This window comes from Capsicum annuum, chromosome 8, assembly GCF_002878395.1.
Source record: "Capsicum annuum cultivar UCD-10X-F1 chromosome 8, UCD10Xv1.1, whole genome shotgun sequence".
Taxonomy (NCBI): Eukaryota; Viridiplantae; Streptophyta; class Magnoliopsida; order Solanales; family Solanaceae; genus Capsicum; species Capsicum annuum.
Genome location: NC_061118.1, coordinates 18,711,345 through 18,855,523, shown reverse-complemented (window position 1 = coordinate 18,855,523; position 144,179 = coordinate 18,711,345).

Genomic DNA, 144,179 nt, shown 5'->3' with positions numbered 1-144,179 from the left:
TTTTCAGTATATTCTAATTCAACAAACCACTAATGTAAACATTTGAAATAAAAAAAGGGCCCTACCAATTGGAATGAAGCTTCGCCATAAAAAGTTTCAACCTACAATTAAAAAGGAGCACACTGTTGTCAATATTGAATTCTCGTCTTAGTGTTTTAGCATTATGCCATTTCTTCATTTTCTCCTTATACATGGTGAAAATGTCTTAGACTTTGAGTAAAAAATCCTCTAATACCTGAAGATTAGTAATCCTTGTCTTAGAAGCCTCTCCCCAATTCATGTTTAACCTCTTCAAGTCCAACAAGTTTATATGATCAAGCTTGATGGGCAAGTGACATACCTTCCAGAAAACTATTTGTTGGGGGACATACCAATTGGTGTTTTGTAGGTTGTTCTACACGTCCAAAGTGCCTCAACAAGTGGCTTTACCCTATTAGTTAGAGTAACAACCACGTTTTTCTCCAGTATGGATTTGATTTCTTTATCTTAAACTTTAACTCAGCTACTTGTTTAGTGGTAGTATAGGGTAGAAACCTTGTTATTCACCCTATATTTTTCAAGAAGGGCCCCAAATACCCGATTGCATGATTGTGTGCCTCTGTCAGTAATGATGGCACGTGGCATTCCAAATTGTGTAAAAATGGATATTTTCAAAAAGAAAGTGACATTCTTTCTCTAATTGTTGTGAAGTGCCATAGCTTCCTCCCATTTAGAAACATAATCCTCCACCACCAATATGTATGTGCTTCAGAAAGATATCACTAAAGGGCCCCATAAAATCAATTCCCAACAATCAAAGATTCAAATTCAAGATTAAGCCTAAGGGGCATTTTATGTCTTCTCTAGATTCCACCTTGTATTTGACATTGATCACAGGATTTCACCCACTCAATGAAATCTCAATGAATTATGGGTGAATAATACCCACATTGAAGAATTTTGGCTGCGGTTTGGATTCCCGATGGTAGCCGTCATAAGTTGAGAAGTGACATACTTCAAAGATATCCTTCATTTCAACTTCCATGACACAACTCCTAATAAGACCATCCGCACACTCCCGAAATAAAAAAGTTTAATCCTATAAATATCTTTTTACATCAAACAAGAATCGCTTCCTTAGATTATACCTAAGCCCCTCGTGAAGTATAACACTTACCAAATAATTAGCATAGTCCGCATACCATGGTGCACCTTTTCTCGAGATTGACATGACTAAATCATCAGGAAAAGCATCATTAATCTTAATTTCCCTAAGATTTTCATGATTGCTCTCAAGACGAGAAAGATGGTCATCTACTTGGTTTCACAACCCTTTCTATCTGTCACCTCGAAATCAAATTCTTACAAGATTAAGATCCATCTAATTAGTTGTTGCTTAGCTTTGTTCTTCAACATGAGATATTTAAGGGTGGCATGATCCTTTTGTAGCACTATTTTTTTCTTACAAGTAGACATGAACTTTCTCAAATGCATATACCATTGCCAATAATTCTTGCTCGGTAATAGTATAGTTACATTATGCACCATTCAAGATCTTACTTACACAATAGATAGGGTGAAATAACTTTACCTTTCAATGCCCCAATACTGCTCCTAATGCAATACTGCTTGCATCACACATCATTTCAAATTGGTATAACCAATCCCCAGTAACAATTATGGTAGCCAAAATAAGAAACTCCTTGAGATAATTGAAGGACTTTAACATGCATCATCAAAAGTTATTTTTCCTCCTTTTTCTAGGAGATTTCACATTGGATGAAATATTTTGGAGAAATTCTTGATGAATCACCGATAGAACCCGGTATGCCCAAGGAAACTTTGAATTCCATTTACAGAGATAGGGGTGGAAACTTTGCTATTACCTCTACCTTTTCTAGATCAACTTGTATTCTCTTTCCTAAAATTTTATGGCCAAACATAATACCCTTTTTGACCATGAAGTGGCATTTCTTCCAACTGAGAACAAGGTTGGTTTCCATACATCTCTCGAGTTCCTTGTTTAGATAATTAACACATGATACAAAGGAGTTCACTACCATTAAAAAGTCATCCATTAATACTTCTATTGAATCCTCAATCATATCCGCAAAGATTGATAGCATACAACATTGAAACATTGTCGGCGTGCTGCATAAACCAAATGGTATTCGCTTGAAGGAAAAGGTATCATAAGGACAGCTGAAAGTTATTTTCTCTTACTCTTCTAGATCAACAAAAATTTTATTGTACCCTAAATACACATCTAGAAAGAAATACTACCCTCATCTAACTAACCTATTTTGCATTTGGTCCATGATGGGGAATAGGAAATGGTCCTTTTCGTTCAAAGAATTCAACTTCCTATAGTTTATGCATACCCACCATCCCATAACTGGTCGAACAGGAATAAGGCCATTCTTCTCATTCTCAATGATGGTGATGCCATGATTCTTTGGAACACATTGCACTGAGATCACCCAAGTACTATTAGATATTTGATAGATGAATTTTGCGTCAAGCCACTTTATAATTTCCTTTCTCACAACTTGTTAAATGGGTTGATGTAACCTCCTTTGATGTTTCACACTTGGCACATAATCTTGTTCTAGATTGATCTTATGGGAATAGATGTCGGGGCCTCTTTTTATGATATCTACAATTGTCCATCCAATGGCTTAAATAAAACTTTTTAATCACCAACATCAAAGATTCCAATTGATAGGGCTCAAGATTACTTACAATGATGATTGGTAAAGTAACTACATACCCCAAGAACAAATATTTAAGATGATACATCAATGACTTTAATTCAATTTTGGGTGGCTCAAGAATTGATGATTTTGCGGGTGGGCTCTCACAGTACTTAAGATCAAGGTACAACTTTACCGAGTTCTTGGTGTAAGATCTACGTCCCGTTAAAGATGAAACTACTTCATCAAACTCTTCAATTTCTTCTCTTCCACAATTCAACAAATGCCCAACTAATGGATCATCCACCAAACTTACATTGATATGATTCATTAACTAACCATCAATGGTATCAATCACCAATACGATTTGTGAATCCATTAGTTGCTTCATAGACTTATATACGTTGAAAGAAGCTTCTTTATTATTCAGGGAAAACTTTATCTCTCCGCATTACACATCTACCAACGCTTTCCTAATGGCTAAGAATAGCCTTTCGAGAATAACAAAAATTTCATAGTCCAAAGCACAATCAAAAATGACAAAGTAGACCTGGATAATAAATTGGTCGACTTTATCTAGATCATCATAAAGTACCACCCTAGATTTCTTTATTTATCGATTATCCATGGTAATATCATTGTGGTGGGTTGTGTTTTCCACAATTCAATCTTGTGAAAATAGCATATGGAATCAAATTTACACTTTCCTCGAGGTCACACAAGGCTTTTGCAAACTTAAACATTCAGATGGTAAACAAAATTGTGAAGTCACGGGGGTCTTTCTTCTTTCTTGCCATTGCACTTGACTTAATAACACTATAGTGATGTGTAACTTCTATTGTTTCATCCCTAAAAATCCACCTCTTGGAGACCAATTCCATCATAAATTTAGCATACCTCGACATATTTTGCAATGCTTCAATTAAAGTAATATTGATTAAGAGGTTGCTAAATTTATCAATGAATTTTTTGAACTTGGCATTTTCCCTAATTTTCGAGAACCATTGAGGGAAAGGAGGATCAGTTGTTGTGGGTAGCCTTGAGAAAATTCGAAATTCTTTTATCTTTGAATTTTCAAAGGTAACCTTATTTGGCCTTCACTCATTAACATTCGACCTCTTTTTCTTCACGTCTATTTTCTCATAATTCTCTCTTATTCCTAGAAAATTATCTTTATCCATGCCTTCGCCAAAGGACTTTTTCACTTCAAGTGACAATAGCATTTTTGGCCTTACCACTCGTAACTTCTTCATTTTGTCTTTCCATTAGTTGCACTAATATTTGATTCAATTTTTCTTCTAGTTTTTATATGGCAATTAAATGAGACTCCCACATTAGATGAAGCTTGTATAATTCATTCCTTATGTATTTCCCTATTTTGTTGGTCCCTTTAACCCCAACCAAGATTCAAATCAAAATACCTTCATTAATGTATCTCTCCCTTTCACAATAAGGTATGCCTCAGATTTTATTGCTCCAACCTTAATTCCCAATTTACCCTTGAGATGTAACATGGAAACCTTTCGAATAATTTTGCAAACATTTTCTCCACTCATAAAGTACCTTTTTTTCTCATCTTCAAATGCCTTGTTATATTTTACATCTATAACATGACGCTTTCAATGGGAGTCCCCAACACAGTTTAGTAAGTAGTTCAAGGTGTACCATTACCTTTCTTATGCTTTTATCTCTTGCTTTCACATGACATCATTGATTAGGACTCACAAAGGATGAGGATTGAGCCCCCGCGGCCACCTTGACATCCTTCATGTGTCAACCCCTAGCCAAACTATCCATTTGGTCTAACATCTTTGATGCAACCCCATACAAAGATTTAACAAGGGAAACATCAGATGTGTTATCCGTTATGGATATTTTTGTTTGGTCCAATGCATATTGAAAACTTGGAGAATCATCTTTTCCAGAATCTCATGATTTGGACATTTCAACAGCTTCTCCTGAAATATCCAATATTCTTCATACTATGGCTCATCATGAAATTGATGAAAGTTTAGGATTTCATCCCTCAATATTAGCATCTTGGATGGTTGAAAATATTGATTCAATAATGCCTCTATAAGTGTGTCCTATAAGGTTAATTATTTGGCTAAAAGAAATCAAAGCCACAACGTTGCCTCACCCATTAGAAAGAACAAGAAGAGATGTAAACTTATGGATTCTTACAATATAAGGGCGATGTTGAAAAGGGCACAAACTTCTATGAACTTCTTCAAATGGAAATTGGGGTGCTCATGCGCTTTCCCCCAAAAAAGACCCTTCATATGAACCAATTGGAGCATGACACTTGTGATATAAAATCCAACATTCCCTTCAGAATGAATAATATGAATGGTACTAACATGCTTTTTGTCACCAAGATATCCCATTGCTTCAACATGTTGAAATGATTGATTACTAATGATAATCTCTTGACTAATTTCTATTTGGAGGAAATAATGAACACCTACAATGAACAAAAACTGCAAATAAAAAAAGTCAAAGTCACCATGGGTATACCCAAGGCTTCAATCAACACCATATAAGTGAAAACTAAATCTTACTCCCCGAACCAACATGCCATTTTAATAATGCTCACCTATACCATTTGAATTTGTAGAGGAAGGTCGATGTCAATAGCTCAACTTATGTTGAGGTTGAATCTATGAGGAGAATATGTTGTCTTCAAAACTAATAGGTGTCAATGGCATCTAAAGGTATACTTATAATGAAGGCAAAATTAAATGCATAATTTAAAATGGGGGGGGGGGGGGGGTGTTTGAAATGTATTTCTTACAAGGTCTATTAAAGAATAAAAACTAATGTGATAATTGTTATTGAAAATCCAATATAATAAGGACCTTAGGATTATGTTTACCTAACGGCAAATTGTAGTCATTAACAATATGGTATACTAGATTGAGGGTCCTAGAGTTTATTTTGTCAACAAAACCTTGAGAATAGTGCCCATTGATCCTTTCAAGAACCTAAAAAGTGAGTCAATTAAAATTAACTAATACTTTAATTGGGCATTCCTATTTGTAGGAATATGCCCAAGACATAGATGACCCTCTAGCCAATCTTATTTCTAAGATATCAAAAACATAGTGAAGTACATTCATTATTTCCCACTATTGCATTTTTACCTAATTCCCCTTTCAAAGGTAATATGGGCTCAAAATGTTCAGCCACATCCCTCTTTCAAGGAAAATGTGAGCATTTAAGAAAGTGGGATTTTCATCTACATACCCATTTTGGTATTTAAGGTTTTCACCAACAAATCCCAACTAATTAAATCAGGAAATAGTGAAACCCATCATTAACAAACCAGCATCCACACAACAACATCACAACCCATCAATAATTATACCATAGTTCAACAAAATCCCAAGGCAAGAGAATCTAGCCACTCATAAACTAAAGAGGAGATATACCAAAAGGTTCTTATATTGCATCCATGGTAATGGAAAATATGAATAATCTTCACTTTGCACTTCCATTTAAATAAATTAAAATTAGAATTTAAGTTGAAAAGTTTCCCCAATTTCTAGGGTTTACTTAGTCTCCAATTTTCAAAACTCCAAACTTTAATAATTCCAAGTGGAAAAAGGATTTGTTCCTCATAAGGGAATTTGGCACCAGCCACGTAAATTCATAGAATTTCCCCCAAGCATTAAACACACTGCGCTATGATCGCGCCAGCTTCCCCATAATTACGATCTCCACGGCCACCCCCTAATAATTAATATTACATGAAATTGACTAAATTGACTTCTCACAATCTCGTTCCTCAGACCATGATCACGGTAACTGAGCCTTATTTGTACAGGGTTTTTCAGATGTGCAATTTTCTTCCCCTTTTGGTTCATTTTTAGCTCAAATACACATATTTTTTTCTCATCACCTTTAACCTTGCAAAATGTTAAAATTAATGCATTCGATCACAAATTTGTATTTTTCATACATTCAAATCGTGGTAGTTTCAAAAAAGATTAAATGCAAATGAGTGGTAAATTCACCAGTCATGACAAGTCCATGGACTCAACTACAATTGTATCCGCTAAATCAGACCCTTAGTTGCTTTAGAGTTTGTTATTTTAACATTCAAGTGGTTAATTTAATGGCTAAGGTTGTTGGTCTTATGTTAGTTGCTTTAGAGTAACCCTTACCACTTATGCGGATGTTGATTAAGAAACTCCTTGTATGGTTTAGCAGATTGTGAATCCAAAATAGGTACCGCTTAAGCGGTAGTATGCCATTTTAATAGTGACTATTTAATAGGTCAATTGACCGCTTAAGCTTTACCTGGGAGGATATTTATTTAATCTTTTAACCTTATTTCCCCATTTTTTTTCCCAAGTCCAAAGTGCTTCAAACTCCTTGGGAGTATGGAAAATTGGGAGGTTAATTCTTTGGAGATTATGGAGTGTTCATTATATCAGAATAGTCATTTTGTCATCATAATCTTTGTGAGTCTCCGTCTAATTAATGAATTAATTTTTTAATTTAGTCATAAGTTCCGAGATTTTTGAAGGGGCTATTATGATATTATTTAGGCTCAAAATTAACCCATTCTTTAGGGTAAATGATCCTTGAGCATAGGAGGGCATGTTGATGCTTTTCAAAATATGATTCTACAAGAGGGCCCTATATGGAATTTTGACCTCATTTTTGATCGATGCATAAAAATGAATTATAAGTTTTAATATTCTCATACTAATGTGTAAATCTCTATTTTGATAGCATGGAATTCTGTGAATGTTTCTCAAAAGGGGAAATTGCTATTTAGAATGCTTTATGGGGCTTTCTTTAGCATCCGAGTAGGCTATAATTACCTTTATCTTAGATTGAGATTAATTATAGCATTAATATGATATTATGCTAGTTTTGATTTGAAATTTAGGACTTAGAGGTATATTTAGTGTGATTTAGATTGACTAGTTGACTAATGGACAGAAATTAGGTATATTTTTCTTAACTACTTGTTCCTTAGGTAGAATTTAAATCCTAAGATATAATAAAGCTCATTTAGAAATTTGTATTAGGATTGGAACCATAATTAGAATGGACTTTCGAAGTGAGAAGTATGACCCTTTGGCACATATTAGGCCATGTCTAGTATTTTCTTGTTATAGACACAATAGGCCTTCATACAATATCTTAATTACATTCTTTAGCCCGAGAATGATTTAGATATATTATGAATTTTTCTAGATATGTACATGGGAGATGATAAGATTGGTTTAAGTCCCACAGATTATGATATTTAGACCATTTCATGTCTTGCATCTTTATATTTAATTCAAGTGTAATATTCATGATATTATTTACAATTCTAGTTTAGTGTATGAAGCACTAGTCTTAGTTTGATTTCACCATCGAGGGGTTATTTATGAGGGTTATGGAATCTGTTTATGTTTGAAGGTTATGGTATGGAAAGATCCACGGTTACAGTTTCAGGATTAGAATATTGGAATACTTACTTTTATTATTTCTCCTTATTATAACCACTGAGCTTATAGGGGTTTTCTTTGTGTTATTAACTTCTACTTGTGGCTTCTGGGTATAATGAGTGTCCAGTTATGCTAGAAATAGTTACACTTTAGTATTTGGACCACTATTCCAAGTTTACACTTTTCCCCAAACTTAGCTTATTATCTTTCATTTTTTTTATATTATGATTTTTCTCAGTCAGTCGATAATGGCTACTAAGTACCAATTACTTTAGTACTTATGCTACACTTCTGTTCCCTTTTTGGTGTAGTTTTAAATGCAAGATGGCACCAGTGATATTGTGTTAGTGTCGATCAGAGTTCAGAGATTAGCGGATCTCGTAGAGTTAGAGTTGATCTTCTCTCCTTCTTTTTTTTTGCATAAGTCTTTCTATTTAGATACTATTTTATATTTTACATTTATAGTACTCTTATTCTTTTGTTAGAGGATATTGTACCAACCTTACTAGGTCATGGGATATTGTTACTCTTCTTTTTATTTCTCCAGAGTTATGATATTATTTTTCTATTTTATGGCTTGAAATCTATCTACTTTAATAATTCCAGCATTTATGACATTGTCCACGAACTAGCCCATGATGCTTTCGGCTATGATTTTTATTTTTTATTAGTAGGATAAAGTAGGTACCATCCTGACTGATGAAATTGAATCATGAAAAATAGGTATTATAACCTACAATAACTGGTATTTTTGGTACAAGATCAGGTGTCAAGTAGACTCTCTTGGATCAAAATGATAACATTTATATTTTATTTTCGGGAGGTTATAGCATATTGTTTAGAGATCTTCACTTTATTCTTTCATATACATGCTAGAAGTTTGAGTCAGTTTCTAAATTTCACTTGGTTTCACTTTCTTATAAATGACTAGAGATTTTTAGGGTAGGTATCCTCTACACCAGTCTTATCAATAATAGAGTTAGTTTAGCAGGCCCATGCATGCCTCACTTTAGCTTAATGATCCTACTTACAATAATTATCATGTCTAAAGTAGTAGTCAACCTTTGAGAGTTACATATTTTGGATTTTCTATACAGGGTAGCTATTCCATGTAAACTAAATCTTCTAGATGCAATGATACACCAGGGAGGTTTATGAGTGTAGGGAAATTGTATATTTCTCTAGAGAGTGTCTATCATGTGGAGCAGTTATGCCGACAGTATAGAGTGTTTCACTAAATAGGGTAGTGCCACCCCTAGCTAGAGGTTGAATTTAGGTTTATTAGGTTGGTCCTATGAATGCTTGTGGAGATCCTTGGTGAGTGGTGATTTTACCACTCATTCTCACTTAATATTCATGAACATTTCATTGATTTGACTAAATTAATGGGACATATTTGTGAGTAAATACACTAATATCCACTCTTTACAGGAAAAGAGTTCAAAAGATAGAAAGATGTGGATTGGATCTTACAATTATCAAAATGGGGGAAGGAAATGTGCAGCTAAAGACCTACAATTGAAACACCTCAGGTATCGAAGTTCCAGTCTACTGGTCTCAATAGTCAAAGATATTAAGTCAACAATGGTCGTGGCTAAGTGGTGAAATCGGGGCTCAGGAGATGTATTCAAAGTATGGGAAAAACTATAATTGCACGTGTTTATCACAATATGACAAACAGAGTAAAACCCTAACTTTGTGGAACACATTTCATCTTCCCCAATTTTTTTAAGTTTAACTCGAGACTTCATAGCATCAATTTTCGGCGAAGAAAATATTGTATAAATTTTGGGTGAAGAATATATTGGAGACTTTCTATGTGGAAGATTTGCTCACTTCAATTTTTGATATTATTGGAGAGTAAAGTTTGAAGTAACATTTGCTTAGATATTCAACAAGATATTTCACTGGAGATTATGGGTATATCTATACTTATTTATCTTATGTGTAGCTAAATCTCCCTCTTGGGGTTATGTGTGAGTAGGGGTTTAAGTATGTGTGGGTTGTTATTGTTAGCATCTATTTGGTAGTTCATGTTTATGGGTTTTGTCATTGCTATACCATTTTTTTTGGGATTTGATGGGTGAAAGCCCCAAATACCCATACGGGTTTAACGAGTGAAAGCTCCAATATCTAGAAAGTTCAACGACATATTTGAATGAAAGGTTTTGGGTGAACTTTAGGAAGCTATATCATCCTCGAAAGAGGGATGTGGAGAACAAAGCATTGATAGACAATTATGTGTGTAGTTTACTAAATTTTTGCTATCTTAGACATAAAGGTGAATGTGAGGATGACTATACCATGGGTATCTTTCGAGAAATAGGAATGCCTAGATTAAGGTTGTGGTTACCAATTATTGAAAAACCTACTAGGTATTTGAAATAATCAATGGGTGAAAGTTTAGTGTTTTGTTGAAAGACTTGCATCAAAATCTATAGCCAAGCCTACTCATTTTTGGTTTACTAGATTCATGTTGATGATTAATTCCCATATGTCACTCCTTTAGTAGTGCATAATCCTAAGATTCATGCTTAATTCTTAAAATTGTAGTTATTCATAGCCCCAAATTTATACTAGAAAAATCAAAAAAGAAATACTAGTGTGGGATGCAATCTTTCCCATTTTATCTATTTGCACGGTTGGTTTGAATTTAATTTTTATCTAGTATTTAAAATTAATTTGATCACCACTCGCATTACTCCTCATGGATTTGACCCCGACACCAAAGTTGGGTAGATATATTGACCATGACTGCCTTGCACTTAAAAAGACATGTAAGTAGAGTGTTATAAAAAATAGCTCCTTTGCCCGGGAACAATTTGGCGTACTAAGTTAGTATGAAATTTTAGTTTACTTTCTTAAATTCAAACTTGTATATAAGTATTTACGATTTTCATTGTTGGCAGATTTTATTTTATTTTTACTTTCTCAATGAAATCTTCCAACAAATATGAGTTAGATAGTTGGAGGTCCTAACTTGACCACCCATATTCATATTATGGTGGATCACACTTCAGGAGAGATTGTAACTATGCTCCTTGGAGAGAGATGGAATCATTAACTCAATCCAGTAGGGAGTATGGTTGTTCCTTGCATGGTAGTCGAAATACACATTAGGAAAATTGTTCAAAGGCCCCTCCCCCATATTATACAAATAGAATTTCTAGTTCTTCTTTTGAGATTAATAGGTCTTCTGATGAGAAGAAAGATGAGAAACACACCAAGTCCAATAGCTGTGACCCAAGGCTACTAGCCATTTTAGATCGGTTTGATACAATAGGGGAGAATCTAGAACACACATATCAAGAATTGACATGTGTCAAGAAAGAGGTAATGGGCAAAGAACAAAAGCTTGAAGCTACCATTACCTTACCTATTACCCAAGAGGAGGTATGTCAAGAAGAGAAACCAAACTATGATGATTCGCTTAGTAGGAAGGAATCCTAGACGGATTCCCAATCATCCGACTCATATGAAGAAGAATAAGCCAAAATAAATGAAATGAACTTAGAGTCATGAGAAGAATCAAAGCATATCTTTTACAATGACTCCAGCTTATTTAGGGGTTAATATACTTAGGAGGAGGCTAACCCAAAATTAGGTGTTGGACCTTGTTCAACCCACTTTTCAACATTAGGTTTAAAGAATGTGTTGAAGATCCATCCCATTGAACAAATGAAGCATTGTGGGGAGGCAGAATTTGACTCTTATATATTGGAATTGAATATTCAAAGGGAGCACATAGAACCTTATCTATCAAAGGCCAAGGAGTTCAATTTCTGATGTTCAAGGAATGGCCTATGTATTTACATACTTTTACCCATGGATCCAATTAGGAAGATCAATGTAAAGTTGGGTAAACGGTTCAAGTCTTCAAAATGGCAAGATCGAGGATTTCTCTCCATTCACTCATATTTTCCAAGTTGAATCTTATAACTATGAATCTTCTATCCCTCTATCACTCATTTCATATTGAATAAAAGTTAGGATAGGGATTCTGATTTTCTAAGTTGGAACATAAAAGGAAGGAGTGGAAGCATCATGCTACGACGTTCAACTAAGAAGTTTATGAGAGATAACCCAAAGTGGCATGCTATCCTTTTATTTATGCATGCTATGGTAGATTTTGATTTTTAATTTTCTACATGCATAACCCATAAAATATGGTGCTACGAGGCTTTTTGATTGAATTTGATAAAGAAACATGTCAAATTATAATGTTTGGACATAGTAGGAAATGTAGGAACCAAGGTTATCTTGTCTCAGTTACCGCAACCGCGGTTTTCGCCTCTATGATCATTGAGGTTGCATGATCGTGGTAGCATAACTATCACCACTATCGCAGTCTAACAAATTTAAAAACCATTTAAATAATATTTCCCTCACATATTTTTTCCAATTTTTCTCTAAAAATAGTCTCAAATTTTTTGCTTTGCATTGCCTATTCAAATACCCACTAATCCCTTACTTCCTCTAATTTCGTAACTTGTCTCGCATCCCTTGGTTTGGCCTAAAGTTATATTGATTACACGTTCTTAGTCACCCAAAAATGGGAGCTTTCAACGACACCTAATTCTCGCCGCAGAATGCCTACAACAATACCTTACATACTTCTACAGAACAAAGTTACTCTTTGAAAGGGGTATCATCCTAGACAAGGTGGAAGAGAAGTTCCCAGAATTCCATGACAGGCTCACTGCAACCTATTAGATGTATTTTTCACCTGAACCCTGCTTAGAGAATAAGCAATGGGTGTGTGATCTCTATGCAAACCTCAACATAGTTTCAATCACAAACCAAGTAATGAAAGTTTGGGGTAACTAAGTAAACTTTGGAGTGGAGCAGATTAATGGAATATATCAGCTCCCAAATGCTAACTTGGGGGAGTTTCATGAAAAGGGATACGAGATAAGGACTTGGATGGCTGATGTCTTATACCCTAGAAAAGAAGTACCTTAGGCCTCTACTAAGAAAGATATTTTGATGAAGGACTTCGAAAATTAATCCAGACAGTGGTTGAACATCATATGTAGAAGAGTCTCACCATGAACACATGACTATTGTCATAAACATGAGAGCTCGGATAGTATCTTGTATCCTATATAGCATTGCTTTGAATATAGGAAATATTTCTTTCTCTGAGTTGCGGTACTTTAAGAACTATGGAGGTGCTCATCTTCTCTTTCCTTCCCTTTATCACTGAGTTATGTAGGAAAGTGATAGTGGAGGAATATACCACAAATACTTGGATGTGCCGAATCTCCCTTATCTGTCCACTAAAATTCAGAGGTAATAGAGCATATGGTCCTTGTAAGAAGAGGATGATGGACTCGAGCAAATACTACAAGAGGTCAAAGACTTTTGTAGACTCTTATAAGCCACTCCCTTTAATGATATATCTATTTAGATATAGGGGTGAGGGAAATATTATCCAAACTGCCTCAGAGACCAGGAGTGTCCTCTACTGCTCATCATTCATATATGGCTCAGTCATATTATGATAAGTATATAGAAAAGTAGAAGAAGTAGATCCTTAACTGCATCTCATAGGTACCTTAAAGACTCGCACGATAAGATGGTAAAGCAGGAGAAAAATAGAGATATATTTTTTAGAAAACTAGGGATGGGAGTAAAAGGCATCTTTAAGGTGGTCAAGCCCAACCTTAAAATCGTGATTAGACAATGAGGATGAGGCATCTACAGAATGGTCAGCTAATGATGCGAGTAGTGGTGATGCTGAGTCAATAAAAATAGATAGCTCGTGATGCCGATACATGGAGCCCTTTAAACTCTTGACTTCTTGGACATACAGTGCAGACATTGAATTTCTTTAAGTAGGGGTGGCCCCAAACTTAGTTATATTATCTTGGTGTTGTGTTACCGGATATTTCTTTTTATGATGGTTTTAGGATGATGTTTGGACGATAATTTTATCTTTATGTTGTGGATGCTACATTTTTTGGTACTTAGTTGGTTCCCTAATTTTATGGATTATTATGTCTTTTAATTTTAGTTTTATTTTTATCCTAGCTTTTAGTTGGATTTCGATTGAGACATAGGTATAAGGGAATTTTGAGTACACATGGCATGAGTATCAGGAATGCAAGGGAATTTTGAGTATGTGTTGAACTTTATTTTGCAAAGTTGGGATCAATTTTAACACCATTGGAAAAGTCTATGTAGCCATATGGGTAGTTAGCCCATTTTGATCAAAGATATGAGAATAAGGCTTTTGGTGTAGCCATAGTTTAGCCAAGTGTTCGTATTTCTATTGAAAAACAAGAAACCCTCTTCATCCTAATTTTTTGAAAAATCAAGGGCATAAATGTGAGCAATGTTGCAATAAATCTTTTTCTTTTTTTGTGGCTCTGGAAATTGTTTATTTGTAAATAGTGATAAATACTCCACTTTTGTCTCTTGTGAGAGGGACATTTTAACTATTTTGGCAAATTTTTCAAGCCACGTGTGGTATGATTTGGTCCTTCATCTATTGTACACATATGTTATCTAGAACTTGCCAAGTTAGTCTTTAAAAATATTTTGATTGTATATGGTTGGAGAAATGACCTTTGGCCATTCTTATTATTTTAGAACACACTCTAGCCTAAAAAACCTACCCATGCATTATTGAAATCACTAGTTACCCAGTTTGAGCCTTTGGACCCTTTCTTTGGTAAACTCATTACAAGCCGTGTTCCATTATTTTTCTCCCCCTTTTTAATCGTACCCTTCTTGAAATTGAAAATGCAACTTGATGCTTAAAGCCTAAGTTGGGGGTGGTGAAAGTGCTAGAAGGAAGTTTGGATCAACGAAGTATTAGTAAAATGCCCAATGTGCGTAGGTGTTGAAAACAAATGTTTAGAAAAAAAAAGGATTCAAAAAATTAATAAATTATAGTAAGTTGCAAGAAAAAATTAATGAAAGAAAAGTGGTGAACAAAGGAAGTGAATTTTAGGCATAACAAAAAAAAAAAGAAAACAAGGATAAAGGCCCTTAGTTGAAAAAGGAAGAATTGTAAAGGGTGATGTAGACGTTCAAGGAAGGGTGTAGCCTTGTTGTTCCTTAATTGTATTTACCCTAACCAAAACCTACATTACAATCTTAAAAAGTCCTTTGTGGTCTCTGTGCATTTACTTTCTTTCTAGTGGTAATTGAATATAGAGGCAAGCCCATGGTATGACAATTGTTGCATTGAGTTTTCTTTTGTAAGACAGAATTTATGCACTTAAAATTTCTTGTTACATAGTTGGTAGTTTGGTGTGCAGAAATTCTCTTTCTTGTGATGATGGCAGGTGAATAAATTGAGGTAGGTTGTTTTTGTCACCTCCCAAGCATTGATGCAAATGGAGTATAGCTTGATTAAGACAAAAAGAGAGCCACCTCTATAGTATTGGTCGTTGTTTCTTGGTTGTTATTTAAAGTATTATGCATCATTGCGTATTGCATTTTATGATGATGGGTGTAATAAAATTAACCTAGCACATGTACATAGATCGACTTGTGGTTAAGACAAAAGTTGAAGTCTATATAGCCTTTGAAGCATAAAGTTTGGGCATAAGTGATTGTGTCTCATGGTAAGAGGTCGTGTTACTTGATTGGGGCGTTGATGAGTGGTCATTTTACCACTCATTCTCAATCAACATTCAGAATATCTCCTTGATTTGAATGAATAAATGAGACATATTCGTGAGTAAATAAACTAATATCTATTTTTTGCATTCATAGAGTTAGAAAGACGGAAAGATATGGATTGGAGCTTACAATGATCAAAATAAAGAAGGAAAATTATAGCCGAAGACCTTCAACTGAAGCGCATCAGGTACAACAGTCGCGGTTTTCTAACCATAATTGCAGTAATCAAAAAGAGTCAGTCAAATGTGGTCGCATGAGTCTTTCGTGGTCACGGTAGCCGCAGTCACGACCAAGTGCTTTGATCGCGACTCAACAGAAGTATTCATACCAAAGGCAAAACAAAAATTGCACATGCTGGTCCCAATTAGACAAAAATACTTAAACCCTAGCTTCATGGAACACATTTCATCTTTCCTAATTTTTTTAGGTGTAGCTCTCGACTTCATAGCCTCCATTTTTGGAGAAGAAAATTTTGTATAAATTTTAGGTGAAGAATACATTAGAGACTTTCTAAGTTGAAGATTTGCTCATTTCTATTGTTGATATTCTTGGAGAGCCAAGTTTGAAGCTACATTTGCTTAGATCTTTAACAAGTCATATCAATGGAGATTATGGGTATATCAATGCTTATTTATCTTATGTGTAACTAAATCTCCCTCTTGGGTTATGTGTAAATAGGGGTTTAAGTATGTGTGGGTTGTTATTATTAGCATCTATTTGCTAGGTCATGTTTTTGGGTTTTATCATCCTATTTTATTTTGGATGGGTTTTGATAAGTGAAAGCCCCAAATACCCACATGGGTTTTATGAGTTAAAGATCCAAGTTCTGGAAAGCTTAAGGCCATCTTCAAAAAAGGGTTTTGGTTGAAATTTAGGAATCCATATCATCCTCCAAAGATGAATGAGGAGAGTAAAGTAATGATAGACAATTCAATGTATAGTTTGCTAAATTTTCACTATCCTAAATATAAGGCTGAATGTGATTTTGAATATGCCATAGGTATAATATAGAAATAGGGATGCCTAGATTTAGGTTGTGGTTACCAATTATTGAACACACCTATTAGGTATTAAAAAGAATTAATGGGTGAAAGTTTTGTGTTTTGTTGAAGGACTAGCATCAAAATCTATAACCAATACTACTCATACTTCATTTAGTAATTGATATTGAGGATTAACACCTACATGTCACTTCCTTAGTAGTGCATAATCCAAATATCCTTTCTTAGTAGTTAAAACTCTAATTATTCATAGCCCTAAATTTATACTAGAAGAAACAAAAAAAAATTCTAGTGTAGGATCCTATCTCCCCCTTTTATCTTTTTGTATCATTGGTTTGAATTTAAATTGTGTCTATTATTTTTAATTAATTTGATTGCCTCTCATATTTTTCCTTATGGATTTGATCCCGAATCCAAAGTTGTGTTAATATATTAATGAAAACCACGTTACACTTAAATTGATATGTAAGTTGAGTGTTATCAGTGCTCATGTAGGTAGGATCAGTGATCAATCAGGCATCAAACTAGATGGAGGATGTGGTCATTTATATTTTGTTCTTGGTAGACTAAAGGAAGAGTCTTTAGATATTATCACAGGTATGATGTTACTATGCCATCACTTAGATTTAGGTTTATTTGAGCCAGGATCCGCTTATTCTTTTGTGTCTTCTTATTATTCACCTCGGTTAGAGTTATCTTTTGATTCTAATATGCGTCCTTATGTGTATCTACTCCCATAAGTGATTTTTTTTGCAATGGATTTAGTTTATAGATTTTGGTGTTGTGTCCTTTTAAGAGCTTGATACTCTGGTTGATCTTATTGTATTATATATGGTAGACTTTGTTGTTATTATGGGCATGTACTTGTTACCCCTCTATCATACAGTATAGGGTTAATTTGCCAAGATCGCTAGCTTAGTTACATATCCCTGGTTATGTGATACAGATCAATTAGTTGTTTATTGATGGGATTATTTATTTTTTTTGGGCTAGTAAACTTATGTCAAGGGGTTGTAAGTCTTATCTCTCTTATATTAATGATGTTATAGTGGGGTGTCCTTTACTTGAATTTGTTTTTATAGTTTGTGACTCTATTGATATTTTTCCTAGTAATATACCTAGTCTTGCTCCTGAGGTGATATTGATTTTATTATTGATCAAGAGTTAGGCACCTGACCAATTTTAATAACACCTTACTATATGGCTCCTATCAAGTTTATGGAGCTAAATTCTAAACTTCTGGATCTTTTAGGTAAGGCTTTCTTTAGTCGAGTGTGTCACCTTATGGTGACTATGTCTTGTTTGTGATGAAAAATAATTGTTCTTTCATATGTGTATCAATTACAGACAGTTGAATAAGGTAACTATGAAGAATAGGTATGTTATGCCTTGTATAAATGATTTATTTTACCAACTTCAGGGAGTACTTATGTTCTCGAAGATTCACTTGACATCTAGTTACCATCGGTTGAGGATTCGAGCTGAGGACATCTAAAATAGATCATTTAGGACTCGTTATGTTCATTATAAGTTCCTCATAATCTCTTTTGGGTTGACCAATTCGCTAGTAGAGTTCATTGATTTGATGAACCTTGTTCAGGACCTATTTGGACTCCTTCATGTTTATGCTTAGCGTCGACATTCTTGTGTATTCGAGGAGAAGGGAGGGGAATATGCAGCATTTGAGAATTGTGCTCCAAACATTTACAGATCATAGGCCTCATGCCAAATTATCAAAGCATGAGTCTTTTATTTTCCTAGGATATGTGGTGTCTATTGATGGGATTATGGGGGATCCAACAAAGATTGAGTCTATTCATTATTGGACAACACCTACATCTTCATCTAAGGTTCATAGGTTTATTAGTTTTGTAGTTTACTAAAGATGGTTCATTGAGGGTTTTGATCCTATTGCTACATTGATGACCAAATTAACCCTAAAGGAGGTTTCTTTCAAGTGGTCTAAGGAGCGAGTTGAGCTTTTGGAAGCTAAAGGGTTTTCTCAACTCCGATATTGGCTCTTTCTATTGAGGATGAGATATTTACCATATACTTTGATGCTTTTGGTGTTGGTTTAGGCTGCGTGTTGATGCAATAGGGTTAAGTTATTACTTATGCATCAATTCAGAAGAAGTTTCACGAGCGCAACTATCCCCTAATGATTTGGAGTTGGAAAAGGTAGTGTTTGAACTTATTATTTGGATGAATTATATTTATGGACTACAGTGTGAAATGTACACTAATCATCATAGTATTTTGCATCTTATGACTCAAAGTGAGCTTCATTCTAGATAGCGCAGATGGATGGAGTTGATGAAGGATAGTGACATCTCTGTTTTGTACAATTCGAGCAAGGTAAATATAGTAGTCAATGCCTTGAGCTACAAGGTGGTGAGTAAGGGTAGCTTTACTTGTATTCTAATTTCTAAGAGGCCATTGGCCTGGGACAAGCATTCCTTAGCAAACTCAGTGGTGAACTAAATATTTTAAACTCTAGGAGGATCTTTTCTAGTGTTAAGGCTAGATCTAAATTATTTGAGTAGATTTAAAGTCGTCTATTTTAGGATAGGGGACCTTTGTCATTCTTGATCAAGTGTTGAGTGGTGAGTCCCAAAGGGATACCATGGATCCTTAGGATATTTTGAGATATGATGGTTGTATTTGTGTTTTTAGGGTTGTAGAATTAATTCAGTTGATATTTCAAGATGCTCACCGCTCCAAATACTTTATAAAACCTAGAACTTCTAAGATTTATAGACATTTGAGGCACCACTACTAGTTGTGTGGTATGAAGAGAGGTCTGGAAAACTATGTATGTAATTGGCAAGGTTGTTAGCAGGTGAAGGTGTAATACCCCAAGTTTTGGACCCTGAAAATTCTTGGAGTGTTGCCAACACTCCCATGACTATAACTCAAGTGATGAGTATTTATCACTCATCACTATTCATTATCACTCAACATAAGTCGTAGGGTAGGACTCATGGTCTCGCCAATGAGGTTGCTCAGTGTATCACCTTGATTACGAGTCGTAACATTAGACAATGACACGAAATAAGTGACTCGTTGTCATAATAGTAGAGGGTGGGATTTTTGAAATCAAGTCACGAGTCTATCCAATAACTCATGATCAGTCACCACGAGGCGTTAACTGAGTCGTTATGACTGGGCCCAATTTTCCTGCATGTTTTCAATAAGGGCTTTTTGGTATTTTTCTTTCCTTTACACATTCGCCCATGACTTTAAAACTCTAAAGTAGCCTCTTTTCCTTAAATTAATTAAATCAAACTTACTTTTTTCATCTTAAACTCCCAGTGGAAGAGGAAACTTAGGTTCATAATTGATTCAATCTCAGAGCCTTAAACTCTAGATTTTCCATCAATTTCTTTGGTATTCAGGTATTTCTCTCATCCTTATCGTGTAATTTATATTATGGGATATATTTAATCATTGTTCATATGATTTTAATGGTTGTCTTTGAATTTGTTGCTGAGGGTATTTGATGATTATTACTTGAATTGGATATCCATGGTTTAAATGCATTGTTTATTATTTGATTGATGATTTTTTGAGGCCTAAATGGGTGAATTTGTGTTGTAATTGGAATGGGGGACATGGGTTTCCCCAAATTATGGATTTTTTGACTTGGAATTTGCATTAACCTTAATGCAAATGTAAATTTGTCTTTTGAACCTAGATAATTGCATTATATAACTTGTCTTTAAAACTGTTGCATTGCATTAACGGATACAAATGGATTTAAAATGTCTTGGGGCCATGGTTTTTGATTTTAAGGAAAATCCAGAGTCAATTGGTTTATTGGATTGGATTGGAATAATTATTTTAGCTTGCAGGAATAATTGGTTTGATGATACCATGTGGTAAATGCCTTATTAAAGACTCCTTAGTTTAATGGATGGGATTATGTGCTAAATATTTTAATTTGGCCATAACGGGAACTGTGTAGCACACCATGAAGGTGTATTTTAATTTGAATTTTTATGTTAGTGGATCCTTGTCCCTATCCCGACATCTTATATATATATGTTGTGCATATGATTTTTTATTGGTTTTGGCATTGTAATTACTTTATACCTTTCCCATGAGTTATGTGCCAGTGCTCATCCCACTGATCGTCCTAAGATGCTACATTATTTCATTATGTAGGGTCTTAATACTTTTTTGTTACCCCTTTATCTGTTAGATTGTGTGGTTGTTCGTTGTGTTGTTGTGAAGCGATAAGCATCCATTTTCTAAAAAGATTTGTCATTTCCTTAGGTTTATTCCATATTTTAAGAATTGAAAAGTTCCATTGTCATGATCGGGGTTATGTTCCAACCTAATTTGGTATTTAGGTTTTAGTATCTTTGTGGACAAGTGTGGGGTTGTTGGTTGTTGTGTTTGACTCGTATTCTATCTCTTTATTTCATATGCATATCATTCATTAGTTCCAATTACTCTTACCTAATATTTATTATTATTATTATTGTGCTCTTGCTGTTAATCTATAGGTGTGGTCTCCGGTCCATGTTGGGCTTGAGATACCCATCACGACTAGGCCCTAGTTCTGATTGTTACAAGCTTGGTATCAGAGCACGGTTCAGGATCATTGTGTATCCACTAAGTCATGTTGAGTAGAGTCCTTAATATGAGTGTATAGCATGCAACACTTAAAAAGGGGAGTCTATGATGAATTTAGGAATGTTTCCCCTATATTGTGTTCTATTTTATCTATCAAGTTTAATCCTTTAAAACTTCTCTAAATCTAGGTGTCTTTCTTTTTAATATATTCCCTTGGTTAATAAATTTCTTTAAGTTTTTCACGATGATCTTCGTGGAATTTCTTTAAATAGGAAAATAGACTTTGGGATGGATCTTCTACCAGAGACCCATCTTAATTACATTACACCTTATTGAATGACTCTTACTTAATTGAAGGGCCATAAGATGAAGTTAAAGGATCTTCTTAATAAGGGTTTCATCCATCCTAGTGTTTCCCATGTGGTTGTTCTACAAGAGAAAGATATGTATCCTCGAATATGTATAGATTATTGCAAATAGAATAAGGTTACAGTAAAGAATAACTACCCTCTTCCTACGAATTATGATATTCCCAAGAATGCTTTATGAACATAGTAGGGCCATGATAACTTTCTGGTTATGTTATTTTGATTGATAAATGCTCCGGCTATATTCATGGATTTTATGAATTGCGTGCTTAAGCATTTTTAGGATATGTTAGTCATAGTCTTCATTGATGACATCTTTGTGTACTCTAAGAGTGAGAGGATCATGCAAATCATCTCTGAGTTGTTTTACAGACTCTTAAGGACCAAAAATTGTATGCAAAAGTTTCTAAGTGTGAATTTTTCAAAGAGTTGCGACCTTTATTTTACATGTTGCTTCAACTGCAAGGATTGTGGTGGATTCGCAGAAGGTTGAGGTAGTTAATAAATGGCCTAGACCAACAACTCCGACCAACTTTATATGATTCTTTCGCTTAGCTGGGTATTATAGCAGGTTTGTGAAGATTTCTCTTCTATTACTGCTCCATTGATGATGTTGACTTAGAAAAAGTTTAAGTTTTTGTGGTCTGATGCTTGTGCTGGTACTTTTGAGAATTCGAAGGATAAGTTGACTTCTACCTCTATTTTTACCCTATCTAAGGGTAATGTTTGATTTGTGGTGTATTGTGAGGCTTCCCATATGGGATTAGGTTGTGTTCTGATGCAGCATGGTAAGGTAGTGTCTTATGATTCCAGGCAGCTTAACATTCATGAGAGTAATTATTTGACTCATGATGTAGAGTTGGAAGATTTGGTTCTTACATTGTAGATTTGGCGTCATTATCTCTAAGGGGTGATTGTGGACATCTAGTCAAATCATAAGATCTTGTAGTATATGTTAACTCAAAAGGAATTAAACATCAAGAAGAGGTGTTGGCTTGAATTTCTTAAGGATTATGACATGAGTCTTCATTACCATCTAGGTAAAGCTAATATTGTTGTTGATTCTCTTAGCAGGTTGTCCATGGGGCGCTTATCTCATGTTGACCCAAAAAAAAGGATTAGTGAAAGGCATTCATAGATTAGCAAACTTGGGAGCTTATCTCTTAGTCTCTAAGGATAAGGAAGTTATTATTTGGGAAGTAGTGAAATCATCTCTTTGTGCTGAGGTGAATGAGAAGTGAGTTTTCAATCTTATACATATGAAAATTATAAATGATGTGGGTCAACTGAAAGTTATCGATTTTGAGATTAGGAGAGAAAGCATCCAAAGGTATCAAGGAAGATTGTGTGTTCCTTAGGATAATGGGCTACGACAAAGAATTTTGATTGAGTCTCATGAGTTTAGATATACAGTTCATTTGGGTTTGACTATGATTTACCATGATTTGAAGGTGGTCTGCTGGTGGAACAATATAAAGAGACATGAGGAGGACATTGTGACGAAATATATTATTTTCAACAATTTAAGGTTGAACATTTGAGGATTGGTGGTATATATCATGATATAGATTTCCCTATGTTGATGTGGAAGATGATCAACATGTATTATTTTGTGGGTCAGCTGCGGTCTCACAATCGGTAATATTCCATTTGGGTTATTGTGGATAGGATGACTAAGTCTACTCACTTCTTTTTTGTAAGGAATAACTACTCTAGAGAGGACCATGCTAAGTTGTTTATTTAAGAGATTGTTGAGTTGCATGGATTATTGGTTCCCATCATTTCAAAGTGAGGTATGCAGTTCTCTTCTCTTTTCTTGCATGCATTTTAGAAAGGTTTGGGCAATCAGGAGAACCTTAGCACAACTTTCCACCCTCAAATTGATGGACTAGGGGAATGGAGTATCAAGACTTTGGAGGATATGAAAAGGTCTTGTGTAATTGATTTTAATGGTATTTTTTTTGCCATTTACCTCTCATTGAGTTTTGTTTCAACAATAATTACCATCCGAGTATTTAGATTGCTCTTTTAGAGGATCTATATGGTAGGAGGGAAGCTGTCTTATTGGGTGGTTTGAGGTTTGTAGGACTAGGTACATTTGTCTTGACTTGGTTCACTAAGCCAGTGGAAAATTTGAAGGTGATAAGATAAACATTAAAGACTACTCAAAGTCACAAAAACTCTTATACGGATATAAGTCGAAGGAAGTTAGAGTTTGAGGTTAGTGATTGGGGATTCTTGTAGATGTCTCCTATGAAATGAGTCATGCGATTTGTGAAAAAGGTAAATCTCATTCCTCATTACATTTGGTCATAATAGGTTGTGAGGAGAATTGCGAATGTCACATATGAAATTGATTTGTCTATGATCTTGGCTTCTTTTATTTTTTTTCTATGTGTATATACTGAAAAGAGTGTGGGTAACCTATATTTAATAATACATATTAAGGTGTTGGAGTTTTAGATTACATGTGTTATGAGGAGGTCCTGGTTGAGATATTAGATAAGGAATTTTATGGAATAACGAAAAAGAATATAGCCTCGATAAAGGTGATTTAGGGGAATAAAAAAGGTTTAAGAAGCTACATGGGAAGTGGAGGAAGATATAAGGGCCAAGTATACCTTCTTGTTCCAAACCTTGTATAAAAATGCTTGAGGTATGATTTACATTTTTTTCCTCGTGTTGAATTTTCAAATTTTCTTGGGATTCTATTTGCAGTCCTTCTTGTTTTCATACCATGGTTGCCATAGCTTCTCATTCAATACATTTTGAACCCTGAAAATTTCTTGAGTGTTTTCAACAAGGCCATGACTACGACTCATATGTTGAGTTGTTATCACTCATCAAAAGTCATAGGGAGGCACTCATCGTCTCACCAGTGAGGTTGCCAGGTGTATTCCCTTGGTCATGAGTTGACGTCACGATACCTAACACCAGACAATGACTTGTGATGCTTAACATATGGTCATAACAATGGAGGGGCGGATTTTAGATTCGAAGGCCATAAGTTTAAGCAACGACTCTTGATTAGTAATCATGAGAAGTGACGACCGGGACTAATTTTCCTGCACGTATTCATTAACGACTTTTTGTTCTTTCTGTTTCCTTTACACATTCTCCCACAACTTAAAAACACTCAAATAGATACTTTAGCTTCAGTTAATTAAATAAAACTTACTCTCTCCATCTTAAACTCCAAAGTTAAGAAAAAACTATGGTTCATAAGGGATTTAATCTCAAATCTTCAAACCCTGGATTTTCATTAAATTTCTTTGGTATTGAGGAATGTCTCTCGTTCTTAACTTGTATTTTAAATTATGGAATATGTTTAATCATTTTCAAGTAATTTTAATGAATGGGTTTAAATTTAGGTTGAGGATTTTTTATGATGATATCTTGAATTGGATTTGTATACTTTAAAGGTACTGTTTTTGCTTTGATTGATAATTTTTTGGGACTAAATTGGTAAATTATTATGGTAATTGAAATAGGGGCATGGGTTTCCCCAAATCGTGGATTTTTAGGCTTGTAATTAAGCGTAACCCTCATGTAAATTTGTCTTTTGAATATGGATAACTGCATATTGAAACTTGTTTTAAGAAATTGTTGCATTATATTAATAGACAAATGGATAAAAATGGATTTAAAAGGCCTTGGTGGCCACTATTTTTAATCTTAAGAAAACTTGAGAGTCAATTGGTTAATTGGATTGGATTGGCATAATTATATGAGTTTGCAAGCATAATTTGCCTGACGATACCATATGGTAAATGCCTTAGTAAAGATTCCTTGGTTTAATGGAACGGATTATGTGCTAAACATTTTAATTTAGGCTTAATGGGGATTATGCATCTCATTGTGAAGGGGTAGTCCCTGTGGGACCACTACTAGATACTATGTTTGCCAGTTTTGTGGTCTTTATGATCGTATGCTAGATGCACAAACACAATATATATATATATATCGGAATGGTTATCACCTCGGAGTCAGTAGAATTTCCTTAGATTTTCTTGATTTATTTAGCTAACTGCACAGAGGCCTTTTCTAAAATGGGAACCAACCACATATAACCCAGGGTGTCCCTTAGGATGGAGCGAGCTACATAATTTAGGCCAATACTTTTAAACTTACATGTTAATGGATCCTCTTCCCTATCCTAGCATCATATATATGTATATAAATGATGTGCATATTATTTTAGATTGGTTTATGAATTGTCAATATTTTATCCCTACACCTTGATTTACATGCCAGTGTTGATCCAACTAACCATCCTACCACGCTACATCATTTCCAGATGTAGGATTCAAACTCTTTTTTGCTACTCCCATATAGAGTTAGGTGGTGCGATTTTCCATTGGGTTGCTGTGAATTCGTGAACCTCCATGATCCAAAAAGGTTTGCCATTTCCTTAAGTTCATTTCATATTTTGGGAATTGAAGATTTGTATTGTGATGATTAGAAGCATCTTTCGACCTAATCTAGTATTCTAGTTTTAGAGAATTTGTGGACAAGTGTAGAGTTGTTGGTCATTGCGTTTGACTTGTATTCTCTCTCTTGGTTTCACAAAGATATCTTTAATTGGTTTAGTTTTCTTATACTTGATCTTTATTATTATTATTATTATTATTATTATTATTATTATTATTATTATTATGCTCTTGAGGTTATTTTAAGGGGGTGGTCTCCAGTCCATGGTAGGTGACAGGACCAAAACCAAAGCCTGGCCATGGTAGACATCTCAAGTATGCCGAGGACCAGAGACCACCCCTTAGCCTAATCCAATAGAATTAAGAACACCTATTTGTAGATGATTTAACATAAAGAAAGATATGATAAGAAAACTCAAAGAATCTATGGTAGATCAATATCCAACATCTACAAACCAATAACCAATTCTGATAATCAACCATAATACGTATGTACATAATAATGTCAAATAAACCCTCTAACAAAATATATAATAGTCTTTTCATGACATGCCCTTAAATATAGTAAAAAAATTTATCCAAATGAAAAAGTCGATACATAAGGAAACCCAATGCATGTGGAAGCTCACCATTTCAGTCCGATTCATGAGCTGTCCCACGATCACCTAGTCACTGAGCTAGAGGAATATAAATTTGGGGTTTATGAAGCCGTGTCTAGTAGAGTCTTGCGGAATGATACGAAGATGTCTATACTTTTCTTCAAGAGGTTACAGGGCATTTAGGAAATTTTTCCCTTTTTTCATGTGTCAGATCGTACTATAGAAAGGGTCTTTAAGAAATTTACATAGATTCTCATCACGCTCCATTCTTATTAATGCCAATTTTTCCTTGGTTTTGAGGTAACAGATTAGCCAAGGTAAAATTCGTACAGCTAGAGCTTTCTCAGACAGTCCCTACAGATAATTATGGGATTTTGCGTAGGCATGAAAGTATCGCAACAGTGCTTTTAAGTTCAAAAGTTTAAAGGACTCCATTCATGTTCATGAAAATCCTACATTGAGCTCAATTAGTTCTGCTTTCATATCCCTTCTCAAAATCCTATGATAGCATATAATCTAGAGTCAGAATCTTAAACCCAGAAGTTTAGCCGTAGTAGAGATGGGATGGTGTTAAATGGATTTAACAGATTATGTATCCATGAGTCTAGCTAATGATGTGTGTATGATCTCGAGGTGTACCTAACTTGATACTGGATTGTAGTATTTCTATGTATTTTTAAAGTATGGGTTCTTAGATGGTATCCTTGATTTTATAAGTGTGAATGAAGCTAGTAATGAAGCATGTAACATTAATACAAGCTAAGTTAAGGGTTATAGAATGTTAAGAGTTGTATTTTAGAAGGAAGTATTAGTAGTGGGCTTTATACTTTCAGATGCAGTCTTTTAGGGTAAGTTTCATTTATGTGTATTGTTATATAGAGCTCTAGAGTAATAAAGTTGTAGTACAATTTAGATGTTTATTAAAATGGCCCAACACACTTAGAGTAATTGCTTACAAATATGGGGGAGATGATAGAACAAGTACCCAAGTCTGTCTTTCATATTCTAGTAGTGATGCTAGGGTATTGTAGAAAATTAATAATAGAGGATGATTCCCAACCTATTCTTATCTCAGTGCATAGTTTTTTAGTTATCGCGACATCTACTCATGCCTTACATGTCAGCCCTATAATCACAACTCATATTCATACGCTTTATGGGAAAATCATGTACGCTTCTAGTTCCTTGAATTAGCAGTTCTAGTTCACTCAGCAGTACGAATCGTATCGCATGAATTCATAAACTCCAAAATTAGATCATGTAGCTGATGACTCAGGTACTCATGTTTTACAGTATGTTTAATTCTAGTTTTCATGCTACACTCCTAATGATCAGTGAAATTCAGATTATGTCATATATGTCCTTAGTTTAGCTCTCTTCAATGAATCCATGGTTTTGATACTCTATTCCTCAGGCCTCAGTTAAGTGTCAAAGTTGTCCTCTTGTTTTTCATGTCCGTATGTTCTAACCATTCAGTGACCTCTCCGTATGTGATTATTAGTTTAAATTCTATGAGTGTTTTCTTAGGCTAGTTCATGAATGTTTTAAGGATAGAGGTTTAGAGAGTATGAGAAAGATGCTTTTATGGGTGTTTTTTTACAAGTGCATCTATGGTAATGAAGATAGGCTTGAATGTCATTTTGGTGTACAAGTGGAATGTATAGTTGAGTATAAGCTTTCAATATAATTCAATCAGCATAGCCTGCAATCCAGTCTAGCAGTTAGTCGGACAAGTTCCTATGGTTTTCCATCTTTCTTATTCATGAGGTAATTCATTCACGACAATGCAAGTCATAAATTCTGTTCAGTTCATACATCAGACATTAGATTCAGATCCTAGATATTCAGTCACGATTCAGTCCATAAGTGTCCAATGCATCATCTCAGTCTTTCCTTTGTATTTTGACAGTGTCAATATTATTCGGGGGATGAAGTATCCCATGGGGGAGATGTATTGTAATTCCCTGAGTATTCATGTCCTAAACCTTTTATTTTTTTCATGAAATAGGATCCATCTTAAAGTAATGGTTACTCATCAATTGATTCTCTCGTTTCTATCTCATCCTTATAATCATTCTCATGTCATTTCATGTATTAAAGAAATCAGTTCAGTTCATGATATGTAGTTCATGTATCATGTTTCAAAATCAGTTATGCATCATTTTCCAAATCTTTCCCATTCAAAGTATGATCTCAGTTACCTTCATATAGTACTCAAAGTCTGACTAGTCTAATTTGAGCGCGAATATTCCAAAAGGGGAGATAATGTAACACCCCTTATTTTTGGGCTAGTCTTTAATAGTTGGTCCTACGTGTATAAGTTTTAATCCAAGTTAATCACGTATGAATATAAGTTTCATGATATTTATCCTCATGTTTGAAGTGCTTTCGAGGTGAAAAATTTTCATAAGAATCACTTAGGACAAACTTTTAATGTATATAACTTTAAATATATGTCAAACTTTTTATCCCAAGACCCACCATATTTTAGATAATTTAATTATCTTTCCAACAATACTAATTTTGCCTTACTTTGATACCCGAGCAAAAAGTTATGATTTTTTGTAAGAGGAAGTATGCCGACGCGATTAGCAATGCGACGCAATGGGTACCGTGTTATGAAACTGTTTCACACACTATTTTCGTTCCTAAAGGGCCTAGGGGAACTTCGGTCTCGTTTCCTCAACCAAACCTCCCCATAATACTTAAATTCAGCTCTCAAAAGCATTATACATATTGTTTTTCATACTTTTCTCTCAAAGAAAACCCTAGAACCCTCAAGAACACCAAGAACATCATCAATTTTTCTTCAAGAAAAGCAAGAACTCAAGTTTCCCAATTCTATAAATCTTTCAAGATAGTGTTTCTCCTTCAAGATTAAAACTTTAAAGTATGTGGGAGTTCATCCATAGGTCCTCTTTCATCCATATAGACCAAAACCCTTTTATTTTAATTAAAGAATGAATTTTCGATCACTATGTTATTTTAAATGTTCAAGAAAGAGTGAATTGCATGTTTTCATGGTGATTTTAATTAATTTCAGGCCATGTGTGATTCCATGCAATATTTTCAATTCCTCTTGCTATGAATGTGAGTTTCCCATGCATTATACAAGTGAATTCCATCATAGATCCTAAATTCATGATTTTTAGCAACATTCTGATGTTTTAAATTCATGCTTTGCACATGTTTGATGAAATTCTCATATCATGTTTGATGAAATTCTCATATCATGTTCAATCAATTTCAATATGAATCCCGAAGTTATGAATTTTTGCATGTAACTCTATTGTTCACCCATTTTTAAGACATTATTAGGTTCAAGCTTTGATCTTTTCATGTATGATTAAACTCCCATGTCTTATTTAAAGAGAATTTCAAGTGAATTAATAAATTCATGATTTTAGTTATGTAATAGTGCTATGCTTCCTTGTTTAAGATATTCCCTTGTCCAAGTTCATGATCCCCGTGTGTTTGGTGAGTTTCCTCATGTTAAAACATTAACCTCCGTGTGCTTGATAAAATGCCCAAGTGATGGGTTTCTTTAAATATTGCTTACTTATTATGGTCTCAAATGCTCTCATGAGTTCTTAATATTATTGCTATCAAGTCCTGGGTGTTATGAATACCTGAAAGTTAGCTGTTTATCTAGTATCCAATCAAAATAGAATGATTCTGTAGTATCCCAAATAGTAGCATTCGGTCAGTCAACAGAATCAGTGAGAGTTCATCCAAGCCTAGTATAGTCTAGTGTCAGTTAAGTGTCGATGAGGGCATTCTGCCAGCATAGGGTTTTCACCCTCAGTAGCAGTCCCTGAGTTACAAAACTACATAGCCAGCATAGGGTATATCTTTTTCCTGCCAGACTAGGGTTGACATACCCATATACATCACATGAGTCTTTCTGTCAGATTAAGGATGACCCAGCTACTGTTAGTAACCCATGGCATAGTGCTAACACCCTTTTAACTCGGGTTATTAGTTGGACCCCAAATCAATCTGTAATTGGGGTATGTTGGTTTAAAGATAACTCACACAATTTCAGTTTCTGTACTCAGTTTAGAACACAGTTCAGTTTTAGATTTGCTTGACCATAACATACAATTATCAATAATTAAGTTATCAATATTTCAGTTTACAAACTATGTTAGAATAATGTTAAATGCTTGGTCTTTCATTCTTAGATAATACAGCTTCATGCATTCATGTTCGATCATCTCATGTTTTTTAGTTAGTCCTTATCTCATATGCAGAGTACTCCACAGTTTTAGGCCAGTTATTTGGACTAAGTACAGTACAGTCTTACATAAAGAACATTCATTTATCAGAGTTAATTAGATAACCTTAGTATATGTTATGATAGGTTCTGTGTGTTTAGGTATTCATTCCCAATATAATTGTATTTTCAAATCCCCTAGGTGATGTAAGTCTTTATCATGTAGTTTCAAACTCTATATTCTTAAATAATTCAAATTTTACCATATCCCATCTTCAGTTCTACTTATATCATTAAAGTAAAGTTTTACAGAAACCAAGTGTAGAGATTCACCCTTTTATCAGCGTATGTTTGTCACTCATGCTTTTAGATGTTTTAAGCTTTCAGTTTATTCTAGCCTATTGATGAGTCTACTTACACTTAGTATGGATGTTTTAAGATTTCATATGAAATCAGTTTTACTTATTGCATTCACGTCTACATACTCAGTATATTCCAGAAGTATTGATCCAAATACATGTCTATGTGCCTACAATGTTTCATAATCTAGGTACCATTTGTAGCCCGTACATCATGATCATAAACTTGAGAATTCAAGAAAGTAGGTGACGAGTTCTCCTACTTTGGGAACTCCAGACATTTTTAGTTCAAGTAGAGTTCATTTATTTTCGTATGTACTAATTAGTGGTAGTTGGTGGCATGTTCCAGCTATCTATAGTCAGTATACTAGTGGCTTCATAGATGATAGTCAGAGTTAGTTATGTAAATTTAAGTTTCGTCCTTCAGTTTTATTTAGATAGTAAACTTTATGGTATTGTACTTATTTAGCTTATGCCATGATTATGTTTCCGCACAGTAGAACTTGTTATTTATTTTATTGTAATTCAGTTTCTTAATAGTATGCTAGTTCATGGTTTAGGTTGGGATCACTTGTGGTTCTAAGCACCACGTGGAGTCCAGGGTGTACTCTAAGGGTATTACATATTGTCAGTTTATGCATTGCATAGAGATACAACGATTGAAGACTCTTAGCAGTTGGAGGGCGAGCATCTAGCTTAGGGGTAAATGATAGAATAATTCCAAGAGCCATAATACTAAAACCATAAAAATAGTGCACAACATCATATGCAATACATTTATATAATAACATGCTGAGAAAGGGAACAATTCTTAGCATGATCTTTAAAAACCTTAACCTGGACTATGTAGCTTGACCGTCCTAAAAATGCACCCACATGATAAATAGGTTAAGCTCCCCTACTGAAATTTCCTAGTGCATGTTAATCGGATAAACTAGAGGTACTCTCGAAGGATGGAGAATTCTTACTCTTCAATATCCATGGATCAAATATATTTAGTGTAAACATAAGCACGCGATCATCAAGACCAACCCTCAAATTGGCAAATTTGAGTTTCCAGTATCGGTCCCCTTGGGACCGATACCTTCTATGCTAGATAAACAACCCTCTTTAAGCCCAATTAAAACCTTTAACACATAACTCAACTTTTACGTTTAAGAGTCAACTATTAAGGAATCATTAAGTGGTATCCCTATACCGAAAATAGCTTGTAAGGAATGTCATTAGCAAACCCTTTGGGAATTCCTTCATTCCCTCAACTCCATTACAAAAATCACTTGAGGTATTTCTTCTTACCCTACAAGGTTTTCAAAACCATCCTTAACCATTTTTCCATTTATGCAATGCATTAGTTTTAAAGAGATAAGTCAAGCCAATTGATAAATCACATTCTAAAACTAATTATGCTAGTTGGTTGAGTTTATTTCCAATTTTCATACCAAAACCATTTATTTGGGGAATCCATTGAACCCCTATTCCATTAAGCATACCAATGCACCCCCAATGAGTCTATAATTCAACAATATAAAGCATAGTAGTTCAATAGTAATCATGAGAAAATATTCAAAAAATTTATATCAAAAACACTCAACCCATATTTCAAAACACAACATCAAAACCATGAATAATAAAAAAAAATTGCTACCATTAATAAAATACAAGTTTAGGAAAAGAGGTACATGCCTTAGATACACTAGGATTTATGAGTAATTGAGAACTTAGAACCCAAAGACGAACATATAATGAACCCTTGTTCTTTTATTATGTTTTGTGTTTGAGGGTGGAATAATGGCTTTTCTGTCATGAAAACTAATGTAAATAGATTCTTGTAGTGTTCAAAGGTTATTAATATATGAAAAGACCTCATTAACCCTTAACCTAAAAGAACTAAAAAAAGGCCGCATGACTTTTACATAGCAGTGTGGCACAAATCTTATTGAAAAGTGTAACCTCCATGCCCCACTTTTTATCGTGGAGATTATCCTTTAAGACACGTCGAAATCACAGACCCTCATACGTTCTTTACAAAAATGGTCATAATTTTTTTCTCGGGTATTAGATTAAGGAAAAATTGGATACGTTGGAAAGAGGACTCAATTATATTTAATTTAATGGGTCTTAAGCCCCAAAATTAGATATATTAACTATACTACAAACGTTCAACATTAACCCTTGTAAGATTGAATACAAAAATATGGTCGAATGAAAACTGCATAACTCCACTTCACACAACATATTTTCCATGAACATTCTTCACCTTCAGAACACTTTAAAGACTAGGTAAATTATCATGACACTTATATTTATTTAGAAATAGTTATATTTTAGTTTATACATATTGGAATAATGGTTTGAATTCTATCCTAAAAATGAGAGGTGTTACATTATTGCACCTTTAGAATCATTCATCCTCGAATAATGGATAGGAATCTTTTAAAGTTTTAGAATTTTGGAACAAAGTATGTAACGTCACATTAAGAATTCTTCCTTAATAAAGCACGTATAGGAATCAAAATTAAAGGGCTTCATGGTATCACCAAGTAAATTATGAAAACCAAATCATGAGACAATAATACTAAGGTCGTACGAGACCGATAAGACCTGAAGCCCATCATCCCAAGAAAGAAAATCAAAATTGGATGGAATTTTGTATCACAACATGGCTTGTTTCCTAATAAGGAGCCTAACCACTATTCTATGCTTCTTATCATGAAGAGAATCCTTGTCACAACCCGTGACTACCCCTTAGTCGTAACACGGTGGTTAAGTCCATAAGTGACCCAAAGCTAATCCATAATCTGATATCTATTATGAGCATTCAATAAAATAATATTAAAATAACTTATGTGGAAGCTAAATTTATTAGAAATTCTATTAAAATATAATTCTAAGAAAATACACAATATGTATGAACTAGTGATAAAACTAAAAACAAATTTGACTATCTAAGAACCTCTAAAACATGAGAAGTTTATAGGACAAACCCCAAACTAACTCCGACTAACTAAAATAAAGAAAATACTAGAAATAAATGAAAATGAATTATCCTCAATGGATTAGGACTCACCACAACTACTGCTAAGCATTATTTAACTGACTGAGGGCGATTGAAAAACTGAGTATCTGAACCTATGTCATAAGACAATGTAGCGCAAAAGAGAGTATGCGGTCAGAGGTTTGAATGTACTATTAGGAGAGATAAGGAATAGTTGAAGTGCAGAGAGATTGGATGCAAGACCAATCATAAATGATGAGTGGAGAATCTACCACTCAATTATACTCCATATTGGTGCATCTTACCATGCTTTGAATGAATAAGTGAAACATAATTTGTAATTAAATGTACTAATATTAAGGTACTATGTGGTTTTGGATGAAGGATTCATTAGGTACTCAAAAGCATAAATAAGTGACCCTTTATGTTTTATTGACAAACTAGCCTTAAAGATTTACAACCTAGCCTGCCACATAACCAATATTTAGAATTTGTATCAAGTCATCATACGCCCATTCATAAGTTTTCTCTAGGAAAGTATAATTCCATGATCCGTTCTTAATTGATTAGACTCTAATTGTTCGCAGCCCCAAATCAATACGTGAAAACCCCAAAAAGAAATATTAGTGGTCATATCTTCCAAAACTGCCGTTTTAATCTTCTTGTATTCTACCTTTGAATTTTGCAAGTATCCATTGTTCTGGGATAATTTGATAACAACTCAAATTATTCTTCATGTATTTGACCCTGACTCAAGAGTTGGGTAAATATATTGATAACGCCTTGCACTTAAATTGACGTGTAAGTTGACCGTTATAAAAAATAGCGTTGTTGTTATGTAACAATTTGGTATATTTTGTTAGTTTGGAATTTTATCTTACTTGCTTAAATTCAATCTTGTAAATAAGTGTTTGTGGTTTTCTTTTGTTTCTTGTGTTCAGTAGATTATTTATTTTATTTACTTTTCTCTTTAGCCTCTCGTGACTACTATGATTTTGTTTTTTGGAAGTCCTATATTAATGATCAATGTCCATATTTTGATAAACCCCACTTTTTGAGAGATTATAGATATGCTCCCTAGAGAGAGATGGAATCACCATCTCGATCATATTGGGAGTATGTTTGTTCTTTATATAGTGGTTAAGATGGACATTTGAGTGATTGTCTAAATGCCCCATCCCCCATTAAGTTAACCGAATTTCTATTTCTTCATATTAGTTTGACAGTTATCATTATCCAATAAGAGAAGAATAACAAGCCAAGTCTAATAGTTTTGAAGCAATGCTTCAAACTATTTTGGATCGAGTAACTAAAGTTGAAGAGAATGTGCAAGACATACATTAATCCATGGGGGTATGTAAAGACGAGATCACCAAGATAGAGGAAATGTGTATAAGAACAAATAGTGTTAATACAATCACCTTGACCTCTTTGCAAAAGAAGGTAAATCAAGAAGATGAACCAAGCTATATGGTCAATGATGCACTTAGTACCAAAGAATCCTCAGAGACTTTCCAACCAACCTAATAACATATTTTTGAAAATGCTAAGATTGAGAAAAGGGTTCTACATTCAAAAGAAGAAGCCAAGAAAATATCTTGTGACAACCCTAGTTTATTTTATGGTGAAGATGCTATTAGGGATGCTAGTCTAAAATTTGGGGATACAACTTATTTAAAAAAATTTCAACATTATGGTCGGTGGATGTGATGATAGTCCATCCACTCACACAAATGATGGATCATCCCTATATTTTGGAGTTTGACATTCTGAAAAAGAGCATGGAAACCCTAGCATGAAAGGCCAAGGAACTCAACTTTCGATGTTCAACTAATAGCCTATTTATGTTCTAACCCTTACCCAAGGAGCCAAATCAAAAACTTGAAGTGATGTTAGGTAAAATGTTCAAGTATTCAAAGTGATGAGACAGAATCTTCATCGTCATGTCCCCATCTCAATCTAGCTTCATCTTAGAAGATTGGAATCTTCTGTCCCTCTGCCGCTCAACTCAAAGTGAGCAAAAATTGCGATGGAGATTCAAATCTTCTAATTAGAGACACAAACTATTGTAGAAGGAGTGCATAGCCACAAAAAATGGGAGGAAACCCATCATTCCATGAATGTGGTCCGTTTCCATTTATTTATACATAAAAGAGTAGATTTTATTTTTGTTTTTGCATAGTCCATGAAATTATGGTACTAGAAAAAGTGTTGATTGGAATTGATAAAGGGTATAGTTTGAAGATATTATGGTTTGAACTGAACAGAAGAGTGCAGGGGACATAAGAATTCATATTAATTGCCATGATCATGGTTCATGTCACTGTATTTGCAGTAGCCGAGTGTTCATAACAGCAGAACTAGGATCGTGATCCAGATCTAATTAGATTAAAAGAGCATCCGACTCCCATTCTCCCGACATGCACCCCTTTTAAAAAATTTCTCAAATTCTCTCTGATTTTTCACTTTGTGTAAGAGTCCAAGGGTATATTCCAATATTATTGCATATCAAATACGGTATTTTGTCTCAACCCCCTTGTTTTTAAGGTTGTTTTGGCATAGAACTTGTAGTTTAGGAATAAGCCTAAAATAGTGTTTTCATTGTTAAATCCATGAATGTTTGTGATTATAATTGTGGTAGGCTATTATAGTTAGTTTACACATCATCGGGGAAGTATTGAGTGCCCATATTTAGGCCTAAAACTATTGAAATAAATGTGTACAATATGTGCTTCATTTAATGCCCCAACGAATTCCATGATTACTTCCTCTGTGTTTGGGGGTATAATTACACAATTATAGTTTAAGTTCCTTGAGTATGATATTTATTTGACTATTTGGAACCAGAATTTAGGATTAAAATTTAGTTTGAAGTGAAATTGCAGAAACTATTGATAAACGTCTCAATTACCAAAATCGCAGTCCCAAAGATCGTGATCGCGGATGAGTAATTATAAACCTTTGCCTGTAATCGCGGAACTGTAATCACGGTGAAATGTCAGAGATCGCCATAATTAAGACTAGTTTCCAACTTAGTTCATAAGTTTTGCACAACCATTTTTCACCAGAAAACCTCCTATAATATTTCCACTTGAATCTAGCATGGTTTTGATATGAGAATGCTAATGATGGTACACATTATGATTCTTATTGGTACTTAACCATAAAATGGGATATTTTTACAATACTAGATTCATGTAAGTTGAATTCTACAACCTCTACTATGCTGACCTCCGAAGGACCAAGTTTCTCTCGAAAAAGGCCATTTGCCTAGACAAAGTAAAAGAGAAACTCCCGAGATTCCATGCCAGACTCCTTGGTTCCAGGTGGATGTACTTTTCCTTAGAACCCTACTATGATAAGAAGAAATGGGTGCGTGAGTTCTATGCTAATCTTAGTGTAGTCTCTATCACAATGCCAATTATGAGAATTAGGGGAAAGGAAGTACATTTCAAAGTTGAGTAGATAAATTATATATATAGGCTTCCAAATGAGGACATGTGTCTGTTCCAGGAAAAATCTGTGAGTTAGGGGCCTGGAAGGCTACCATATTTTTCCCTGGTAGAGAAGTTTGCTACACCATAATGAAAAGGGGCATCTCCCACAACTATTTCATAGCATAGGATAGAATTTGGACTAGTATCATCAGCAGCCGAGTTTCTCCATGCACATATATGACTGTTGTGTCAAATTTACCAGCACATATGGTGTCTTGTATCTTAGCTGAATTGAGTTGAACGTAGGTGAGATTGTGATTTGACGGTGGAGGCCCCTTCAAGAGTCAAGGGGTACACTTTTTCTCTTCTCTTCCCTTATTACTAAGCTATGCAAAAGAGCAGAAATTATGGAATATGTTGCAGATACCTGGGTGGGTCCATGTCCCTGCATCTTTCAACTAAAAATTTAGGGAGACGGTTCTCCCACCATGAGTAAAAAAAGAAAAGTCGACTTAGACAATTCAACATCTAAAGAGTCAGAGTCATGCAGACTATCCACTATAGGGCCCTTGGAGGACATTTATGTGGACATCAAGGCTATTAGAGAGCTTTCATAAGGTTTACCTCACGGAGCAAGAGAGCTATCCACCAGGCGTCACTTATACATTATGAGTACACAAAGGAGCAGGAGACATAGGGAGCCACTATCTCTAAGATTGAGAGAGCATACTCAACATTAGCAATGTCTCATGAGGATCATAAGGAGTAGAATAAAAATATAGTATAGAGAGAGAAGAAGAGAAATAAATTTCTCACCAAGATGTAGAAAAGGGTGAAGGGAATCTATAAGGCACTCAAACCCAAGGAGCTACTGCCTACGCTGTTGGTTGAGAGTGATGATGAGGCCTCTGCTGAGTGGTATGATGTTGATGATGGTAGTGAATACGTAGAGTCTCCCAGAGAGGGCATATCCAAAGTCTGATTTAGTGAGCACCCTCCTCTCTTGTCTTCTTGTTTATGTAGTAGGGAAACAACTAGCTTATCAGTCGGGGGTGCCTTTGTATTGGTTTGATATATTTTTGGGTATGTTTGGTATTGTATCAATGACACTGTCGATGATTTTTATTGTTTTTTTGGGATTCTACGTTTGGGCACACTAATGGTGCCTACATTTTAATAGATTAGTCATTCTCTTTTGACTTATTGATTTTTCTTACTTAGTTTTATTTTAATTATGGTGATGCATGATGACCTTTTCCCTTTGATAGATTGAGTGAGGACATTCTTAAGGGGAAATAATCGTGATTGAGTTTTGATATTAGATGTTGGGAAAGTCTAAGTACCCATGGCATCAAGGTCATAAATGCAAGGGAAGCCTGAGTACCTGTAGCATTGTGAATTTAGAACTGCACTTATTCTATTGGTGAAGTCTGAGTAGTTGTATGGTTGGTTTACCCATATGGAGTCAAATGTAAAGACAGATGTTTTGATTGTTGTCATAAGTTATCAAATAATGCATGGTGCAAATGCAAAACAAAAACCCCCTTCGTCCAAAAACAAATCAAAAATCAAGGGCAAGGATAAGAGTAACCTTGTAACAAAACTTTTTCTCTTTTTGTGTCTCCAAAATCTTTGGCGTGTACATATTGGTAGATACTCTATGTTTGTCTCTTACGCGAGGGAAAAATTGAGCCTCCTTGACAAGTTCACATGCCATGTGTTGTAAGTTTATTTGATTAAATCTCATGCATACTTCTATAATCTGTAACTTTTCCCATTAGTCTCTCAAGGCTAATTTTGATTGTATCTAGTTGGAGAAATGATATCAGGCCATCTTTGTGACTATTGGAAGCCCATTTTAGGCTAAAAAGACAACGTGTGCATAAATGTTATCCCCAGTCCCCCATTTTATGGCCTTTGGAGCTTTCTTTGGGAAACATATTACAAGCTATGAGCCTTTCAATTTGTATCCCTTTTTTCAACCATACCCTCTTTGAACTTAGAATATCAACTTGAGGCTAAAAGCCTAAGTTGGAGGTGGTGAAGAGTGAAGGAATAAACTTTGAGCCATAAAGTGTTAAGTGGATGTCGATGCGCTTAAGCATTGAAACAAATAAAGAAGAAAAAGAAATGAAAAAACAAAGGAAGGAATTGATTTGCAAGAAAAAAATGAAAGAAAATGGGTGAAACAAAGAAGCAATAGTAGGCACTTGTGTAATCAAAAGAATGAAAATAGAGGAAAATAGCCCATATTCAAAGGATTGATCAAATATTGTGACGTAGAAAATCAAGAAGGATGTAACCATGTTTTTTCGAAAATGATATCCTACACTAATTCGAACCTATGTTACAAGCTCAATAAGACATTCTAGATCTCCAACCATTTGCTTTCATTGTAGTGGTAATTAAAAATTGAGGTTCGCCTATGGTATAACACTTGTTAGAATAGATATTTCTTGTGGGGGAGAGAGTTTTGAATTTAAAAATTCCTTGTTGCATACTTTGTAGCATAATGTGTGAAATTTTTCTTTTTTTAAGGAGGCATTTGAAAAATTTGAGATGGGTGATTTTTTCACCTTCCAAGAATGATGCAAAAGCAGTATAGCTTAGTAATAGTCTAAAGTTAGTCACTTCTCCAGTATTAGTTGTCATTGCATTGTTTCTCTTTGAAGCCTTTTGCATCCCTATATATTGCTTTTGATGTGGAGGGGTGAAGTGAGAATAACTTGGCCTATGTGTAAACAGCTACTTGTGGTGGTGACTAATCTTCAAGTCGATGTGATCATTGGGTGATATATTTTGGGAATAATTATGCATTTTCTCAAGTTCAGAGGTAGTGATTCTTGAGGACATGCAAAGATTTAAGTTGGGGGTGTTGATGAGTAGTGAATCTACCAATTGATCATACTCTTCATTCGAGCATATTACCATACTTCGAATGAATAAGTGAGACATCATTTGTGTTTAAATGCAATAATATTCACATATTGCAGGGACAAAGATGGTAGGATGGAAAAATGTGGATTGTAGCGTCAAAAGAACAAAACGGAGCAAAAAAGTGCATAGGAAGACCTGGAGCAGCACATGGCCTCCATTATCACGACTTTGGTCCTCAGAATATGGTCACAGTTAGTCAATATGGTCAAGATATCTGATCAAGTGGCATTTCCCATTGTCGTGATAGGTACGATCAGAGCCAAACTAGTGTATCACGGCATAGCAAAAAATTAGCTCGAGTTCAAAGATGTAAATGGACATAGTTGTTCCCAAATTTTCCCTAAAGAAAACTCAAACTTTATAATTCCATCACACATTCTACAATCCCCATTTATTGAAAAATTTTCTAGATCTTAGTCTTCATACTTGTTGAAGAAAATATTGTATTAATTATGGGTAAAGAATATATTGGAGTAGCTTCCATGTGAAATATTAGCTAATTCCCATTGATGAATTTTGGATATTCAAAGTTTGAAGTAACATTCTCTTAGTTTTTCATAGATTTAATTAATGTAGGTTATTGGGTATATCTGGCTTTGTATTTCTATGTGTAGTTTGTTCTTTCTCTTAGAAGTATGCTAGATTAGGGTGTAAATATGTATGTGATGTGATTTATTTGTGTATTTACTAGTTTGTTATGTTTTGTTCCACTATCGCTTGAGTAAATTGGTTGGGATTTGTGGGTGAAAGCCTCAACTACCTAAATGGGTTTAATGGATGAAAATCATAAGCCCTTGAAACCTCAAACCATCCTTACTAGAGGGATTTGGGTGAACTATAGAAATTGTCATCTTCTTTGAAAGAGGGTTGGGCAACCAAGGCAATAGTAGAGAATTATTGAGTTTAGTTTTCTAATTTTCACTATCTTATACACAAGGGTGATTATGACTTGACTATACTATACATAGGACACCATCCAAGAAATAGGGGTGTCTAATTTGGGTATTATGTAGTTTTGGTTGACGCACTAATTAGGTACTCAAAAGGGTCAATGAGTGACAACCTTAAGGTTTTTGTGATAAACTAGCCTCAAGGATTTACTACCTATCCACCACATTACAACTATGCAGAATTTGTATCAAATCATCACACGACCATGCGTAAGTTACCCCTAGGAAATAATAATCCCAAGATCCGTGCTTAATTTATTAGACTCTAATTATTCATATCCCAAAATTAATACTTTAAAAACCCAAAAAGAAATACTAGTTGTGATACATTCAAAAACCCAATTTTTATCTTCTTGTACTAAATGTTTGAACTAGCAAGTATTCATTGTTTTGGGATAATTTGATAGACACTCGAATTATTCCTTGTTTATTCGACCCCTACTCAAAAGTTAGGTAAATATTTTTATGACAATTGCCTTACACTTAAATTTACCTATAAGTTGAGTGTTATTAGTAAAGATATATTGAAATGATGTGAATAACTCAATAACTGATATCTGAAAAGCTGAATAACTGATATCAGCATGACTAAATAACTGATTTTTGTACACTTGGTCATGCAAAACATAGTTTACATACTCTAAATACTGAACTGAAACTGTTGGAGCTATCATATAACCAACATGAGAAAATCTACGATAATCGATGTTCATCTTGTATCCCCAATTGGAAGGGTGCCAGTACCTTGCCATGGGTTCTAACATATGGTTGACAATGTGGATCAACAAGACTGAAGTCTTGAAGAACTTGGGTGTCAGTCATCTACAGGCAGGTGGCCCCTAAGAGAGTGTCAATCGTCTACTGGACGGTCACATCTCACAATCTACGTTTCCTACATGTTGTGGAACTAAGGGACTACTACTAAAGTCTCAGTCCTCTATTGGAAGGTGAGCCTTCATCCTTAGGTTCTCTCGGTGCTGAATCCTACACCTAACAGAGCAGACATTTGTACTGATTATATTTAACTTGACTCTCTACTGATAATCGCTCAATATGAATATTATTATTCTAATTAAAAAGTTATAATCATGGTCTAAATAATTTGAAACTTGAAAATCTTAAACTTGTGTAAAATATCGGTATTGGGTGTTCATAACCATCCAGCACTAAATATTACTTCAAAGATAATAACATCATTAAAACATTGTAAGGAATTCATGATTTGTAAACCTCAAATCATATTATATTTCACTAAATTGATGACATTCATGATTTTTAGTGCAGGAATATGTTAAAATTATGAGGACAACACCACCACATGGTTTATTTCAAAACTTGAGGAATTGACTTATTATCAACTGAACGTTAAGTGGGTGTCTAATATTATAAAGTATTTAAGATTATAATGCACATGGGGAAACACACATTCATGTTTTTTATTAAAACCTACTAAGACCAATTTAGGTAAATTCATACTTAACAATGAAAGTTCATAAAAAGAAGGAAAAGTGGTTTATACTTGAAGAAGGGATTTCTTATGACTCAATGGGTGGATGAAATCCATTGATGAATATCCCACATACCTTAGTTTCTTGAAATCATGAAGAAAAACTTGGAGTTGGGACTTGGAATGGCTGAATTCTTAAAAAAGCTTGTAATTTTTTGTTCTTAAGAATGGGAGGAGATGGAGTACCATTAACTGATAAAGAGTGGGGCAAATAATGCCTCTCTTGGGTTTTAAATCATCAATTGGGATTGTTGGGCAAGTGGAAAAAGACCAAAATGCCCCTTGAACATTTATTAATAATGAAGGAATTACACAGCCTCTGTGGAATAGAGGCTATCGTGGCTAGCCTCCATTACATGATGTGTATAGTAGAAACTAACCTTTGTGACATGCCGCGTATTGCAGATGGCCAGTATCTATGAAATCCAAATCGCAGAGGCATTCTGCTTTTGTGGTCCAAAAACATCCTGAACCCATTCAAACAATTTTGAAACTTTCCCGGATGATACTTTCAATACCACTAAATATACTTCAACTCATAAATAAAAATTTCTAACTTGAGAAGGCAAAATATAAAAAGTTCAAAATCTTGGGGTGTTAAAATCACCATGTCACTTGTAGTTGATGTGAAAAATGACATTGGGACTTTAAAATATATGATGGATAGCTGGAAACTTGTTTAAAATTTTGTGGGGCATTACAATATCTCCCCTTAGGATTATTGATTGCTAAATCAATCTATCCGAACTGGGTTGCTAAGAAGACTAAGATCATGTATTGAATACTCATGAGCTGAATCATGATTAAGTGATTGAATCTCAGACATGATGCATGGGCTGAACTGAATTCCTTAATGCATGCTATGACATGAGAATGATTGGATAGATGATATAACTATGAGATAATCAATTTAAGGGAAACCATTATCTAAGGCTGACTATGAATTCGTAGATAAAAGATGGGGGGTACTTGTCTCTCATATGTGCTTCTGCTTCCCAAGTAACTCTCTCAATGGACTGATTTCTATAGAACCTTAACCAAGGGAACTTCTTTGTTCTTTAACCTACGAATATATCGATCAAGGGTCTAAACTTGGACTTTTTCATAGGAAATACTGTCTTTCATGCCCACACACACTAAAGGGACAACAGAAGTTTGGTCAGTAATGCATTTCTATAGAAAAGAAACATAAAACACTTGATTCACTAATGCCAAATTTGTAGGCAACTCTAACTCATATGCTACCTTCCCAAAATGTCTCAAAATCCTATATGGTCAAACATATTATGGACGAAGCTTCCCTTTTTTAACTAATATCTTTACCCCTTTCATGGGTAAAATTTTCAATTAAACTAAGTCACCAACATCAAACTTAAGATCTCTTCTCCTCACATCTGCATTAGATTTTTGTCGGCTTTGGCTGTATACAACCTTTCTTGAATTTACTGAACTTTCTCTATCACCTTGAACACTAAATTTTTCCCTATCGAAGTAGCTTCACCTATCTCCCCCTTAAAATGAACCACACTATCTCTCCCTAGGGAAAAAACCTTAACCTTCTAATCCTGAATTGCCTCCTTCAACTTGACCAAAATAGTATCCCTGTCTTGCGTTTATTTAACTTTGGAAACCAATGTAGATTTTAAAGTATTTAGAATCCATATACTACCTTTGACCAAATCCACTAAGTGAACACCTGTTCTAGAAAGCTGATGAACCTCACGGACTAATTTCTTGTTATCCTACTCAATATATGCAACACTTCCCATAGACATTCTACTAAGAGCATAAGCTTCAATATTATCCTTAATTAGGTGATACAATACACTTATATCATAGTCTTTGATCAATTCAAGAAACCTCCTATGATAAACATTTAGATCCTTCTAGCTGAATACAAACTATAAACTCTTATAATTCGTCAACACATCCACATGAACCCCATAAAGGTAATGGATCAAAATCTTTAAGGCAAAGATAAATGTTTCTAACTCATGATTATGGGTTGGATAATTCTTCTCATGGGGTTTAAGTTATCTAGAGGAATAGGTTATGACCTTACCTCGTTGAATTAACACATAAAAAAGACAAATCTAAAAGCATCACAATAAACTATAAACCTATCTAAACGCTCTGGTAGGGTCAACACTTGAGGAAAAGTGAGTTGAGTCATCAACTTTTGAAAACAATTTTCACAGGATTCTGACCATTGAAATTTCACTTTCTTCTGAGTCTATCTTGACATAGGAGAAGAAATAGGAAAAACCTTTCAACAAACCATCTGTAGTAATCAACTAAACCTAAGAAGATCCTGATATCTGATGGACAGATGGGTCTAGGCCCATTTCTTACTACTTGAGTATTTTAAGGATCATCTCGACTACCATCACTAGAAATAATATAACAAAGAGAAGCTACTGATGTTATATAGAATTTGATCTTGTTGAACTTAGCAAATAACTATTGATCCTTAAGGCTCTGCATTACAATTTTCAAATGGTTTGCATGATCACCTTCATTAAAAGAATAAATAAGGATGTCATCTATGAAAACTATGATAACATATCCAAGTACTTTTTGAACACCCTATTTATCAAGTCGATAAAAGTTGTAGCAGTATTCGCTAATTCAAAAGACATAAGTAGAAATTCAAAGTGACAGTAAAAGTTCTAAAGATTGTCTTCTAAATGTCTCATTCCAGAAGTCTAAGTTGATGATTGTGGATCTTACGTCTATCTTAGAGAAATTACTTTCACCCTAAAGTTGGTCGAACATGTCATCAATCTGTGGAGTGGATATTTATTCTCGCTTGTGGATTTTTTCAACTAACATTAGTCAATGCACATTTTGTTGTAACCATCTTTCTTGCTGTAATACCCCGAGAAATTTTTCGTTGAAATTTTTTGTGTAAACGTGTTGGGTTCTATCATCTAGAATCAATTATAAATTTTCCATGTGAAATATCTTAGATTATGACCCACCATTGCGTAGAGTATCGACTAAGCTTTCCAACTATATGGTGATCATCCAAAATGGACACCCGAGCGATGAGTTATGAACATTCCGATCGAACTATGAATAGTAGTAAACAGTAAAACGTGCCGGAAAAAAATACTGATGCCTGGAGTATTTTTTCTCCAACTTTAAACAATCATAACTCCTTGTACATAATGATATGAGTGATCTACTATATTTCAACAGAAATCTCTATGAGTCCTTTTTCCAATGAAATTGGTTTCATCTAATTTGTCTGTCGGAGCAAAAAGTTATGGTCGATCTACTTCATGCTAACAAAAGCCAATTTTTTGGTCAACTTCAAATGATCATAACTCCTCGTACAAAATGATCTGGGTGAGATACTATATATCAATAGAAATATATGAGAGTCTTATTTCTAACGAAATTGGTTTCATCCAATTTGGATATCGGAGTAAAATGTTATGGTTGATCTACTTCAAACTATCAGAACAGTCCACCAAAGGACAGATTCGAGAATTATTTGATCTTTAGGGGCGTTTTGGTCATTCTCCCTCACCCAAAATCCATCCAAACCCTATATTAAAGCCTATTAGAAGAATTATGTGTTATATTTCATCAAATTCCCTCAAAAAGAAATCCTAAGCTCCTACATCCAACTTTAAGAACCTCCAAAGTTCAACATTAATTCTGCAAATTTATTCAAGATTCCAAGTTCCTAGTTCAAGAACTCCAAGAACAATCATTCAAAGGCACGATTAACATCTCAAAAATGAGTATCGATCTAAAATTTATCATTCAAGGTATGTGGGGTTTCTCAATAAGAACTCTCTTTCGTTCTTGTGCCCAAAAGTAATTTTTTTACAAATGCATGTTTTTTATTTGATTTTTACGAATTTTAAGCATGAACCTTTATCTTATGATGATTATTATGAAATCTAGATATTTATGATTTTGAAAGATGAATTTACATGTATGGAGATATAAAGCATAAATCTTGAACGATATTTATCATGATTTTGATATTTGGGTCGTGAATCCCCATTGGAAATTGTGTTTTTTTGAAAAAGTGTGTGTTATAAGCATGTTGATATTGAATATTTGACATATTTTGTATGATTTGGCCTTTTGGTTTTAATGGAGTTGTTTTGAACTCGAGTGTGAAAGAAATCCACAATGTGGTTGATTTTAATAGATGGGAAGGATGATGGCTCCCGAAGTATATTTACATATTAGTGAAATTGTTTTGTTATGGATTGTCTTTGAAATGATCTGATCTAAGTCTTGGAGAAATCTATAGCATCGAGTATGAGGTATAAAGAGACCTTACTTCCCAAGAACTACATGCCCCCGTAGGAGTGAGCCTGAGGCTGATTTATATAGTGATCACTAATTTGTGTAGATTTGATATCGATAGTCCTACTTTGATGGCAAAGATAGGACAGCTCTCCCCAACGTGGGTTGTACGTTGGACTCCATGTAGCTCATGTGGTTTATGTTGTTTATAGGATCTCCCAGTGTGTGTGTGTTTCCTTGTGTCTATGCTAAATGGTGAAGTGATTTGAAAGTGGAATTGTAAGAGGTATTCCTTCAAAAGATTTAAATGATATTTACATTATGAGAATTGATATTCTTGATGAACTGAAAGTGATTGACAAATTATATTATGACTCATATGTGTTATTGTACTTATTTCATCCTCTCATGATTTTGATGAATTTCTTCGGGCTATGTGAGTCGTTCATACATCCTGCATATTTCTTATAAATATTAAAGATGATGATGTTTATAAAACTGCATACACCCCTATATACTTGGTTTCTTTCGATGGTACTGACTCACATCTTTGGATGTGGGCTATTGATGATAGGCGAAATTACGCGCCTATATCAATATATTTTGCCCATATTTTAGCCTAGTTTCGAGAACTAATTATCTATTTCGTACACTTTTAGTCCTTTTTCCTGTAAATGAGCTAACAAATGTGATTAGGAAAGTTTCAGGTATAAATGATGCAAAATACAGCAATTTATGGCTTACTTGACGCAAAAGAAAGCTCACAAACGAGATGGAAAGGAGCTGGACGCATAAAGGACTAAATCTGCTGCATGGAAAATCTGTCCCGGGCTAAAACAGCATTTCTGAAGACTTTGGGACTTACAGACACAAAGCTGGATTTTTGCCATAATACATTAACCTAGTGCAATTAGGTTATGTGTTTCATCATTCTATTTGGATTATAATTTTGTAACCTTACCCTAGTACAATTGGGTCAAGGATTTCATTAGTATATTAGGATTTGGTTATTTATTTTATTAGTTTAGTAGGAGTAGGATAGGAGTATTATAAATACCCTATCATGTTAGAGATTTTAAAGAGAGAAAGAAAAAGGGGGGGAGACATTCTGACAATTCATTCATCTCCTTACAATTAAGACATCTTCCTACAACCCATTCTCAATTCTTCATTCTTCTACTCTTAAATTCCACAACAAGAGAATCGTTACTTGCTACGGAATCACTAAAACCACACGCCAAACACCTACTATTCACGCCATCCACCATGCAAAGCGTGATATCCTTCGCATTCATGGGTAACTAAATCTCTTAGTTGGGGTTATGGAAGCCGAATGAGTTACTATCTATAGCTATGAGTTTGTGAGTTCAAGACAAGTATATTGCTTATATCATTATTCTCTTCATCTTAAATCTACATTCTTTGCGGTTCAAACACAAGAACACGCCATTCTAACATCTAACCTGTTCGAGAGAAAGGTTATTTGTCTAGAAAAGAAGACGCATAGACCAACGCCAGTCTAACATCTGACTTGTTCGAGAGAAAAGTTATTTGTCTGGAAAAGAGATAATGTCAAGGTAGTAGGACACCCTTTCCTATTAAAAAGCTAGTGCCGTACCTGGACTAACTTCTTGGAGAATTCGTACCGTTAGTCACGCTTTAAGCTCGAGAGAGTTAAAGTGAAATAGTCCTTGTTTAGGTCGAGAGACGCTTGGATTTACCATCGACTACAATTCTCTATAAGCAATTACATGTCAAGACTCTACACACTCATAGCCAATAGAGACGTATACCTCAGAAGGTGGACATAACCCCAACGCCTCAATTCTCATTGTTTACAACACACGTGACAATCTCTCTTTATTTTGCTATTTTCAGTTCTTACATTCTTGTTTTGGTTACATACTACAATCCCCCCTTTCCTACGAGACTTGCACTAAAAGTCTAGTAATTTCTCTTGCTTGTTGGCCAAGCTATTCTCTGTGGGATCGATACCCAACCCAGGTTGGGTTCTATATTTGCTAACGACCGCTTTACACTCCCACGAGAGCTGTAGATTGAGCGTTATCAGCTATATTTTCTCGGAATGTAGGTTCAGGTGCTCAGTTTTAGGTTCGATTGTGATTTTAAGGGCACGTTGTTCTACATCCTTTGATATGGTGAGTCCTCATGTTTTGAGGACGTGATGTCTGATGTTGGTTTCACGAAATTATTTTTATTTGATAACTGAGTATGAGTGATTGGGGTATGTCTCAATGACTCGCTGATTTTATTGATTTTCTTAGAGGCTTGTCAGACTAGTATAGATGTCGGTAGTTGACTAATAAGTAGTATTTTATTATCTTTCTAAAATTCTTTTATTCTTGTATAATGATTACTCTATTGATATTTGAGGGTTATTTATGAAAACCCCGTTGATTTGTATTGAACTAAATAAAAATGGTTCAAAGGGTTATCTTGGGGATACTCGTAGCCTCAAGTACCGTGTGACACTCCAGGACCAATTTTTTGGGGTGTTACACTTGTGCTTGAAGAGAACTGGAGCATCTCTCTGAGAAACACATGACCCAATTAGACCCTTATATAAGAGATCATTCAATTGATCATTCAATTCCTTAAGCTCAATTAGATCCATTTGGTAAGATGGAATTAAGATAAGCTTGCTATTTGGGAGGAGACCTATTTCAAAGTCATTTCCCTTTCTGGAGGAACTATTGGAAGATCTTCAGGGAATGCTGCAAGGAACTTTTTCACAACTAAAATTGATTCAAGAATCAAAGTTCTAGAATTAGTTTCCTTAACTTATACAATATTTTAAATACATCCATTGGAAATCATATTTCTTTCCTTAAGGTAGGAGATTAAATACCCCATAGAAACTCTACTAGCCCTCTATTCTAGGATAGGCTCATTAGGAAATTGGAATTTGACTATTCTATTTCTACAGTCAACTTAGGAATATCACCAATGGAGCCAACCCATGTCTCGAATGACATCAAAATTTATAATCTCTAACTCCACATCATCAACTGAAGTTACTTTCTAAGACACTAAGACCGGAAAATTTCTGTATACTTGTCTGGCTGGAATAGAACTAGCCACGGCGGTAGACACTATGAAGGGATCTACTAATATTTTAGGACTGGCTCCATAGTATAATTCTATATGAGGAATCGAAAAAAAAACAAAGCTCTAGGGTCTAACAATGCATAAACATGATGACCACATCTGTAGAACGCTTGTGACTGTGTCTAGTTTAGACATCATAAAGTCTGATTTAAAGCTACCCATTATTGGAACTTAAGGTGGTGCCCTACTAAGTAGAGCGACATGCTATAGCTGATGAAAAGTTAGGCTGACACTATTGATGAAAATTCTTTCCCTTTTAGGAAATTATAGGGTAATCCCTGATCCTATGGCTTGTCTTGCCACATCCAAAACACATATCACTACCTGCCCAGAACAATCCTTCATGTTTACTACTATATCTCCTACAAAGAAATTTGGTACAACTACTATACACAGTACCTTGGGACTTAGATCTTAGCACTCCATCCCTATCATCCTTTCTTAACTTAAGTAGTGCATAAGCTGAAGATAGGGATGGAAGTACAAATTTCTAGCAGAATTGAGAATGATTCCCACCTTCAAACCATTGTTGTGAGAAGTTGAAGCTACTAGTTCGGGCTCTTTTAATCTCTCTTTCCTTTTCTTTGAGCTCATTCTCCTCAATTTTCTAACCATGGACTATCAATCTACAAAGGTATATCTCCTTAACCATAATAGTTTTCCTGTACTCCTTAACTATATCCTTCAAAACCGTAGACACAAACTTACTCATTTTGGCCCTAGAATCAGCCACCATAGTCAAATCATACTTCGCTGATTGGGTAAACTTTAGTGAGTACTCCTTCACACTCTTGTTACCCTGCCTTATATTAATAAACTACCAAACTTTGTCCTTCATCAAATCTAGTGGGAAAAATCTATCGAAAAAGGTGGTAGTAATTTCCTACAACTCTATCGGTCCTGCCTCAATACGTCTGTCCTCCTTCCACAACTTGAACCATGTATGAGCCACTCATACAAATTGGTAGGCGGCTAAGAAGAGCTCTCACAAGTAGTTCACCCATGATATTTGTCACTTTTTGCACACTATCAAAAAACTGATTCTGGTCCTCCTCAGTCTTAGATCCAAAAAAAGGGAGGATTCATTCGAGTAAAGTCTTGGATCCTAGCTGCTACCATTCTCACTACTGGATTATCTGGGGCAATAGCATGCTGATTATTTTTAGCAGCCATAGCCTGGGCTAAAGTAGTAAAAGTTATCAAGAATTCAACATGAGAAACATGCTCATTCAGAGGGTTTTCCTAAACAGGTAAAAGTGTAGGCTGATCCCTGTTTATCCTTGTGTTAATTCATCTATGAGGCATATTCTTTAAACTGATGAAGGACAAGTTAGAAAGGAAATTCAATAGAGTTCACGTAATTTTGCATGAAATAAATACTGAATGATCGGAAACTTTCTAAAAATATTTCATAGCCTCTCACCTATAAGTATGGCGAACATCACACCATTACACGAGAATCTACTCAACGCACCTTTCAAACAACCTTGGACACTTTAAAACTCTAGGATCTAATACAAAGTTTTTAATAACCTGAGATTACCCCCTAGTCATAACACGGTGCATAAGGCCATAGGTGACATCAAGCTAACCCATGATCTAGTATCTATTATGAGCATTGAATAAATTAATAATAAAAAATCATATTAGGAAACTAAACTGGGGAGAAATTTAGTTAAGGCGTCATACTAAAATAATATTCAACATATCTAACTAATGATAAAACAAAAAATAAATCTGACGATCTGAAAGCCTTTAAAATATGAGAAGTTGATAGAATGAGTCCGAACTAACTCCAACTTACTAAAATAAAAGAAATACTTAAAATAAAATCAAATAACCTATCCTTGATGGATGAGGACTCATCACAATGGTTGTTGAGTAGTATTTAATTAACTAAGGGTGTTTGGGGAATGGAGTATCCAAACATAAGTTGTTAGACAATATGGCATAAAAGAGAGTATGTAGTTGGTACTTTGACCAATATGTGAGATAAAGACTTTATAAAGTGCAAGTAGATACTGAGCATTAATGCATAAATATGTAAAATAAATGCAAAACAAAGCAAAAACATCTACCAAATTAAATTGAAAAACTGAATAACTGATATCTGAATAGCTGAGTGACTGATATTTGTATGACCTAATAATTGATATATGTACATTTGGTCATGCAAACCTGACTTGACATACTTTGAATGCTGAATTGAGACTATAGGAGCTATCGTGTAAATGATATGCCACATTCTGAGCTAATTGTGGTCCAACCTATAACCTTAACGAAAAAGGTGTCGGTACCTTGCCACCGGTGATAACACATGTTTGATGAGATACATCCAGAAGGCTGATGTCCTGAATTACTAGGGAGTTAGTCCTCTACTGATGGGTTACCCCTAAGAGAGTGTTAGTAGAGTATTAGTAGGTGATATCTCATAACCTTATTGGCTACATAGTTTTGGTACTTAGGGACTCCTACTAAAGGTCTCATTCCTCTCTCAGTGAATGAGACTCCATCCGTAGGTTTAGTTAGTGCTAAATCCTACTCTTAATGAACCTACAGTGGTAGTGATGTAATGACCCTTCAGGTCATTATCCGTGTTCTTGCTTATTTGTGATGATAGAGCTTCTCTATAGCTGCTTGAAGTCATTAGTGACATGCTGGAATTGATGGTTCAGTTACCTGGTAGTCCGTTGCTTCTTAGAATAACTTTTCTAATTTGATGTCTTCATTGGTCCTAATTGACCACCAAGGAAAAATTTTAGTAAAATAGCCTTAAATTAAAAATCCAACTATTCCAACATATTTGAAACATCAAAATCGATGTGGTTACATAACTCATTTGCTCGAAATAAACTCCAGATATATCTGTAGGCATCGGCCAAAGTGCGGAGCCAAGTTCTAAGTTTCATCTATACTCTGGCATAGAAGTAGATACCGTGACCATAGTGGAAGAGGTTCGAATGCATTGCTAAGATGCGGCTAAGCGGGGTATGTGACTGCGTTACTCGAGGCCTAGGCAAAGCCTATTTAAAGGCTGTCTTGCCTAATATTTTGCCATTTTGTGCCTCCCTCTTAAGCTCTAAACCCTAATAGAGTGTAAAATCTTCAACATCAGTCTTGTGGGTTGACTAGAAGATTGAATAGCTTATGTAATCCATTTTTTATACATCTAAGGTAAGATTCCTTCTAGTATGGTATTAATTTCTTAATTTCTAAACCCAAAACTCCTATGTCATTGAGGATCTATTGTAGTCTCAAATGTGATTGATTTGCTCAAATTTTTTGAGAGTTATAGCTCCATAATGATATTTATATAATGGGTTGGTTTAAAAGACTAATTTTTCAAAGATGGTACACACTTGGGGGTTCAGTGTCATTTTAGACCATGGCATAATAGTGCCAGAATGGGTGTTGTTATTCTTGTAATAACTTTTAGATTAATTTGTAGATAGCTTGGCTTATAGAAGAAGCTTTAAAAAAGAAAAGGCAAAGCTCATTAGTTCGTGAGCTATTTGGACTAAAGGTATGTTAGGCTTACTTGTTTTTAGATTGAGCTTAATTGTAGTATAATTATGATATCTTATGAGATTGGGTGGGTTCTTAGAGATAAATGAAAGAATGATAATTCTTTGGGTTAGTTGATCACCGTAGTCTATTAAACTTGTAGAATGTGATACTTGACTATAGCCTAGAACCTTGGATAGTTCAACTTGTAGTCACATAAATAGTATGAGAATACTTTAGTTGCTCTAGTAGAGGAAAATAATGTTCATGACTAACCATGAGAGTATGTTGACCTAGATATGAATATTTATGAATTAGCCTTAGTGTTTGGGTCACATAGAAAGGATTCATGAAGAAGTTTTTCCCTTATAAGCCCGGTAAGGATTGATTCCTACTTATGCTATGATTTAGATAACATATCCTAATTCTGGGTAGAAGTTATTCTTGTAGAAGTGAACATTGGCCATATTGGGATTTAGGATTGGGACTTGACCCACCTTATGGTTAAACTATGTAATTCCTTAGTGACCTATATATTTGATAAACTTTTAACATATGTTATTGAGGTTTAAAAAGGGTTAGTCCCAGTTGACGGATATGTATGTGGTTGATGGTTGGATTATATATAAACTTGATGGATTATCTTGTTTTAATGACATGGATAGCCTTGGAAAGTCTTATAAATTGAACCTATGGTTATGTTATCGCTTGGCTTATTGATGAGTTCATTCAGTGAACCTCTAATAATGTTACCACTCTTGCAATGACCTAAGCATGATAATTAAAATAATTCTTATGTTAATGATTATCCTTTAGGGTTAGTATTGTGAAAAGTGGGAGTAAAAGAGACAGATAGAGAGCATGCACTTGACTTATAATTAACTTTCTAATAAGTATGTCAACTTGGAAAAGTGGTGATTGTATATTTTATTTAGATACTCATTCTCATGCATTTTCTTATATTATTTAGTTATGATTAATAATAAAGTATGATATTATGTGTTACCCTACAATACTTATACTCTATCATTGTGGGTTGTATATGCTAATTTATTTCTGTACATATATATGTGTATATAATTTTCTTGGAGGATATGTTTATATGATAGTGATGCCTGGTGAATCCGAAGGATATAATTATGTTATGATGATGCCCAGTGAGTTAAAATGATATAATAATGTTATGATGATGCACGTTGAATCCAGAGGAAATAATGATGTTATGATGATGTCCAGTGAATTCAGAACAGATAATGGTGATATAATGATGCCCGGTGAATCTAGAAGAGGTAAACATGTTATGATGATGTTATGTGTGGTGATTATATATGAATACATGGATGTATGTGACGTTATTCCATGTATGGATAAACCTATTTGTGTACTTAGGTAAATTGTTATCCATTCTTTGCCATTAACCACTAGATAAGAGCTGTGACTCAAGTTAACTTCAAATAGTAAATAGAAGTAGATTACAGCCAGTATTGGGTTAAGGATAATTGATATGTCTAATCTTGTGTAGAACTAAGGGCTCACCGAGTAAATCTACTCGACTTGGATAAATGGTTATGTTATGGAGTTTCGCCTAGTAAAGTGGCTTATGTGACAACTAGTTGTCTCTGATAAATGACTAAGATTTGTAAGCTAGAATTCTAGTGAACTAGCTGGTCGACCTTACTTAGGTAGAATATGAGAACTAGTCCTTAAGGTCGGGACATGCTCAATGATAATAGACCTTGTATTGTTTAATGATGGTTATGTTGACATCCTTTATATGATGTTGTAGTGGCTTAATTGATGACTTATATAATTAGAAGGTTAACTAGAAGATGGCGTTGTGATGGTTGAATAAATAATAGTGTTGGTAATTCATAGCTTTTCCTTATTTGAAGACTAGAAAACTATAAGACTTGCAAACTAGTGGCTCGTGGAAATAGAGGATAACTAATATTGACTCGGCATGAAGTTTATTAATGATTTAGAGATTAAATGACTATATAACCATATTATGGTGATATCGGCTTCATTGTGTTAAATTTTTGTATTGATGATCATTGTAGACCTCAGTAAGAGGCCATGGTGAGAATGTACAACCCGTGGCTTTGGTGTATTTCTTGTACAGATGTGCCTTGATATGTTGATGAATTGATCTTTTGGTATACTCTTCGGTGGTATGGGACGTTGTGATGAGTTCTTTGTTTGTTTTCCTTCAATGTACTTCCTGGTGGTATGGGGTGTCGTGGTAAGTTCTTTTGCTCCATACTCTAATGATGGTAGTTGTGTTGATTATGGTAATTTACAAAATTGTTATTGTATATATATGTCTTTACGCTTCCAAACTGATAAGTCATGTTGTATAAAAGTCCTACTAAGGTCCAAGTTTGACGATCCTACCAAGGTAACCCATTGCATTATCTCTAGGTTACGGTGTTGGCTTACTTACTGGTGGGTTATTGTAGGTGCTATTATTAGTCGAAAATCGGGCTGTGACAACTTATTTAAGTTAACTGCACTCACAAGTGATAATTGCTATCCATTAATATGATTATTCTGAATATGAAGATAAAACCATGATCTGACCGACTTGAAACTTGAAAAGTTAAAACATATGTAAAATATAGGTCTCAGAGGATCATAATTCTCCCGCACTGAATAATACTTTAAATATACTAGCATCATTTAAAACATTTTAAAGGAATTCATTATTCGTAAATCCAAAATCATAGTATATTTAACTAAACTAATGAAATTCTTGATTATGAGTACGAGAATATGTTAAACTTATGTGGGGATCATGATCACGTGATTTATTTCATAACTTGAGGAATTGACATGGTATCAACTTAATATGATATGGGTGATTGAGATTATAAAGCATGTAAGAGTATAATTCACATGGGAAAACACAAAGTCGAAGTTATTATTCAAAACTATTAAGAGCAATTTGAGTAAACTCGTACTTAACATTCAAATTTCATGAAAAGGGGAAAAAGATTAATACTTGAAACAAGGGATTTCCTGGGATACAATGGGTGGAAGGAACCCATTGATGAATATCCTACATACCTGAGTTGCTTGAAATCTTGAAGAAAACTTCGAGTTGGGATTCGAAATGGTTGAAATATTGGAAAAGCTTGGAATTTTGTGTTCTTTAGATTATGAGTAGACTGAGTATCGTTAACTGATGAAGAATGGGGCAAATAATTCCCTTCATGGGTTTTAAATCGTAGATTAATCATTTAGGGTGAGGGTGAAAGACAAAAATTACCCTTGATCCTTTAATAATAATACAAGTATTTCACAACCTCCGTGACACAACATGTATCCCAGAGACTAAACTCAATGACACGCGGCGTAGTGCAGAGGGCCAGTCTCTACGACACATCCAAATTGCAGAGATATTTCACCTCCATGGTCCAAAAACACCCCAAAACCAATGTAAAAATTATGAAAATCTTTGGGATAACCCCTTTAACAACCCTAAACATATTTCTACTCACAAAATATTGTTTTGAACTAAAGAAGGCCAAAAATAAAATGTTTAAAAATTTAGGGTGTCAAAATGGCCATGTCACTTGTACTTGGTGTGAAATAATGACTTTGGGACTTGTATGCATGAGACGGATACTTGGAAACTTGTTAAAAATATTGCGACGTATTACAATCCCCTGAGACATATTGGTATCGGGTAGCCATACTTCCTCCATGGTCAAAAATCTCCCCAAACTCCATTAAAAAATTCTTAACTCTCCCGGGATAGGCTATTAACATGCGTAAAATCAATTAAAGTCAAAAATCAATGTTTCAAACATGGGATGGTCTAAAATAAGATTATGGAAATTTTTAGGGTCTTATTGTAATATCCCTTAAATATTCCAATACTTCTTAACTATGTGTTCGGCTGCGAATAACACCCTTCTCCCTTTCAATCTTACAATTTCCCCACAAGTCTCATCACCAAAAGAGCCTGAGTCTAACTACACATTGCTTCGATATTAAAGCCTACTCGAGAGTTAAAAGGTGTTAACATAAGCTGCAGGGATCAATACCTTACATCCATCCATGAATACTATTCTATCCTATCACTGTAGTAAAACAACATCATGTCTTATTAAGAATACTATCCATAAAATAAAATCGTTTGTGTATCTATCAATCACTTCAATCAAGCCTATCTTTACTACACCCACTTTATGGATCTCCCGACCAAAAACCAAACAACATTAATCACCTTCATAATGATTTTCACCACATATACCACTCCTAACTTTTCACATAACAAAACTTTCATCGAACTATTCCCTCTTCATATGTTGCCACACAAAAATTTTACTGTAAAGATCAACAACTGTATAATCTAAAACATTATTGTGCTTTTATAACCGCTATCATCCTAACACAAGCAGAGTAACTGAGGGAACAGAGTATGATCTTCAAAGATAGGAGTGATAGTATTCAATAATAGCATATATTTTTTTCACTACTAAAGGTGGGTTCTTCAACATAATATATGATCCAATAATCACGAAGGGCTTCATAATTCAAAACACTTAGATCATAATTAAAGGAACGAAACATGGACATAGATTGTATAGAAAACTAGAAACTTTGGCATTGACACCATCTCAATATGTAGGATGTTGGTAGGATGTCCCTTTAAACCGAAATAGGAGGAATTTTCTAGAGTAAAAATAAATTTATCCTGACTCATCCCAGAATCTCACCACCATAAGAAAATTAAAGAGTTTCGTGATCTCCCCTTTAGCTCTATGGTCACTATCCCAATCTTGAAAGTATATCGACTTGTTAAATCTATATAAACAACAGTCCACACAAGGGGTGGTAACACTATGCATAAAAACACAAACTCCCCTTGAAAACTTTAATACAAAAGCACTTTATTTCTAGGACACCTCCTTCAGTGATACTAATCTGAATTTCCTCCAACCTCTAAAGTTATCGCCTTATAACTAACATTTTCATGGGTATAGACATCAATGCTTCTAAGCACTTAACACTCCATTTTCAACTTCTTAGAATACAAAGATTACACCAATAGTACTCATAACTTAATAAAATTTTAAATTTATACCAAGAGTTCACATAATCTATCTATTTCACCCTCAATTCAGCTCTACATAACACCATATAACAACTCCCTAGACTTCTCCATACTATGAAGTTGAGAACATAAGCTCGGACTACATGGCACTGATAACTCAAGATCGAGTATTGTTTATTCTTATAACTTTAGGGTCCTATCCATCTAATGATTTAGCCACTATTTCTACTTCAAGATTAGACCTCATACTTATATAACAATTACCCACTCCATTATTTCATAAGTCATTAACTTAAGCTCTTTGTCACATATTATTTCAAGCCTGTAAACAATCATGTACCATCAATGAAATATTCCATATATTAAACTAGTCCATCAAATAGAGAAATCAATCTAAATTCATTATTTAACTTAACTATGGCTCACAAACACATTTTTCTATGCAACATTACTACCATAACTTTAAATTTTCTACAATCTCCTCACCTACTAAACTAACTTACAACTACTAGATAAATAATCGAGATACCTTTAGTGTATTAAAACCACCGAAAAAGGATAGTAAATCATAATCTTATAACCTAACCCATTATGGTCTATAGAACATTCACCTCTTCATTTTACATCTGCTTACCCATGCTTACACCGCAACAATCGTCAAGATTCTTTAAACACCATCGAGTCCTTTTTTTTTAAGATCTTCCTTAGTAAATACAAAATTCATAAATCATTATCCCACCAATCCTTCATTCTCAGCCAATGATTAATTTCACTACTACAACACCTAGTTCTTATGAGATTTTTTATTAATTCAATTGTACATGAAATTATTGTAACTAACAACACTCTTTAATTGACTACCATAAGAGCATATTACTTAAACAACACCATAAGAGCATAGAAACCCCAACACTCACTTAAAAGTTATGTAATTACCACTAGATGTTTTTCATTTCAAGTTACCCTCACATAGACTCCTAAACATAAGACTTTATATCACTAACCTTGGGATTACCATACTATTCAAAAGTAATAGCACCCTTATTTATACTACCTATGGGATAGAAACTATCCCAATATTGGGATACAAATATTTCCCTATAAGTGAGATATCTGGAAATAAGGTTTTGGAAAGGTACAAATTCTACATCTTACCTCGGGCTGGCCAACACGATTGATGAATTTAGAGATACACGCTTCAATCAATACACCTTGATGCACCAATAGACTATTTTTAAGTCCTTGTGCCATTTTACAACTTTTGATAACTTATTAGGAAAGGACCATATTGCTAGGAAGCTAAGCCAATCACAATTGTATTGCCTCAAAAATTAGACATAGACTTTCATATGGAAAACACAATTGCACAATCTAGAGTATGAAAGAATGAGAAACATTTCCTAAAATGCCACATAAACTATCCTTTATAAGTGTGGTGCACTACACCCGTAAAAGATACTCTAATAGACACGACTTTGTGGATACCCAATTGGCCTTGAACCTATGCTCTGATACAAACACTACCATGACCCACACTAGGGCCTGGCCATGAAGGGCATCTCATGTCCGCTGAGGATTGTAGACAAGTTCTTAGCCTAATCGAATTAAACCAATAATAACTAGCAGTGGATGAATTTAACATAATACAAGAAATTGTAAGAAAACTCAAAGAATGTATGATAGATTAGTATCCAACATACACCAATAAATAACCAATATTGATCCACCAATAAATAACCAATATTGATAATCAACTGTAATACCCCTGTCCACAGTAATGTCAAATAAAGCCTCTAAAAAAACAAAGATAGTCTAGTCGGGACATGCCCCCAACAATAGATAAAAATAAATCTAAAAAAAAAAGTCAATATATACCAAAAACCAAAGAATCCAATAGGGTCTTTTGAAGAATGGAATCCCACTACTTAAGTCTAACTCATGAGCTATCCTAAGATTGTGTAGTCATTATGTTGAATAAAAAGAAGTATGGACAATTCATACATTACCTGGGGATACAATATATGAAGACGGTTAGCGGTTGGAGCACTACCATGTAACTCAGGGATAAATGATTAAATAATTCCATGAACAAAAATACAATAATCATTAAAACCTTATATCAAATATTGGTAAAGGGAACAGGGCTTAGCATGATCTTTTAAAACCTTAACCTGGACTGTATAGCTTTACCGTGCTAAACTCGCACCCATAGGCTATATGTGTTCAGCTTCTCATGCTAAAAAGGACTCTATGTATGTTAGCCACACGAATTGGAGGTACCATAGAAGGCTGGATAATCCTTACACTTTGTAATCTATGGTACAACTATATATATAGTGTGACATAAACATACAAATATCAAGACCAACCCTAACATCGACAAATATGAGTTTCCAATATTGGTCGCCTTAGGACCTCTATCTTCCACAACTATCTACACAAACCCCTTTAAGGCCAATTAAAAGCTTTAATATATAAACAAACCATAATATTAAGGAGTCAACAATTAAAGCATCATTAAGTGTTATTATCTTACCGACCATAGCTTACAAGCAATATCATTTGCCAACTCTTTGGGGATTCCTTCGTACCCCTGACACTATTAAAAAATAATTTTGGGGCATTCATTTGTACCACACAAGGTTTTCAAAACCATTCTTAACCATTTTTTCAATTTATGCAATGCATTAGTTTGAACGAAATAAGTCAAGCCAATTGATAAATCACATTCCAAAACCAATTATGCAAGTGGGTTAAGGTTTTACCAATTTCCATACCAATGCCAATTATTTGGGGAATCCATTATACCCCTATTCCATTCACCATTCCCATGAACACCTAATATGTTTATAAATCAACAATGTAAAGAATATTAATTCAATAGATATCATAAGAAAACATTCAAATAATTTATGTTTAAGACCCTTAACCCATAGTTAAAAACCAATATCAAATGATGGATAATAATATTAGTTTTTATGCTATTAAAAAATAAAAGTATAGGGAAAAACATAAAAGCCTTAGACACATAATGATTTCTGAGTAATTAAGAAATTGGAAGTCAAAAGATGAACATATGATGAAACACTAATGATTTTCTTGCGTTTTGTGTTCGAGGGTGGAATAATATCTTTGTGTCATGAAAACTGATGGAAATACGTTAATATAGTATTTAATGATCGTTCTTTGGTAAAAAGACCTTATTATTCCTCATCCTAAAGGAAATAATATAAGACAGCATGACATTTACATAGAAGCGTGGAAAACACCTTATCATGGAGGCTAACCTCTGTGACACATATCTTATCACGGAGATTATCCTTTGTGTCACGCTGAAAGTGTGGATCCCTAGTTGTTCCTTGCAAAAGTTCTCATAACCTTTTGATCGAGTATCATATTAAGAAAACATTCATCTTGTGGAAAGACGACCTAATTATCATTAATTTAGTGGTTCTTAATACGTATAATTCAATATATTCCAAAAGTTATATATATTAAAAGCGTACCCTTGTAGGATCTGATAACAAAATTTGGTCGTATCAAAAGTTTTTAACTCTTCACTCTAAGTATTTTCTATGAAAATTATTCACGTCGAAAGGACTTTACACACTAGGTAAATAATCATTACACATATTTAAATAGAAATAATTAGATTCAAGTTTATACATATTGGAATAATGGTTAAAAATCTAGCCCAAAATGTTGGGTGTTATAGTAGGCTTGAGATACCCATTACGAATGAGCCCTGCTTTGGGTTATGACAGAAGTAAAAGTACTAGAGGTTTGGTTCCCTGATTTTGAGTTTGCCCATTCACAAGTTAAAATAGGAGTAGACCACCATGGACTTTGCTAGTTGCATACCTCGCACCCATTGTATTTTCGCCGACAGTTGGGTTATTATAAATTGGTTGACCAAATTAACACATTTACTTCTTATTCAGATGTCCTTCAGTACTAAGTGGAGAACTCGTATCTCTCTTTTTTAGATAGCTATTCTTCATGGATTTCCCTTATCTAATATTTAACAGAGGGGCTTAGAATTTACTTTTAGCTTCTAGAGGATATTTCAGAAGGAGTTGGGTATTCAGGTAGACCTTAGCACCACTTTCAACCCATAGACTAATGGGCAGTAAGAGAGGACTATTTAGGTTCTCAAGGATATGCTCCAAGCTTATGATATAGACTTTGGAGGTTGGTAGGATCAACACATAGTCCTGGAAGAGTTTTCATTTATTAAGTATTAAAATTGCACCATTTGAGGTGTAATATGGTAGGTGTTGTCGATATCCAATAGCATGATTTGACACTACTGAGGATAGACCTTGAATTTTTAACTTACTTCGAGAGTTATTAGATAGATTTTAGGAGATGCAGGATTGGCCGTGAGCAACTAAAAGTAGATAAAAATCTTATATAGACCATAGTCTTTGTTCCTTGAGATTTGGACTTAGAGATCAGTTTTCTTTTGAGTATCACCCATGAAATACTGGAAGAGGTGCAGGAGTAAGACAAGCTTAATCTCAAATATGTTTGACTATTTGAGTAATTTACATAGTTTAAGAGATGGATTATAAGTTAACCTTGCCCCCTATTTTCTCCATTTTTCAACCATTTTTTCATCTTTCTATGTTATGGAGCTACATTTTCGATGAGTCATATGTCATTTCTAGGACACAATTTAGTTGGATGAGAGGTTGGCCTTTCTGGAAGAGTCAGTTATTATTTTATCTAGGGATATTAAGTAGTTTCTTGCTAGTAAGATCTTAGTAGGTAAGGTTCAGTATAGATATCACCCAGTAGAGGAGGCTACTTAGAAGATCAAGAGCAAGATGCAGGCCCTGTATCCTCACTTGTTTGATCCTCAGGTACATCCTAACCCTTTATTTTCATTGACAAAGGTTTTTATAAATTGGATGTTATGTTGACCCTTCAGATCATTTTATGCATTTTTATACTATCTTACTATTTAAAGCTTTCCTGTAGCTCCGCGCGTCAATTATGACTTACTAGAGCTAATAGTTCAATTACTGGGCAGTTGATTTGGTTTTCAGAGCCTATTCCATATATTGAAGAATTTGCTAGTAAGGATTGGCTAACGGTTGTAAGATTTAGTTTAACAATCTTATATACCAATTTTAATAGTTCTATCATCTTTGAGTCATTGTTCTTAGGCCAGGGGGATAGTTGGTTTGGGCCCCAAGGTTTCAAGACTAATTTTGGGCTATTGCTCAAATGTTGGTAAAAGTTGCCTTGGGTGTGGGGACTATATTTCATTAAAATGATGCAGATGGAAATTTTGATCACGTCATTGAATCTAAAATTTTGAATTTGATTGGGTATCATAGTTTTTTTATGTTGATTAGGTTTCAAATGAATCTTAAGGGGCAGGTGGAAACTTGGAAAATTCAAAGTTTAGTTGGTTCATGGACTCCGCTGGTGTATCATCTAATGAGGAACATTGGTTGCTTTAGAGGGGGCCACTTTAGTGACCAAGTGGTCGCTTTAGTGGAAAAGGATAGTCCCGCCTTATTCTCTTTAGTAGGACCCTTAATAGTAAAACGGGTGTTGCTTATGTGACAGCTTGTCCACTTTATCAGGGAGTGACCCCGGACCACGTACAACTTGAGTGGTAGTATGTCGATGTAACGCCCCGAAAAATGGGTCCTGGAGCGTCACACGATGCTTGAGGCTATGAGTAGCCCCAAGCTAACCGTTTGAGCCATTTCCATTCACTTCAACACAAATCAACGGGGTTTCCATAAATAATGCTCAAATATCAACAGAGTAATCATCGTCCAAGAATAAAAGAATTTCAAAAAGATAACAAAATACGACTTATTAGTCAACTCCCAACATATATACTAGTTTGACAAGCCTCTAAGAAAATCAATAAAACCAGCGAGCCATTGATACATGGCCCAATTGACTCATACTCACTTTTCAAATGTAAACAATTCGGTGAAACCAACATCAGATATCACGTCCTCAGAATAGGAGGACTCACCACAATAGAGGATGTAGAACAGCGTGCCCGAAGAATCACAGTCAAACCTGAAACTGAGCACCTAAACCTACATTCCGAGAAAATGCAGCCCACATCCGAAGATGTGGGTCAGTACCATGGAAAGGAACCGAGTATATGGAGGTGTATGCAATTGTATAAACATCACCATCATGAATATTTATAAGAAACATGCAGGATGTATGAAAGACTCACATAGCCCGAAGAAAATCATCATAATCATGAGAGGATGAAATAAGTACAATAACACATGTGAGTCATAATATAATTTTTCAATCACTTCCACTTTCAAATTACTTCCCCATTCACCATACACATAAGCAAACACACACACACTGGGAGATCCTACAACCGACATAAACCAAGTGAGCTACATGGTGTCCAACGTACAACCCACGTTGGGGAGAGCCATCCTATCCTTGCCATCGGAGTAGGACTATCGATATCAAATCCACACAAACTAGTGATAACTATATAAATCAGCCTCAGGCTTACTCCTACGGGGGCACGTAGTTCTAGGGCAGTAAGGTCGCTTTATACCTCCCACTCGGTGCTAAGCATTTCTCCTGTACTTAGGTCAAATCATTTCAAAGACAATCCACAACAAAACAATTTCAGTAATATATAAATATACATCAGCAGCCATCATGCTTCCCATCTATCAAAATCTACCACGTTCTGGATTTCTTTCACACTCGAATTAAAAATAACTCTATTAAGACCAAAAGGTCAAATCATTCAAAATATCTCAAATATTCAACATCAACGTGCTTATAACGCACACTTTCTCAAAAAAAAAACAATTTTCAATGGGGATTCACAACACAAATATCAAAATCATGATAAATATTGTTCAAGATTCATGCTTTCTATCTCCACACATGTAAATTCATCTTTCAAAATCATAAACACCAGGATTTCATAATAATCATCATAAGATATGGGCTCATGCTTCAAATTCGTAAAAATCAAATAAAAATCATGCCTTTTTAAAGAAAATTACTTTTGGGCACATGAACGAAAGAGAGTTCTTGTTGAAAAACCCCACATACCTTGAATGATGAACTTTAGATCTATACTCTCTTTTGAGATGTTAATCGTGCCTTTGAATGATGGTTCTTGGAGTTCTTGAACTAGGAACTTGGAATCTTTGATAAATTTGCAGAATTAATGGTGAACTTTGGAGGTTCTTGAAGTTGGATATAGGAGCTTAGGGTTTTCTTTTTGAGGGAATTTGATGAAATGTAACATATAATGCTTCTAATAGGCTTTAATATAGTGTTTGGACGGATTTTTGGTGAGGGGGAATGACCAAAACGACCCTAAAAATCAAATAATTCTTGAATCTATCCTTTGGTGGACTATTTTGATAGTCTGAAGTAAATCAACCATAACGTTTTACTCCGATATCCAAATTGGATGAAACCAATTTCATTAGAAAGAGGACTCCCATATCTTTCAATTGATAAATATTATATCACCCAAATTATTGTGTACGAGGAGTTATGATCATTTGAAGTTGACCCAAAAATAAACTTTTGATAGGCTGAATTAGATGGACCATAACTTTTTACTCCGTTAGACAAATTGGATAATACCAATTTCATTAGAAAGAGGACTCGCAGAGCTTTTGGTTGATATATAGTATATCACCAAGATCATTATGTAAAAGGATTTATGATCGTTTAAATTTGGAGAAAAAATACGCTAGGCCTCAGTACTTTTTTTCCTGCACGTTTTACAGTTCACTACTATTCACGGTTCTATCGGAATGTTTTTAACTCGTCGCTCGGGTGTCCATTTTAGATGATCCATATATCATTTGAAATATTATTTGATACTCTACGTAATGGTGGGTCATAATCTAAGTCATTCTACACAGAAAATTTATCATTCATTCTAGAATATAGAACCCAACACGTTTATGCACAAAATTTCAACAAAAAATTTCTCGGGGTATTACATCATCCCCCCTGGAAACATTCATCCTTGAATGACACTAGACATGCCAAGATTAGATAGGAAATAGAGCCTACAGATGAAACCATTCGTTAGACTTATCACCACATCATTTCTCACTCTGAATGCAACATAGAATGCACAAATTCAAGAAACTACAGCTGAACACATAATAAATGACCGCTGAACTGTTGCAACTTTTATCAAAAGTGCATGATTTAGGAAAGAACGGTACCTTTAGCTTGATCGGATTTCGCGGAAAATAGGTGCGGGTACTTGGATTGCTTATCCGCCTCAGCTTCCTAAGTTGCACCCTTAATAGATTGGTTTCGCCACAACACCTTGACCAAGGGAACTTCTTTGTTCCTTAGTCTTTGTACAGTGAAATCTCAATAGGAATCTGATCAAAAGAAAGATTTTCTTGAATGTCAGTAATCATAAAGGAATCCACTACCACAGCATCGCTAATATGCTTTCTACACATGGAGAAATGGAATATAAGATGAATAGAGGACAACTCGTAAGGAACCTCGACCTCATAAGCTACCTTACCAACACGGCTAAGAATTTTGTAAGGACCAAAATAATGGGTACCAAGCTTCCTGTTCTTTTCGAATCTCTTCAACCCCCTCATGGGTGAAATTTTCAGATATACTAGGTCACCAACTTCAAACTCAAGGTCTCTCCTTCTAATATCCGCATATGACTTCTGACATCTCTGCCCAATTTTCAACCTTTCCTTAATCAGCTTAACTTTTTTCATAGTGTCAAATACCGAATTAGAACCACTCACAGCCGCTTCACCCACCTCGAACCAACCTATGGGTGATTTACACTTCCTCTTATATAAGGCTTCAAATGGAGCCACGCTAATAATAGAGTGGAAACTGTAATTGTAAGCAAACTCTATCAATGGTAGGTGATCATCCCAACTTTCCTTAAAGTCAAGTGCACAAGCTCTCAACATATCCTCTAAGGTCTGGATGGTCTGCTCATCCTGACCATTGGTTTGCGGATAAAAAGCATAACTCAAAAGCAATTAGGTACCAAGAACTTTCTGAAAAAGCTTTCCAAAATTGCAAAGTGAACTAATTACCCCTATCTGAAATAATAGACAAGGGAACTCCATACAGTCTGACTAGCTCTCGCATATAAAATCTAGCGTAATCCTCAGCAGTATATGAAGTATGAACAGGCAAGAAATGAGCAGACTTAGTCAACTTATCAACCACAACCCAAATGGAATCATGATGGTGTCGGGAAGGAGGTAAACCAATCACGAAGTCCATATTTATCTATTCCCACTTCCAGGTGGGAATAATAAACTCTTGCATCATACCACCAGGTCTTTGGTGTTCAACTTTAACCTGTTGGCATGTTGAACACTTAGCTACAAACGCTGCTATATCTTTCTTTATGCCACTCCACCAATAGATTTCTCACAAGTCTCGGTACATCTTGGTGGCACCAGGATGAATAGAATATTGCGCCCTGTGCGCTTCATCCATAATCCTCTGTCTCAGATCATCAACATTTGGGACACAATCAATCCTGTAATCTCCACACACCATCTCCCCCTTGAGAGAAAACCTCTACTTTTTGGTCCTTGACTGACTCCTTCAGTCTGACCAAACTAGCATCTAAGTATTGCTTTTCCTTTACTTTCGAAACCAAGAAGGATTCAGAACTACTCTGAACCCCTATACTACCTTCACCAGAGTCAAACAACCTAATCCCCAATCTAGCCAAACGATGTACATCACGAGCCAACTCTTTCTTACCTTTTACCATATGCAAAACACTATCCATGGACACTCTACTTATGGCATCCGCCACAACATTGGCCTTTCCCGGATGGTACAACACACTCATATCATAGTCCTTTAATAATTCTAACCATCTTGTTTGCCTAAGATTCAATTCTCTCTCGGTAAACACATACTGCAGAGTCTTAGGATCAGTGAAAACATCAACATAGATACCATACAAATAGTGTCTCCAGATTCTCAAAGCAAACATAACAGCAGCCAACACAAGGTCATGGGTGGGGCAATTTTTATCATGGGGTTTCAACTATCTAGAAGCATAATCTATCACCTTACCCTTCTGCATCAATACGCAACCTAACCCAATTCTCAAAGCATCACAGTACACCACAAAATCATCAACACCATCAGGTAATGTGAAAATAGGGGCTGAAGACTCAACTCCTGAAAACTCTTCTCATAAGATTCAGACCACAAGAACTTCACTTTATTTTGGGTTAACCGAGTCATAGGAGATGCTATAGACGAGAAACCTTCAACAAAATGGCGGTAATAGCTAGCTAAACCTAAGAAACTTTGGATAGCAGTCAGAGAAATAGGTATAGGCCAATTTCTAATAGGTTTGGTCTTTTGGGGATCAACTCTAATAACCTCGAAAGAAATGATATGACCCAGAAAAACAACTGACCTTAGCCAAAACTCACACTTACTGAACTTGGAAAACAACTTGTGATCTCTAAGGGTTTGCAAGACAGTTTGAAGATGATCAGAATGTTCATCCTCACTACGGAAGTACACTAGTATATCATCGATCAACATTATAACAAATATATCCAGATATGGTCTGAACACTCGATTCATGAGGTCCATGAAAGCTACTGGGGCATTAGTTATCCCAAAAGAGATAACAAGAAACTCAAAATGGCCATAAGGAGTTCAGAAAGTGGTTTTCAGGATGTCACACTCCTTAACTTTGAGTTGATGATAGCTGGAATGAAGGTCTATCTTTGAGAAATAACTTGCACCTTGCAATTGGTCAACCAAATCATCTATTCTCGAAAGGGGGTACTTATTTTTTATGGTGACTTTATTTAGTTGGCTGTAATCAATAGAAATACACAAAGACCCATCTTTCTTTCTCACAAACAACACAGGAGCACTCCAAGAAGAAACACTGGGCCTTATGAAACCCTTATCTAGTAGATCTTTGAGTTGCTCTTTCAGCACCTTAAGTTCTATAGGGGCTATACGGTAAGGAGGAATAGAAATAGTCTGAGTATTAGGAAGAAGATCAATCCCGAACTCTATCTCTCTATCAAGAGGTATCCCTAGGAGATCATCCAAAAAGACATCAGAAAATTTATTGACGGCATTAATAGACTAGAGAGTTGGAGTCTTAGACTTAGTGTGTTTGACTCTTGGCTTTGAGGTAAGAGATAAAATGACTCTTGGGTGACACAAAATTCCCAGACTACTCAAACACGAATGCACCCGGAAACTGAAACTTGACCACTCAGGTTCAACAATTAATAGAGGCATAAGAAAAATACAGCCAGTCCATACCTAGAATCACATCAAAATGTACCATGTCTCAATCAGATCAGCCAAAAAGACTCTATGAAGAACGGTAACAGAACACTTTTTATACACTTTCTGTGCAACAAACGAATCACCCACTCGGGTAGAAACAAGGACAGGCTCAGGACTTATTTCAAAATTCACAGCAATCAAAGGTGTAACATATGATAAACTGGATCTAGGATCCAACAAAGCATACACATCATACAAAAATATATGAACCATACCAGTAATAACATCGAGAGGGCCATCCTATTAGTGGAGGGACGGTAAAGTATAGAATCTCTTCTGGCGCTGCCCGCCAGCATTTCTAGAAGAGGCACCCTGAGTTAAAGCTGGGTGAGTCGCTAGAACTGGAGCACTAACAGTCTGAGTCTGGGTCTGAGGGCGATAGTCACGATGCCCTTGTCCATCCTATGGACAATTTCTAACTCTGTGGCCCATGTTACCACACTGGAAACAACCACTTTTCTCACCCCAAAACTCACCTGAATGAGCCCTACCACACTTAGGACACAGGGGATGATTTGGCTTACTGCCAGCACTATACTGGGGCCTGGATGCATATAACCTGCTACCTTGCTTTTGCCTACCTTTAGGCACGGCAGCACTAGCAGATAACGGTGTTGGCATAGACGAATGATCCTTATACTGAGGGCGACTCCCTCCCTATGATCTAGTCTGACCCTGTTCGTACTGCTCGAACCTAGCTATCTTATTCCCTTTCATTCTATATCTCTCTGTAATCTTGTCTTCCTTAATCAGTTGGGCTTGAGTCATCAGCCTAGAAAGATTTATCTTACTATTCAGCATAGCAGATCTATACTCCTAACCATATAACTAGATACTCCAGTCAAAAACATACTCATACTAGCCCGATTATCAGCCACTAAGTCAGCAGCATACTTGGCCAACTTATTGAACTTTAGACAGTACTCCCTAACAGTCATAGAGCCCTGTCGCAGGTCCATAAACTCTTCTACCTCTTCTCCCTCATCTTTAAAGGGAAAAACTTATCCAGGAATGCATCCTTGAACTCTTGCCAAGTTATAGGGACAGCTCCCTCAACTCGACCTTTTCTCTAAGTAACAACCCAGTAATAAGCAAGGTCTTTCAACCTATATGTAGCCAACTCCACACTATGTTCCTCAGATACATGCATCACATGAGTAATCTTCCGTACCTACTCTAAAAACAACCGTGGATCCTCATCAGACTTGGACCCATAGAATTTTGGAGGAGTCATCTGCATGAAGTCACGGATCCTGGCAGCAACTGAATCACCTCCCTTATCCTGTGGAGCCGAGGCCAGGTTGGCCTGAACATTTGCAGTAACAGCTTGGGCCAGTGCCTGAAAGGATGCCCAAAATTCAGCATGAGATATATTTTCATTCAATGGGTCAGCTGGTTGAGGTTGTTGACCATTATTATTTCTTCTCGCTTGATGTGGAGGCATATTTCTAAAAGAGGAGAGCACGAATCAATAGCAGAGAGAGATAATTTAAGCACAATAGACTTCTGAAAGAAAGAATCACACTTTTTCCTAAAACATCTTATAGCCTCTTGCTCATGGATGTGGCGCACTACATACCGATGATCAAGATTCTACTTAACATGGCTTGTCAGACTCCTTAGGACACCTTAAAACCTTAGGCTCTGATACCATGTTTGTAATGCCCCAGAAAATGGGTCCCGAAGCGTTACACGGTGCTTGATGCTATGAGTAGCCCCAAGCTAACCCTTTGAGCCATTTCCATTCAATTCAACACAAATTAATGGGGTTTCCATAAATAACCCTCAAGTATCAACAGAGTAATCATCATCAAAGAATAAAAGAATTTCAGAAAGATAACAAAATATGACTTATTAGTCAACTCCCAATATATCTATACTAGTCTAAACTAAGTCATACTTAATTATCAAATGTAAACGATTCTGTGAAACTAACATCAGACATAACTTCCTCAGAACATGAGGACTCCCCACAACAGAGGATGTAGAACAGCATGCCCGAAGAATCACTATCAAAGCTGGAACTGAGCACCTGAACCTATATTCTGATAAAATACAACCCACATCCGAAGATGTGGGTCAGTACCATGGAAACGAACCGAGTATATGGAGGTGTATGTAATTGTATAAGCATTATCTTCATGAATATTTATAAGAAATATGCAGGATCTATGAAAGACTCACATAGCCCGAAGAAAATCATCATAATCATGAGAGGATGAAATAAGTACAATAACACATGTGTGTCATCATGTAATTTGTCAATCACTTTCAGTACATCAAGAATATCAATTCTCATAATGTAAATATCATTTAAATCTTTTGAAAGAATAACTTTCACAAGTCCACTTTCAAATCACTTCACCATTCACCATAGACACAAGGAAAGACACACACTGGGAGATCCTATAATCGACATAAACCATGTGAGCTACATGTAGTCCAATGCACAACCCACATTGGGGAGAGCCATCCTATCCTTGCCATCAGAGTAGGATTATCGATATCAAATCCACACAAAATAGTGATCACTATATAAATCAGCCTCAGGCTCACTCCTATAGGGACACGTAGTTCTAGGAAAGTAAGGTCGCTTTATACCTCCCACTCGGTGCTAAAGATTTCTCCCGGACTTAGCTCAGATCATTTCAAAGACAATCCACAACAAAAAATTTTTAGTAATATATAAATATACATCGGGAGCCATCATGTTTTCTATCAATCAAAATCAAACACATTATGGATTTCTTTCACACTAGAGTTCAAAATAAATTCATTAAGATCAAGAGGTTAAATTATTCAAAATATCTCAAATATTCAACATCAATGTGCTTATAACACACACTTTCTCAAAAAAACACAATTTCCAATTGGGATTCATGATCCAAATATCAAAATCATGATAAATATTGATCATGATTCATGATTTATATCTCCACACATGTATATTCATCTTTTAAAATCATAAACATCAAGATTTCATAATAATCATCATAAGATATGGGTTCATGATTCAAATTTGTAAAAGTCAGATAAAAATCATGCCTTTGTAAAGAAAATTTCGTTTGGGTACAAGAACAAAAGAGAGTTCTTATTGAAAAACCCCACATACCTTGAATGATGAACTTTAGATCGATAATCATTTTTGATATGTTGATCATGCCTTTGGATGATGTTTCTTTGAGTTCTTGAACTAGGAACTTTGAATCTTTAATAAATTTGCAGAATTAATGGTGAACTTTGGAGGTTCTTGAAGTTGGATGTAGGAGCTTAGGGTTTTCTTTTTGATGGAATTTGATGAAATATAACATATAATGCTTCTAATAGGCTTTAATGTAGGGTTTTGACAGATTTTGGGTGAGGGGGAGTGACCAAAATGCCCCTAAAAATCAAATAATTCTTGAATCAGTCCTTTGGTGGACTGTTTTGATAGTCTGAAGTAGATCAACCCTAACGTTTTACTCCGATATACAAATTGGATGAAACCAATTTCATTAGAAAGAGGACTCTTATATCTTTCAGTATCTCACCCAAATCATTGTGTACAAGGAGTTATGATTGTTTGAAGTTGAACCAAAAATTCACTTTTGATAGGCTGAAGTAGATCGACCATAACTGTTTGCTCCGATAGAAAAAATTGGAAACCAATTTCATTGGAAAGAGGACTTGTAGAGATTTCCATTGATATATATTAGATTACCCAGATCATTAAGTAGAAAGAGTTATGATCATTTAAAGTTCGAGAAAAAATACGCCAGGCCTTAGTACATTTTTCTGCACGTTTTACTATTCACTATTATTCACGGTTCGATAGAAATGTTCATAACTAGTCGCTCGAGTGTCGGTTTTGGATGATCCACATATTGTTGTAGATATTATTTGATACTCTACGCAATGGTAGGTCATAATCAAAGACATTCTGCATAGGAAATTTATAATTCATTCTAGAGGATAGAACCCAACACATTTATGCACAAAATTTTAATAAAAAAATTCCCGGTGTATTACAGTACATTTAGTGGTGACCACTTAAGCGGTCAAGTAATATCTTAAGAAGCACTTGAGATGGCATTCTTATCATCCCTTAATCCGATTTTCTCATTTTTTTTTCCAATGTCAAAGAACATCAAAGCCCTAGAGAGTGTGAAAAATTAAGAGGTTGATTTTAGAGAGATTGTGCGGCGTTGGTTAAGTTAAAATTATCATTTCTCGTTATAATCTTTGTAGTCTCCATCTGATTAATGAATTAATTCTCCGATTTAATGACAAATCCCTAGCGTCTTGATAGGTTGATTGTGATAGCATTTGAGGTCAAAATTTACCCAGTCTTGAGGGTAAATTATCCTTGAGCATAGGGGGTCGTGTTAACAATTTAAAATATGTAATTTAAAAAGTGGGACCCGCATGGTATTTCAACTTGATTTTGGACCCAAAGCATAAAAATGCAATATGGGCATCAATATTCTTTTATTAATATGTAGATCCCTATTATGATAGTTTGGCAGCATGCGGAGGCTTCTCGAAAAGGGAAATTGCTCATTTAGCAAACTTTATCCGGTTTTCTTCAGTGTCTAGGTTCGTTAGGCTTACCGTTCTCTTAGATTGAGCTTTATTACAGTATCTATATGATATTATGCTTCTTTTGGTTTAGAATTTAAGACTCGAAGGTATATTTAGTGTGATTTTAATTATTTACTTGATTAAGGGATCAAAATTAGGTATATTTGTAATAAGTACTCATTCCTTAGGTGGACTTACTATCCAAGGATTCAATGAAGCTCATTTAGCATCTTGTAGTACGATTCAGAACCTTAGTCAAGTTTGGGATCCAAATTATGTTAGAATACACTTTTGGGGTTAGATGGTGGACCCTTTAACCCACATTATATGTTTTCATATTTATATTTTAAGCCCGTTAAGTATTTTGATATATTATTCATTATTCTATACATGTACTTGGGACATGATAAGACTTGTTCAAGTTTGATAAATTATGATATTAAGACTGGTTCATGTCCGGTATCTATGATGATATTACTTTTGATTCAAATCTTATAGTCATGATATTATTTTTGGTTCAAGTGTGATATATGAGGTACTATTTAATATTTGAGTCTGGCTTCGAGAGTTTGTTTATAAAGTTTGTGGAACCAGTTCAAGGGTGGTTATGGTATGAAAAGATGCACGGTTAGGGTTTTGGGATTCGGAAGGTTAGAATACTTGTTATTAATTCTTCGTGATTGCATCTATAAAAATTATGGAGGATCACGTTGAGATTTTACTTATGTTTGCATCTTCTGTGCTTATGGGGGTCTAGTTATGCTAAAAATAGACACATTCTCTTTAATATTATTATTTCGATTGTTACTTTCAGTATTTGGAGCATTATTCTAGGTTTTCTCTTTTCCCAGACTTGGCTTATTATCTCATATTTTATTTAATTTATTCTACGATCTATCTTATCACAGTGAATTCCTATTAAGTACATATTGATTTTGTACTAATACAACACTTTTATACCCTTTTTAGTGAAGATTCGAGTACTAGCTACCGTCGTTCATGTTGTGTTAGTTTTGGTCAAAGTTTGGAGAAAGGGTGAGTTGTTTGGGACATATTTGACTTTCTCTTTTGATTTATATCAGTCTTTAAGTTTTGAGACTATTGTTTATTTAACATTGATAGAACTCTTATTCTTTTTCTAGAGGCTCTTATACCAACATTACTAGGTCTTGGGATGTTGTTACTCTTCTATTTATTTGTCTTCAATTACATAATTATTATTATGCTTTATTGTTGGAAATTTATTTACTTGAATAATTTTAACATTTATGCCATTTTCCACCAACTATCCAATTACTTGTAGTTTTGGGGTACGGTTTGGCTTACCTACTGGTGGGATAAAGTAGGTGCCATTATGACCTATTAAATTGGCTCATGACATTAGCTCTTTTGAAGATAAACCTAAAAGCCTTCATAAAAAATTATACGACCAAGTAATGCTACTGATTTCAACCAAAATTCATACTTTCTAAACTTATTAAATAACAAGAGCTCTTTGAGTTTCAATAAATCCTCAAATGGTCAGCATATTCTTCCCCACTCTATGAATAAACGAGGATGTAATCAATAAAAACAATGACAAACATTTCCAAGTACTTCTTCAATACCCTATTCATCATGTCCATTAAAGCCCAGGCTAATTCATTAGTCTATAAGACATAACAATAAATTTGAAGTGACTATATCCAGTTTTGAAGGTTGTCTTTGGAATGATGTCTCATTCTCTAACTTTAAGTTGATGATAATCATATTCTAGGTCTATCTTAGAGATGAATTTACACCCTAATGTTGGTAAAACAAGGGATCAATCTTAGGAATGGGATACTTATTCTAGACTATGAATTTGTTCAACAGATGGTGCTTGATACACATTCTGAGATAACCATCTTTCTTGGACATGAAAAGAACTAGAATACCCTATCGAGAGATGCTAGGCCTAATAAAACCCAATTCTAGAAGGTTTGTCAATTTCTTCTTAAATTCATTAAGCACGACTGGAGCAATTCTATAGTGTGTAACTGAAATAGGTTGGGTATCTAAAAGGATATCTAATTTGAGGTTAATTACTCATTCAAAAGGAACTCTGGGTAGATCTTCTAGAAATACTTTTGGAAACTCATTTACCACAAAAGTTGAATTGAGATTGTGGGTCTCAAATCTATAATCCTTAACCCAAACAAGTAGATGGATGCACCTTTTGGAGATCAATTTTCAATCATTAAGGTAAGAGATAACCCGACCTACAGCTACTAAGATACTACCCTTCTACTCTAGAAATAGTTTGTTTGGAAACTCAAATTGGACTACGCTCTTTCTACAAGTAGTGTAGGATATCTACAGTTTAGCCATTATATGCAAAAAATAACATCAAAATCTATCATGTCTAGCCTTATAAGATCTATTGTGGTGATTTTCTGCGAAACTATGACAGGGCAATTTCTTTATACCCATCTAGCTAGGATTAAATCACTTACAACAGTAAAGACATAGAAAGGTTCAAGGAGGTTTTTTGTACTAGCCGCAAAGTCAAATGTTGTATAGGTATTCACAAAGGAAAGTGTAGCTCTAAGGTCTAACAATGCATATAAATGAATAAAGAATACATGTAACATACCTGTAACTACATTAGGAGAACCTTCTTAATCCTATCAAGTTTGAAGGAAATAGAACATATTTTGATACTCCCCTCTAGATGTACTACATGAGGCACCCCATTGAGTAGAGTAACCCGGAGGATCTGCTAAAGTGTTGGACTCAGACTACTGACGAGTATATCGACCCTTTATGGTGGGACTTGGGCATTCCTTCAAATAATGTAAGGGTTCCGGCACCCAAAACAATTCCTACTACTTGTCATATTTTCTCTTGCGATTCTTACAACAACTCTTGTAAACTAGACTAGTACATCTAGTAATGATAGTACGTTGGGACTTAGAGTCTAGTGACATATCCCATTAATCATGATTTCACTTAAGAACAAGAGCACTAGTAGAAGATGGAGATATTTCTGAAGATTTCTAGTGAAATTGAGAATGATTACTAATATTTGACCTCTACTAAGAGAAATTAAAGTACCTATTTTTTCCCTCTTACTGTTCCTTTCCTTCCGCTTGATTTTATATTCTTTAATTTGGCGAGCATGAAAATTTAACCTAGAGATATCCATCTCTATGACAAAAATTGCAGTCCTACACACCTTGGCCACATCCTAAGAAACACTTGACATGAACATACTCATTCAGGCCTTAGACTCAAAAACATTAGTCAGAGCATATTTGAAAGATGAGTTGTAATGACCAGAGACAACAACCTAGTCGTTACACAGTGCTTATGGTAACGAGAGACCACAAGCTAATTCATGGAATGGTACCTGCTGTTAGCACTGAATAATATAATCATAAATGCAGAAGAATAACTAAAAAGCCATAAGGTTTTTAATAATGAAATAACTACTGAATTATGAATTTTGTAAAAATACTGAAATCTAAATAATATTAATAACAAACTGTAGTGTCTGAAAATCCTCTAAACTGGATACTGTGAGTTGATAGGATACCTAAGTATTGAGATAAAGACATAAATTGATATAATTTATCCTCGGATTATGAGGAATCACCACTGCTACTGTACTAATGATGATCTGAGGGACTATGTGCAATCTGGGAATTGAGCATCAACACCTATGATATGATACATCATAACGCAAAAGATAGGTATGTGATCAGTACTTTGAATGTACTAGTATGCTAAATGAGGTAGGCTGATATGCATGGTTTCATAAACAGAACTAATAATTAAATGGATATGCATGTAAAGCATGATTACTAACTAAATAGCATGGAATCAATAGATACTGATAAATGCATGGAAATTCTTAAGCACTCGGGATGCATGACTAAGCATATAACATAACTGAGTAAAATCTATAAACTAGAATACTGAAATAACTAAAATGTATATGCTTTGGTCAACCAACAATAAAATTGAATAACTGAGTTGGGACTATAACTGAGACTATATCTGAGACTGTAGGAGCTATCATCTAACCAACATTCCCTAATTTTATCTAATCGGGGTCCAACCTATAACCCAAATAGAAAGGGTGTTAATACCATTTCAAAGGTACTAACAATGGCTGTGTGGATCCACTAAACTTATATAATGTCCAAAGGACTTAGGGACTCAAGTATAAACTGACGGCTGACCCTTAAGAGATAGTCAAGCCTGATATGATGAGTGACTACTTATACCCTATTACTAATAACGACTCTGCCTATCTGATGAGGAGTCTGCCATCCCTACACTCACTCGGTGCTAAATCCTACTCCCAACTTAAAGAAACTGAGATACTAGACTGTTATGAGTTGATTAACTGATATCTGACTATTCTAATAATGGTTTTTGTGCATTAAATACCCCAGGACTCAAAACAACAATACAGAAAAGACACTAAAGCTTGAAGACCAAAATATGAAGGCTCTTACTAAATAAATCACTTTTGTATGCATTTTATCAAACACTTATAGTTCATGATTTAAAACAATAATAGAAATTTCATAGAATTTGTAGGAATAGCATGATTTCGTCATAATAACATTAAATCATTGTTTATTTAAGTAAAAAATAACATTAAAATATGAAAGATTGAATAATAACAATAATTTCATGGTAACACGGATAAAATCAATATTACATGGAGATTCAAGGATGAAATCATAATTTAAAACATGATAACTTGAAAAGATCACAATTTTATAATTAAAAAAGGCTGCTTGGACTCCATGGATGAAAGGGATCCATGGATGAACATCCAACATACCTGGGATGATGAATTTGGAAAGATTGATGGAGAGTTCTTGAGATTTGACCTTGATTCTTGTGAGCTAGGGTTTCTTGTTCTTTAAAGAGGGGATTGTTACTTTGAAAGAAAGTAAATAATGATGAGTATTTAGGTCAATTATGGGTTAAATTTCGTGTTTAGGGCTTAGTAAAAAGACCCAAATACCCTTAAACAAATTTTAAAACCCAAGTTGGAAACTGAAATCTCAATTTTTGGCCTTGGCGCGACGTGACACTATCGCGATAAGCCACTGGAAAAGGGAAATCTAGGACCTATACAAACGCCACGGTGCACCACTATTGCGGTAAGCCTATGGATGCTAATTTGGCCATCTCTGCAATGTGCCATGATTGCGGAGACCCACTGGAAATTGAAAAACGGGAAATTAACCCACTCTGGAATACACCGTGATCATAGAGTCACATTGGAAATCGACAATTGTCACTTGGGCTACCTACGCGATGCGCTAAGGGTTAAAATAACGGTGTTTAACGACTGAAACTTAAAATTTCCATAACTTCTTATCCGATTATTGGATTTAGGTGAATTTTATATCGTTGGAAAGCTAATTAAATTTCCTACACAGTGGCAGGTTCTAAACTGAAAAATAATGAGTGTTTAAAAAATTTCATATATCAATACTCATGTATTTGGACTTAGATTATGCTAGGGAAATACGGGTTGTTACAGTATCTCCCCCTTGGACTCAATTGTCCCCGAATAAAACTGGTTAAGCTGAGCGAACTGTTGGACTGAGTTTACACATTGAATATGTATGTTTGATACATAGAATGCATGACAGAACTGATTCTTGAATACACGACTGACCTGAACATGATGTACTGCTGAAACTGGGCATGACAGGAAAAAGATATTCTAAAGAAGATTGGTACCTTATACTGAATCTGGATTCTCGGAGAAGAGATGAGGGTACTTGGTCCTCATATCTGCCACTGCTTCCCAACTGGCTCCCTTAAAGGACTGATTCCGCCAAAGAACTTTGACTAGTGGAACTTCTTTTTTCCTTAGTCTACGAAATTGATGATCAAGAATTTCGATTGGAACATCCTCTAAGGAAAGACTATTCTTAATACCTACCCTTGATAAGGGAATAACTATAGCTAGATCACCAATACACTTTTTGAACAATGAGACACGGAACACTGGCGTACTGAGGCTAAATCTGTAGGCAACTCGATTTTGTGAGCTACCTTTCTGAAACGTCTGAGAATTCTAAAGGGACTGACATATCAGGGACTAAGTTTCCCTTTCTTTTTGAATCTCTTTACTCCCTTGATGGGAAAAATTTTAAAGTACGCGAAGTCACGGACCTCAAATTTAAGATTCTTTCTCCTCATATCTGAATATGATTTCTTATAGCTCTGGGAATCCCTAAGAATTTCTCTGATCAACTGAACCTTTTCTAACGCATCAAACAGCAAGTCAGACCCTACTACTACAGCCTTACCTACTTCAAACCTACCGATTGGGGATCTACATCTCCTACCATAGAGAGCCTTAAATGCAGCCATACAGATATTGGAATGATAGTTGTTATTGTATGGGAATTCAATCAAAGGAAAATGGTTATCCTAACTACCCTTGAAATCAACAATGCATGCTCTCAGCATTTCCTCAAGAGTCTGAATTATCCTTTCTGCTTGACCATCTATATTAGGGTGGAAGGTATTACTAAGGTGGACTTGGGTACCAAGAACCTTTTGGAATGCTTTCAAGAAGTAAGAGGTAAATTGAGTACCTCTATCTGAGATGATCGATATGGAACACCATGCAAGCTAACCAACTCTCTATGATAGAGATTGGCATAGTCCTCGGCTAACTAAGAGGTATAGACTGGAAAGATATGATCTAATTTAGTCATCCTAACTACGATGACCCAAATAGAGTCATGCAGATAATGGGTACGAGGAAAACCTATTACAAATTCCATGTTCACTTTCTCTGATATCCATATGGGAATACTAAACTCCTGCATGGTCCTACTAGGCTTCTGGTGCTCAATCTTAACTTGCTGACATGTAGACAAATTAGCTACAAACTTTGCAATATCTTTCATCATCCCACTCTACCAATAGAACTCCCACAAATCACGTTACATCTTAGTGGCCCCTGGATGAATTGAGTAATGCGCACCATTTGCTTCTGCAAAAATTCATTGCCTCAAATAATCTACACCAGGCACACACAATCTACCCTGACAACACAAAACAACATCTCCCTCTTAGAAGAAAACCTCCACCTTTTAATCTCTGACTAATTCTTTCAATTTAACTAGACTGGGATCTCTATGCTGTTTTTCCTTCACCTCGAAGACTAAAGATGTCTCTGAGCTACTCTGCACCCATACACTACCTTCTACTGAATCAAGTAAATAGACACCTATTCGGTCAAGCCGATGAACTTTCGGAGCTAACTTCTTCTTACTATCCACAACATAAACTACACTACCCATAGACATTCTACTGAGAGCATTAGACACTAGATTGGCCTTGCCCAGATGATAATAACACACAGGTTATAATCTTTCAATAACTCTAACCATCTTCTATGAAGCAAATTTAAATATTTCTGAGAGAACATATACTAAAGTAATGCCTCCAAATCTTTAAGGTAAAAAATACATCTGCTAGCTCAAGATTATGAGTCGGATAATTTTCCTCATGGGGTTTAAGCTGTTTGGAGGCATAGGCTATGATATTTACTCTCTGCATAATGATACAACCCAAACCTACTCTGGATTCATCACATTACAGAACAAAACCATCTGATCCATCTTATATAGTCAAAACTGGGGCTGAGGTAAGTCGAGTCTTCAACTCCATAAAACCCTTCAACCAGGAATTTAACCACTGAAACATAACTTTCTTCAGAGTCAATCTGGACATAGGGGATGCAATAGAAAAAACCCTTCAGCAAACCAATGGTAATAGCCAATTAAACTAAGAAATTCCTGATATCTGATGGTGAGATAGGTCTAGGCTAGATTCTTACCTCTTCAATCTTTTGAGGATCAACTCTAACTCCATCACCAGAAATAATATGACTAATAAATGCTATTAATCTTAGATCGAATTGAAACTTACTTAATTTAATGAACAACTAATGAGCTCTAAGAGTTTGAAGCACTATGCAGAGATTTTCTGCATGATCTCTTTCGCAATGCGAATAGACAAAAATATCATCAATGAAGACTATGACGAACGTGTACAAGTACTGCTTGAACATTCGGTTTATCAAGTCCATGAAGGCTGTTGTGGCATTTGTATGACCAAAGGCCATGACTAGAAATTCAAAACCATTCTGAGTTCTAAAAGATTTTTTTTAGAATGTTACTTTCTCTAACTCTAAGCTGATGGACTGATCTGAGGTCTATCATGGAAAATTAACTAGCACCCTAATGTTGGTTGAACAAGACATTGATTCTAGAAAGAGGATATTTATTCTTGACTGTGATCGTGTTCAACTGATGGTAGTTTATGCTTACTCTAAGAGAACCATCGTTTTATACGCGAATAGAATATGTGTGCCCCATGGGGAGATGTTGGGTCTGGTGAATCCCTTATCTAAGAGATCCTTCAATTGTTCTTTCAGTTCTTTAAGTTTAGTGGAAGCATTTCTGTATGACGGAATAGATATAGGCTGAGTATCTAGGAGAAGGTCTATTCCAAAGTTGATTTCCCTTTCGATAGGAACTCTGGGAAGATCTTCAGGAAAAAATGTGAGAATTCATTTACTACTAGGACTGACTTATGTGTACGAGTTTCTGAGTTAGAGTCTTTTACTCATACAAAATGATAGACACACCCCTTAGATATTATCTTTCTGTCTCTAAGGTAAGAAATCAACTTACCCCTCAGAATTGTAATACTACTTCTCCATTCAAGGACGAGTTCATTTGGAAACTGAAAATGCTATTCTGTTTCTACAATCAACTAAGTCATAGAATGAGTAGAGTCAATCCATGCCGAGAATGACGTCAAAATCTGTTATCTCTAACTTCAATATCTCCCTCTACCTGATGCATATACACAACCAACCTAGAGATATCCATGTCCTTGATCAGCAAGGCAACCTTACTTTCATGGATCAACATACGAGAAACTACAGAAGAAAACTTCCTCAGTCGAGCACTCATATAAGACACCATCTCCATAGAATTCCAAGAAACTAGTAAAAGTTCTAGGCATACTCCTTGATCGACATCTTCCCTTGCTTCCCCTTAATAAACTCCTCCACTTTCATATCCATCAACTCCATAGGAAACACCGGTATAGAAATACATTAGATAATTCCTCCCACAATGATAACTCATTAGTGTCACCTTTTCCCTTAAATCATTCCTCATACTATTTGTATGACACATTTTTCAGTTGGTAGGCTGCAAACTCCACCTGTCTATAATCGTTCAATGCATAACACTGAAGATCTTTTCCATCTCATCCAGAAAACCCTGAGGATCCTTCGGCACCTTAGAACCCGTAAAGGTCAGAATCTAGACAACCATTGTGGTGTCATAAGAAGGAGTAATAGCTACACCCAACTTATACTGTGTAACTACCAACTGAGCCAACATATGAATATATTGACGAAACTCAATGTTCGTCACATCAGCCTAAGGAGTCTGAGAAGGACTAGAGAGAACTGGTGGAAGACCACAATGATAAAGAACTAGACCACCCTAGACCGAGTATGGATCCCAAGAGTACAGAGTTTCCCATCAATATTGACTTCAATTGTGACAGAGAAGTTTTCGTGAACTTTAAATCGTCAAGGAATGATCTAAAATATGAACAAACGGGGATTAGAGAAGATTGCGGGACTTAGACTTGAAAATTTAAAAATAGAACACAAGATAAAGAAGCATTCTTAAGTTCCTTGTGGACTCTGCCTTATGAGTGTCGTGCAGCACACACCTCTAAAAGAGACTCTACTTGATACGACTTTGTGGACCCCCAATTAACCATAAACCTATGGATATATAACAATCTGACATGACCCAAACTAGGGCCTAATTATAACGGATGCCTCAAGCCTAATAGAAACTAAACACCACCCCTATTACCCAACTATAACCACTCTACACCTTAAGTCAGATGAATTTTGAACATATAATTAACACAACAAAATAGAACAATCATAAAGAAAATACAGTCAACTTGTATCAGCCGTAATACTAATACTAATGCCAAGCCTTACACTAAGGCCGATATCGCCTATACCAACCTATAGTAGTTTCACAAAGCCTACATCTAAAAGTAAAATAGGAGTTGATCGCGACATGCCCCCACCATATTATAAATCGAAGTCTAAGAAATGACAAGTGTGACAACAAAATCGTAACATGAAATAGAGTCTTCCAAAGTACGGAAGATCACCACTTTAATCCAACTCAAAGATATTACCAAAGTGGATCACTGAGAAAGAGGAGTAGTATGACCGGTTACTGCATTGCTTGGGGATATAGCGCCCGAAGATGGGTTGGCAGGGGAATGCTAGCATGAACTCAGGATAAAGGTAAAATAATATAAATATTTTAAACTAAGTATATAACCATATTTATTCACATCCATACAAATATATAATACATTCCAAAAATGGGAATAGGTTTAAGCATTCCTTTAAAATCACTAACCTCAGTATATGTACTGTAGCAGTCCTAGAACCATCCATGGGCTATATGGGTCTAGTGTTACTTCTCTAAATGGGCCCTAGTGCATTTAGCTGCATGAATTGGAGATATCATAGTTATAAAGGATTCTTGTGTACCCTTCACCCTCTATGATACAGTTATAGAAGTATAACGTAAGGGATTCTCATCAACCCCACATGTATATGATCTCCATGACCAATCGTCATGTCGCCAAATTTGAAATTCCAGTGTCTGTCTATTCGACTCACACCTTTACAGTTAGCAATCACAATCTTCCATTATTCCCTAGTTAAAAGTAGTAGCACACAACCTAACCACCAATTCCATGTATTTTTAACAAACGCTATAAGAAGTGGTATAATCATACCGCCTATAGCTTGCAAGCAATGTCCTTAGCCCATCACTTAGGGGATTCCCATATACCCCTTAGGTTCCATTATTAGATTTACTTGTGGAATTCTCATGTACTATACAAGGTTTTTAATCAAAGCCATGGAAACCAAGGCTTTACAATTTAGCCATTAAAACAATTTAATCAATTTAGCTTTCATTATCATATTATACCACGCAAATTTTTCAATAAAAGTCCAACTACGTAATAAAAGCACTCTCATAGGCATTCTATTAAACCTATTAAAGGCATATAGTTTCAAAAACCAAAACCAAGTACCAATTGACTATTTCCATGCAAGTACATGTTAAAACCACCAATATAATATAAAAACCAAAAGTAAAAATATGTGAAAATAACAATCAAACATTAATAACAAAAATCCCCAACATATAATTCTAAACCAAACAATATCCATAATTATATTGTGAAAATCATTTCATTAAAACATGGATTTAGTTGAACTAATAATGAGAGAGGAGTAACATGCATTAGATTATAAAGAATAAAAAGAGAAGCACCCTTTAGAGCCTTAGTTGACCACCTTGAAGGAAACCCTAGCCTTTGGTTAACCCAAGAGATTGAAAGAGATGTGAGGGAGTTTTTCATATTTAAGATTAGAATAATAGTTTAAATAAAGTCCCTATAAGTTTTTTGGTAATGGGGTCATGATGGGTTAAGAGGGGAAATGTCCGTTGTAACTCCAACTTAAACTATAAAAGAATTCATATTGGTTGGTATGACTACCGTACCCAAACTATACCCTAACATATGAGAGGTACCCAACACTCGTACCTTAGGCAACTACTTGCACCATAACACTATCAATCTTATTGCCATCACAACAGCTCGTACCCATGCATACGATAAGTACCCTTAACCCATACCAATTATAGAATTAAGATGGGTTGGACATTGGCTAATATATGAGTTAGACTATACAACTTGTAACCTATCCTCATGACTGATGGTGAGCCACTCATGCTTAGATGGAAGTTAAGTTACCAAATTTAAGATTAACTGAAAAATCAACCAACTGACCGGTCATCAACCATACTACCCATAACCTCCAAACCATAACCCCACTAAAAACTCTCCCACCAAACACTATCCAGCATATGAGATGGGTCAACTAACCCATACCCTCACTATAAGACTAGTATGCTGAGTCATATGATGAGTAGAAGACTCAAAACCTAGGAAATTTTCCATGGACCAAAACCAATGGAGTTTCAGATATGCCTTACCATACACCAATTGCTGTAGAAAAGCACGCATTGAAGTCTTAGGAGTGATTTGGTAGGCTTATAATGAATCATCTTGCTTCCTGGACCAATAAATCCTATTTGCATTAACAATATTTGCTAAGATAGGATTATTTTCTCGGTTGGATATTTTAACATGTCCGTTAGTCTGGGGATGATATAGTGTTTCAACTTTATGATATATCATACTTCTCAAGCAGATTTCTGAACAGGAGATTGCAAAAATACGACTAACCATCACTAATAATAGCAGAACGTATGCCAAAGTTAGGAAAAATATGTTTTTTGAGGAATATAGTGACACATCTTCCTTCATTATTAGGGAGTTCTGCTGCTTCCATCTATTTAGACCCATAGTCCACCATAAAAAAATATATTCCATACCAAAGGATCTCGTAAATGGTACAATGAAGTCCATACCCCATACATCAAATAACACTAATTCTATAGTAGGGGTCATAGGAAGTTAATGGGACCTTGAGATATCACCTTGATGTTGGCATTGGTCACAGGCTGTAGAAACGTCATGAAAATCCTTGTATATTATCGGCCAGTAGTACCCACACAAGCTTCAAGAACACTCATCATCTCTATTTCAGGGATGCATCTGCAAAAAACTCCAACTACATAGATTTTAAAGAGATAAGGTTTATCCCAAAAGATCTTCCTTACCTCATGCATAAATCTCATTCTCTATTGGCAGGACAAACCTTCTAGCATGAGATCGCCTGCTAGGTAATTTGCAAAGACAATAAACCATAGAATTAGGTCATGCAATGCTGCCTAAATCTGCTTGTCTGGAAAATTATCATTGATTTTAAGCACATTTCCTACTTTCTAAATTGCTTCATCCTCAAGTCTGGACAAATAATCAACAACTTGATTTTCTGTTCCCTTTTGACCACTGACCTCAAAATCAAATATTACCAGCAATAGAACCCAATGGAAGAATCTAAGATTTGCGTCTTTCTTCACCATCAAGTATCACTAAGCTTCATGATCTGTATGAACAACAGCCTTAGTGCCAAGCAATTATGACAAAAATTTCTCAAAGGAAAAAACCATGGAAAGTAATTCTTATTCTTTCATAGTATAATTCTTTTGAGTAAGGCGTAATGCCTTACAAGCATAATAGATAGGGTGCATAATATTTTATCTCTTTTGACGTAGGACAGAACCTAAAGAGATACCACCTACATAACATATGATCTCAAATGGCACAGACCAGAAAGAATCAATAATTATAGAAGTTGACACTAGCCGCTCCTTAAAACACTCAAAAGGTTTCAAAAATGCCTTATCAAAATCAAACATTACCTTTTTCTTAAGAACCTAGTACTAAGGTTTAGGAATCTGTGAGAAATCCTTGATGAATCTTCGATACTAACCTATATGTCACAATATGCTTTGAAATTCCTTAATTGAAATTAGTCATGGCAGATTCTCAATCACTTCATTTTTGCCTTGTCAACCTCTATGTCTCTTCTTGAGATCTTGTGCCCAAATACAATTCTTTCTTTTACCATAAAATGGAATTTCGTCCATTTTACTACCACATTGCATTCCTCATATCTCTACAGGGCTGTGGCCAAGTAAATCAAATAGTCATTAAAGAATAACCAACTATAGAAAAATCATTCTTAAATACCTCAATGATGTGTTCTACTATGTTAGAGAAGATGGATATCAGGAATCTCAAAAATGTTGTTGGAGGGTTGCATAACCTAAATGTAATTCTCTTGAATTTAAGGTCCTAAATGGGAAAATAAATATTATCTTCTACAGATTTTTGGGAGAAATCATGATCAGATTGTATCCAAAATAGCCATCTAGAAAACTATACCATCCCTTTCGCATAAGTCTATCCAATATTCGGTCCATGAAGGTCATTGCGAAGGAATCCTATTGGGTCTATGTTTTCAACTTTCTGTGGTCTATGCACACTCTCTAACTAATGAATGGTCTCATTGGCACAAGCTTATTCTTCTCATTTTCTTCGGGATACATTGAATAGGAGTAACCACTTACTATCAGTAATAGGATAAATGACAACATAATTTAACCAATTAATGGTTTCTTTCTTTACCATATCCTGTATAGGATGACTTAAACGGCATTGGTTCTTAATAGTTTGTATATATTTGGTTTAAGATGGATTTTGTAAGTGCAGATTCCTGTCAGAATATCAATAATACCTTAAATAGACTATCCAGTAACTCGTATAAACTTTTGTAATATAGAAAATAATGCATCCATCTTTGTTTCCATCAAATCTGCATCAATAATTACTAGAAATGTGTTTTTCGTCCCCATGAAAGCATAGCACAAATGAGAAGGGAGCGTCTTCAACTCCAATACAAGTGGTTGTTCGATTGATGGATGAATGGGAAGAATACTTCTCTTTGTTTTTTTAAGATAAATATTCTTTATAGCTTAAGTATAAGAACCACTCCCACATAAAACACCAACCATCTCATTATACTACTCGATTCCATCACTATCGAAATTCCTAATCAATTCTACTAATGCTTTAACACCCAGCCTTTCTTTAATTAGAATGGTCAATGTATAGACTTCATCACCAATGGTGTCTATAACTGACAAAACTCATACATCATTTAGTTGTTAGATTAACTGGCATACATTAAAGATTACCTGTTAATTATTGAGTCAGAACGTCATCTGTCTCAGCTCCATAGAAACCAATGCCCTACCCATGGCTAGGAAGGATCTTCTAAAGATTATAGGGACTTAGATGTCCACCTCACAATCATGTATCACAAAATGGACTAGGAAGATTAAGGATGCTACCTTTATCAAAACATCACACAAAATATCAACTGACTTTTTCACAGGTCGATCATCCATCAACAATCTCATCAATGTGGGCTCAGTTTCTCCTAATCTAATTGCTTAGGAACAACCAGTGGCATGAGATTAATACTTGCTCCTGACCATATATAGCCCGATCAAAGTTTAAAGACCCAATACTGCATGGTATGGTGAAGTCTCCAGGGTCCTTATTCTTTTCTTCTAATTATGGAATGGTGAAGGCTAAAAGGTCCTCCTTCTTCTCTAATAATAATCTATATGCAAGAACACTGCAGTCATGTGTAATGTCGATAGGCTAATAGATCTCGGTCAACTTTTATATGACCTGATTTTTCATGGATTTTGCATATCCTGGCATTGCTCAAATGCCTAAACTAATGGAATGTTTATAGATAACTCCTTCAACATAGACAAAAACATCATATATTTATCCGTGTCCTGTTTTTTATAATTCTTCGAGGGTAGGTTGTTTGAGGTGATGGAATAGTTTTCATAACAAGTTCCTTAACCTTACCCTTACTTTTTCCTTTCATATTACTATTATTAACATCTAATGATTTTTTAACTTCTACATTAGGCGCTTCCTCTACATCAATAGAATAAGCATCATTCTATGTACCATTCACAGTGGGCACGGGCGTATCTATGGTGGTTTTACCACGTTTAGTGGTAATGGCTTGGAAATGACTACCATTCTTTGAGATTTATATTATGTTACTAGGAAGAGTGGCAGGCTACCTTTTATTTAACATGGCCAACATTTGGTCAAACAACTACTTTAGTTGTGTAATCACAGTAGCATATGACTTAACTTTCTGATTCAGCCTTGACAGGTCTGCCTTAATCTACTTTTTTGGTATTTTCCTAATTTCGAAAACACTGCTTCCATTTTTGACTTGGTATGTAGGCTACTTAGTGGATTTTATATGTTCTTGTTCTATTTGTAGTCATCCTTGTGCCTCTAATCACCATCTCGTTCTCTACTCTTGTGTCGGTACCTATTATTATAATAGTTTTAACCTTAGTTTCCTTGCCCTTGGTTTGTAAACTCGCCACTTTACGATCCAAATACTTTGCTTCCTCATTTCTATTAAACTCATAATCTCTGTAAGTAGATCTTTGTACACCTAATGCACTCAACTTTTCAGCCATCCTTGCTACAAATTATTTTGATGGTAAACCAATATCAATTATAAGCTATGCAACCTCTTTTCCTACCATATCATCACTGGTTGTATAGTCACTATCAACTTAAATGGCATATGTACCATCTTCTCAAATAGCCAACCAAGTATGCCAACCTCAGTTTGTGACAGAGATCTCATCTACATCTCTTAGGCTATATCCCAAGCCAGACTCAGAAGTGCACCTCAAGATATTGTGTCTACCATTGCCCAAGAGTTAAAATTCTAGGATCTATATAATATTTCCAACGATTAGAGCCTATAATCCTGTGATGGGGTACCACGCTTAACTTTTTTTTTCAATCGGAACCATACTTCATACATAGACTCTGAAGGTAACTGCTGGAAATTAAAGATCTCATCGTTTAGCTGTAGAATTTTGGCAAAGGGAAAGAATCAATTTGAAAATTTTTTACGAAGCTCGTACAAGTCGGTATTGAGCCTCTAAGAATTTCCCCCTACCATAATTATGCTTCACCTATTAGTGAAAAGGGAAAATAACCATAACCTCAATGATTATTGATCCACCCAAGGATCGTACGTAAAGTGAATATCCTATTAAAATTTGTGAGATATAGGTACGCATCAACTGTTGCCGCACTCGAGAATACACCCTTTAGATTTAGTAGCTAGATCATTGCACAAGTAATATTAAACTTCATATTAGGTGGTAAAGCAGTTGGAATAATGGCTCCAATCTCAGTAGACTCTACGCAACCCATGCCTTCATCTTCATCATACTGTGGTAGACATTGATTAGCTCAGACTCCTATAGATATGCAACCATGTCATCTATTTTGATTTGCATCGAGTAGTGCTCAATGATCATCTATGGATATTGGAAAAGTCAGATGTGCCTATAGATCGAATTAGGCTTCTTCGATTTCTCTTATATCTTTAGCTGACTCTGCTATAAGTTCCTTAGTATTTATATTAGCAATGCTCTATTAATTAGCATGAAGAGAAGAAAGTATATTCTGGGGATCTTGAAACCCAATAGGAATACCATAATGAACTTTTTCTAACATCCTTCTTAATTTTTGTAAAATTCTCTCCAGCTCTGGATCAATAGAGAGTAAGGGATTGCCTTTAACATTGGTGCTAAGCATGCACTAGTGTATACCCTGCTAAAGTCTAAAAATAAAAACTTGAAAAATCTATCAACTTTGATCAATATTTTACACCGTAGTCCATGACAACGATGCCAAAATTTGATATTTCCCAAAACTAACCTCCAAAGAAATATATTGCGGTAAAAGTCAAATATAGTAACCCAAATCAAGTTGGGGTTAAACCTACAGCGAAAATACTCAAGAGTATCTCAAAATTTACATAATTTATGAGCACTGCAGAAAATTAAAAGGGGGAATTTGAAAGTCAATAGAACAAGTAGTGAGCATAAATGCTTGACTTAGCGAACAATGAAAGACAAACACTAGGACTGTTTTCCCCCTGGCTTCACAACTACGTAAGATTCTCCTGTTCAATCAACCTAAACTGCTTCTCTGCATGAAATGTTGACATGTTATGTATGATAAACCATCTTGTGAGCGTGTTGATTGATCTCACCCTTTACCTTGTGAGTTTCAGTGCATCGCCTTGTTGTCCCTTGTCTATAACCTCAATACAACTTTCAAATTTTGAGACATGAGTTGATTAGATGAGGGTTGAGAGCCTCAAATCACTATTGTAAACTTTATTTCCCAATTTGAAACTCTGTGAGTATTTTCGAATACAGGCAATTCCAAAGCTTTGGTAGTAGCTTCGGTAAAATTATTACGACGAAGATTGCAATTCATGCAATCCCTGTAGAATTAGTAAATCTCCCCCTTTCCCTACTTAGCTAATCTGCCAGGGTTCCCACAACCCTAGTCAAGAAAGTTATCTCCTCATGCTTATGAAACAATCTATGATAGCAAATAATGAAGACATTTAATTAATTGCACAATAATGAAAGAATGAAATTCGAAGTCTTTAATTGAATCCGAACCCAAAATAAAATGAAAAAAATCACAATAAGAAAAGTATGAGAAAATTATCAAAAGTAATGTAAAATTTAGTAATTTAATAAGGGAATGACCCTAAGGTATTTATAGGATCTCATAATGATAAAGAAATACTAATAAAAACAGAATAGAAAAATCTAAGTCAGCAATCATTACAACTTATATGGTCCCCTTACGAGTCGTATGCTGCTTGTTATAGGCATTTCTATAAACTATCTTCTTCAAGGCGTTAACCTTCTGCTATCATTATAATTCATCACCACGAGTTGTAGTCAGTACTTATGACTCGTGATCTTCACTCATTATCACTTGTACCTCAAACTTCATGGCTTTGCACACTGGTCTCGTTAAAATTTATCATTATAATCATAATTAGTCCTTATGAATGTAGACATCTAATACTTATCTTCTCCCGAATAGCTTTAGCCACTACCATCTTTACGAGATTGGGCTATAAGTCATACAGTGTCTTAGTAACTCGTAGCCTGAACAGTACTTTAACTTGCTCCAGTGATTTTTCATCAAATTGTCAGCTCAACCATGGAACAAACTCATCATACCCAAAAAAATGACCTAAGTCCAAGCATAGTTTCTTTGTTTTAGGTATTGAATGTGCTATGTTTCCAAGGCACATCATTAATGTAAGGAAAACAACCTGAATCAACTCTAACATCTATGTGCATACATAGGTAAATAAATTGAAATAATAGTATAACATAACATATAAAATGAAAACATAAAAACATTACTACATAATTGGCGCCCATAAGCAAATTAGTGCGGAGAAGTAAATTACCCATTGCAAGTTCCCATAAGCCTCAAAGGTACAAAAAAGATAGCATATCTTACCATCAGTGTTTATCAACTCTCATGATTCCATTGGAATTCATCCAAGTCATTCCAGACTATAGCTACCTCTTTTTCATATTCATTATTTGTTAGTTAATTAACACTTATCAGCCAATTATTATATCAGGATAATCCATTTATATCATATGACATTATAAAAATTTCCTTATTTTTAGACTTAGCTAAATTACTATTTTCAATCTCACACCCCGATGTAAACATATCATAATAAGTATAACATCATAGCATAATATGCAGCTCTGGACTAGAACTGATAAATATAATCAATAGTAGGACTTGAACTGATATATATAATCAGTAGGCAAACTTGAACTATTAAATATATCATCAGTAGAAAGACTTAAACCGATAAATATAATCAATAGATAGAATAGAACCGGTAAATATAATCAATAGTATTAATATTACCATAAGTAATAGGATAATCGATATCCATCAACCAATACATCCATCAAGTCTAAAGGTTTCTCAATAAGAATTTCCAATAGTCTAAAAAGTATAGAAAGGTCTGCAGAAGATAACATGCGTCGTAGCCTAAACTAGGTAAAGGTCCCACATCTCATACCCGAAGTTTCACTCTAGGTAAATCCTACACAATCTAGGCTTACGGAATATAATTCAACTTTTTGATGTTGTACAAGCCATAGTTTTCCTAAGATAGTATATTCTCCTAAAATATTAGCAACTAGGTCAATTATACCTAATTTATGGGTTTCAAATAGCCTAAATGGTCCAATAAACCCAAAGCATCTCAATTCATCATACCAACACCTAAAACCCATACTAAATCTAACACAATATCACAAACATACTATGAATTAACTAAATCTTTGCTTTTCCCTTCTGAGAAATTTCCACAAGATGCCAAGCTATCAAAACTGTATTTTACTAATCAATATGAGAATTATGACACCCATATTTCACTATTGTGCTCCACGTCAAAAATTCAAATCAAAACACCATACAAGTCCTACTCACGAAAATCACATTTCCTACACCAATCCCAACCTTCTAACATGATTAACGAATCATTACACTAAAAAATGGGTGAAATCCAGTCTAAATTTGTGCCAAATCAAGACCTCAAGGTTTTGTATAGGAAATTAAGAAAATCTTCCATGAAAAGGGAAAAATTCTTATCTCAAATAAGAAGATAATCGCGGAAACAAGTGTTAATCAACCCTAAATCACTGAAAAGCAAAAATCCCTCTTAATCAAACTCTTAAGGCTTTAAGCTCGAATGTAATTAATGATAAATGGCTAAAGCTGCAAAATAAGGGGTCCATTTATAGCTAGCCCAAACCCTCAGGTTTTGCGATTGCAACCCGAGGCTTGTGATCACCATATCTATTGGCAGCATAGGCTAATAGGTCCACACATAATTTCCATTTTCTTAACTCTCCGACTAATAGGTCAAAATGAACCTAGGTTCCTTGTGACTCAAACCAAGGTTCCTACTATCCTAAAATCGACATTCTGGAAATGAAAGAATAGTTATGATTAACATTCGAGGTTATTTGATAGACGTGTTTACATAGTATCAAATTTTAACCAACAAGGGCTTTAAATAGGGAATTGGTTCTAAAAACCAAATTAACTGCCCACTAATTGAACTTTCAGTTTAATTATGTAATAACTAACATAGGAAAGCTATAGCAAATATATAAATGGCAAAAATGAGTGGAAAAAAAGAAAATGACCAGAAGGTTCATTTCAAGATTCACTTCTAAAAGAACTTTCATTTGTGATATTTAAAGATTTAGAATACCTAGAGCCTTGAGTACGTGAGGATAATAGGTCCACATCGCTCTCTCTCCACTTCCCAAGTGGCCTCCTTTATGGGGTTGTGCCTCCACTGAACCTTAAGTACCAGAATCTCTTTAGTGCATAATCATTAGATATCAGTAGCCAAAATAAGCAGTGGCTTAACCATGAAGGTAAATTGTTCATCCAACTAAACTTAGTCCTGTCTAAGCTAATGAGACATGTATGGAATTTATCACCAGAACATAGAAACATAGAAAATTTGATAGACTACAAAAAAATTAAGAGGTAATGCTAACTCCGAGGTGACACGACCTAAACTGAGGCCTGGTTATGTCGGGTGCCTCAAGTCCAACCGATCGGAGAACACCCCTAATACCCAACCATAACCTCCCTTCAACCTTTGTCAGATGAATTCCAAACATATAAAAAGATATAACAATAAATACACAAATACAATAATAGAATCCTTAACTATGACCAACCAACAATCCAATAAAATATCTAATTGTTGTCCACCCCAATACAAAAATAGATTCCAAGGCTAAAACCAATACCGACTCCAACCATGACCATAGTGCTCTCACAAATCCTCCAACCAAAAATAAAGACCATCTGATCGGGGCATGCCGCCGACCATAGACAAATCAAAGTCAAAGAAATAATAAAAAGTATGAAAAAATATCCATAAAATGAAATATAGTCTTTCGATGTATGGAAGAAAATGTTACTCTCTAGGGATGCAGTAGATCACTTAATTGTATGACGAATCAAGAAAGGGAATTCAATTATATAGTTAGATAATTGGAAATTACAGGGTGACTTATACTCAATTATGTAGGAAATCTTTGAGATAAATGGGGAATGCTAGATGGTTAGTGAATTAGCAAACTATGGCATTTGGAAATAGTAACCTATCAAAGATATATTTATAGAATATATAGCTAATCATAGTTTTTATAAGATCATACCAGCAAAAGAAGAAAAGTTGGACATCCCTATATGGAGCATTGAACTAACAAGAAAATTTTCAGTGAAGTCGGATTTTCAAAATATTAGAAATAAAGAGCCTATATATAAAACATATAAAAGTATATCGATAAAGGGTCTACCCTTTAAAATATGATTGTTAGGTGGAGGTTATGGAAAGGAAGAATCCCGGTGGATGATAATATAAGGAGACACGGGGAGCCATCAGTGGAGACTGTGACAAATGTCTTCAGAAGATCTTTTTTGCTAACAAGACAAGGTCCAATTTTTCTTCTTTTGCATGAATAAATATCCAAGATCTGGTCCTAGGAGGAAAAAATTTCAAATAGTAGAATATAGAGGTAAAACAGAGTGATTAGGCATACTACTATGTTTTACCTAGTATCATGTGGTGAGAATTGTGGAAGAGAAGAAATAATTAGAGGCATGAGAGCAATGATACAACAAGGATGAGAATTATATACAATAAAACAAGAAGTTTAGGATTTTGTTGAAGTTGATGAAGCCAACATTAGAATTCCCAAATGAATGGACAGATATACTAAGGGAGTTTCAAAAGTGAAAAGTGTAGATTAGGATAAATAAATAAATATGGGAGACCCATTTATAGGATTGGGTGAAATACTACACTGATGGAGCAGTAAGAGGGGGATCAGGAAGAAGCTCATATTCTTTCTATTTTTGAGATATGCAGGGTGATCTAATATATGATAATAGATCACAAATTGAAGATGCAAACAGTGTAAAGGCAGAAGAAATAGAAATTCTTCAAGTAGCCAAACATTGTAAGCAAACATAAAACAACAAGGTGGTCATTCAGATGAATTTATTAACCATGAAGAAGATTTTTAAAGAAGAATGGACATGTCCATGGAATATATCTACAATAGTTAGATAAATAATTCAACTCATGGAAGGAACGTAAGTGCAATATAAATATATATACAGAGCGGTATATTAGCTAGCTGACTATTTTGCTAACTTAGCAATAGACACAGGGGCATTCACATAGACAAGCTTTAAGAAGTTATAAATAAGAGGTAAAAGCACAATAAATAGTGATAAATGGCAATATCCATATTTAAGACTTTCAACCTCAAAGAAGTAAAGGGGTTGGGAAGGCTAAAGTTCAAAGTATCACATGCATCATATGTACAAGACACAGGGGAAACAAAAAAGTGAACCAACTACCTAGCCTAGCCTACTTTAGCCAACAAAAAGGACTCTCAGCATCATGGAAGGGCTATGGGTAAATTTTAGCTTGATAAACAAAGAAATGGTGTTGGTATCCCAATTATTTTGGGTCCAAGAATCCCATTATTTTCTTCCCAACAATATCTATCAAGTAGGACTAGAGGAATATATCAGATTCAACAAATTCAGCTGTAAAGAAAAAGGAGAAATGGTAGTAAACTCACTCGAATATAGCAGCACATCCTAGCTGACTAAATCTCTCATAGTAGTAAAAAAGAAGGTCATTAACCCATACATTATAGAACACAACTATATCAAGAGAAGAAAAAGAATGCAAATAAAGAAAAAGGAACCAAAACTTTCTTCTACAAGCTGATAGCAGAAGGATATAAAGAATATGAAGGTACGGTATTAATCAGCAAGAGCAAGAGAAGACGGAAGTTTAAATTAGTGATAAGGAGAACTTATTGCAAAGAGAGGCATAAGGGAGGAGATGAAGTCGAAACTAGATGGTTTTAGAAACCGTATTCAAATTATATTTGTTTCTTATTAGACTCGGGTTGGACCTGGTCAGTAGGATAGAGTAGTTCTAGTTTTGATTTTAAATGTGTTTGAACTTTTTTATATTTGATTAATAAAATACCAAATTATACCAAAAAAGGACTTTCGGACTATAGAAAATTACTACTTTATTATTACCTAATTGCTATCCCCGAAACTAAGTCACTGAGCAGAAGGAGTAGTATGGTCGCTTCCTTTATGGTGTGGGGATACACCGACCAAAGATGGGTTGGTGGGAAAGCTCTAGCATGTACTCAGGAATAAGGATAAAGTAATTCCATTATTCAAAACCAAATAAATTATTCAAATCCAATGACATTCATTCATATATATATTATGTCGAGAACGGGAACCGGGTTTAGCATCAATTTAAATTTTTAACTTGGGTTATGTAGCTTGACAGTTGTAAAACCACCCACAGGCTATATGGTTCCAATGCTACCCCTGAACGTACCTTAGTGCGTGTTTCCGTATGAACCAAAGATATCATAGGGGTTGGGGATTCACGTGTATCGTTCGCCCTCCATGATACATGTATACAAGTATAAACTTAGGGGTATAATGTGTACCCCACAAATGTATAGTTAATATGACCAAGCCTCGTGTAGGAAAACATAAGTTTCCAGTGTCCGTCTATGTGACATACCCCATCATAATTAGCAATCACATCCCACCATTATTGCCCAATTAAGACTTTTAGCACATAACCAATCCACCAATTACTAATGTTAATTATTAAGGCATTATAATGTGGTATTTTCATACCGAGTATAGCTTGAAAGCAATGTCATTAGTAAACACCTAGAGGATTTTGATATACCCTATAAGTATTTCAATTAAAACAAGCAATGGCTAACTAGGACATTCCAATAAATTTTAAACCGGTTTAGATTTCATTACCATCTTATGCAATACAAAGTTTTTAATAAAAGTCAAACTATGTCACAAAAACATTATCACTGACATTTTATCAAACATATTGAGGGAATATAGTTTGCAAAACCAAAACCAAGGACCAATTTACCATTCCCATGAAACCACATGTTTCAAACCACCATTATAACATGAAAACCACAACAAAAATATAGAAAAGATTATCTAACAAAGAATAACAAAAAACACCATGAAAATTATTCAAATAAACAAGCTTTTAGTTGAAATAACAGTGAGGGAGGAGTAACATGACTTGGATAACAAAGAAGACGGAGAGAAAAAACCCTTAAGAGCCTTACTTGATTACCCCAAAGAAACCCTAGCCTCTTTTTGAACCAAGAGCTTGAGAGATATTTAAGAGTTTTTGTTGAGTGTTTTATTTGGGAGTAGTAGTTTAATGAAGTCTTAAGAGTGTTTTAAATAGTGGGAACAAAATTAGTTAATAGGGGAAATGTCTACAGTATCTTTAACTTAAATTATAAAGATTTCTATAGATGGGTATGGTTCGGAACCCTCACTCGTACCCATATCATACGAGTGGTACCTTTACCTCATAGCTTGGTCAAAATGTTGTACATCACATTCTGTCCAACATACGACTCTTTAGCCTAAATCATACCCTACGATATGCCTAGTACCCTTCAAGTCATACCATAACTAGAATGTCAAGGCTAGACAATGAACAACAAATAGTTTTGTACTATACTACTCATATTAGGTACATACGACTCAAAAAAAAATCAAAACCAGGTTGAGTTACATATGAGCAAGACCCCTAATTCGTACCAAAATTATACGACAAGTATACATGTGTAGTATGATGACCAAAAACCTCAAACTCAGAAAATTTTGCCTGGGCCAGAACCCAGGGTGTTTAATGCTCCCCCACTTTGATCATTGATCCTCGAATGATGGATTAAGCCAATACAAATGATATTAAACCCGCAAATGCATTTATCCTTACCTTTAATCAAGTTAGAAAACAAAGATACCAAGGAAGACATATTTCCTTTAACATAGTTTGAAAATAAAGACCTTATAAAGAACATATACCTTCCGCAAGAGTTTTTTTAAAAAGAAAATAGGAACAGATACTAGGACTTCATGTCTTCTTCATCTTCCCATGTAACCTCATCCAACTTGTGGTTTCTCCATAGAACATTTACTGAGGCCACATCATTGGTCTATAACTGACAAACTTGATAATCAAAGATCTCAATTGGGATCTCTTCATAAGATAGAGAATCTGAAATACCAATATCTTTATAGGCACAATTTATGATGAATCTTCAATACACTTGCTCAACATAGAGACATGGTATACCGGGTCAATAGAGCTCAAACTAAAAGAAAATTCCAACTCATAGGTAACATTACCAACCCTCCTCAAAATCATAAAAGGATCCATATACCGGGGACTGAGCTTTCTCTTCTTCCCAAACCACATCACTACCTTTATGGGAAATACCTTTAGGGATACCCTATCTCCAAGTCCCATTAGGTCACGTCCGTATAAGACTTTTGGCGGCTTTAGATAGCCTTAAGCCTATCCCAAATCACCTTCACCTTCTCCATATATTGGCAAACCAAATTTGGGCCAAACATATCCACTTACTAAGCTCGAACCACTAGATAGCAGACGTACACCTCCTACCATACAACACATAAAATGGATCTATCCCAATGCTAGAGTGGTAGCTATTATTATATGCAAACACTACAAGAGGTAAGTGCTCAACCAAACTATCTCCATAGTCAATTATGATAGACTAAATCTTATACTTTAATGTCTAAATAGCCCATTTTACTTGGCCATCTGACTGGGGCTGAAAAACAGCACCCAAACTAACCTTTGTCCCTAACCCATTTTGAAGCAACTACCAAAAGCTAGATGAAAACTGCCTACCACATTAGAAGAAGATATAAATAGGTACCACATGCAATTTTACTATTTCTTGGAGGTACAACCTTGCATAATCCTCAGCCGAGAAGTAAGTCCTCACTAGCAAAAATAAAACCAACTTTGTCATCCTATCCACAATGACCTAAATCAAATTTAATTAATTCCAAAATCGAGGAAGACCAGTAACTAAATCCATGTTAATTACTTCCCACTTCTATTTAGGTTTCTCAATTTCTCAATACAATCCTCCGGGCCTGATGTGCTCAACTTTTACTTATTGGAACACCATGCATTTAAAAGAGAAATTAGCCAGATACCACTTTATATTATTCCTCCAACATCTCCCCTTGAGGTCATGATATATTTTTATCAAACCAGGATGTACAACATAGCATGACTCATGATCCTCAGTCAAGATCATCTAGCGCAAACCATTTACATCAAGAACATATAACTTTCCTTGGTACCGCAAAGTAACATCACCACTAATCTAAAGGCCATCACCTTTAGCCTACCTACATCATCTTTTATCCTCATTAAGATAAGATCTAATATCTGCTTCTCCTTGATTTCAGAATAAAGAGATGACCATGCCACTTCCTGCACCAACACACCACCATTATCGTAGTCCAAGAGTCTAACTCTAAGGTTATACAATAAGTGAATGTCCATCACTAACTCTCGCTTCTGATTATACACATGGGATAGACTCCCCAAGGACAACCTGCTAAGAGAACCAACACTCACGTCAGCTTTACCTGGGTGGTAGTAAAGAGTCATATCATAATTCTTGAGAAGCTCAAGCAATCTCCTTTGCTTAAGGATAATATCTTTCTGAGTAAACATATACTGCATGAACTTATGATCAGAAAAGATATCCATATGCACTCCATACATGTAGTGATGAAAGATCTCAAACGCAAACGACACATCTAACAGTTCTAAGTCATAAGTCAAATAATTTCTTTCATGTACCTTTAACTTTCTAGAGACATAAGCTATCACATTTCCATACTGCGTCAGAACATAACCAAGTCCCGTATGAGAAGTATCACAGTAGACCATAAACCCATCAATGACTTCTGGAAAAGTCTAGAACTGAGCCAAAGTTAGTATATCCTTTGGCTTCTCAAACACCCCTCACAATCATCAGACCATAGGAACTTTACCTTCTTTTAAGTCAACTTAGTTAAAGTGTTGCTATCACTTAAAAATTATTCACAAACCTTCTGTAGTAACCAGATAAACCCTAAGGAGCTCCGAATTTCAGTTGGAGTTATGGATCTATGAAACTTTTTCATCACTGCTACTTTATGCGGATACACCATGATCTCGACACTTGAAATGATATGACCTATAAAAGTGACAGCTTTCAACCAAAATTCATATTTCAAAAGCTTGGCATACAAATGTTTCCTCTTTAAGGTCTGCCATACAATGCATAGGTGATTTATATATTCTACCTCACTGTTAGAGTAAACAATAATTTCATCTCTGAAAACAATGAAAAAAAGTTCAAAAACTAATGAAAGGCCCTATTTATTAAATCCATGAATGAAGTCGGAGCATTGTTCAAGGCCAAAGATATAACTAGAAACTTAAAGTGCATATACTAGGTAGGTAAGGCAGATTTAGGGATACCCATCTCCCTAATCTTTAGCTGATGATACTCATATCAAAGGTCAATTTCAGGGAAAATTTAGCATCATGCAATTTATCAAACAAAAAATCTATTCTTGGGACAGGATACTTATTATTTACCATCACCTTATCCAACTACCGGTAATCAATGCTTATCCGAAGAGAACCATCCTTATTATACATGAATAACACCGGTGCACCCGACGGGGACACTCAAGGATGGATGAAATCCTTATCTAAAAGATCTTTGAGTTGTTTCTAAAGCTCCTTCAACTCGGCTAGATCCGTTCTATATGGGGGAATAGAAATTAGACGAGTATCTAGAACAGGATAAATCTCAAACACAATCTCTTTATCAAGAGGAACACTAGGATGGTTATCAGGAAAGACCTCAGGAAATTCATTCACCACTAGGACAAAATAAAAAAGAAGGACCATTCGAGTGAGAATATTTAACACAACTAGATGATAGAGGCAACCTTGGAGATTAATCTTTGTGCCCTAAGATAAGATATGAACTTCCCCTTGGGATCTAGGGAACTACCATCCCACTCAATAATTTAATCACTAAGGAATTGAAAGACAACCTTATGGGTCGAACAGTCAAGAGAAGGATTGCACGAGGAAAACTAATTCATCCCTAATATAACATCAAAATCCACCATATCTAATTCAAATAGTTCCACAAAAGTTTCTTTACTACTAATAGATACCACACACACCCTATAGACTCCTCTATCAATCATAGAGTCACCTATCGGGGTAAAAATTGGAAAAGGGTCCAAAACACACTCCATACAAAAACTAAAATACATAGAGACAAATGGGGTCACATTAGAAAGTGAGGACACCAGATCAAGTAAACTGTACACATCTCAAGTAAAAAGTTTCAGCATAACATTCATGACGTCATCCAATAACTTAGACTCCTGTCTGGTAGTGAGTGCATAAAGATGGTTCTTACTAGTGCCAGAACTAACTTGAGCACCCTTTGGTGCCGAAGATGGTGATGATGCAACTTGATCCTTGATCGCCCTTGAAGCAACATTCTAATAGGATAGTTTATAAGCATATGCCCTAGTTGAGCACAGGTGAATGAATGGTCCTATCCCTCATAATAGAAACCCCAATACAATCTACCACAAAACCTGTATGTAGGATATGATGGAGCTGACTGGGCCTCACTATCCTGAGGTAGGTCAACCTATGCCCTAAAGTTATATCCACCATGGAAATTTCTATAACTTGCTGGCTTTGAGTAAGGAGCACTTGTCATCGAGTAGGATTTAGAATTTTCCCACTTTTTCTTGGGCTATTTCCCACTACCCTACCACTGTACTATAAGCCACCACCCGGCTTAGAGAACCTAAAATTCTTACACTACAACTCTGCTATTTTAGCCTACTTCTTCTTCTCTTCCTCTACCAGCTTCATGTACACAACTAACCTTTAGATATCCATATCCTTATCAATAAGGCAACCTTACTCTCTTATATAAAATCTTTGGACAACCTAGAAGCAAACTTCTTCATTCTAGCCCTTATGTTAGAAATATTCTCTGGAGCATACCTAGACAGCTGGTGAAACTTCAAGACATACTCCTTGACAAATATCTTACCTTGCTTTATATTATCAAACTCTATCGCCATAGCTTCCCTCAACTCATGAGGTAAGAAGCAGTCAAGGAAAGCATTTGAAAAATCCTCCCACAGAGATGAATCAACGTCATCACCCCTTTCTTGTTCCAATTCCACATACCATTAGTACACCAAATCCTTCAGCTAGTTGATGTTAAACTTCACACCCTCCATATTAATGGCATAAAAACACAAAAAATCTATTCCATGTCATCTAAAATACCTTAAGAATGCTCCTCCACCTTAAAACTAGTAAAGGTTAGAGGGCTCAACCTCTTGAATTGGCCAACCCTTGAGTCCTTAGAAGATGGAGTAAAATGAATATCATGCTCAAATTGAGAAGGTACCGACTATCCTAATATACGAATGGACTGACAAAACTCAGTGTTTGTCAGTTTTTCCTGAGGTGGTCGAGAAGTACTAGAGAGAATTGGTGGAGCTCTCGGAGGACAATCAAGAATAAGAACAAAGGTTGGGTAAAGGATTGGTCCCATTAGCATTGTCCTTAGTAAGAACAAAGGATCTTCTGAGAGCTTCAAATCATCGATGAGGTATGATTTTAAAAGTGAACTAATAGGGATTAGATGAGAATTTAGGACCTGAGACTTCACAGCTCAAAAATAGAACATAAGAAGGAGAAACATTCCTAAATGTCTCGTAGCATCTTGTTTAAGAGTAGGAGTGCTAAAAACTCATAAAAGTAACTTTATTCAACACGACTTTGTGGAATCTCAGGCGAGAAGAACCTAGGGATCTGACACAAATCTTGTAGGACCCAAATCAAGGCCTAGACACGTAGGGCGCCTCAAGTCCAACCAATAATAGAGACAACCCCCAATACCCAACAATAATATCCCTACAACCTATGTTGGATGAATTCTGAACAGATAAAAAGATAGAATAATAAATACTCATAATAAATAATAGAATCCATAACAATGACCAACCAATAGCAATAATAAACCCAAATACCAATAACAACGCTAAGGTTGAAACCAATATTGATATTTTCCATACCCATTGTAGTCACACAATGCTTTTAACAAAAAGCAAAGAACATCTGGTTAGAACATGCCCTTGACTATTGCCAAAACTAAAGTCAAAGAATTAACCAAAACTATGAAAAGATTTCAATAACATAAAATAGAGTATTCTAGAGTATGGAAGCTCACCGCACCAATCTGACACAAATATTGTCCTCAAATCTAAGTCACATAGCAGGAGTAGTACAATAGTTGATGCCTACATCACATGGGGATGCAACACCTGAAAATGGGTAAGCAGGTGAACACTAGCCTGTACTCTGGATTATGGATAAAGTAATTCCATTATTCCAAACTAAAGTAAATATAAAAATTCAACCACAATTACACTTTGTAGGGGAATCTAGTTTAGTATATATTTAAATATTTAGTCTGATCTGTGTAGGTTGCCCATCCTGAAACCACCTAATGTGCTATATAGGTTAATTGTTACCCGCTAAACTAGTCTAGTACGTGTATTTATAGGAACCAAAGATATCATAGGGGTCATGAATTCCCATGCACCTTTTTCCCTCCATGATACATATATATAAGTATATCCTTTTGAGATTCCCTTAAACCCTATAAGTGTATTCTCACCATGACCAACCGTCGTGTCGGAAAACATGCATTTTTAGTGGCCATCCAATAGACTTATACCTTCATAATTAGCTATCACATCCCACCATTATTAACTAATTAAAACCTTTAGCACATAACCAAACCAGCAATTCTAGAATTTAATTATTAAGGAATTATAATGTGGTATCATCATATCGATGTAGCTTGTGAACAATGTTATTAGCCAGCACCTACAAAATTCCAATGTACTCCACAAGAATTTCAATTGAACTAAGCCATGGTCAACATGAACTTTCAAATCCAGTTTAAACCATTTACATAAATTTAGGTTACAATACCATCTTATGTAAGGTTTTCAATAAAAGCCAAGCTATGTGTCAAAAACATTCTAATTGGAATTTTAACTAACAGTTGACCACATATAGTTTCCTAACCAAAACAAAAAACAAATTTATCATTCCTAAGAAAGCACATGTTTCAAAAAACCATTATTACATAAAAACCACAAGAAAAACATGGAAAACATTATCCAATAAAAAATAACCAAAAACCCCAACATATATTTCAAAACACAAATATCTTCACAATAATACCATAAAAATCATTCAAATAAACATGATTTAAGTTGAACTAACAATGAGGAAGGAGTAAAATTCTAATATACTAATAATGCTCAACTCACTACCATGTTTAAGTGGTGAGACGGTTGTTGTAAATAACCTAACTAGAGTTGAGATCGAATCTATAACAATGGAATTATAAACTTTAACTCCTATAGGTGTTCTAATTACTAAAAGGTTACTCAGATTGATAACAAAATGACATATAAAATAAAATAGGGGGAATTGGTTTGTAATGATTTTCGACTAACAATGCATGAATGTAATAATTTTTACTTAAAATCAAGATTTAATGAGATTTTGGGATTTTGTCTACCTAGAGGTAAAACACGTGGGTTGATGATGGTTTAACATGAATTTTAGTTGTAAACTAAAGGATAGGCTAGGTCGAACGGCATTGTGGTAAATATTTTACTAAAACCGCAATGATTTTACTCATCGGCTCTTTGAAGCACCTAACATGTGTGAAATTCATAATCACCCAAAACATCAATCAAGCATTCCTATTTCTAGGATGATGTCTTGACATAGTTTACAGTCTAAATATACCAATTTCTTAGATTGTAAAAAGTAGTAACCCATTAGCTCAATTGTCCACCATTACCTTGTCCCCCTATAACCCTCTTTCAAGGAAGTTATAGGTTACCTCAAATTCACCTTCATCCCTCTTTCAAGGATGATGCAGGGTTTTAAGAGTTTTGGGTTTTAACCTATTTGGAGATTTGGGGTTTTCACCCACAAATTCAAAATCATAAATTTAAGTAGTGGTGGAATCTATACTCAATAACTATAAATCAAGCAAAAACAACAACACCCGCACACAATTACAATTTAGTTAAACATAATCCCAAGACTAATTTAATTAGCTAATCATGAAGAAGGTAAAGAAATATATACCAAGAGTAATATCCAAAGCATTAATTCTTCACAAAATACTAAGAAATTAAGCCTCCATAATTAGTTACACACTTTCCCTATCAGGGTTTTTCTTTAAATTCAAAATATCTATAAGGTAAGAAATACCCTAAGAAGAAATGGTTTTCGCCTAAATATGGTTTGGGATTCGTCTATCTATTTTTATAAAACTGCCCTGGGTCATATTCCTACTAAACCACGATCACACAGACTTGACCACGACTGTGGCTATGTGACCATACATGTTCTCAGTAATTGGATTGTGCTTACCACCTTAATTGACCGCGACTGCGACTTGTGGACTGTGGTTGTGGTAACTGAGGCGAACTACTTCAGGTCTCTAGCTATACTCCATTTACTTTTATTTGATTCTTTTTTATCTTCAATCCATATCATTTTAGTTTCTCAATTAGGTACTAGCAAAATTTGGATATTATTAGAATTCAATCATGTTGATGTCTCATTTATCATAAAGATCATGGTAGAGTGCATAAATGTTTGGTGCAAATAAGCAGGATAAACAATTAAGTGAATGAAGTTCAATAGCATAGTATGATAGTTCATAGTGCTTTAAACCTAGGTTTCCATCTATTGATTGTTTCAAGTCTTTTATTTTACACACTACTGACTTTACTTTAGTTTACTTATATTCAAATCTATTTTTGTTATGCTTGCACTAGATTGATCTCAATATTGAACTAGAACAGAATTATTTTTAGAACAAGTCTCTGAGGGATAAATATTCGGCTTTGTTTAAGGCCACGGTATTACATGGAAGACCACGTACACTTGTGTGTGTGCTTGGGTGTCATAGGTTCCCGATTAGGGAAATATGGACATGTCCAAAGTTCCCTTTAAATAAAATCTAAATGTGATGTCTATCCTCACGGGTCACCTTACGACTCGTAATGACTCCTTACGTGTCCTCACCACAGCTCGTGGTGTAACCAAAATATCAGGTCACCCATACAGGTATAGCTACAACTCATACACTACAATATGAATTAAGACCTTACGATTCATTATATCCAATCATAGTATCGACAGTAACTTTGGGACCCTTTAATTGGTGACCTTACGACTTGAACTATACTACTCATATAGAGTCTTTACAACTCATTGAGTCTAGTCATACTCAAATAAGACATCTTGGGCAACCTCACTAGTCTCCTTAAAATTAAGGTCCTTGGATCCATAGTTACACCTTATGACTCGTAGGGTAAGTCGTTGGTTGGGCATTAAGATCATCTAGGAAATTTTTCAATGGCCCAAATTTTTGGGGTGTAACATCCCCCCCCCCCCCCCAGGATCATTCATCCGCGAATGATGACATAAGGCATTTGTTAGCACAATTTAACCCAGAACACAACAAATATCTTTTAATCAAGTTAGAAAACAAAGATATTAAGGAGAACGCATACCTTAAACATGGTTATCCAAAGTGACAAACAAGAATGAATATTTGGGCTTCATGTCCTCTTCATCATCCCAGGTAGCTTCTTCAACCTTACGGTTCCTCTATAGAACCTTCACCAAAGCCACTTCCTTAGTCCACAACTGATGGACTTGCCTATATAAATCTTAACTGGAACTTCCTCATAAGATAAGGAATCTAAAATATCCAGACACTCCAAAGGGATAACATAGGAGGGATAACCCATGTACTTTTTCAACATCGAGACATGAAACACCAGACGGACAAAACCTAAATTTGAAGGCAACTTAAACTCATAAGCCACATTATACACTCTCCTCAAGATCAAATATGGCACAACATCATAGAAACCAAGCTTCTTCCTTTTCCAAATCACCATTACCCAATCAAGGGGGAAACCTTTAAGAACACCCAATCACCAACACCAAACTTCAACTACCTATGCCTCATATCTGTATAGGAATTTTTGTGACTTTTAGTATCCCAAATCGCCTTCACCTTATACATAGTTTTGTGGACCAAAATAAGACCAAAAAATTGAGTCTCACCAATGTCAAACAACCCAATAGGTACCTACACTCCCTACCATATAAAGCCTCGAACAAGGCCCTATGAATTCTTGAGTGATAGCTATTTTTTTATGCAAACTCTATGAGAGGCAAATGATCAACCTAACTGCTACTAACATCAATTACACAGGCGCATAGCACATCCACCAACATATGAATGGTTTACTCCGCTTGTCCATCTATCTGAGGGTGGAAAGCATTGTTAAGGTTCACTTTAGTTCCTAAACCTCTCTGAAATAACTACCAAAAGTTAGATAAGAACTACATACCTAGATCAGATATAATAGAAAAGGATACACCATGCAATTTCATCCCATTCTGAATGAAAATCATAGCATAATTCTCCCCAGAATAATTAGTCCTCACGGACAATAAGAGAGCAAGCTTAGTCATCCCATCCACGATGACCTAAATCAAATCAAACTAATATCGAGATAGTGGATGAGTAGTAACAAAGTCCATATTAATCGCTTCCTACTTCAACATAGGAAACTCAGTCTTTTAAGATAGACATCTAGGCCTCAATTAATCAACCTTACCTTATTGGAAAACCATAAACTTTGCAGCAAAACTATCTATATCGCTCTTCATGTTGTTCCACCAAATTATCTCTTTCAGATCTTGGTACATTTTAATTGAACCAGGATAAACAGTGTAGCTTGACTCATGAGCCTCAATTAAGATTCTCTCTCAGAGCACAGCGGCATTAGGAACACACAATCTGCCATGGTAGCTCAAAATACCATCAACACAAATCTCAAAAGCAATCACCTATTTGTGACCCACAGCATCTTTGATTTGCATCAAAACAGGATGAAAAACCTACCTCTCTTTCACCTTAACACTTCACCACCTCTTAAATGATCACATCTCCATCTTCAGTGTCCAAAATACCAACTCCAAGATTAGGAAAATGGTCGATATCCTTCACTAACCATTTCTTTTTATCCATCACATAAAATAAATGACCTATAGACAACCTACTAAGAGCATTAACAACCACGTTTGCTTTACCTGAATGATAATAAAGACTCATATAGTAATCGTTGATTAACTTAAACCATTTTTTTTTACTGATTCAACTTCTTCTTGGTAAACACATATTGGAATCTCTTATGGTCTTAATATATGTAAACTTAAACTCTATACAATTAATGAAGCGAAATCTTCAAAGTAAAAGCTACAATCAACAATTCCAAATCACGAGTTGTGCAGTTCTTATCATGCACCTTAAGTTGGCAAGAAGCATAGGCCATCACCATAAGCTACTACATCAAAAAACTACCTGTCCCATATAAGATGCATCACAATAAAAGATGAAGCCATCAGTACCCTTTGGTAGGGTTAAAACTAGAGCCAAAGTAACTCATCCATCAACTTGTCAAATCTACCATCATAAGCATGGCATGACAAAAACTTCACCTACTTCTGAGTGAACTTTTTTAATAAGGAAACAATCTAAGAAAAATATGGAAAAACCTCCTTTAATACCCAGCTGAACAAGAAGCTTTGAATATCGATTGGAGTCATGGGTATAAGGCACTTCATTACTGCCTCAACTTTCTGTGTGTCTACATGATCCCCTGACTAGAAACAACATGACCAAGGAAGATCACAATATTCAACTAGAACTCGCACTTCAAGAACATAACATAAGAATGCTGATCCTTAAGAGTCTGCAACACTATATAGAGGTGATTGACATAAGCCTTCTTACTCTTGTAGTATACAAAAATTTCATAAATAAATACAATGATAGATAAAACTAGAAACTGACTAAATACTTGGTTCATAAGATCCATAAATACTGTTAGGGTATTATTTAATCCAAAAGAAATGTCAAAAAACACATATTATACTGGGTTCGAAAAGCAATCTTAGGGACAACCTTATACCTAATATTCAACTGATGATAATCCAAACAAAGATCAATTTACAAATGTAGTTAGCACCATAAAGCTGGTCAAATAGGTCATCGACCTCTGGAATAGGATACGTATTCTTCACCATTACCTTTTTCAGCTGTCGATAGTCCATGCATATTCAAAAGGAACTATTCTTCTTATGTACAAAATCATATGATAACCCTATGGAGAGTCACTAGGATAGATAAAACCCTTATAATAAAGATCTTATTACTACTCCTTAAGTTCTTTCAGCTCATTCAAAGGGGATTGAGATAGGAAAAGTACCCGGTAGAAGATCAATCCTAAAATATATTCCCTATCCAGAGGAATACCATGAAGATCATCATAAAGCAGTTCATAAAACTCATTGATTATAGGGAAAAATTCAAAGAAACAATCTCAGAACCTGAATCTTTAACAAAAATTAGAAGGTACATACACCCCTTGGAAATAAAATTCTAGACTTTTAGATAAGAAATGAACCTCTCTTTAGGAGCTAGAGAGCTACCTTCCCACTCAATCACCTGTTTATTTAGGAGTTGGAAACTGACCCTTCGGGTCCTACAATAAAGAGATGCATAGCACAAATGGAGCCAACATATCCCTAAAATAACATCAAAGCTTAACATATCCCTCTCTATTAGATTCACCAATGACTCCTTACAACAGATAGATACCACACAACCCCTATAGACTTTTCCAACCAAAATAGACTCAACCAACGAGTTAGACTAAAACAAAGGATCAAAAACAGATCAAAAACACACTCAGGACTAAAAATAAGATAAATAAGCACATAAGGGGTTAAATAAAACCGTAGACCCCAAATCAATCAGACAATGCACATCACGAGGGAAAACTTGTAATGTACCAATGAGGAAATCAAAAGAAGCTTTAGATTGCTGAAAAATGGAAAAAACATACAGAATATTTTGGACATTGCCGGTGCTAGAAATGGCACCCTTTTCAAGTAGTACCTTTCACTCATAGCTTGATCAAAATATTGGACATCACATTTTGTCCAACATACAAATACTTAGCCTAAATCGTACCCTACCATACGAATAGTACCCTTCCACTTATACCCTAAGTAGAATGGCAAGGCTAGACAATGAACAACATATAGTTTGGCATTATATTTCTATGATCAGGTACATACGACTCAAAAAAATCAAAACCACACTGAGTAACATATGTCAAATATCCCTAAGCCATACCCAAATTATACAACAAGTATGCATGAGCGGCATGATGATCAAAAAGCTCTAACTCAGAAAATTTTACAAGGGTCAGAACCCAGGGTGTTTTAATTCTCCCCCACTTTTATCAGTGATCCTCAAATGATGGAATAATACAATACTAACATGATTAAACCGTCAAAAGCATTTACACTTACCTTTAACCAATCTAGAAAACAATGATAAAAAGGAACACATATTTTCTTTAACAAACTTTAAAAACTAAGACGTTATGAATAACACATACCTTTCACATGAGTTTTCCGGAGAAAAAAAAAGAATGCATACTTGGACTTCACGTCTTCTTCAGCTTCCCATGTATTCTCTTTCACCTTGGGGTTCCACCATAGAACATTTACCGAGGCCACATCATTGGGCCACAACCTACAAACCTGATGATCCAAGATCTCAATTGGGATCTTTTCATAAGATACTGAATCTGAAATACCAACATCCTTGATAGGCACATTATATAATGGATCTTCAGTACACTTTCTCAACATAGAGACATAGTATACTGAGTGAATGGAGTTCAAACTAGAATGTAATTTAAACTCATAGGCAATATTACCAACCTTCCTCAAAATCACAAAAGGACCCACATACTGGAGACTGAGATTTCCCTTTTCCCCAAACTACATGACTCCCTTCATGGGAGAACTTCAGGGATATTCTATCTTTAAGTCCTATTGCCTCACATCTGCATAAGACTTTTGGCAACTTTGGGTATCCTTAATCCTATCCTGAATCTCCTTCACCTTCTCTATATATTGGTGAACCAAATTTGGGCTAAACATATCAACCTCACTAAGCTTGAGCCATCCGATAGGAGACGTACACGTCCTACTATACAATGCTTAAAATGGAGCCATCCCAATGTAGAGTGGTAGCTATTATAGTGTCCAAACACTACAAAAGGTAAGTGCACAACCCAACTACCGCCATAGTCAATCATGCTAGACCGAATCTTATACTCTAAAATTTGAATAGCCCTTTTTGCTAGCCCGTCCCACTGTGGGTGAAAATTAGCACTCAAAATAACCTTTCTTCCTTACCCTTTATTAAGAGACTACCAAAAGTGAGATGAAAACTGCGAACCATGATCAAAGGTGAAAGAAATAGGTACCAAATACGGTTTTACTCTCTCTTAAAGGTACAACCTTGCATAATTCTGAACCGAGAAGTTAGTGCTTACTAGCAAAAGGAAAGCCAGCTTTGTAATCCTAACCATAATGACCCAAACCATATCAAATTGATTCCAAAATTGTGAAAGATCCAAAACAAAATCCATGTCGATTACTTCCCAATTTTATTTATTCTTCTCAATTTCTTGATACAATCCTTCGGGCCTCATGTGCTCTACTTTCACTTATTAGAACACCATGCATTTTGAAAAAAAATTACCACAGACCTCTTTATATTATTCTAACAATACATCTCCTTGAGGTCATGATATATTTTCATCAAACAAAGATGCACAACGTAGTGAAACTCATGATGCTCAGTAATGATCCTCTCACGCAAACCATCTACATCAAGAACACATAACTTCCCTTGGTACCGCAAAGTACCATCATACTAATCTCAAAGGCTATCATATTCAACCTACGTACATCACCTTTGATCCCCATCCAGATATCATCTAACAACTGCTTAATTGATTTCCACATAATGAGACGATCTTGCCACTTTTTGCACCAACACACCACTATTCTCGGAGTCTAAGATGCAAACTCCAAGGTTAAACAATCGGTTAATGTCCTTCAATAACTCTCGTTTCTCCTTATTATACACATGGGCTAGACTCCCCATGGACAACCTGTGAAGAGTATCATCAATCACGTTAGCTTTACCTGGGTGGTAGTAAAGACTCAATTCATAATCCTTGAGCAGCTCAAGCCATCTCCTTTGCTTAAGGATAAGCTCTTTCTTAGTAAACATATACTGTAGGATCTTATGATTACAAAAGATATCCATATGCACTCCATACAAAGAGTGATGTAAGATTTTAAATGCAAAAACCACATTAACAATTCAAAGTCATGAGTGGAATAATTCCTCTTATGCACTTTTAACTATCTAGAGACATAAGCTATCACCTTCCCATGCTGCATTAGAAGATAACCAAGTCCCACATGAGAAGAATCACAGTAGAATACAAACCCATTAGTGCCTTCAGGAAAAGTCAAGACTAGAGCCAAAGTTAGCATATCTTTGGCTTCTCAAAACACCCCTTGCAATCATCAGACCATAGGAACTTTACCTTCTTTTAAGTCAACTTAGTTAAAGTGTAAACTCTAATTTAAAAACTCTTCACAAACCTCCTATAGTATCCAGCTAAATCCAAGGAGCTTCGAATATTAGTTGTAGTAGTGGATTTATGCCACTTCTTCATCACTGCAACTTTATGCGGATCCAACATGATCCCTACTCTAGAAATAATATAACCTAGAAAAGTGACAGCGTTAAACCAGAATTCACATTTTAAAAATTGACATACAAATATTAGTTCTTCAAGGTTTGTAGTACCATGAGGAGGTGATTCACATGTTCCACCTCGCTATTAAAGTAAACAAAAATTTCATCTATGAGAACAATAAAAAATAAGTTCAAAAACAAATAAAAGGCACTTTTTGGTAAAACTTAGCACCCTATAATTGATCAAACATATAATCAATACTTGGGAGAGGATACTTATTCTTTACCATCACCTTATCTAAATACTGGTAATGAATGCAAATTGAATGGAACCATCGTCATTATGAATGAATATCACTAGTGCACCTCGCGATGACACTCTAGAACAGATGAAACCCTTATCAAAAAGATATTTGAGTTGTTCCTAAAGCTTCTTATCAAAAAGATATCCAAAAAAAAATTAATCCAAAACACAATCTCCTTATCAAGGGGAACACCAGGAAGGTCATCAGGGAAGACCTTACGAAATTCATTCACCACTTTGACAGAATGCAAAGAAGGACTATTCGATTTAGAATCTTTAACCCAACTAGATGATAAAATATGAACTTCCCCTTGGGAGCTAGGGAACCATCCTCCCACTCAATAACTAACTCACTAAGGAATTTAAAGACAACCTTATGGGTCCAACTATGCAGATAAGAACAGCACGAGTATAACCACTACATCCCTAAGATGACATCAAAATCCACCATATCTAATTCAAAAAGATCCACAAAAGTTTCTTTACTACTAACAGATACCATATACACCCTATAGACTTTCTATCAACAACAGAGTCACCTACCGGGGTAGAAATAGGAAAAGGGTCCAAAACATACTCCATACCAAAACAAAAATACACAGACACAAATGAGGTTAGATAAGAGAGTGAGGATAGCAGATTAAGTAAATTGTACACATCTCGGGAAAAGAGTTTCAGCATACCAATCATGGCATCAGGCTATGCATTGGACTTCTGTCTTGTAGTGATTGCAGTAAGATGGTTCAGACCAGTGCCAGAACTAGATTAAGCACCCTTTGATGCAGGAGCTGATGATGATAAAACTTGAACCTTGATTTCCCTTGAAACAACCTTTTAATAGGACAATTTCTAGGTATATGCCGTGGTAGAGAACAATTGAATAAATAGTCCCATCCCTCATCATAGAAACCCCAATACAATCTACCACAAAACCTATATGTAGTATATAATAGAGATAATTAGGCCTTATGATCCTAAGGTTTGGTATCCTATGACTTTAAGTTATATGCACCATGAAAATGCCTATAACTCGATGGCTTAGGGTTAGGAGCACTAGCCATCGAGTAGGACCCAGAATTCGCACATTTTTTCTTTGGCCATTTGCCACCACCCCTGCCACTCATTTATTTGCCACTACCTTACTTAGAGAACCTAAAATTCTTGGACTGCCACTCTACTATTTCAGCCTGCTTATTCTTTTCTTCCTCTACTAGCTGATGTACACAACTAACCTTGTGATATCCATGTCCTTGATCAATAAGGCAGCCTTACTCTCCAATATAAAATCTCTGGACAACCTAAAAATCAACTTCTTCATACCAGCCCTTCTGCTAGAAACATTCTCTAGAGCATACTGAGATAACTGGTTAAACTATAAGGTATATTCCTTGTTAAACATCTTACCTTGTTTTCGATTATCAAACTCTATCGTCATAGTTTTCCTTAACTTCTGAGGAAAAAATTTGGCAAGGAAAACATTAGATAAATCCTCCTATAGAGATAACTCAAACTTTTCACCCCTTTCCTAGTCCTATTCCACATACCATTGGTACACTAGATTTTTCAGTTGGTATATGTCAAACTCCACACTCTACTTATTTGTGGCATACATAAAACAAAAGATCTTTTCCATGTCTTCCAAAAAACCTTGAGGACCCTCTTCCACCTTAATACTAGTAAAGGACGGAGGGCTCAACCTCGTGAACTGGCCAACTCTTGAGGTATCAGATGATGGAGCAAAAAAAAATATAATGCTCAAATTAAGAAGCTACTACCTATGCCAATATATGAATGGACTGACAAAACTCAGTGTTCGTCAATTCATCCTAAGGTGCTCGAGAAAGACTTGAGGGAACTAATGGAGCTCCAGAAGGACAATCAAGAATAAAACCTTTTATCAGGTATGGATCCCATAATTAAGGTAGGTCCCATTAGCATTGTCCTAATTTAGAATAAAAGAGCTTTTCCGAGCTTCAAATCATCGATTAGGAATGATCTAAAAAGAAAACTAATTGGGATTAGAGGAGAATTTAGGACCTTAGACTTTACAGCTCAAAAATAGAACATAAGAAAGAAAATATTCCCAAATTACCCGTAGCCTCTCCTTTATAAGTATGGAGCGCTACAAACCCATTAAAGAGACTTTACTCGATATGGCTTTCTGGAATCACAAGTTACATGCAGCTAGGGATCTAACTCAAATCTAACACTACCCAAACTAAGGCCTAATCAGGTCGGGCACCTCAAGTCGAACAAACAATAGAGACAAGCCCTCAATACCCAACTATAACCTCCCTACAACCTATATTGAATAAATTCTGAATAGATAAAAAGATAAAATAACAAATACTCATAGCCAATAATAGAATCCAAAACAATGACCACCCCACAATCCACTCAAATATCAAACCGATGACAACCCAAATACAAATAATAATACTAAGGTTGAAACTAATACTGTTATTTACAATGGCCATAGTGCTAACATAATGCCTCAAACAAAAAACAAAGAACATCTGGTTAGGACATGCCCCTGACCATTGGAAAAACTACAGTACAATAATTAACCAAAAGTATGAATAGATTTCTATTACATAAAATAAAGTATTCCAGAGTATGGAAGCTCATCATATCAATCTAACACAATTAATGTCCTTAAATCAAACTTCCATAAAAGGAGGAGTAGTATACCCTATTCCTCTATCGCGTAGGGATAGAACGCCTAAAAATGGGCTAATGGGTAAACACTAGCCTGTACTTGGGAATATGGATAATGTAATGGCATTATTCAAAACTAAAGTAAATATCCAAACTAAACAACAATTATACCATGAAGGTGAATCAGGTTTTGCACATATTTAAATATTTATCCTGATCTTTGTAGCTTGACTATCCTTGAACTACCCAATGGGCTATATGAGTCCAGTATTACTTCCTGACCTAGTCTAGTATCTGTAGCTATAGGAACCAAAGATATCATAGGGGCCATGGATTTCCATGTACCCTTTACCTTCTATGATACATATATACAAGTATATCCTATGGGGATTCCCTTATAGCCCACAAATGTATAGGCACTATGTCACACCCTCGTGTCGATAAATATGAGTTTTCGGTCACCGTCCATTGGAATCATGCCTTCACGGTTAGCTATCACAAGCCATCATTATGGATTAATTATAACTTTCAGCACATAACCAAACCAACAATTTAAAAATTTAATTATTAAGGAATGATAATATTGTATCATCATACCGATTGTAGCGTGCTAGCAATGTCATTAGCCAATACCTATGAGACTTCCATGTACTCCATAATATTTTAATTAAACTAAGACATTGCCAAGATGGCCATTCCAATCTAGTTTAAACTATTTAAACAAATTTAGGTTCCATTATCATCTTATGCAATGCAAGGTTTTCAATAAAAGCCAAGCCATGTGACAAAAACATTCTAATTTTAATTTTAACAAACATGTTGGTGGCATATAGTTTCCCAAAGCAAAAAACAAAACAAATTTACCATTCCAAATCAAGAATATCTTTCAAAAGACTATGATGATATGAAAACCACAAGAAAAACATGGAAAACATTATCCAACAAAGAATAACCAAAAACCCCAATATATATTTCAAAACACAAACATCTTCACAATAACACCATGAAAATCATTTAAATAAACATGATTTTAGTTGAACTAATAATGTGGGAGGAGTAAAATTCTTTAGATACTAAACCGCTCAACTCACTCCTATGTTAGATAGCTGAGGCGGTTGTTGTCAAAATACCTATGGGTGCTCTAATTACTAAATGGTTACTCAAAATGATAATAAAACACGACAAGTAAAATAAAATAGAGGGAATTGGTTTGTATTAATTTTCAACTAACAATGCATAAATGTAATAATTTTCACTTATAATCGAGATTTTAGAAGATTTTGGGATTATTTCTACATAAATGTAACAACTCAACTTAGGAAGGAGTCCCACATCGATAAAACACAAGAGGGATACAGGGTATGTTAGTGAGAAAGTGTTACTCCCTAGTGATGAGTTTTAAAGTCATGCAGGCCTGGGCCAAAGTGGACAATATCACTAGTGGGTTGGGATGTTATGGGAGCCTCTCGAGCCTTTATTGGTTGGGATACCCATTGCAGCCAGGGTTTCAGCTCGAGTCGCCACAGAATGGTATCAGAGTCACTCTTGTGTCATCCCTATTGATGTGCGCCAGTGCTCAAACTGAGTGTAGGCAAATCCCAGTAAGGTGAGGCAAACTTCAATCTTGAATGTAGGAAAATCCCATACGGTGAGGAACACCTCAGAGAGGATGCTGAGTCCATAAGGGGGTGTTTGTGAAACCCCAACTAAGGATAAGGAGTCCTACATCGGCAAAATCATAGGAGGGATGTTGGGTATATAATTGAGAAAGTCTTACTCCCTAATGACACATTTTAATGTCATGTGGGCCTAGGCTCAAATTAGAAAATATCACTAGTAGGTTGGGAAGTTATAGGGGTCTCTTGAGCCTTTGTGATTTTAGATGCCCGTTGCGGTCAGGGTCTCGGCTTAGGTCCTGACAGAATGGTACCAGAGTGGCTCCTATGTCATCCCTACTGATGTGGTCTAGAGTTCAAACTGAGTGTACAAAAATCCAGATAAGCCGGGGCAAACCTTATTCCTTAGTGTAGGAAAATCCCATTTGGTGGGGTAAACTTCAGCTAGGATGCTGAGTCCATAAGGGGGTTATATATATCACCCCAACTTAGTAAGAAGTCCCATATAAGCAAAACACAAGAGGGATATTGGTTATATAAGTGAGAAAGTCTTACCCCCTAGTGATGCATTTTAAAGCCATGCGGGCCTAGGCCCATAATGTATAATATAACTATTGGGTTGGGACATTATAGGGGTCTCTCGAGCCTCTGTGGTTTGGGATGCACGTCGCAGCCAAGCTCTTGGCTTGGTTCTTCACACTAAAGGCAAAACATGTGGGTTGACGATGGTTCAGCATAAATCTTAGTTTTTAACTAAAGGATAGTCAAGGTCGAACAACATTATGGTCAATCTTTGACTAAAACTGTAACTATTTTAATCTTCGGCTCTTTTGAGCACCTTACATGTGTGCAATTCGTAATCATCCAAAACCTCAATCAAGCATCCCTATTTCTAGGATGATGCTCTTGACGGGGTTTACACTCCAAATATACTTATTTGTAAGATTGCAAAAGGTAGTAACCCATAGGCTCAATTGTCCACCATTGCCTTGTCCCCCTATAACCCTATTTCAAGCATGTTATGGGTTAACTCAAATTCACCTTCATCCTTCTTTCGAGGACAATAAAGGTTTTTTAGAGTTTGGGGTTTTAAACCATTAAACCCATTTAGAGATTTGGGGTTTTCACCTACAAATTCAAACTCATAAAGTCAAGAAATGGTGGAATCCATACTCAGTAACCATGAATCTAGCAAAAACAACAATTCCTACACTCAATTACAATTTAGTTAAACATAATCCCAAGACTAATTTCCTTATCTACTATGAAGAAGGTAAAGAAATATATATGAAGAGGATTATCGATAGCATTCATTCTTTATAAAATACTATAAAATTAAGCCTCAATTATTAGTTACACACTTATCCAATTAGGGTTTTATTCTTTCAATTCAAAATATCTCTAAGGTAAGCAATACCAAAGGATGAAAGAGCTTTTTTTCATAAATATGGTTAGGGATTCGTCTATGTAATTTTACAAAACTACCCCGGGTCATATTCCCACTGAACCGCAATCGCTCAGACTTGACCGTGATCGCAGCTATATGCCCGCGGTTGTTCTCAGTGATTGAATTGTGATGACCATCTTTATTGAGCGCAGCTATGACTTATGTACTACGATTGTGGTAACTAATGGTGAACTAATTCAGGTCTCCAACTACACTCCATTTCTTTCTATTTGATCACTTTTTAGCTTCAATCCATATTATTTCACCCTTTTAACTAGATACCATCAAAGTTTTGATATTAGTGCATTTTGAATCATTTTTATCTCTCAATTCTAATAAAGACCATGGTAGTGTGCCTAAATGTTTGGTGCAAATGAGTGAAAAAATCACCACTCATCAACAACCCCAACTTAAATTTTTTCTTGTCCTCAAACTTCACAACCCTTTTATATGAGAAAATCTTCATGTATGCGCTCATTCTATCACCCAATCATCACAATGACTTAAACTTTTATTGCTACCATAAAAAGTTCTTTGGACGTAGGAAAAATAGTTTCAACTACGCCCCTTAGCAAAATAGAATTGCCTTAGACCTTAGGGAGAAACCATGTGACAATGACAAACACTTTAAAAATGACTGACATGTTCACTATAATCATGTTGTACTTCTTTTAATCTCATTATGCGGAAAATGAAAAGATCACCCACCTCCACTTGCTTACATGATATCTAACATGGAAGAAGATTTCACAAACCTAGTTACCAATAAAGCAATAAGGAATTGTGTGTACAAACACTCACTCTCTTAATAAAATATATATGTTAACAAGTACCATGCCATAGGATAGCCCCTATTCTCTATCGCCACTATAATGACCATACTTTGTTGGGAATCAGTAAGAACTTTAAATGCTTGTAATGTAGGTTTAGGGCCTGGTAGTACATCAACTTAAGACAATAGGGCTAGACCCTCCTTGAACTTCTACACTACTCTCTTGACTTTTTCCTAATGGGCCACTTCTTTTTCTTTTACTATTTTGCCTATTTTTTCTTTTCTAGATTTTCCCACTTTCCTCTTTCTTCTCTTTTCCCCCTTTTTTGTGCATAAATTATTCCTTTCTTTCCTTCATAAGATATTTTCATTCTTTGAATAAACATGCTTTATTATCTAAAATCTTGTAGGCACCTTCTTATGAATTCATGGCCTAGCTACATCTCTTTTAGCTTCCACCACTCCCAACTTAGGCCTTTAGCCTCAACTTGCATTCCTAATTTCAAGGAAGGTAGGGTTAAAATTAGGATTAACAAAAGGGTCACGACTTGTAATTTGTTTCCCAAAGAAAAGTCCAACGGCTTAAAAAGTGTTTCTAGGGGTAACTCCTATGTATTGCCAGACTTTTTAGGTTAAAATGGGCTTATAATGTCATAAGATGGCCTATGATCATTTTACAAACCAAGAACAATAAAAAAATTTCCTTGAAAGACTAATGGGAAAAGTTCTAGAAGTACACATAATATAAAGACAAATATGTTCACAAACATGGCATTAGAATTTTGTCAAGGAGGTCAATTTTTCCTCCTACTAGAGACAAAGATGGAGTATTCACTATTCTTCTAAAGTTAATTATTGGATTCATAGGGAGATGAAAATTTTTGTTGCAAGGTTGCTCACGTCCATACCCTCGAATTTTGCAATGATTTATGGAAGGAGGGGGTTGTTTATTTTGAATTTACACCACGCATAATTTGTTAATCATGGCAACAACACCAGTTATTGTCTCACATTGTGTCTCTATTACGGATGGAACACCCACATAACTACTTAGACTTTTCCAATAGGTATGAACGCAATCCCAATTTATAGATTCCACAGGTACTCAAAATTCCCTTGTATTTATGGTTAAAAACCTAATCACAATGCTTTACCCTTAAGAATGTCATCACTAAGTCTATCATTGGAAAAAGCTTGGCAATTAAAATTAAAATAAAGTAAAAACTATGAACAAAGTAACTAAACCATGAAAATGTGAGCACTATCAGAGTGTACGAATATTACAACCCAAAAACAAAATAATATAAATCATCCAAAAGAGAAAAAAGTTTTAATAAATATCAATAATATAGGCCCAAATCAAATGAATAAGGAGACACCCCTAACTGAAAAGGTAGCAGTGTCCCTACTGCATAAATAATCAAGAGTAAAAGATATAGGGGCTTCCTGAAACCATATCAAGGGCATCTTTCACTCTCGGATTTTACATCATCACCATTCTCCTCAAGATCATTCCTCTCAATTGATGCCTTAACATCACTCTCCACCCAAGAGGAAGGAAGCCTATCTTAGGCTTTTTAGACCTTCCATAGGCCCTTCACCCCCTTCCATATCTTGATAATAAATTCATCCCTCTTCTACTCTCTTGTAACCAATTTGGAGGTCTCAGTATGACTCCTCCAAAGAGGAACATGCTTTCTTAATCTTATTAATGGTAGCTTTTTATTTCTTTTGGTATTCCTTATACTTCTAATAATCATCATGTGACACATATAAATGATGAGTGGTTGAAGGCTCTCCCATTCCCTGGGGAAAACTAGACCTAAGCTCCCCAATGGCTGCAATATCAACTCTAATTTCCTCAAGCTTTCCGATAGTGGTTTTCCTATATGACTCAAAATTATGCTTATTTCCTTTACCAGGTGTGCCCTCTTCTCAAATCCTCAAGGAGTAGATAGTATTACCTGGACGCACCTCTGTATCACTAGCATAATGATAATTCCCTGCTATCCTACAAATATAAGTGATAAAAAAAAAGAAGAAGAGATATGTACCATCTTCATTCTTGAAGTGATCCATTTCATTTACCATAATCTAACCAACATCCAAAGGGATGTTTTCTAGAATCCAAGCAATGATTTGCGCACACTGATTTGAGACTAACGTCATGTGGGTGCAAGGATAGATTTGGATAGTAATAATGTGCAACCTTATTTGAGCCTCAAAAGTGAAATCGTTCATGGAGATTTTTCTCTTATTCTCTTCCAAGAGGTTTCCTTCCCGAGGAATTGCCATTATACCAATTAACTCCCTGGTTTACACCCCTTTACTTTGAATTCACCCATGTCTACATGGTGGAGCCCATAAAAATCATTGATTTGCTTAACCATATTTTTTAATAGTTTGCCCTAAATATTAATAGTTATATTGAATTGGTCCAAGAAAGACACTTCACTGATGTTGGAATAAAATTCGCGGACCCATTATTCATTTGCAACACAGCGATACGAGGCAAAGCACAGCCACCTTGTGGCTTCAAGTTTGTTATGAAATATTGGTAGTTTCTTAGCATATTCTCCAACAAAAAACCCTTTTCCTGGAGTAGCTTTGTCCTTGAAAGATCACAATAATAGTGAGTATGGCACTCAAATGCCATGAATCGGTTGTGAAAATTCTTGTCCATGAGGTTTTCCTGAAAGAACTTGCCATAAATTATATATCAGTAAGAAATTTTATCTTACAAACTATAACACATTATTCACTAAAGCTCATGTGATAAAGTTCTTGATGAAACTAGGCTAAATATTTAGGAGTACAGTATTTTTAATATGGTAGGGAACTGTCTCGGTTACCGCAATTGTCGGACATTACCTCAATCACGCAGCTACGATCACAAAAAGTCCCTGTGATAGTGATACTTGAGGCTAGTTTTATGCCATCTCACCATCTTTAAGTCTTTTCAAATATTTTATACTACTGGCATGATCCACTACAAGGATTTATATGAAGACCAATTGAACAATGTGAACAAGTGTTAATGTGCCCTTTCGAATTCAAATATCATTATTGAAAGTTCATTTGGGAAAAGTGTCAAACACTTGGTGTGCAAATCTCATTTGACTACATTTTCGCATATTATTGGGTACTCAAAATTTTTCTCTTCTGTGGAAACCTAATTCAAGCAGCAAACATCAAACCATCACGAAATATGCCAACATAGAAAGCATAACAATCAAAACATTAGGACATCTCTTAATCAGGCATCGTAGGGCTAATTTTCAAAAAGGTAAAAACATAGATTCGAGATACCTACAAGAGTTATGATGCAACAGGGATGCAAAAATTCTTTTGGAAGGCTTATAAACATGGCTAGAATCTTTCCCAAATTAGAGAGTACAATCATGAAAGGGAGTGTGAGGGAAATGATGGATTAAGAGGCCGAAGTGACCGCGATCGCAGTCAAGTTGTCACGATCATGGACATGTGGGTTACCGCAATTTCACTTAGGAACCATAATCATGGTAACTGAGAGAAGTTCTGCTCTCCTATTTTTCCCTTATTCAGTTCTTTGCATAATTTTTACCCATTTTTCCATTGTTAAACTTTTCATGCAAAATTGCATACTTCCCCCTTTCTAAGCTCATCCAATGCACTCCATAGCTACACAAATGCATGAGTTATTCATACATAAAATCTAACATCTATACTACAAAAATATGACAAAAAGATACAAGCCACTTTCACGGCATTTGAGGGTTGCTCCCACAGAGCACCTTAGTTATCATTGTGGCATAATGTCTTTCTTCTCCAATGGTTAAGGTGGGAATTCATGTCCCTCCTCATTCACTTTCTCACTTTAAATATCCGCCATAGAGACAACTTAAGGCTCCGCAGTTTACTTCTTTGTGTTGAAAATTTTAAAAGAGAGCTTATGTGCTTGCACTCTTAACTTTATTTCCCCCATCTCTAAATTGACAATGACTCTTTCGAAGGCCAAAAAAGGGCGACCAAGGATGATAGGTACCTCTTGGTCCATTTAAAAATCCAATACTATGAAGTCTACCAAAAGTGTAAACTTTTCCACTTTAAAAAGGAGATAAAACAAAATTCCCAATGGTTTTTTGATGGATTGGTTTACCGTTAAAAGTTGCATAGAGGCTAGTGTAGGGGAATCTAATCTGAGATTCTTATAGATGAAAAAGGCATTAAGTTGATACTCACACCAAGGTAAAATAGAGGTTTTTCAAACTAATCCATCCCAGTTGCATAAGGAATAGTGATTGCTCTGGGTCATCTTTGTTTTCCACAACCTTACTACCCCTGCTATCACTATATCTATGAGTGACCTCAATGCTGTCACCTTTCACAAGATTCTTTTTGAGCTTCAACCTTTTTTTTAACTTAGCATATCTCAAGAGCCCTTGGATCAACTGAACCAATAGGATGTTTATTGAAAGATTGCTTAGTTTTGCCATAAACTTCCTTAATTTGTCACCTTCAACATTTTTAAGAAATCGATGAGGGAATAGGGAAAGAACTTGAATTGTGGGCCTTGCCTCACTTTGTGGCTTTTTGATCTCAACCATTTCTTTGTCACTTTCATCGGTTTCCTTTCAATCATTTTCTTCTTGACTTTGGGGTAAAACCTCATTTTTGTTAACTTTGGGAATTTTCTTAACTAAGCCTCCATTAGAGGGTTCATCAAGTGTCTTTCCACTTCTTTTGACAATTGCTAGAACTTGAGCATCATTTGTTGGATTAGCAATCGTGTCATTAGGGAGCCTGCCTCTAGGACTAGCATTTAGTTACGTAGAGATTTCCCCGACTTAAGTCTTTAATTGTTCGATATAGGTAGAATGAGGTTCCATGGTTTTGCACAGTTGGGAGAAATCACCCTTAAACTCGTGGACAATTTTGTTCGTTCCTTGTACTATATTCAGGATCCTTGTTAACACATCCTCGTTCTTGAACTTCTCGGGGTCAATGATGTTATATTCCTTAGCCTTAGCTCGATTATGAGGGGGAACATAACATTCATAATTACGCTCATAATCTCTCATATATTTATCCCGATCGTAGTCCATCAAACCTTGATTCCCACCTTTCCTTTGATAGGTAGGGTGGGGAGCCCCTAGTTGTTAGACGAATGCTAGATTTCCTAATCCAATTCTCTGCTTCTTCATCTTATTCGTATGACTTTGATGCTACACATTGATCACATTCATTGGTACACCCATAACATTATTTGTCATGAGTTCATGTTGGGTCATCATTTGTTCATGGCCTCATCCTTTTCTTCATTCCACTTTTCTTTGATCACAATCTACCATGGAAGTAGTGAAAGGTATCCTGGGAACTTTGGTATCCCATGTATGCCAACCTCGGTTTTGCTTTAACACTTCTCCAATCAAAAAAAAGGCCACATGGTGGTGCATATTCAATGTGGATCCATCCGTCGTATTATCCACAACCGTTTTGCTTAATGGATGAAGGGCATGATAATAGATCTCAAGAAGCATCTTCTCCGGGACTTCCTGATTTTGGCATTGAGAAAATTTTCCATTAAATTGTTTTCAATTTTCAAACAATAGCTCTCCATTCATTTACTAAAAATTCATAATCTTGTCCTGATTTTGAACAATATTATATGGTGGGAAGTATCTATCAAGAAACGCCATAGTAAACTTATCCCATTATGTAATTTAGTAGGGTGGAAGTGAGAGGATCCATACAACTACCTCGCTCATTAATGATAATTGGAAAACGCGAAGCCGAATTAACTCTTGAGTAATGTGTACTTTATTGAATGGCACAAACAGTTTCATGAAACTCTTCAAATGGATATTTGGGTCCTCAAAGGTTTGACCCCCATACAATCCTTTCTTTTGCAACATGTGAAGCATTATAATAGTTACATGGAAGACTCCGTTCCCAATAGTTGGTGGTATACAGATTTCACTTGTTTGTCATGCTTCATTTATTCGGCGCTCATCATTTACGGGACTGTCAAATAGGCCCATGTTGCTTACATTATCTGTCACTATTCCATTAATACTTCGATCACCTAAAAAAATTAAAAACAACAAATAAAGTAAATTATACAACCCTAGGTATCCCCAAGTGATAATTACAACAACAAGTGAAATATATATTCTATTCCCCACCAATGACGTCATTTTTATAACACTCAACTCACTCTCATCTTTAAGGTGTAAGGTAGTTGTTATTAATAACCCAACTAAAGTTGGGGTTGAAACACCAAGGATCGGATTATAATATCAATTCCTATGGGTGATCTAATCACTAAAGGGTTACGAAGAATGATAAAAAACATGACATGTAAAATAAAAAGAGAGGAGTTTGTTTGTATTGATTTTCAACTAACAATGCATGAATGTAATACTTCTAACTTAAAATTAAGATTTTAGGAGATCTTAGGATTATGTCTATATAAAAGTAAAGAAAGTGGGTTGATGATTGTTTTGAATGAATCATATTTGTTAACTAAAGGATAGGCTAGGTCGAACGTCATTGTGGTCAATCTTTCAATAAAACAACAACAATTTCACCCATTGGATCTTTCGAGCACCTAACAAGTGTGAGATTCACAATCACCCAAAACCTCAATCAAGCATCCATATTTCATGGATAATGATCTTGCAATGGTATACACTCTAAATACCCTTATTTGTAAGATTGCAAAAGGTAGTAACCCCTAGGCACAATTTTCTACCATTTCTTTGTCCCCCTAGCACTCTCTTCTAAGGATGTTATTAGTTACCTTAAATTCACCTTCATCCCTCTTTCAAGGATGACGTAGAGTTTTTAGAGTTTGTGGTTTTCAACCGTAAAACCCATTTGGAGATTTGGGGTTTTCACACACAAATTCCAACTATAAATTCAAGCAATGGTGGAATCCATACTCAACAACTAATAATATTACAAACACATTAAGACCCATGCACAATTACAATTTAGGTCCTCATATTCCCATGACTAATTTACAAAGCTACTTACGAAGATGGTAAAGAAAGATATACAATAAGGATTATACAAAGCATTTATTCTTCCAAAAATATGAAGAAATTAAGGATCCATAATTAATTACACAGTTTCCCAATTAGGGTTTCTAGATTTTAATTCAAAAATATCTATGTAGTAAGTAGCACCTAGAGAAGAAAGGGTCTTTCCTTAAATATGATTTGGGATTCATCTATGTAGTTTTACAAATTTACCTTGGATAAAATTTCCGCTGAACCATGGTCTCATTGACCTGACCACATTTGTATTTTTATAATCATCTTGACTGACTGCAACCACGGATTGAGGACCACCATCGTAGTAACTGAGCCTGAACTGCTTTATGTCCCTAGCTTCACTCTATTTCCTTCTATTTGATCCTTTTTTGATCTTCAATCTACATCATTTCACCTTCTCTACTAGATACTTGTAAAATGTAGATATTAGTGCATTTAAATCATGTTGATGCCTCAATTTCAGATAAAAAACATGGTAGTGTGCAGTAATGTTTAGTGCAAATAAGTGGTAAAATCACCACTCATTAGATACCTAATAATACTGGCAGAAATCACCCTTGAGAGCCTTACTTGACCAGTTTGAAGAAACCCTAGACTCTTTTTCAACCAAGAACTTGAGAGAGATTTAAGAGTGTTTGATTTGGGAAGAGTAGGTTAATGAAATCCCCAGAGTGTTTTGAACTGTGGGGATAAAATATGTTAAGAGTGGAAATTTCCAAAATTCCCCTAACTTAAAATGTAAAATTATTTGCATGTGTATATGGTTTAGACCCCTCACTCATACCCACATCATACGAGTGGTACCTTTCACTTGTACTTTGATTAGTATGTTGGATATTATATTCTTTCCCACATATGAATTCTTATCCTAAATTGTACCATACCATCAACTAGTACCTTTCAGGTCATACACTAAGAGAAATGTCAAGGGTAGACAATGAATTACATATGATTTGGAACTATACTTCTCATATCATAAAAATACTACACGTATGGAGTCTTGTCATACCTTGAAAAAAAACCACACTGAGTAACAAACAACCAAGACCCCTAAACATTACCCACATCTTACAATAAGTAAGCATGAGTCGTATGATGATCAAAAATCTCAAACTCAGGAAATTCTTCAAGGGCTAGAACCCAGGGTGTTTCATAAATACATCTCACCAACTATTCGAAGAACCTCAGAAGGTCAAATATATATAGGACCGAGCTTACCATTACTCCCAAACATTGTCACACACTTCCTAGTTTAGACACAGAGGAATAATCGATCACGAACTCAAAACTTAAGGCATGAACCCTATGATCTATGTAAGACTTTTACCAACTCTAAGATACTCTTAACCTATCCTGAATCATCCCAGATCTATCTAACCACTCCTAAAGAAAATATATACCATGGGGATGAATCTTGAATGTATCAAATCATTCAATTAGAGAACATCATCTCCTACTATACAATTTCTCAAAAAGCGCCATCTCAATATTCGAATGATAACGGTTATTATAGGCCAACTTTGCCCATGGTAAGTGATCCTCCCACTAGCCTCCAAAATCCATTAAACATGCTAGGAGCATATCTTAAAGCACTTGAATATTAAACTCAAACTTTCTATCTATCTGCATATGAAAGGTTGTACTTAGATCTACCTGAGTCGGAAACTCCTCCTAAAAATCTCCCCAAAAGCTATAAGTGAACATAAAAACTTAGTCTCAAAATAATAGATATTGGCATACAATGTAAACGGACTATCTGACGCACATAGATATGGGTTAAACTCTCAGTACCACAAGATATCTAAATATAAAAGGAAATATGATGACTTGGTCAATTGGTATATGATAAACCAAATACCACCAGAACAATGGAACAAAATCCATTGTAATTGTCTACCATTTTTACTTGAGAATGGGAAATCTCTATATCAAACCACCTAGTTACTAGTGCTCAACCTTTACCTGCTGACAACATATGCAACGAGCTAAAAATTCTACCATATATCTCTTGATTCCACTCAACCAATAATGATGTCTCAAGTCTCTATTAATCTTAGTTGTGCCCGAATGAATAAAATATCGAGATTTATGAGCCTCATGAAAAATAAACTTGATGAAGTAATTAATCCTTAGAACAGAAATACAATAATAAAATCTCAAAATTCCCTCAAAATTTATGGTGTTACTCTCAGAATCACCTCTCAACTATGAATCACAAAGGAACTGAAGCTTATTATATTTAAATTGATGATCCCAAATCTGGTAAAAATGCAAAGTCCTCTCATCAACACTGACTAGATACTTCTTAGAATCTCAAATATCATGACTAACCACCAACATTTCTAAGGACTGAATGTCCTATGCAAACCACCTTTGAGAAACTAAAATATAAGCAAAGATACCTATATTAACAACCTTCTGACCCAAGGCATCTTATACTATATTAGGCTTTTCTAGATAATACAAGATAGAGATATCATAATCCTTTAGCAACTTATCCATCTAAGCTACTTAAAATTAAGCTCTTTCTGGGTCAGAAGTCACTATAGACTGTAATGATCTATTAAAATCTCACAATCCATGCCATAAAGATTATTGATGAATGATGTAGTAGAACTCGTGCACCTTACGCTATCTTGAAGCATAAATAATAACATAACCCTACTGCATTAATATACAACCTTAACCAACACATAAAGCATCACAATATATGATAAATCACTCACCCTCAGTAGGAAGAGCTAAAATAGAGGTTGAAGTAAGGAACTCCATGAAGTTTCAAAATATCGACTCACACTTCATCGACCATCAAAAAGAAATCTCCTTCTAGGTCAATCTGGTCATAGTCATTTGAATAGTAGCAAAACCCTTGATTAGTTTCCTATAATAATCAACCAAACATATAAAGCTACAAACCTTATTCGGAGATGTAGGTCTAGCCAAATAATAAATTACCTCAATCATAGTTGTGTTTACCACAATCCCTTTCTTAGAAACTATATTTCTAAGGAATGTCACTTTCTTAAGCCAAAACTAACACTTAGAGAATTTTGTGAAAAGAACATGATCACTCAGTGTCTGGAGTATGATCTGCAAATGATGTGCATACTTTTTTCTAGTCCTCAAATACAAAAGGATGTCCTGGAAGAAAACAATCACAAAGGAAAGAAAATAAGACTTGAACATCCATTTTATCAAAGAAATAAATATGGCTAGGGCATTAGTCAATCCAAAAGATATAACCAAGAACTCATAATTACCATAATGGCTCCTAAAAACTATCATCTTGATATCCTCAACAAAAATTGTCAACTGATGGTAACCATATCTTAAATAAATCTTAAAAAACTCTGTCCCTCCCTGAAGATGGTTAAACAATTAATAAATGTGAGGCATAGAGTAAAGTTTTTGTAATGGTCAACTTACACATCAATTTAAGTGCAAGGCGATCAGTGAAAATTTATTTACCCAACTAAGAGTCTTATTCAAATCCACAAGGAACAATATCAGTAGAGGTTAAGTAAGTTCAAAATAAAAGTTACTTTCTCAGTTCAAACCTATGATACAAAGTAGTTTGGAGGTTATCAATATTTTCAAAGAATAATTATCCTTCAGATTTAAAAGGACAAAATTGAGGTGAAGATTACTTAAAGTGTAATTATTTAGGCTTGGATATTAGGATTATGCTATCCTAGGGTTATGTTATGCATGGGTAATTTATAACTCAATGCAAAGTCCAATCATTGATGATGCGGTAAGATAGGTTTACAGTCCTTGAGGATAGCTATTAAAAAAACTCAAAGATGTCATTCATTGGCTCATTCTACCATATAACATGTTACATCTTAGGTTTTGGCCTTAGAAATTTTTCCCTGAAAACTATTCTTCAGACCCAATATAACATATAGAAACGAGTCATATGTTGGGGTACGAGTTTGTATGGTCATGCCGTAAGATGACTAGTGTTAGTTGGTAGGCTGTTTTTATGCTATCCTAGGGTTATGTTATGCATGGGTAACTTATAACTCAATGCAAAGTCCAATCATTAATGATGCGGTAAGATAGGTTTACAGTCCTTGAGGATAGCTATTAAAAAAAACTCAAAGATGTCATTCATTGACTCATTCTACCATATAACATATTACATCTTCGGTTTTGGCCTTAGAAATTTTTTCCTAAAAACTATTCTTCAGACCCGATATAACACATAGATACGAGTCATATGTTGGGGTACGAGTTTGTATGGTCATGTCATAAGATAAATAGTGTTAGTTGGTGGGATGTTTTTGATCATTGGAATTGTCACTACTTAGGGGTGCGAGTCATAAGGATTGATATGAGATGTATCGATGACTCGTATGGTATCCAATGTTTGATCCTTTTTGTAATTTATTCTGCTAGGGGAATGGATCATGGGTATAGATCATATTTTGAGGTTACGACTTGGATGGATAAGTGATATACTAGATAATGTTTGATCCAAAGATTAAGGACTAGGTTCAACTTATGGAAACTAATCGTAAGGAAGGGTACAACTCATTAGAGAGTCAGTCGTATCCTTATGACTGGTTTTTAAGGGACTTATGGGGGTATTCTGGATATTTCCCTACCTAACCTAATTATGAACCACGACTTCTAATACACTTAGGAAGTTATTTACCTTATCATTCTATTAATTAACATATAGAAAACTATTCTTAAAAATTCAACAATTCTCTCAAGATCTTTTGGGGCAATGATCAAAAACATCCCATCAACTAACACTGGGCATCTTACGGCATGACCATACAATTATGGATAAATGTTTCAATTATGGTTTGTATGATGATACCATCAATAATTTACCTTGGTTAGTAGAAGGTAATTAGGTTATTTTCATATGGTTTTAATATGGGCATTAATGGTGGGATGTGTAACTGATCCGTGAAAGGTAGATATTTTGGTAGGACAAAAATTAAACTCTTATTTGCTGATATGAGGGGTCTTCGATGACTATGTACGAGTGACAAATTTTATATTAGAGGGATGTACTATTCATCCCTTGGGATATCTCTATGTCATGCATCTACACATATTGGGACTCTTTTAGCAGGGGGAACTAAACCCATATAGGCCATGGATGTGGTTAAATGGAAAGTTTACACAACCCAAGTAAATGTTTTAAGTGCATATTAAACACAAATTCTGATTCCTAGAAGTTATATATTTGTATGGTTGTATGCATAATGGATGGTTTTACTTTTTTGTTTAAATGGCATTACTTTATCCTTAACTTAAGATACCTTCTAGCGGTCAGTCCCAAACCCATCTGTTGGCGGTTGTGTAACTATGACATGCAGGAATAAGACATTTGATTCCTTCTACATAGTGATTGACTCAGGGATAGAATTTGGATTAAAATCTTTAGTTTCCATCTTTTTTGAGGGTTCCATTTAATGATTTGGATACTATTAGACACTTTGTTTTTATTTTAGATATTGGTTTTACTCGTGGATAGGGGTATATCCTAACCAAATATTTACATTCTTTTAAATATAGGCTTTGTGATACTTGTGGGGGTTGGTATAGGTTGGATCGATATTGTTTTTAACCTAAGCATTGACATTATTTTTAGGGTTGACATCATTCGATGATATTGTTGGTTGTTCCATACTATAACATTTTGGGTTTGATTGTCATATTATGTTTTGGTATTCTATTTGGATTGGTATAGTTAGATAGTTTGTTTGGTACGGGTAGATTCAGTTAGGTCAGTCATAATTAGGACCTATCCCTAACTCTTCATGAGAACATTTATGAAATATTGTTATATGCTCAAAATTCATCTCATCTAAGGCCATGAAAGGTGGTTGGGTTGTGTTAAGTGGGAGTTCCCCGATCCTGGCTAGACTCTAGATGCCCATTACATCTAGGCCCTGGTTCAGGGTGTGACATATTGGTATTAGAGCTTTAGGGTCATGGTAAACTGGTAAGTCAACAAAGTCGCATCAAGTAGATTCTCTTTTAGGGGTGTGAAACATGCCATACTCATAAGAGAGAGGTTGGAAGATATTTAAAAATGTTTTACTTTTCTTAAATTCTTATTTTGGAATTTTTTAAACCCCTGGTTTATTGTCTTTTAGATTATGCCTCCTAGATCTGGAACACTAGGAAACTTTTCTATCTTATTTAGTGGTTAATGATGTAGGGTTACCTCCTACATCTGGAGTACATCCATGATCTTATAGTCCTATCCCCAATTTTGTTGGAATTTCTCCTATTCCTTCTACTGCTCCTTACCCCTCAGTATAATTTGATAAATATGGATTTTCATAAGTCTATTCACACTATTTCTGAGATAGTCGCTGCTCATACTAAGCAAGGTGCGGTTAGGGATTTATCTAATGAGGCCATAAGGGTTAGCCAGTTTATAAACATGGGTCCTCCTACTTTTACTTAAGTGAAGTTAGAGAAACACCCATAGGGCTTCTTAGATGATCTTGAGCAGAGAGTTAGCCATGACCTCAAAGTGTTTCTTATCAGTGTTGTAAGGTATGGGAAAAAGATAAGGGTGATATGTAAGAGGAAGGGTTTTAGAGGCCTTTTATAATGACTTCATGGATCGTTTCTTTACTTAAAAGCTGAGGGATGCTAAGATGGAGGTGTTTGTGAACCTCTAATAAGGGAGGAAATTTGGAAGTGAATATGCCTTAAAGTGTCATTTGTTGTCAAAGTTTGCTCCTGATTTTGTAGCTGATATAAGGTCGAGACTGAGGAAGTTAGCTTCAGGGCTAAATATAGATATTATTTTAGAGACCAAGATTGATTTGCTCATTAGGGATATAGACATCTCTTGGTTGGTAGATCATGCAGCAGGTTAAGAATGAGAAGAGAAGACAGGCAGAATTTAGGGATAGGCAGAGAAAGTGGGATAGGTTTTTTTATCAAGGAGGTGCATAGTCTCGAGATGGTAAAAATAGTGGTAAGTGGCAAAAAAATAGGGGGGGAGGGGGGCGGTTTCTGGTTCTTTTTCTTCTACAAGTAATCTATACCCACAATAGTTGGGCGATAGTCATCACTAAGGTGGTGACAATTTTTGGGTATAGGCTGCCTAATCTCAGGCAAGTGAAGGTTAATCTATTTATTCATGTCCTTCTTTTCGGTTCTATGGTCGTCCTTATTGGGGATTCAATGAGGAAAGGATAGATAAGTGCTTTAAGAATTGTTGGATAGGCCATCAACTCAATGATTGTCTGACTAATAATGTTGCTATAGGGGAGAATAAGATTTTGATGGCTTCATATTCTTCTTCTATGCTTGGTGATATGGCATATGCTTCTGTTACTACTCTTGGTTCTAGTGTTGGTTGCAATAGGTTATATTCTTTGGTGTCCCGATATAAATATGAGGCATCGCCTTATGTTGCTACTACTATGCTATAGCTCTTTTCTTGTGATATGTATTATTTCTTTGATCTGGGTTCCACTCTTTCTTATGTGACTCCTTATATTGTTGTCTTTTGGTTTTGATACAAAAATTTTTTTGGGTCCTTTCTTTGCTTTTACCCCAATAGAAAACTCAATCATTGCTGAATGGGTCTATAAGGAGTGTGTGGTATCTCTTGGTGACAGATAAAACTTTGTTGATCTGTTTGAGTTGATAATGGTCTATTATGATGTAATTTTTGGTATGGATTGGTTGCATTCTTTTTATGTGTCTTTACGCTGCCAGACTCCTAAGGTCATCTTGAGGTTCCCTATTATATCAAAAATAGAATGGGAGGGTTGTTCTTTGCATCCTATGGAAGATTTATTTCTTATCTTAGAGCTTGAAGGTTTATACCTAAGGGATTTATTTATCATATGGTTGAGGTTAAAGATTCCAACCCGGAAGGTTTTTTTTTGTAGTTAGTTTTGGTAGTTAATAATTTTCTAGAAGTCTTTTCGAATGATCTTATTGGTGTTCCTTCGAATAGGGTAATAGTGTTTTGCATTTATTTTCTTGTGTAAACTAGTCCAATATCTATTCCTTTGTATAAAATGGCACCGGCTAAGTTAAGGGAAATTAAGAAGCAAATTAAGGATCTTCTAGATAAGGGATTTATTCATCCTAGTGTTTCTCTGTGGGGTTCTCCAGTGTTGTTAGTGTGCAGGAAGGATGGTTATCTTTGGATATTCATTGACTACTGGGTGTTAAACAAGGTAAGAATCAAGAACAAGTTTTCTCTCCCAATGATAGATGATTTGTTTGATCAGTTATAGGGCGCTAAGTTATTTTTAAAGATAGATCTTCATTCTGGGTACCATCAGCTTAAGATTAGGGAGGTATCCCTAAGATTATTGTTCATACATGATATAGGCATTTTGAGTTTTTGGTGATATTATTTGGATTGAGAAATGCTCCGACAACATTTATGGATTTAATGAAAAAGGAGTTTAATAGTATTCAAATATCTTCATTATTGTGTTAATTAATGATGTCATAGTGTATTCAAGGAGTGAGGTAGATTATCCTAATCACCTCTATATGGTGTTACAAACCTTAAAGGAACATAAATTGATTGCTAAGTTCTCTAAGTGTGAGTTTTAGTTGAATATTTTGACCTTCTTGGATTACATCATTTCTAGTGAGGGGATAACGGTTGATCATAAAAAGGTAGCTGCGGTGAAGGCGGGGCCTATGCCCGTGACTCCATCCAATTTTTTAAGCTTCTTGGGTTTACCTGGGTATTAGAGGAGGTTTGTAAAAATTCTCATTTAAGGCTACTCCTTCGACTATGTTAACTCGGAAGAAGGTTAAGTTTTCTTAGTCAGATGCTTTTGAGGGGAGTTTTGGGTAATTAAAGAATTGGTTGACTTCGGCTCTTATTTTGACTTTATAGAAAAGCAATAATGGGTTGATGGTTTATTATGATGAATCTCAGGGAGGGATAGGTTGTGTTTAGATACAACATGTAAAGGTGATTGCCTATGGTTCTAGACAGTTGAAGGTACGTAAAAGTAATTATCCTACCCATGATTTAAAACTATTGGCGATTGTGTTTTATTTGAAAATATGGTGGACTTATCTTTAAGGTGTTCATATAGCTATCTTATTGGATCATAAGAGTCTTTAGTACGTGTTCATGCAGAAGGAGCTTAATCTCAGGCAGAGGTGATGGCTTGAGCTTCTCAAGGATTATGATATGAGTCTTCACTATACCATGGGTAATGCTTACGTGACTTTAGATGCTCTTAGCAGGTTGTCTATGGGTCGTTTGGCTCATGTAAGAAATAAAAATGGGAATTATTGAAGGATACTAACCACTTAGCCATCATGGCATTCGTCTCTTGGATTCTAAGAATGGTGGTGTTATAGTGCAAGAAGTGGTTTGATTGTCTCTTTGTGCAGAGATTAAGGAAAGTAAGTGTTGGATCAGGTCTTAATGAAAATCAAAAGTGATGTTTATGGACAAAGGTGGTGGTGTTTGAGATTAGTCGTTATGGTACTTTACAGTACCAAGGGAGGTTATGTGTTCTGAATATCGATGGGTTATGGCAAAGGGTTTTGTCAGAGGCGTATCAGTTGTGTTATGTTGTTCATCCAGGTATGACAATGATGTATCATGATCTGAAGAAGATCTATTAGTGGAATAGTATAAAGAGAGATATAGTTGATTTTGTGGCAAAGTACATGGTGTGTAAATAGGTTAAAGTTGAGCACATGTGGCCTAATGGGTTATGTCAAGAAATGGATTTTCTAGAACAGTAGTGGGATATGATCAATATGGATTTCATTACTGGTCTGCCTTAGTCTTAGAACTAATTTTATTTGATTTGGGTCATTGTCTATAGGATGACTAAGTCAGCTCACTTTTTGTCAGTAAGGACTACTTTTTTGATGAATAATTATGTGAAGTTGTATCTTCAAGAGATTGTGAAGCAATTTGGGGTCCCTATTTAGGTTATTTTTTATTGTGCTATACAGTTTACCTCTCGTTTTAGGTGGTCTTTCCAGAAGGGATTGGGGACTAAGGTTAGTCTGAGTACTGCTTTACATTTGAAGTCTTATGGGCAAGCACAGAGAACTATTCTAATATTGAAGGATATTCTTTGGGCATGTGTGATTGATTTTGGTGGAAGTTAGGTTGAGTATCTATCTTTGGTGGAGTTTTCTTACAACAATAGCTATCATTCTATTATTGGTATTGCTCAGTTTGAGGCATTGTTTGGTAAAAGGTATAGATTTCTTGTTGGATGGCTTGAGCTAGGTAAGGCAGATACATTTAGTCTCTATTTGGTCTATCAAGCTATAATGAAAGTGAAGGCGATTCATGATAGGCTTAAGGCTACTCAAAGTTGCCAAAAGTCCTATGCAGATGATAGACATACATATTTGGAGTTTGAAGTTGGGGACAGGGTGTTCCTAAAAGTGTCTTTCTTAAAGGGAGTGGTGCAGTTTGACAAGAACAGGAAGTTTAGACGATGGTATATTTGTCCTTATGGGATTTTGTAGAATGTGGGCAATGTTACTTATGAGTTGGAGTTGCCTGCAAATTTGGGTTTGGTTCATCCGGTCTTTCGTGTTTCTATGTTGCGGAAGTTTATTGGTGATCCTTCTTTGGTCGTTCCTTTGGAAGGGTTGGATATGTCAGAATTTCTGTGATATGAAGAGGTCCTAGTTGAGATATTGGATAGGCAAGTTCGTTTGTTGTGGACCATAGATGTGGCTTCTGTTAAGGTTCTGTGGCGAAACCATTATGTAGAAGAAGCTACATGGGAAGCGGAAGTGGACATGAAGTCCGAATATCCGCATTTATTTTCTACTCCGTGTATTCACGCGGAGGGTATGTGTTCTTGAACATGTCTTTATTTTCAGAGTTATTAATAATGCAAATGACTCGGAGTGTTGTTAACCCTACCTTGTTCGTCATTCGGGAACGAATGTTCCTAGTGGGAGAGAATGTTACATCCTCGCTTTTGGCCTTTGTAATTCTTTATTGAAAATCGTTCTTTGGACCCAATATGACTCATGGATATGATGCGTATGCTACGGTACAAGTTATATGGTTCTGTCATAAGCATACTAGTGTTTGTTGGTGGTATGGTTTTGATCACTGGAATGTTCATGACTTAGAGGTACGAGTCATATCAATGACTCGTATGGTTGCCAGTGTTTGTTCTTCCTAGAAATTCATTCTACAGGAATACGGATAATGGGTATGGATCATATACTGAGTTTATGACTTGGTTGGATGATTCAAATACTGAATAGTGTCTGATCCAAAGGTTAAGGCCTGGGTACGACTAGTGAAGGCCAGTCGTATGAAAGGGTACAACTTGTTATAGGGCCACTCGCATCCCTGTGGTGGGTTTTTAAGGGACTTATGTAGGAGTGATCTGGACATTTCTCTACTTACCCTAATTACGACCCACAACTTCTAATACACTTGGGAGGTTATTTCCCCTATCATTCTATTCTTTAGCACATAGAAATCTATTCCTAAACATTCAACAATTCTCTCAAGATATTTTGAGGCAAGATAGCTTGGGTTTCAACTTAGGGATTGCATTGGTGATTTTCTTCCATCATCTTTATAAATTTAAGGGATGTGTCTCTTTCCTACTTAATATTTCTAAAAAGGCATGAGTTTTATGGTTGTTTTCATGGTTTCAATGTTTCATGATTTATGGTTTTCAACTATTATTTAAGAGTTTTCCTTATCATGGGTTGGTAATACTTTCCTATGGTTTAATTATGCTTTTATATGCATTAATGATTGTTTTGGGAAATTGTATTTCATGGTAATGAATTAATGGTCCTTTGAATTGTTTTGGTTAAATTATGCAACCAAGGTATTTGATAAAATGCTTATAACGATATGTTTAATGCACTGACTTCTTTAAATGGAACTCTTGCTTCTTTTCAGCTTATGCATGAACCTAGAAATGGTTTACAAGGGTTAAAGGATAATTGGTTATGCTTGTAGAGAACATGGTCATATCCAATGAGGTTAATACTGTAAATGGAAAGGGCACTTAAGAGTCCCCTCAACCTAAATGGTTTTGCTATGGATAAATCTTGCAAGTATGGTTGTTATGACGATACCACCAATAATTGGCCTTGATTAATAAATGGTATTTGGATTGTTTGGACATGGTTTTAATTAGGGCAGTAATGGAGGGATGTGTGACTAAGCCGTGGAAGGTGGAGGTTCCTGGGGGACGGAAACTGCAAACTTATATTTGCCGATATAAGGGGTCTTCGATGACCAACTGCGGGCGTCATATTTTATATTAGAGGGAAGTAATAATCATACTATAGGATACCTCCTGGTCGTATTCGAACACGCATTAGGGACTCTTTCAATAAGGGGAGATGAATCCATATGATCCATGGGTGTGGTTAAATGGCAAGGTTACAACACCCAGGTAAAGGTTTTTAATGTAAGTTAAATATAGATTTCCTTTCCCGGCACTTATGTATATGTATATATATTTGAATGGTTGTATGGATAATGGATAATTTTACTTGGTTATTCAAAGGACATTACTTTATCCTTATCCGGAGATACATGTTAGCAGTGACTCGCTAACCCATCTACTGGCGGCTGTCTAGCCACGCTATGAAGGAACCGGTTGTTTGACTACACCTACATAGTGATTCACTCGAGGATAACATTTTGATTGAAGTGTTGACCTTCAATATTTCCAGAATTCTCCATTTATGATATGGATACTTTTAGAAAAAAAAATTTCATTTTGGATATTAGTGTTGGCCGTGGTTGAGGGAATGTCCCTAACAGATATTTGTACTCTTTTGGATAGTGTCTTTGTGGTACTTCTGGGGGTTGGTATGTGAGGGATCGGTATTGGTTTTGGCCTCAGCATTGGCATTGGTGTTGGGGCTGACATTATTGGACTATATTATTGGTTGTTCTATCGTATTACATTTTGTGTTTGATTGTCATATTATGTTTTGATATTCTCTTGGGATTGTTATAGTAGGATGGTTTGTTTGGTTTGGGTGGACTTGGCTGGTTCAGTTATGGTTGTGAATCTATCCCAGAGTCTTCATGAGATCATTTACTCGATCTTGTTAAATGCTCGAAATTCAGCTCATCTAAGGCTGTGAAAGGTAGTTGGGTTGGGTGAAGAAGCGGTCCCCTGTATTGGTTGGACTCGAGATACCCACTACGTCTAGACCATGGTTCGAGTAGAGACATATTGAGTGTGTCAATTAAAATGACCCAATACCTTAATTAGGCACTCCTATTTCTAGGATGGAACCTAAGGGATAGTTAACCTCATAATCACCCTTATGTTGAAGATAGTGAAAATTAGCAAACTAAACCTAATAATTTTCTACTATTACCTTTGTTCCCACACCACCTTTCAAGATGATGAGAGTTCCTAAAGTTCACCCAAACTCCTTTTCGAGGATTGTTTAGGTTTTCAAGAGCATGGGTTTTTTACCCACATTACCATTCTGGGTATTTACGGCTTTCACCCATAAATGCTAATAAATTTTATAAAGAAATAGTAGAATCCATCATCAACAAACTAGAATATATCCAAATACATCACAACCTACACAAAATAGAACACTAATCAGCATAACCCCAAGAGGTAGATCTATCACATCATAAGGATAATGAAACAAATATACGAATATGTCTATCAAAGTTGTTCATAAGAAAAATAAAGAGATGACAAATCACACTTTAGACTCAAATAAATATTTAATAGATAAAGCTGAATCTACACTTTAGAGTTCCTCTAATTAACTCTGGCCTCAAACTAGTGTAAATTTAAGATCCAATCTCAAAGAAATTACAAAAAACAAAAACTAAGGATAGTTTAATAATGTAAGATAAAAGATAGAATGAAAAATGAGCTAAAAACCCCTATTTAAGCCCTATTTCCACATTTTCCAAATATTAGAAAAAATGGCCTTTCAACTTTTCTGCTCTACCGCGATCACCATAACTTACATGTGATTGTGTACTACTATCATGATAGTCATATCATGATAATCCTTTCGTTGACTTGTTTATTTACTGCGATCGCAACCCTCAGTCCGTGATTGCGGTAACTGAGGGTTGACTTCGGGGACTGCAATTTCAACTTTTATTCTTTTTTCTCACATTTATTCTGTTTCACCTTCTCCTTAGCTCATTTTTATCAAGTTTCATTGCTCATATTTTCATTGTACTTTTACCTATGCAAATGAGCATTAAGTAAGAAAGTAACAACAAATCAATAAAGAAGAAGATAGTTTAGGCTTAAACAATGCTAGTAAGTTGTCAAATTAACGACTTATCATGGTTCTTCACCGCCAACTTATTAAGTTGCTTATAATTGTCATGACCCAAATCGGGGTCTGGCCATAATGGGTATCTCAAGTCTGTCATGGATCTAAAACCACCCTCTTTTCCTAGTAAAACAAAACAGAATAACACTAGTAGTGAGTAAATTCCAAATATATAATAAGATATAATAAGCAAAAGTATGAATATCCTAATAATTCTTTAATATTAACTGCCAATCCACAGTACTAAACAAATATTGTAAACAGAACTAAAATGATATAAGTTTGGACATGCCCCCGATAATAACAAAAAAGGTAACCAAGAAATAGTCTACGACAAAAATTGGATCATGAAGTAATAGACCATCTGGAAGAAGGAAGCTCACAACTTAAAGATGATTCACGAACAATCCCAGAACCACCTATCACTATGCAGAAAAAGTAGAATTGTCTTTATTCCCTAAATCGCGTAAGGATAAAATATACGGCGATGATTACTGGGTTGAGTGCTAGCATGAAACTCAAGGATAAAGGGGTAGAATACTTCCATAATCAACTGTTCAAAATTATTAAATAGAAATATGCATATACATATATATATATATATATATATATATATATATATATATCAGGATAGGGAAAAAGGCTTAGATTGTAATTTAAAACATTAGCCTCAATTGTGTAGTGTCAT